The sequence below is a fragment of the Schistosoma haematobium genome, chromosome 2 (assembly GCF_000699445.3).
Source record: "Schistosoma haematobium chromosome 2, whole genome shotgun sequence".
Classification (NCBI taxonomy): domain Eukaryota; kingdom Metazoa; phylum Platyhelminthes; class Trematoda; order Strigeidida; family Schistosomatidae; genus Schistosoma; species Schistosoma haematobium.
In genome coordinates, this window is record NC_067197.1 from 40,891,278 (window position 1) to 41,015,832 (window position 124,555).

The following is a 124,555-nucleotide window of genomic DNA, read 5'->3' on the forward strand; positions in this document are numbered from 1 at the left end:
ATTTTTATTTTGTAACTCTTGTTGAATAACATATAAGAATCAAAACAATATTGAGATAAAATGCCGAAATAAAGATGATTATCACGTTAATTTTCACGTGTAATTCACATTTGTCATTTACATTATGATTGTAAAATGTGTGTTTTTTTAATTTCTACAAAAGAGTTAAAATATAAATGATGCACTTTATTTTAATTTTTGTAAAAGTTTGACTTCTTTCATTGTCCATAAGTAGGACTGTAGTTGATCATTCTCATTTGAGATATATGTACCTTGAATGGATAGTTTTCTATTGCTTTTTAGTGACAAGGTTTTTGGTCAGTTTGTACTGTGGTTGGTAATTGAATCCATGACATATGGTTAGTGTTATTTGAGACTTTTTAACTGAAGATACTTGTTACATTTGCAGTGTTGATGTTGACACTGAAATTGCAACCGGTCACTTATTGCTTGAAACGTTGAAACATTATTCATTCAGCTACTAATGTCTAGTCAATCATTAACTTGTTTTTTTTAAATAATGAATTGATATGACCAAATATTTAAAACCTGGGAACACTTGAAAACTGTTTCTCTGTGGTGTAAGGCTCCTCAGGAGTGTGCATCCTCAACCCTATTACCTATGGGTTTCAACCGTGTCGGGTGTGAAGAAGTCACTCCCTGAAGACAATAAAAGATGGTTGTACAATATCATGGGTTCCTTGAAATTATATCTGTACACCTTTGGATCCTAGCTTGGTTTTCGATAAGTTAAACTTTCGTTCGTGAAATCAAAGATTCTAGATTCGATGGCTGATGGGAAGTTGCAGATAAACATTGCTAAGAAATCCCATGCCAGAACGAAGCAGCTGACCAGTGTTTTGAAGTTCTCAATGGTTATTTAACTTAGATTAGTTCGTAGTCTCACTAAAATTCAACAATCTCTTCAACTCCCGTAATGATTTAAATAATATGCAAGTATTTGTAGGGGCTTAAATTAACTGTTTTTTAACTCTGAACATCAACAACAACAAAAAATGATTTCAATCTGTGAAATTTCTAAAATCTCCACAAACCCCTTCTGATAATAATCATCTGCTCACTAGTGACTGACTTCATGAGATACTCCTGGAGTTCTAGTGGGAAGCCGTTACCAGTGGAGTTCAACCAGGTCTGTTGTGAGATAGTAACTCACTGAAGACAGTGGTATACGGTGGCGCAACTTCGTGGATTGGTTGAAGTTAGACATTAAGACCGTTGGATGTCAACCGGCTCGGTGGTCTAATGGTCAAGTGCTCGCGCGCGAAACCAGTAGGTCCTGGGTTCGAGTCCCGTGGGGTGCGGGATAGTGGATGCGCACTGCTGAGAAGTCCCGTACTAGGACGAGACGGCCGTCCAGTGCTTCCAGGTTTTCCATGGTGGTCTAGCTTCAACTGACTCATGATTTCAATCTGTGAAAAAAATATGAGTCTAGAACAAATCAACAATTGTCTCAACTCAGTTCCTTGGTGAACTAAGTGTTGGCGTTTGAAATGACAAGTACCAAGTTCCAGTCCTAATGTTTGTTTTCAATTAATGATATAATGACATATAGTCCAGTATTGTCCATTAACTGAATACTATAAATCAGTATGTAATGATCATTTAATTTTTGTCATCCTTCAACATTCATTATTAATTGAAACTTACAACTTAAATATTTTTTCATGTTCTATAGTTTTAACAAATATACACTAATAACTTCAGTAATAAAGAGTTATTATCTAAGATAAATAGAGTTAATTCATTAGCACAACAAGATCGACACCGGATTCATAGAAGTCGTTAACTCAATGATTGTAATATTTAAAAGAAACAATGCATATAAGCATATAGTACAGGAAGAAAGAATTAATTGGTAGAAAGAAAGATATGAAGTGATTTTAATCTCACGGTTTAGGGGAAAACAAAGGGTGTATACACCAACATCATTGTGATTGATTCTGAGTCATGTCACACACAGTCTCCAACCACCGGTTACGATAGTCACGCGGACCCCAACCAAGTAGTCTGCATCTACCAACATGACTCAAACCAGAAGTTAGTGACTTCAAGGACTGATGCCACGTTTTGGTTTTGCCGCCCCTAACTTTCTTCTAACCGTCTCTAACACTAGTCAGCATTGCGGGTCGTGATAATCGGTGTCCAGGCATACATAACACGTGGCCCAACCATCTCAGTCGATGAAGATTCACAACCTCATCAACTGATTTACCATCATTCCCTAATACCCTGTGTCTAACCTCACTATTACTTACTCTGTTATCCCAGCAGATACGAGCAATATACCTGAAGTATCTGTGATCAAATACTAGTAGCTTACGAGTACGTTTCGTAGCCGCAAATTAGAACAGAACGAACTGCCGCGCAGTATAATCGTACCAGCATTCAGAGATGGAATCCCTGACAACTGTAGGTTGAGAAGATCAAATTGAAGAGAACAAGAATGTAAGCAGAGAGTAATTGTAATGACAACAAGAATGAAGTAACGATGAATTTTGGAAGAAACAGTTCCAAGAAGATGTGCTCTGTAATTGTGTATTAAATAATAAATTGTTTATCCCCACTTGAGAGTTCGCTCACTATATATATATATGTATATTATTCACGAACTTAGTTAATAAACTAAATGACAGTGGTTTGCCTTTTTATCTTAATTTCTTGCTTATTGGTAGCACTGTACCTTATACATAACACACGGGAACGAGTACAAGATTTAATGTTCATGAAGTGAATTAAATGTCATTATATTATTAAACCAGAATTCCACAGTGTGAATTTTGAACTTCAGTTAGTTTATTTGGCATAGTATGAATTTAAGAATTCTAGTTGGAAGCTATAACAGATGAAGTTAATTGAATCCATAAAAAAATGATGACTTACTAATGATACAGGGAAGAATACCTTATTTGATCTAAATTTCGCTCAAGTTGGTACTCAACAGGAATATGTACCTGGAATTTTGAACTAACTGATCTTACCTACGGCTTCAAATACTCGAAACAAGCTTTTTAGTCTAAGACGTTAATATTCAGCTATTAAGGCAGTGATTTTCTTATTATATGACCGAGATATTTGAAACTAATTGATTACTGAGTAGTGCCCAATGATATACTTGTCTAATCAATCACTACCCGAATAGATCAATGTTAACGTTTTAGACTGAAGCTTGATGATGTGGGTTAGAATCCTATAGTGAACATCAGTTCCCATAAGATTAGAAATAACCTTGCTGACGAATAGCGACTAGTATGAAACCTCAATTCAATGTATCATGCTGACTACCTCATATCACTTTATATTAAAGTGGCGGACGAGATCTCAATCCATTCAAACTTGTGGCCACATTATAGCTTGTTTGACAAAACTCCGTCATCATTGAAAGACTTGGCAAATGTGACATTGATTACTATTCAGTTATATATATATATAAAACATGTATATGCATGATACTGATTTGTTTGAAGCCCTCGATAATTCTTCTGAAAGGTCTTCAGAAGCAAGGATAACTGAGATTATACTTCGACTAATTAAGGTCCTTTGAAAATTATAGAAAACGGGAAATTGTATTTTTATTATCCAGATTGAACAATAGCCTGTCTTGTTACCGCTTCCAGAATTTCAAGGTCACATAGAATTTTGTAAGTACCCTCGTTTCCTGTACACGAACTAAATATTGATGAATGCTTCTCAAATGCCTTCTGTCTTATGTTCTGTTCAGTATTGTGAGATTATCGGACCAATAATTTGTACATAAAACTCCAATTCTTTCGTACACCCTTATTTGCCCAATAAATCTCAGTCAGATAGAATATAAAAGACAGTACTCTGATCAACGATTATGTCTCGACAAAATACAAGGCTTGAGTAGTAAGATTACAGAGACAAAAAAGATATCGATGGGACTTCATTTCTGATTTTCGTAATAAATATAAATTAATTACTATCATTGTGCTTGTTCATGTTAGAAACAGTTTCCACGTTCTAGCGAAATAAATTCAACTATGCCGAGAATGAGACTGATATCTTCAATGACAACAAATGATGGTTGGATAACATCGTAAATTAACTGAAGTTAATAATGTAAATGGTTAGTGGTTCGAAGTTTAGTTGACTACAGTGAAATTTAAAGGTGGTGAGTTCGATTTCTGATACAGTCGTAGGTAATCAGAACTATTGAGTTGCATACTAGGAACAACTTAGTTGCCCAATAGTTCTTCAGCTCAAAATGATTATCTATCTAAAATCACTTTGAGGTATAAATTAAAAGTTGTGAGCGTTGTATATTATAGAAAATGGGGTTTTATTTTACCGTCCCCAACTAGATTTCAATTTGTTATACAATAAATGTATACTTGAAAGAAAATTATTATGCCTAATATAGGCAATTATAAATAATTTTGTAACTAATACTAAATAACGCTGTTGAATACTGATTTCTCTAGAATGAGTAAAGATTATCAAATTGAATTGTAGAAAAACGACCAAAAACTACTATTTTATTTGTATTTTCTATCAAATATTAATAGTGTTATTAGTAGTAATAGTATTACTAACTGTTAAACAATTTATTCCAATAAGATGAACAAAACAGGTTTTTTTTGGGGGGGGGGTTGTGAAGAGGAAGGGAAAGTTAATTAGGGGTAGAAAGTATACAATTGTACATGCATTTTAATAATCATAAAAGAAGTATCATGTTTTTTTTGCCCACTTGAGGGGGGGGAGGGTAAGCAGCAGTTCGAGAAAGTCTATTAATAGTAATACTAATCAATAATGTAACAATAAAAGTCTATTTAATACTAATACTTGTATTCATTATAATAATTTTAACTTTTATAATGTAGATACTACTTAAATAAAATATGCTTGATATTGATACTTATGAAAATTGTAAAAGTGTGCAAAACAAAAAAGAAATTGTGTGCGTTTCCCTTTCATTCTACTCTCTTATAATGAATTATTGTTAAAAATCATCACAAATATATCATGAATACTAATACATATTGTCATAATAGATAGATAGTAAATGGATTACCAATCGTTTGAAGTAAAAGAAAGTGAGATGCATGGGTGTGTGTGGGTGTGTGCGAGTGATGATTTTTGTATGTACAAATATAAAAGGAAGTAAGTGAGAGAGAGAGGGAGAGAGAAAAGAAAACACATGAAATTCCTAATTATTTTCAATCTGTCTTATACTACTAATAATAATAACACATTATAAACTCAAATAATCCATTGATTCATTTACAATAAACAGATTTGTTTTGTTTTGTAAAATTGAAATTTTACTTTGACAAGTGAAATGAAGAGTAATACACAATGTTGTTATTAAAAAAACTTCTATATTCAAGTTTATATTGTATTCAGTTATGCAATTTTGTTGAATCGAGCTAATATTGATGTTGTACTTTTGATTAATGGTGTTGATGAAGGTGTTGTTGATAATAATGATGATGCAATCGATATAGTTGTATTAGTTACTGTTGTCGATAAAGGTGTTGTTAAACGAGGTGATGGTGATGATGATGATGATGATGATGATGACTCCGATGATGACCAGTGCTCTTTGTTGTAATTATCTGTTAGTCTACAGTTGAAATCATCTACCTGTTGATATGATGGATGAGTTGATTTTATTTCAAGTCGTTGACTATGACTTTGATGGTTGGGGTGGTGGGGATGACGATGATGATGACGGTGATGATGGGTTTTCCGATTAAATGTTCCAATGTCTGCTGAAGATGAACATGAAGAAGCAGAAGAAGGAGATGATGAAGATAAACACGAGGATGAAGATAATGATTTTGAATGATGTGAACTATTTACAACAGATTCATATTGTCCATTACTATCGGGAGAATGGAGTAGATCATTTCTAATTGTTGAAGATAATTTTGTGAGTAATTTCGATGAATTATCATCTAATGTTGATAAATTTTCAATTTCTGGTTCAGTTTCTGATGTTGGAGAAAAACAATTTGAATTAATTATTTTAATATTTTGCGTTTCCTCATCGTCTACTTCTAGTTCACCTCCTTCATTTACATCGATTTGTCCTCCTTCTCCTCTACTATCATTATCTTCATCTCCAGTTGTTGGTGAAGAAATTTTATTCCGAGTCGAATTGTGTCCACACTGTTCTTCTTCAAACTGTTCATGTGAAAATTGAAAATTACCACGATTATTATTATTATTATTATTATTACTATTGTTATTATCAATATTACTATTATTATACTCTTCACGAATCGTTGAGACATTCTCCTTAAACGTTTGTTGAAATAAACTAGAATTTAAATTTTGCAGAATACTAGGTAATGGAATTGATGCATTCAATAATGAATGACAAGTTAAGCTTTGCTCATCCACCGATGATGCTAAGGTTGTTGCCGTTGTTGTTGTTGTTATGGTAGCTGCTGCTGCTGATGATGATGATGATGATGGTGTTGGTGGAAATAGAAAGGGGAAAAAATTAAATAAATTCTGTGAAATTAAATTGTTATTGGATATTGAACGACTAAGATTATTGAAATAATAATTGTTGCTATGACTATTATTATTATGATGATGATCATTAGTAATAGTGTTATTTTGTGATTGTATCTGATAAATATCTCGATAATTTGATAAATTTGACAAGATTTGATTACAATGATCTGTAAATAATCTATCAGAATCTTTTATTTCATTAGGAATCAATGAATTAGATGTTTGTAATTTGTGTATATTAGATGAATTTATACCAGATATTGAAATTGGCTCTTTAGAAGGTTTCAAACCAAGTGAACGTGGTATACGTGATAATAATTGTGATCCAGCTGCATTTGTTTTAAACCAACTATTACAAATTCCATTTTGATTATTTTGATCCCAATTAATATCTGGACATAGATAGAATGGCTCAGAAACACCACGAGCTTCTAATGGTCGTAAATTAGCATATATTTCAAATAATTCAACACAATTGAATGGAAGAGGTTGACGTTTAGCACTACCAGTACAACTAAGTGGTTGTGTTTTTGCTAATGGATCATGATTTGCAGCACCACCACGTGTTCCACCATAACCACGACAATAACGTACTTCAGCAGATTCAAATAATGGAGTGAATTTAATTGCTTTAATTCCATTATCATCAGTGATCAGTTGAAATTGACCCCAAACTAAATTTCGGTGTCTTTGTGTACCGCCAATATTGAATTGAGTTCTGTTCATAAGCCATAAACTATTCAGTATTGCCTAAAAAGCAAAAAACAAAAAAATATTTTTTTCAAGGCTGATTTGTGGTTCTTTTTATAAGAAGGATCTCACGTTTTCCCGTTGTTGATAATAAAGAATATAGCCCATCAGTCTGTACTGAGAAATGCGCATTCACGATACTACCCCTAGTTATAAGTTTTGGAAAATTTGGGATAAAACTAGAAGCAAGATTTAGGAAGTACGTTTCGTCTTATTAGTGGCTCATCAGCATCCAGGTGTTGATTATCATACTGATACTGGAACCCAGCAGGACATTATAAACTCCTTACTAATACTTTTCACACTCATTGAACAAGTTAATGATTATCTGGGGACCTAACCGCTCAATGGATAATGTGTAAGACTTCAAAGCTAAAAGTGTTGGGTTTGTATCTCCATATGATTATCAAAATGGGTGAAGCAAGTGTATTCAATTGATGATAGTCAAATAGGGTACAGCTCAATCCTTCAGATCAACTTTAATTAAATAAGTTCAAGTAGAGTATACAGTAATTCAAATAGATGAATTAATGACAAAAGACTGGAACGTCAGAAATCAGCTGATTCCCTGGCTGACCAAATTAACTTGTATAGGTTAATTTCTTCGTGCAAATATATTTGTTAGATTTATATTGTTATCATATATTCTCCAGATATAGAATGTCTATATACCTACATATATATGATTATTGGAATAATTCTAAACCCAAACTTTTGTATGAATGTTATTGGAATATCTAAGCATTATTATTAATAGGCAGCTGATCAGAATAATCTATAATGAATAGCCAATATACAACGTGGTTATATGTTTCTACATTGAAAGTAATGAACTACCAATGTCAGCATAGAATTAAATTTTAAATGAATACCTCTGTATATACTAAATATGTTTTGACTATTGAAGCTATAACTTAATACAACTATTAACTATAACCATCCATAAACTTGCTAATACTTCTTATGAAGTGGGAAAAATCTCTCATTAGATCATCGAATAGCGAGTAACCTACACATACACACGAGTTCATATACAATTGAACTCAAAGCGTTTAGATCTTTAGTTGAACATGTTACCTCTAGATATTCTTCATTTTCTTTCATTGGTTTAAAAAAACCATAACAATATCGCAGAAACTATATTTTAATATTAGGTTAAGTTAATTAAACTCATTAGCCAAGTGGATAAGGCGTTGGGAGTTTGAAGTGAAAGATATAGAGTTCCACTTTCGTCGTAAGCATTAACACTAAGATGCAGGCACATCCAGCTAACAAGTCCACTGCTAACCGCCATCTAACTCTGCTTAAACTGCTTATAACTTATTAGCAATATCAAGGCAATCCATACAGGATGAATATAATCCAAAAGTGACTGGTCAATTACAGTCTATAAAATCAACGTGAAGATTCAAACAACCAAAACAAATACTTTAGTTAGTACAACACCTTGAATCTCGAGTTTCCCTTCAATTCTTATTGTTGTCCGAATTAGTTATTTCCAAATTGGAAATATATATATATATATATATATATATATATATATATATATATATATATATATATATATATTCCTTGTTGACCAGCCTCAATTAACGTGGCACATACTGTAAAGTCCTCAAATCATTTGAATTCAATAATCTAACATGTACCAATCAAATTTGATACAGTTAACTAGTAAAGTGTTTATATTCTTATTCATCACTTATAAATACCATCTCTACCTCTTGAAAGAGAACAGAAACAAAAATATACCACCTAAGAGATAAAACACACAGATATATACAACTTTATTTTAGGTCATTGACTTCTTTAACTAATTGGTTATGAAACAAATCAGTTCTGTATTAATTTCATACGGAAAAAAAGGAAACAAAATAAAAGTTTCATATTACATTATACGGATGAATATCAAATTTTCCAGTTTAATTATCAGACAGATTGTAGTAACAACCGTAAACTGTATTACCATATAAATATATTGAATAGATATGTATAGACATGTCATGCTGTGTTAATTCAGTTTTCAGATCTAACGTAAATGACATTGGTTACTTTCTTTGGATTATGTTAACTAGCTAAGAAAAAATGATTTTTTTTAAATAGTTGAGGTTATGAGTCAATTGAAGCTAGATCACCATAGAAAACCTAGAAGCACTGGATGGCCATTTCCTTCTATTGTGGGACTCCTCAGCAGTGCGCATCCACGACCCCGCCTCGTGGGATTCGAACCCAAGGCAGCAATGTTTTTTATTACTAAGATAGATTCATATAGATTGTTCAGTTCTATAAGAATTTTTTCAGTATAAATGAAGTCTCTCAATATTGCTACTTAACTGAACATTGGAAATGTGAGTAAACTGTTCCTAACTCAATAATCTGACAGTAATTTATTCTTAATGGGATGATAACTCACTGGTTAGGTAGTTCAAATTTCAGCCTCTAAATGGCGGGTTTGAACCTTACTCTATATAATTTGGTTTAAATAACCAAGTATTGTAACTAGTCCTCATACTTATAGAGCGTGACTTTAAATCTAGTACACCAATCTCAAATTAGCGAAGGAATTAATAACCCGTAACAAATAATTTGTAAAGTCTGAAATTCTTAGGTTTGATCTCTGATAGGACCAAGTACTATACACTTCTGAGTAATTCCATGCAAGAAGCAAGACAATACTAGTTCAATACTTCCATCAATTTAGAATCACTCCTTATTATGAAACTACCTTTATACAATTTTTTCTTAGGCAGTCTTGGTTATAAGTGAATCTCAGTTGGGATATCAATGGAAAACAGTAAGTACTGGATAGTTATTTCCTCTTAGCGTAGGACCCTTCAGCAATGAATATCTTTTTGTTCATTTATAAATTTAATTGTCTCTAATAATAATCATGAATAATGAATAATGGTTTGTTTATGAGGACATTTATCCCTAATCCTTGATTATTGATTTGTTAACTAACAAATCACTCAGTAATACAATATGTTAATGAAATTCAACATCTACAAGTTATAATTTTCTAGTAATATTTATAATTTCTGAGCAGGTTAGCCTATGTGATTCTGTCATCTAGAGTTTATTTAGTTAAGATTTAAGGAACGGAATCCTTATAAATTACAATTTCGGTTACGTAATCTATTGTGGTTATTTTCTGAAATCATTTCAGCACCATTAACATATGCTTAGTGAAATGTACATTTTGCCGGTATATATGTAGTTTAAACCAATGTCATGTGTAATTAGTCGACTGGTTGAACTCATTTCACATTAGATACATGAATAATATCTTTCGTTTCAACACATATCATATATTTTTCTTAGCGAACACAACTATTTTACTTCTTAGATAGGAGGAATTCATCAATTAATCATTGAATATTAGTTTTATTCTAGTTGATACTAGTTAGTAAGATGTATCTGTAATCTTAACAGGAGCTTTCCATCGGATAAAAACTTATCATAGACAGAAATGGTCAATCAACTACTCTTATCTCAAATTGTGTTCTTAAAAAACAACAACAACAACTGAATACTTACATTGTTTAAATAAGCGTATTCAGTGTTGATTTACTTTTTAATTACTCGCTAATGTTCTTTCAAATCATACTAAACTGAAATGTATAGGAATTATTTTTTTTTGGAAGATGTAAAAACCTTTACATTTCTGGGTAGCATCATTGATGAATACGATGGATCTCATTCAGATGTGAAGGTGTGGATCGGCAAGGCAAGAGCAGAATATCTACAACCGAAGAACATCTGGAACTCAAAACAACTGTCAACCAACACTAAGGTCAAAATTTTCAATGTAAATGTCAAAACAGTTCTACTGTATGGGTCGGAAACTTGGAGAATTACGAAAGCCATCATCCAGAAGATACAAGTGTTTATTAACAGTTGTCTACGCAAAAGTACTTTGGATCCGTTGACCAGACACCATCAACAACAACCTACTATGGGAGAGAACAAAGCAGATCCCAGCGGAGGAAGAAATCAGGAAGAAAGGCTGGAAGTGGACAGGACATACATTGAAGAAAGCACCCAACTGCGTCACAAGGCAAGCCCTCACATGGAATCCTCAAGGTCAACGGAGAAGCGGAAGACCAAAGAACACATTACGCTGAGAAATGGAGATAGACATGAGAGATATGAACAAAAATTGGACAGAACTGGAGAGGAAGGCCCAGGACAGAGTGAGTTGGAGAATGCTGGTCTGTGGCCTATGCTCCATTGGGAGTAACAGGCGTAGGTAAGTAAGAAATATATAAGAAAGAAACTGAAGGAGTTCTTTATTTGTAATATGAACATTGTATGAATTTTAATAACTATTTAATGCTGAATTCCGTACTTACCTGAGGATTATCTGTACCAAGTATACGAGCTTGAAGTAGTTCAGCTGAAGATAATCCATTTGGATTAGAATTATGCTTTCTTGTATAATTAATTGGTCTGTTCTCTGATGTTGAATCATTACTAACTCCCGATACACGTTTATTACTGTTATTATGATTATTGGCACCATTTGATGAATAGGCATATGCACCATTAGTTGATACACCAGATCGACTGAGTGCACGTAATTCATTTAAACGTTGATTCAACACAGATCGTGTTCCAGCGAATGCATTACCTTTAAGCACTGAATGTGAATAGCCATGATGCTAAATAATTTTTTTAAAGGAAAGACATAAATGATTATTAGAAAACTGTTAGGACATGTATTTATTGTATTCTCTATGATATTGAATGGGAAATAAAAACCAAATATGAATTAGACCTTTTAGAGATAACTCCTCAAGTCAATCAGCCACCTAAAAAAATCCTAATTTCAAATAATTAAGATATTCAGGTAGTGAAACAGTCATCATCAATAGCATTAAATGGTAGATGTTCAAAAAATATCGAAAACTGATTTAAGTTGAGATTGTATCATTGAACACAGACCCAACGATTCTAACGGTTGTGTTTTTCACAAGATTTGAAAGTCATGAACATTATCGCGAGTGAAATTGTGGGTGCATACCGCCTAGGAATTCGAAATGAGTTCAGCCTATGGAGAATATAACCTACAAATTAAACTAGTCTTTACAAAACTCTTTCAACTAAACTATAATAATCACCCTACTATTAATGTACTTGAAGATGTGCTTAAGGTTCAAGTGAGAACTCATTACTTGAAGAGTTTAGATGTCAGGATTGAAGCTATATCATCCTTTTTTCTTATCTGCCTCAAATCATTTACATCTATGAATGATTTATAAAATAGGAGAATTGATTCACTACTTGTTTGCATTTATTTACAAATTAAGTCGCAGATTTTTTCCAACTGTTGACACAGACAATATATAGCTTGTATTAGGTAACATGTTTACTTAGAAATGTAAATATTCACGACAACTAATCATATATGTCACTGGTTGATCTTGGTTAAACAACCATTGAAATCAGGATGCACTAGACAGGTATTTAATTGTAGTATGGGACTTGTCAGTAGTATGAACCCACAACTCCATTAGGTATCAAACCAATGACTTTCAAACTCCTAATGAGCACTTAACCACTAAGATGGTATCCAACAGTTTACATGTCTAACTTTAATCAATCCACGGTATTACTCAACCATCTTCCACTGCTTTTGGTACATATAGATATTTACTACTTAATATATCTAGAATGAAAGAAAACTTACATAACCTCAAATACTGATTGAATTACGTTGATTTATTATATCACTAACAGTACAGTTTTTTTCTTTTACTGTGATGTAATCTGATCAGATTACAATGTATCAAGAATATTTACACTATCCAAGTATTTATTAAAACTGATACAGAAATGACAAAATTAGTACACTTTTTATGTATATATATATGATATATTTTCTTCTAAATCGGTGTGTAATAAGAGTGCTGTGTATGTATGTATGTGTGTACAGATGGATAGATGGTCTAAGTAAAGTATGTTTGTAAATGAATTAATATAAATAAAAGGATAGTTACACGGGGTACTATATATGAGATGATAAGAACAACTTGTATAATCAATGAAACCTCTTTATTGATTCTGATGGAGATTACATTTCAGAATGTATCCATTTATTCTTTATAGTGTATAAGAGATATTTCATACACAAATTCATATATATACACTAAGAACATTGTCAATATATGGATAGACATCCTAAAGTATAATCACATATATATGCACTCACATTGAGATACCCTTCTTTTTTAATGATAAACTTTAGTCATGATATCTTTAATGTCAATAATAATATACTTTCACATATTTGAATTCACTTTTTTTACCCCTCAACAAACACAAAAAGAAAACGAATCAATTAATTGCAATCTGATTATTGTTATAGAGTAGATTAATTATCTTTAAGTTATATACCTTAATATTACCGTGAATTTCTTTGTAACTTATTGGTCATATGAACACACATAGACAAAGAGAGAGAGAGATATATATATATTTAAAGACAGGGTTAAAGAAATTTGTGGAGATTGTTAAACATAACAGTTCTCATCATGGATTGACTTTTATTATACCATCCGTGTGAACAAAGCAACATTGAACAACTGTGGGATTACTGACTATTGAGTATCCATGATCATACCATAAATCGAACACAGGAACTTCTGGTCTCTCTGACATTCAATGGTTTAGATATTTAGCTTTAACGGTATTCAGTCATTCCCTAACTAAAGTTAGTTCATGATATAAACTATGAAATATTTAAAAATATTTCTATTATTTATCTATTACTGTCAAAGCGAAGTTGTATCGGAAAGAAAAAAGACAATGACAATTAACTGTACTTACATACTTTGGTGTAAAGTGTTCTTAATATTCGAACGAGAGAGTTTGTAGAGATATTTAGATCTTAAGAACAATTTAATTTGTGGAATGACTTTAGCAGCATTCCGGAGATCAATGAATAATAACTTCATTCTTGTACAAAATACCTTAGCAGTGAACTCCTATGATCTCATCAGGGATTGAACCCTATATTTTCAGATCTTCTGGTCAACATATCACCTTAAGAGTGACCTTCATGAATTCGACATCCTATAGGGGATAATGGGTAAGTACTATTGTGAAGGCTCATATGAAGACAGAATAATTGTTTGAGTGCTTCTTAGTGTTTAAGGGCTACTAAGGCTAACGTCAATTGGTAATATAATTTGTCTTCAAATTAAATGATCTCCAAAAAACTGTTCACCCTAAAAAAATTTCCATCAAAGAATTCTGTTGTTGACGTGCAAATTCAAAGTAACGCTTTAACCCAGATATTGCAGGCAGAATTAAGAAAATTATCATCTTAAGAGACCATTGAATTGGTCGAAAATAAACAGACTTTTGATATATATTGGGTACCATGTGATTCAGCCATAATTATAGGAGAGCGGTTGTATTACCTAGTTCGAGTATTGGTTCATTCACTCAGATTTCCTATTTAGTGAGACATTGATCATAAGATAACAATCAAGAATAATACTTAGTGGATCTTGGTTCAGAATTCAGTTCTCCTACACTCGCTCACTCACTCGATAGCCAGAATAGAACACAACACAGCAAGTACATAACTTCTAATTATCCAGTTCAAAATCATGACTTGACTCATACACAAATATCCAGTAAAATCTTGACCCCACACCAACAATAATTAAGAAATCACAGGATAAACACAACTACATCACAAGTGGAAGAGAACCAAGTTATAAGTCTGTAATAAATTAACAGTAACTTAAGTAAGATACAACATATAGCAAGAGTTTATGCACTATGAAAACAACATTCAAGTAAATGAGTATAACAATACAATAATTTATATTGCAATAATATATAAACAATAGTGTTGGGTAGAAGTGTTGCTAAAATTCAGTTTTCTCTAATATTTACCCCGTTAATAACAAATGTTATTCAAAGGAAACAGTATACTTCTAAAATAACTATAATTTAGTAAAAGTAGGAATTTTTAAATTTTAATCTATCGGGTAAGCATTTTATGTAATAAATAAACATATATATTTGTAATATTCCAGTGAGTAGAAAAAATGAGATCTTCTGACGTTTCGTGACCTAATGTGAGCCGCTTCTTCAGAGAATCAAAATTAATTTTAATTTGGTTATTTATTCTCTGAAGAAGTAGTTTACATTGAGTCACGAAACGTCAGAGAATCCCATTTTTTCTACTAACTGGGATATTACAGATATATTAATTTTATTTATAACGATCTACTCAATGCTCCATTTGTTCGAACCTATCAAGTCAAACCTTAATAATGACACCTAAATTTCATGTAATGTACACATATACACATAATGTTAACTAACTATCTCCAGTACTTGATAATCGTTTCTTATGAATCTAAATAACCAATCTATGATTTAAAGAAAAACAAAACGTCATCTTTTTGATGAAGTTTTGTTCTCTAAGCTAGATGATTTGATCATACATGAAGCTTTCATCATTCTCCTGAACAACATCAGCAGCATCAACTTCAAGTAGACGTTTTTATCTTTCAATAATAAAACTTGAATCATTAAATAAGTAGAATTATTTAATTTGACCTAAATTTTGGCTAACATTATATTTTAATATAAAAAAATCTAATGAATTAATCAATCTGTATACATATTATACATATATATGTGGTGTGCGTGTCTCTCTTTCTATATATATATGTGTGTGTCTATGTCTGTCTGTACAACATATGTCTCATTTTGTATGTCTATTCATCAATCTATCCATTTGCCTGTTTGTCTATCTATACATATTTATATATATTCATTTGGATTTATATAATAAATAATGAATTTTTATGTTATGAATAGCGTTATTATTATTATTATTAAATCAGGGTAGTTGCCTATATTCTCCTATTTCTCTAAAGGAAATTAATGTTATTCTAACAATAATAATAATAATATTATTATTATTATTATTGTAAAATGTAACCATATCAGGTGAGATACATCTGATATGGTTTTGATTAAAGAAATAAATAAATAAATAAACAATTGTTAAATAACACAAAAAAATTATTGATTTTGGAAAAGGAACACATAATTAATTAAAATTACAATTACAAAAAATAAAATATTGTAATTTGGTAATTTGGTAAATGGATAGATACTGTTATGAGTATTAGAATTAGATTCAGTATTGATTTATAAGTTGATTTTACTGTAGAATTGTAAAATAAATAGGAATCAGTTAAACAATCTTGTGGTTAAATGATTTAAAAGGATAAATGTAGAAGTGCTACCCCTTAAATATCCTAGTACGCCTGAGAGTGGGGAGAGCCAACTCTCTCTCTCGAAATGTTCTCACAGGGTCATGTGTATATAGCCATTGACAGGGAAGTCCTACCCACTGCCTTCTCGCGGCATTACTGTTGTTTACCAAATTGAGAGGACGAAAAGCGAATGTCCGGCGCTTTAACCGGGTTGGTGGATATAGATGATCTACCTAGGTGAGTTGGAAAACCCTCATTTCAAACCAATGATGCACATGGGCTCCAGTATCCCGAAGGAACAAATGGCGTATGAGCACATTGTTGGTCACCGGCCACCATGGGACTGCATCTCCTGGCGTTGTTCCACTGCATTGTGGATTAGACCTTTCGGTCAAAGGCTCGGGTTGTGGCCCCCTAAGAAAACCACCTGCTCCGGTTTTAGCACCTGAGTAGTATCCCAATCCTTACGATTTATGTGGTGGATATCTATTTGGTGCCTTCTTGTATCTATGTTTATGTATTTAAAGAAATAAACAGAAGAAAGTTGGTCTTGCTGAGGATCGATACCAAACTAGAAAAATATTCAAAGACCAGAGAGTACTAGATATTAATTCCTAGTCTGTGAGACTACTCAGTAATACATATCTATAACATTTCCAGAGATTAAATCTTGGGAAACTTCAGACCTTATAGTAACCAAATTCAACCATGAAGGTACTCAGATAATTAGTCACCAAGTTAGGTACTTAAGAAAACTAGTAAACATAGTGTTTCTGTAGTTGATTGTATGATATCAAATTTCCTGAACTAATAATGAGATCCTGTTACCTGTAAATAACTGTTTAGCTACATCACAACCTGATTGAAATACAACATTATAGCTATTAAAAATCGGATGAGTAATTCAATGTTATCCTATTGTATTGCAAACAAATAGATCCTAGTTTAGAATCTCGTGCAATATAACAGGTGACTTTTTTTATCGAATAATTTTAGTTCGAAATGAAAACGATAACTTCTGTTCATAGGACATCAAAAGTACACTAATCCATTCAATAAATACATGAACTGGAGTAGATAAAACAAAATTCATGGTATCGCTTTTCAAAATATTTCTATTTTTTTTGTAATACATTTGTCTTATCCATGTTTCCATTGTTTAGAATATCTCTAGAAGTTCTTAGAAGTCCAATACTTCATTTGTCTATTAATTTAGAAAATTATATGATTAAATACTTTTCCCAAACTTAATTCATTAGTTCTAGTGAGAAGTAGTGACAAGCGGAGTTCAACCAGGTCTGTTGTGAGATAGTAACTCACTGAAAACGATGGTGGATGTGTAGCTCAATTTCGTGGAGTAGTTGAAGTTAGGCATTAATACCGTTGGATGCCAACCGGCTAGGTGGTCTAATGGAAACCAGTAGGTCCTGGGTTGGAATCTCGCGGGGGGTGAGGTCGTGGATGTGGAGTCCCACGATAGGATGAAACGGCCATCCAGTGCTTCCAGGTTTTCCATGGTGGTCTAACTTCAACTGCCTCATGATCTTAACCATTGGAATTACTATAATATCCACAAAACCCATCTGATATTAAACTACCTATATGTTAGATTATTAATTAGGCAATACAATTAATTACATGCTTATGATAATTTTTATGAGCAAATAAAGATGATGGACGTCCGGACCTTAGAATGTCAAATTTGTGACTATGATAATTGATTCAACTAAGGAAAGCTATACTCTTCAATGAGCATATTATCATAATGAATTCTACCGAAGGATTCTCCTCAAATTTTATCATGAATTCAATGCATTAAACTTCATATTATTATTAGACAGATTATGGGAAGTTGAATAACGTGTTACCATGTAAATTAATGAAAATCACTAATTACAAATAATTTATTTCACTTACTTTTAAATGTCTTTCTAGTGAATGTACAAATGCTTTCAACGATTCCGGTTCATATTCGTGTCCATCTTTCTTTTTCGCGGTAAGTACAAAGTCCTGTAATGTAATATGAATAAACTTAAGAAGTAATTGAATATAATAATTGTATTAATTGTCAAGTAGAATTTATGTTTGAAAAAAACCTATGAGGATTATAGTATTCTACCTTACGTATCTGTAAACGATCAAATAACTTGATATATCGAGTAAAAGATTCACATAAGTATAAAATCAGTATAGACATTATTAATTGATATGAAGTAATCAACAGGAAGCTCCAAATTTAATTTGCATGTTAGTGGAGATTCACTAACAAAACATTGTTACCCTAACAGCTTGGTAGGGACGTCTCAGGTTGTGGAGTTGTCTAATGCAAGCTTAAATCCCTCAAGGAGTGTCATTTCCCTCAAGTAAAACTTGCTGACGAGTCTCAACCATCATTAAACCTTGGTCAATCAAGATTTTCTATTGACTAGCTTCAACTATTTAATATTAGAATGTGATCCACACGACGTTGAGTCACATAATAATGTTTACTTTATAAATTGATCGGCAGAATTTAGTTAACACCAAATAGTAGACAAATAAGACAGTGGCCAGTACTCAGTGATCAGTCACTGTGAATATGGCTGTTAGAAGTAAATATTGTTGTTGTATCCAAAGATTAAATGAATGGTAACTTTCGGGAAGTATTTATAGACTGTCATTATATATATTCTTATTGCATAAACATAAAGTAAATAGATTATGGATATATGTTTACATTTCTTTTACCATAAGCTTTTATTCGATCTATTAGCTAGTATTATACGATTTGCTATTCTTAATTTATTCCCAATCTATTAGTTACAGTCTTCCATTCAATCACTTTGGCTTGATCTTGTATAACTTTTATTTTTCATTTTGTGGTGTAATGCGGTCTGAACTATGTTGTTAATACTGTGGAAGCGGCTACTGTGTTCTGGACTCAAAGGGCAAAAATAGGAGAGGAGCTATTAAATCGAGGACCAATAAGGATTCAGAGTTGGCTCAAGGTTGCTAGTGCTGGTTGACGCGACACTGGCTTAGCACAGGAACAAGGTTATAGGATTCGATATTCTGACTGGCGATTTTGTCACATGATAACTAACAGATGCACTAGTCATGACAGTTTTTGTTTGAAAAGAATTTTCATCTATTGAAATGATTATGTATGTATAACAGATTATTTAACCACTAACTTTCTCAGCACTCAAAGTTGTCTAGTGTTAAATGTAAACTGGATGTAATCAAATCAATACATAACAGTTGTTCACGAAGTCATTAATTGTTGAAGTGAATCATGTATGAGAATGTGTAAACTACGTGGTTAGGGGCTGAAGGAGTTCAGTAGTACAGGTTGAGAAGCCATTAACTTAATTTCTTCTCTTGGATGATTTTGAACTATAATCTTTCTGTTTAGTCTTTTACAATCGCAGATAAACAGATTACTTTAACTTTTTCAATGTTTATCCTGTTAATTTCTGATTGTTATGTTGTTGAAGTATGATAACTTGAGCCAATGAACTTTGTATTAAAACAATTTTAATGCGATCATTCAAGTTTAAAATAATTTACAGGTAAGACTATAATGTATAGACGACCTTTATACGACGCCAATAGTGACCTTAACAATGTCCCTCTACTTACTAGAGCTAAATGAGGGTAATAAAGCAGTTTGAAGAATAAGGAATATGTTTTACAATCTATGGTTAGGGTTAGGAATTAGATTTATGGTTTTCATCACGAACTGATACCAACTAAAATACCAAAAGGCTATTTAGACAAATGGGTAAATGAATTTCGCATCAAAATCCAAGATCTCTTTTCTTAACTCTGATTAGTTCGTCCCTAGTTTACATTATCCAACTTTGATCCTATATGTATATTATGTTATAAAATGATAATTTAATCAATATTATTAATGAATTATTGTAAGACACTTATTCCAACCGACTTTCACTTTACTTAAAGCTAATTTCCCAATGAAATAGTTATATTCAATCATTCATCCTTTTGAATAGCTTTTTTACAATGAATATTAAATCATGATGAGAATCTGATGAAATCATCCTTAAATTACCTAATTCAATATTATAATCCATATATCTTATCAAATATATAAATATTAAATAATTAAAAAAAAAATACAGGTAAATAAATACTACTAATAATAGCTTTTTACCTATATGACCTCAGACAATAATAACTTAACAGTCTTGTTTATCTGTTGTTGTTGTTGTTGTTGTTGTTCAATGTATAATAATGTTCAATACTAATTAATGATAAAATAAACAAAAATATTAGAATATTCATTTATTCCAATCATACTTTTTTCTCTCTCAACTTGAATCAAATCTAATTACTTATTAACTGATCGAAATACGAACTTATAATTATAGTAACAGTAACAATAATAGTAATGGCAATAATAGTAATAGTAATAATAGTTATAGTAATAATGATAGTAATAATAATAGTGATGGTAATAGTAATGATATTAGCAATAGTAATAATAATGGTAGTAGTAGTAATAATAATAATAATAGTGATGGTATGAAAAATCAAATGGATATATGTATATGAATAGCTGAACACTTCTTCATGTATATACATAGACAATACAGATGTGTTGTATCCATGTGTGCATGTAAATGACTGAAGATGATTGAATTTGAAAAAAAAAATTACAGTGACCGCTAAAAAAATATTATTATTGTTATCATTATTATTATTATTATTATTATTATTATTAATATCAATATCCTGTATCCAACGGAATAGCATATGATTTCATGTTTACACTTTTCTATCTCAGGTACACTTTGTGAATAAAAGAATAGAGAATATATAACTTAAGTTTTCACCTAATTAAATTAATTCTAAATAGTTTATTAAGTTTAAGGATGTAAAAAAAAATAGTAGTTTGTAGTTTATTTTGTGGTTTATTCAAGTAATCATTGAGAAATTAACTATCATCATTTATTAATAACTGTACAATTAAACACGAACAGTATGTATATAGCGAGAGTCGAGGGTTGACAGATGGTTAAATCTTGAACATCTGAACCGATAGAAATTGATTAGTACTAAGAACTATGTAAACATGATGTTGATTACTACTCTGAATAATCAATCTAAATTTTCGGTATGGAGTTGTGAAGATTGTGAATATCAACATTGGAATGTATGTATATCCAGCTGATGAGTCCGAAGTGGGACGAAACGTTTGCTCTGAATTCCACTGCTAGTCACTATTCATCTTGGTTTATAAAGCTCATGACTTAAGGTAATATTGAGGTAGTTCGCACAGCATGCACATGTGCCAACAAAAGACTGATCAATTACAGTCCTAATTAACAGTGGGAAGATACAAGCAAACAATACCAAGTGAATTGTTGAATTTCATTTAAATTATGAAACGATATAAGTTAGACCATTATTAAAAACCTGGAAGCTTTGGTCTTAGGTTTGATTCCTAGGTCCAGGATCGTGGATGGGCACTGCTGAAGAATCTCGTACTAAAACAAAATGGTCATATAGTGCTTCCAGGTTCTCAGTGGTGGTCCATCTTAGGCGAGTTCATAAGTTCTTCGAAAACTAATGTTACTATCTCATTCTTATAAAATATTGATTTCGGCACGAGGACATCAATGTTAACATTTCAGGACGTGATACTGAGTGATCTGTGCTCAAATCCATCAGGAAACACCAACTCACTCAAGATTGCATGTACTAGTTGCTGAAATGGCCCAACTAGGATGAAATCTAAGATGAATATTTTCTGCCAACTACCTTTAACCACCTAACTTTAAAACCTGTGGATTGGACATTCATTAAAAATAATGAAGTTTTACGAGTAATAACTTGATACCTAACTTTCTATTCATGTTCTGAATTATTTCTTTCGGCTTTTTAGGCTCTAATTTTTAGTGTCGACTTTTATTTAATCATATGTTTATGCATTAATTGATCATTGAGTAGTAGCTGATGATATGTTTATCTAGTTCCCAGTCGTGATCGAATTCTAACTGCTAAATTGAAATGTGATGGTTAATTAACCTGACACAACTTCATGTGTATTGTGTCTTAATGCTAGGTGGTTTGATAAATCAGGTAGCAAACCCTGTATGAATCGAAATTTCGTCTGTACCTATGAAGGGACTGATGCTTTCTGAGGGTTTTGAGCCCAAGTTATGCAACTTCTCAATCCGAGATGTTATCACTGAGCTGTTCAGGCTGTGAATGACCATGTGTAAGACAAAAATGTCCATATTGATTAATTGTTGAGTGCTAATTTTGTTTGTCTATGATATTGTCTATGACAGTTGGGGATGCGGAGTTGTGCCTGCACACACGGAATAATATCATTACTCAACAGTGTACAAAAATTAAACCAAATCATGGAACTAAACAAACTTAAGTTTCTTCATGAACTGAATGTTTTTCCATTAAAACATTTCAATCTACCTCCCATAACTTAACAGTTATTGAAATAGATTACATCAGAGTATTGGTTACCCTTTATTAATTGTCGATGTAAAGAATTTCCGACTACTAATGTAGATTCTCAAGTAATATATATATACGGTTTGTCATTTTCAGCATGTACTTTTGTTAACTGAAACACCCTAGTATAACTAGGGTACTGTATCTTTCTAGCAAGTAAACGAGCAGGTTTTAATTAGATTCCTTAAAATTCTAATGATAATCTATGACCTGTGTTGTTAGCGACGTCAAATGCATTATATAGTATTATAGTGGATGCTATTTTTAAGTAGTGTGTGGAGGAGTGTGGCGTCGAAACTGCAACAATTGTCAGACGGAGTGAAGAGTTTCAGCAAATCAAAAGCACGGTGCTGACATAATACGCGGAGACCGAATGAGAAGACAATTCAGATTGTAAAACACATTGAAGTATGCAAATGGACGATTGAAGGCTATGTATATGCATTATATAAATACTATGTAACTGTATACATTCTTCCTACCTATTGTCCTGTTTTGTAGCATCTTACCAGTAAAACTGAGTAAATATCACGTTGTGTTCTATGTCCAATGTAGATGTCTCATATATTTTCATTCAATAACTAAACAATATCTTGTTTGGAAGTGTATGTTTTGTATATCAGTGATGAAATTAAGAAACTAGGATAAGTTTCACTTAATTTGCCTTACGCTAAATTTTCTGACAAATTGGAAAAGTAATTTGCAACTTCAGTCAATGCTACATAAATATCCAGGAAGCACTAAGATTCTCATAGGTACATATCCACACAGGATCGAACCCAGATCTTTTCAGGTTTTACAGATAGTCCTTTTAAATAATTAAACCACTGAGTCGGCACTTTGTAGTTTATATTTTCAACTTTAATCTCTGATCTCCATAACCACACCATATTAATAGAAAAATTTTTTATTAATTAAACCTACTTGTATATAACTGTCTAATTCATGACAAGGTATTTGATGAATTTCTCGTGTATCATGTTTAATTTGTATTAAATATCTATGTATTACTTTCATATCAGAACGTGTTTTTCTCAACGTATTATGTACAGCACCATTAATATGTATTGTACTACTAGTAGAAGTAGTAGTAGTAGTATTAGTAGTTGAATATACTTGTTGTTGTTGTTGTTCCGGGGTAGAACATGGTAAATTTTGATCATATAATTCATTCGACACACTACTACATGTACTATTATTAACATTACAATTCATTGTATTATTTGCATGATGTTGAATTGGACTATGATCAATATGATCATTTGAATGATGAATAAGATTTTCCGATTCCAATGGAGTTAACTTGTCAATAGTTTCTTGCTCATTGTTTAATTTATTATGATTATTATTGTTATTATTATTATTATATTCAAATGAACATGTTTGTGGAGTATGATAGAAAGTTGAACAAACTGGTATAGTATTAACATTCCAATGATTATCATTTTTATTGATTGTTGTTATATTATTAGTATTGGTAATAGTTGTAGAAAGATTAATACTTGTATTATTATCATTATTATTTGATATAGTTAATTCAATCTGTGGTGATGATGTAATTATTCGATTGTTGTTATGACTATTGAAATGTTCAATGTTTAATTTTAACTCGTTTCTTGTTGATGAACCATTCATGTCATTGATCTCTGTTATTCGATTGGTAAAATGAGTATTATTATTATTGCTATTATCATTAGTAGTAGTATTAGTGGTAATATTATTATTGTTATTATTATTAAATAATGTTTGATTTTTCTCTAATAAGTGAATTGTATGCTTAGCATACTTTTGCCATAACTCGTTATTGTTTAATTCATTATATGAAGATTTTAATAATGATGATGATGAGGAGGAGGAGGAAATAGGACCAAAACTAGAAACTGAGGAAGGAGGCCATAACATTGGGAAATGTGGAAATAAATTGAGTAGTTTCCAAAAATTGTTATTATTTTCATCTAAAAATAAAAAATAAACATGTAAAAAGTCATGTTATTTCTATCATATGAAACTGTATTCAATGTTATGGTATTCAATTTTATCAGTATGGGGTTGTGGAGATTTTGATTGAGATCATGAATCGATTGATATTAGAACACCGGTGAAAACCTGGAAGCATTGGACGGCCGTTTCGCCATAAGGTTCTACTCAGCAGTGCGCATCCACGATCCCGTCCTTGGGATTCGAACCCAGGGTCTTTGGTCTCGCGCACGAACGCTTAACCTACCTGACCACTGAGTCGGCATCCAACTGTGTTAATATCTAACCTCCATTTTAATTTGGAAAATGTTCAAAAATATCAAGGAAACACTAAGATGACTGGTTTATCTTGGTATTGGGTTAATGATTTGTGTGTATACTCATCACATTAATCTAAGATTGAATTTAAAACTATAAAGTTTCATGAAATAATGTATTGTCATTATGTAATACCTTTAACAAGTGTAGGCTTGTATACACGGCTCTGAGTTGAACTTAAGGTATATGAGGGCTGGTAAAAGCTTCATAAGTTGAAGTAAGTAAGAAGGTTTCAAGCCTGCTACCTACCATCTAAAAGCTAAGTACTTTAATCACTATTCCATAGTACATTGAGTCAGGATCTACTGGGTCAGCATTTACAATTCATAATAATTCACGATTATTATTTAGTATTATTATCGATGATGCCTATGATACTCCAGGTATGGTACCTTTTACACTGATTGTGTTCAATCATATTGTGAATGAGATAGTCCTCATCACAATTACAATAAAATTTATAGCTAGACATAGAATCACTCTTTAAAATGTCCAATGAAACCCACTAACTAAACGAAAAAAAATGATTGAAAATACTGATTATAACACATATGATGAGTGTTACGAATAATTCAGCCTAATAAACCCATCTATAAACTATTTTCTTAAAAATTAGGAGGATATTAAGCAATAAACTAATCTAATGTCTACTTCATATAACTTAATGAGTAATAGCACTAATATACTTCAACTAGTGAATACACATATATTGGGTAATCATCATGTATTTTAGAATAATAAATCAGAACAGAAACTCCATGTTTTGAAAAAACTCGATACTTTTATATATATATATATATATATATATATCAGATATGATAATTGTAGATAAATTTATTATTTTGCACCGATAATTGAGGGAGAGAGAGAGAGAGAACATACTAAAACCAGTAACGTTTATTTCACAAAAAGTGTGTACTTTCTCCTCTCTCTCTCTCTCTCTCTATATATATATATATATATATATATATATATATATATATATAATTACGAATGTTTAGTATATCGCTAATACGAATCTGGATTTGCACGAAATTGCTAGGGTAACCGACTGACACATAATAATTCACGAATTATCCCTCAACGTGGTGGAAGCCAAGTAGAAACCAGTAAATCAGAGAAATCTTTTTATTCAAGAAGAATGAATTATAATCGGATAACTATGTGATCATAGCAACCAACAATAATCTTGGGACCAATAATACAATCATCAAACTTAAAGTGTAAACAACTAATCAAATAGCAACAAAGACTATTGAGGAATCATCATCAGTATCATCGTCGCTGTCTCAACGTGCACATGGAAGCTATCATTTTTGGATAAAAAATTGTACATAACCTAGAATCTTACTGATATATGTGTCGATAGGGTAAAATGAGTCATTATTAAAAAATGACTAATTTATACCTAACTCATTGGTTTCATATGAAGTTAAGATTTAGATGTTTTGATTGCGAAGTTTGTATGGGCTATTAGATGTCATTTTACTAGTCTGATGACCTATTGCTGGACCTTGAAACCTGAGGGTCATTGATTTAATCCTTGGTTATGGGCCACAAAGAGACAGGGTTAAGGAACCCCACTAATTTGAACGACATAATTATCAAACACAGTTTTGGTTTATTCAATAGTACTATGATACATGCCAATATTGTAACTAACAATCTTCACCAGTACTTAAATCATTAATTTGATCTAGTTATTTACAAACAATGAGGTTTCTAAATTGATATAGATCTATGTTCGATTTATTGTTTGACAATAAACTGGTGTAATGAAAGGGAAAATAAGTCAGTCTCTAATTACAGAGTTTAATAATATGTCATTTACAGTTGTTGTAATCACTACTAATATTATTATTAATACTAAGTGAATGAGTTAAATCATGTATGTCATTCGTTCATCATGATTTGTATGATAATTTATTTTTTTGATTGAGATCATGAACCGATTGATGTTAAACCACCATTGACACCAGTGCAATGAGAGTTGATCGCGCAAATTTGTGGATTGGTTGAGGTTAAACATTAACACTGTTGGATACCGACTCAGTGGTCAGGTAGGTTAAGTGTTTGCGTGCACGACCAACGCTCTAGGTTCGAACCCCGTGAGCGGGACCGTAAATGCCTACTGCTGAAGAGTCCCACATTAGGACGAAATGGTCGTCCAATGCTCCCAGATTTTCAATGGTGATCTAATATCAATCGGTTCATGATCTCAATCAAAAACTTGATAATTTACTTTTTAGTTAAACGATTTCATGTTTAATATTACTGAATTATTTTATTAATTATGTAATTTCTAAAATATAAGGATTATATACTGAACATTGCAATATAATTTTCATATATTTAATGTTTATACTACTTAAATTTACTACTTAATGGTTGAAAGCTGAACATTTGTATTGCATTAGTTCATGAAGTGATTGATTATTGATCTGAACAATATTTGCAAATGTAGATCACTTAGTTTTAATTCGTGCGATAACTATGTTTGATAGTTGAAGACTTTGTGTATCATGGCATAAAATCAGTCACAATTGAGTAGATCCATTTATTCTTTATGTTACTTTAATTCTTACGTTCTAGGGCTCCTGAAGATGTTGTTTTCCACGCTTTTTTTAAACTATATTACTAATGTTTAGCTATCCCCTTTATTATTGGTAATACTGGTGTCGACAGATATAAATAGTATGTATCACCAATGGAATATGGAATGCCTGAAGGTAGAAGGTTAAGAAAATCAAAGAGAAGAAAACAAGAACGTATAGAGAGTGATTAATATGGAAATGAAGGAATAATCAAGTCTGAAACAATTGATTAACATTTTGCAAATGAACTATTTACTTCACAATTCTCAAATATTATCAAGATATTATATAATGTTGTCTCTCGCTGACATTCTCATTCAGTGCACTATGATTATTTGAACTCTCCTAATATTTTACTACATTCATTTCATATCTTCATATATATATATAAGCAAAATGTAACACATAAGCTCGAACCCAACTTCTTGAAGTTTATACTTTCCGTATTTTGCTTATTCAGATAACATTTTAGATCAAAATAGAAAAACTACTTAAAACTTTAATCATATAGTTTGGTCATTTTAACTAAACTAATAATCTCATATTATCTTTCTTTAGTATTATTATTATTAGAATTAGAATTGAAATGAATGTAACAAGCTGTAACAGTGGTTATTGTTATTAAATTATTGGCAACAATACTCTATAACAATTGATTGATAGAGTAAGTTGAATAACAGTGGGGTTTTTTGTTTCTCTTTGCTTTCTATTAAAAACAAAAATGGAATAATATGTATATGTTCCTTTAGAAGAAAAAATATTTTTTTTAAATGTGTAATATATTAATTTTTCATGAAACACTCCATCAGTATCCGGAAACTGGTATCACTCTAACCCACATTAACAAGAGCATATATATATATATATATATATATATATATATATATATCCCTTGGATTTATTAACCTTATATTTTATAAAAGATAGATAGATAAATAGGTGAGGTGGATGGATATGGATGGTGATGATTGAATTATAAGCTGAAAGTCCAATCTTCTTTATTTACTAATAATCACTAAATTAAGATTTTTTTTACAACCAAAAAATATTGTCTGTTTAATTCATTACTATTACTATTAGTAGTAGTAGTAGTAACGGTAGTGTTATTATTATTATTATTATTAACTGACATAAAGTATTAGTTTTAAGGAGAAAACCCTTATAAACCTTATCGTTTCACTCATTCTCATTAGGGATATATATTTACATATATACAAATATTAACTAGAGGACAGGTTATCAATATTAACAATATCACTAATAGTAATAATAATAATAATAATAATAATAATAATGAGTAACCCTGTAATACCATAAATGATAAAAAGCATATATAATCACATATACACGTATGTGTGTGTATGTTTCTTTGTTTGAGTAAGTGAAATCACAGAGGAAGGATACGAGAAGAAAAGTATAAATAATACGAATAACTTTGGGGGCATATACTACTATTACAATACTAAGACATTGATAATGATAAGAGTAAGTGTGGTAATAATTAATTTGTTTTACTGAAATAGTATATATATGTGTATATATTTTTAATACATTCCCTATCGCCTACGTTTTTATTCATAGTAATAATAATAATAATAATAATAATAATAATATTCTTCCTACACATTACATATGTATCGTACTATGGCCTTTCATTAGGTACCTTTCTTTTTCGTCTTGATTGTTTAGTTAGTGCTTATACATAAAATTTCACAACTATACACATTGATAAACATAGATAGAAAAATATTCTTTTGGGCACTTATATACTACTAATACCCTTGTTAGTAATAGCAGTAGTGCTAGTAGTTGAAATAGCAAAGATAGTACGTATTTAAGTAAATTCAAGATATCATTTTAAAAGAAGTGAACAAACAAACAACTTCACGTTCTTATCTTCAATAAGTCTTAGAAAGAAAGAAAAAAAAACAATACACTCTCCTCTGCCCCCTACATTTGAATGTCATTCTACACTACTATTATTACTATCAACCACTTAATTATAAATGACTTTTAGGAGTGAAATAAGCAATTCTTTTCTCTTGATTTTAGCTTTAAGGAGTTATTCATTATATTGTAGTTTCTCTATTGAACATTAAAGACCAACTTGTTTTATCGTTTATTCACCCATTCATTTCTTAACTCTGTAACTTCCTGTTTTGACAAGCTGCCAATCTGACCATATATATATATATTGAAACAAGGAAAAATTCATTTAAAAAGCCAAAAAAACAATAACTATTCAGTTATTCAAGAATATATACATATATTTACCTGAAAGGAAATTTGCCAATATAGCCTTCAGGGTAAATAGATAAGATACTGGTGAGTAAATATATGCATATAAACAATAGTTAAAGAAAGAGAGAGACTTTTTATACACGTCTACAAATGTCTACTGTGATATTGACGATAATAGTTTACATTAGGGGAAATAAGAAACAAGAGTGTATGAGAGAGAATGGAAATAACATGAAGGAATTGATTTCTATGTGCCTTCAATTAGATTTTCTTATTAACCATTTCTATAATCTATTTATCAATCAAAGTGACTTTAAATAGTAATATTTATATATACGCAATACTATTGATGCAATTCATTGATTTCTTACTACAGAAAACAAAATATCTTGCTTTTTATGTAAAGATCCTTAATCGTTTTAAAGATCATGTATGCGGAGTACAATCAAATCTATGTAATGCTAATGGATCAATTTTGGATCGAGATAATTTATATGAACATTTAACAATAGTTTTCTAACGCTCGCGCACGAAACCGAAAGGTCCTAGGGTCGAATCCCGCGTGCATGATCATGGCTACACGCTACTGAGGAGTCTCATACTGGGACGAAATGGCCATCCAGTACTTCTAGGTCTTCAGTGGTGGTCTAGCTTTAATCGACTCATGAATTCAATTATTAAATTATTGGATTACTGGATTAATCAGTGATCTGTAAAAACGTTACCTTATAAAGTTTAGAACTAAAAGGTACATTCAGATCTCATGTCAAAGTATTCGAAACACTATTCAGACATATTTTACAACGTCAGACAATTTTTGTTCGATTGTAACAATCGCCAGCTGACTCATTTCTTCTATTATTGGTTAGCTTAGTATTTTCACGTACTATTAAAAATGAAAGACAACAATTTTGTAGTTTAATTGAAGAATTTTTATAGAGGTTAGTTTAATTTCTAGATTGTATTCGTCACAGATTGATCACACTTCGGACACCATTGTGATATAGAGACTGAGTAGAAATATTTCCGCGTTTCCACAGCATACTGTAATTCATGCTATTTATTCTGACAGATTAAAATAGTATGTAGCAGCAATCGGAAGTAGATTGAAGAGATTGAATTGAATAGAACAAGAAGGGAGACCGAAAAATTGTGCTAACAACAGAATTGAAGGAATCATGAAGCAGTTAAAGACAACTGAAGGAAGATGCGCAAGTGATGTATTCAATGTATGATTTTTATATTTTATTGAGCTACTCTGTTATTCCGCGTTCTCGTTCACTGCAATAATACTAGTATTAAAAGATAATGGGACTGATGACACAGACTATATTACCACTAGACTGGATATCCGATTGATACACCATACACAGATTGGGGTCATAATATATCAGATACATAGTTCATAACCAAAAATAGGGAACCAGTGTATCTATTAGACAACACTAATCAACACAATTACAAGCAGTGAGTCCAAAGTAAAAATTACTAATAGAAAGGAAATCACACATTGAATAGTCAGTAAGCTGCGTGTCTCCCAGTTCACGCTCAGTAGCCACTCACAACATTTACTTTCACTAGCCGCATATCATATCGAAAAACAGAGAGTTTTGGATATCTGCTTCGTTTTAGTATGTAACTCACTGGTACATATAATTGAGATCAATCAGTATTGAATATAACATACACATTCTGTGATCATTCTACGGTACAGTTCATGTTAGTTACTAAGACTAGAGGGAAATTAAATCTCAGAAGAAATACTTAATCATTGATAACGATATTATAGGTCATTAAAAAAAGATTGTACATTATAAGAAACTGCCGTAAACTTCTTACGTAATAAACTATTTTAAAATGATTCATCGAACACTAAAAATGCATATTCATTAGGGTACTGTAAAATTTAAACATAATTAAACTACCTAAGCAAAGATGGATAGTGGCTGGCAGTGGAATCCAGGACGCGCGTTTCGTCCTGTTTGAAACTCGTCAGCTGGATGTACCTGCATCTCAGAGTTAATGTTCACTCTGGGACTCGAACTCAGTACCGTTCGCTTCAAACGCCATCTCGTTATCCACTTAGCCACTGAGTCCTGATAGCCACTTGCTTGTGCAATGGGGTGAAGTTTAATTCACTTGGTATTGTTTAACTTCAATCTTCCCATTGATGTTTTAGGATTGAAATTGATCAGTCTCTTATTGGCATATGTGCATACTGTGCGTATGCCTCGATATTGCCTTAATTTACAAGCATTATGAGCAAAGATGGATAGTGGCTAGCAGTGCACATATGCCAATAAGAGACTGATCAATTTCAGTCCTAAAACATCAATGGGAAGATTCAAGTAAAACAATACCAAGTGAATAATTAAACTACACTTTTCTTGACCACTTAGAAATACTAGACACATTAAACATGGATAATAAAATAACACGTTTTCTGTTCCCCTTTCCCTCCTCATTTCGTACACATTAACATACATATGTAACCAAATGTGACCATAAATATGTCATCTTGAATAAATCTATACACATTTAAATGGACTTAAATACAAATGTTCATATCAATTTAATATTTTGATTAATTTCAACTCAGTAGTCCAAAAATTACAAGACCATTGTACATTGACTATTGGCCGATTGGTCTTCAAAATTGAACAAGTCCTCAATGATCAACATGATTAAAGAATGGTTTTTTTTGTTTATTCAGAAACTCGAAGTGTATATGAAGTCATTAGATAAAGCACGTTTCACTCTCACCGTTTACATTCGAATATGTTTTCAGTTGTATGTAATTAGTCATAGCATAAGTAATGAAAGAGAGATATTGAAAGGAAGAAAGAATGTAAGCCCATATATAGCAATTAACTTTGATAATAATAATTTTTAAAAAGAGACAGTAGTCACTTTACTATCAAAATATTCTTTATTTTATTCAATAAACAGTTCATATCCTCCTTTCTTTCACAAACAGCTAAGATATCATTCACATATATCTAGAAAGGGAAGATGATTGGTCTTCTCTTCTTCATATGAGAGACTGATGTGGTTTTGGAGAGTGTTAAATTTATTCAATAAACAGTTCATATCCTCACATATCACATCGGTCTTTCATGAGAAGAACGATCAGCTTCCCTTCCTAGATATATGTAGATGACATCTTAGTTTTCTGTGAAAGAAAGGATGATATTAACTGTTTATTCTTCATTTTGTCATTTACTTAAACCACATGAAACCTTAATGGATTTAACCATTTTGTTATTTGTTTTATAAGATGAATTAATGTCGTTGCTCCCTCTAAGAATTGAATCTATGATGTTCATAAGTTTCAGTTATATAATTACTCTAAAATGACTGTTTTATTTCTATATTTCAAGTTTAACACATAATTTAATCCTTCCGTGTGAATTTTCTTTTACCTTTAGAAAATAATTGACATAAATGAATCACAAGTATTTCTGTCCGGTTTATGTTATTTTCAAGCACAAATATTTGAAACTGTAATAGTTATTATATTTTCAATAATGGTCACATTCAAATTTAATAAATAACGATTAATAGAATGCTAATTTCTGATTCTCAGCATTGGGTTGTGGAGATTATCGAGTTATTGATCGAGATCTTGAACCGATTGATGTTAAACCACCATTGAAAACCTGGAAACATTGGATGGCCGTTTCATCCTATTGTGCGACTCCTCAGCAGTGAGCATCGACGGTCCTACTTGAGAGATTCAAAAACAGGGCGCGAACACTTAACCTACTTGACAACTGAGTCGGTGTCCAACGGTTTTAATGTATAACCTCAACCAATCCACGAAATTGTGCGACCATCTTGCATTGTACTGAAGTAGATACCTGTATCTGGTCACGGCTTCTCACTAGAATTCCGAGAATTCCTTCATGAAATTAGTCACTAATGAGTGCATGGTAATTATCAGTATAGGGTTGTGGAGATTACTAAGTAATTGATCTAGATATTGAACTGATTGATGTTAGACCATCATCTAAAACCTCGAAGCACTAAATGGTCGTTTCATCCTATTGTCAGACTCCTCAGGTTTTCAATGGTGATCTAACATCAATCGGTTCAAGATCTCGATCAATTTATGATTCGTCTAAATTTACTTATGCAAGGTCAGTTTATTAAAGGACATTATCATCAACTGATTGTAACATATATTTAAATAAATTTGTGAAAAATTTTTCACACCATGCCTTATATTCACTAATTCATTTAAAATAGCTTACCGCAATTCTAGAAGAAGATATATATATATAAGATTTAACTTTGTTCTTAATACTATATAGCCAACATTGATCTAGGCTATCAATAAAGAACCTGAGTGTGTGAGAAGACAAAAACAACAACAAAAAAAACGGGCAACTTTCTTAACCAAACCAATTAAACCATTATGTGTCGTTTTCCTTATCTCGTATAGTTACCTCAGCAACTAATGTTAATCAAAAAAAAAATAATAATAATAATTTTCACATAATAACGGTTAAAATAAGAAGCGATCCACAAATGATTGACTATGTCATGATGTATAGCAACTTAAATCAATGTATATATATATGCCCGATTCTATTTTACTTATGACTGATTCACAGTATGGTAACTTTAAGAAAATGATAGAATATGTTTTCATATTCATGTACAGTACAAGCTGTAATGAAATTTCTTTTAAACTTCTTATTCGATTACAATCATTATAAGATAAGTAAATATTCAATCATACAATATGTAAGTCTACAGGCCAATTTGTTTAATTATAGTTAAATTATAACTATAAAGGCGATGTTTCCTCTTTTTTTCTTTCTTTCTTTCTGTGAAATAATATATTTTATTCAATAAATAGATACTTATCTATATTCAACTACATAGTAACTAATTAATTGTATAATGCAAAGATGTACATATAGCACATATGGTACATACACAGATTGATACATTGTTTAGTAATTATCTGGTAACAGATAAATAGACAATAACACATTTATAAGTACAAACACATGGTAGTATTCAAAAAAAGGTATATATATATATTCATCATTATAAAGTTATTATTATTTTTTATTAAATAAATGCACATTTTGACCTGTTTGGTTAGTGTACAAGTTTTCATTGTTACATCATGTAAAAGATTGTAACATTTTCTGTTTTTGTGATATCTAAGGCGCGATGATGATGATGATGATGATTGTGTTACTGATAAAGAAATACACTATTCGAAAGAGTTCAACAGGATTGAGGAGATTGTTATGTTTCATAATTTATATCACTCACTGACCTTGAATTGTTGAAAACTAGGAAGTATTGGACAGTTATTTTATTCTAGTGATGAGATCCATTCTATTAAGCATTCGCTACCCTTTCGGTGTTGAATCAACAACACTCATGATAAAATATGAAGAACTTGATATTCAATTATGGAATAGCCAATAGGAACTCGTGATCTAAACTGTAGAACTATTTAAAAGAGCTAAACACCATTTAGTAGAAAATTTAAAATACTCCTTTTCTGTTTTTGTTATGATGATTATGTTAACGACTTTATTAAATGATGTATAGCTCATTAACTTTGACCACTGGGAAATCAGTTTCAGATATCAATAAGCAAATCGTTTTGCACTACATTATAAGAATATCACTGAAATGTTTTAAAATAAACATCCGCCACAAATAAACGAAAACACTTCATCCGAATCTTAATACCGTCTAAAAGATACAATCAGAAAAGAAGGCAAATCCAACATTACATAACTGGGAGAAATATTACATTGAATATCGTGGACACTTTCATCATCTACACACACACACAAACAAACATAAGTTAACAATGAAATGGAATGAGATATCTTCACTAATAATAAATGATAGTTGAGGATCATGAATGCGAATTTATTTGAGAAAATATCGAAATTCTGGATCGACAGAATTCTGAAATTACCAGAACATTGCCAGAAACATAACATTTACATCATTTGACAGTCAATAGACGAATCGAGGTATATTCAGATTATCAACAACGTGCAAAAATAGTCAATCCATCAACAATGTGATTAGAGGTTAGTCGAATAAAACAGTTAACAACAACGCAAAAACAAAAACAAACGAAGACAACCAATCACAAACAAGATTATCAGAACGAACTTGTAGAACACATTTCTATATAAAGTAACCATTGATAATATTATCCAGAACAATAATGAAAACTTTGTTATTGAACAGTCTAACTCGAAGGATATAATGAAGCCAAATTTTCTATAAACTATCCCATTAAATTGTTACATAACATTAAAACTTGGATTTTATAGATATGGTTAAGTATTTTTCATCTTGATATATTGAAATACTTTAGCCATTTCTCAATTGTAATTTGCCCCCAAAAGCCCTGGTACGGCCGAGAATGGGTAGAGTCAACTCTCCCTCTCGAAATGTTCTCACATGGCCACGTGCATACAAACACTGCCAGGAAAGTCCTACTCCCTGCCTTCTCCCAGCATTACTGTTGTTTACGAAATTGAGGGGATGAAAAGCGAATGTCTGGTGTTTTAACCAGGTTGATGCATACGGAGGATCTACCTACATGAGTTGGAAAATCCCGATTCCAAACCAATGGTGCAAATGGGCTCCAGTATCCTAAGGGAATAAATGGCGTATGAACCTGTTGTTGGTCACCGGCTATCATGGGACTGCATCTCCTAACGTTGCTCCACTGTCTTGTGGATTAGACCTTTAGGTCGAAGGCACCTGCTTCGGTTTGGGAACCTGGGCAGTATTCCAGCCGTCACATAAATCATACGATTTATGTAGCGCATATCTATTTGATGCCTCCTTGTACCAATATATTTATATGTTTAAATATAATAAATAATCGATAAAAATCGTCTTTAAATTAATGTAATATATATTATAATATCATGTTTTCATTCAATCAACATTATAATAAATGATAGTTGAATTTAATTTGTCATGATAAATAATAATTATCCAACAATAACTATCAATTATATAGTTATATGAATATTATTATTTTGACAGTTAGTTCTAATGACATTTATCATGGTGAGGTTGATCTTGTGATAAATACACTGATGATAAGGCCTATATCTATATCTTTGACGAATCTATGAATCTTACTTGACCTTGATATTCAATCAATAGGATATCGAAATTTATCTATCAATTAAAGGGTAATAAAAATAATTTTACTATTTAATAATAATAACTAATAACTAATAATTAATTCAATAAATAATTAAATCAAAATGATAACTAACAAAGTATGCAGTCATGTTATTAATAATAATAATTACATTTTTGTATGTGTGTAAGAGTTCTTAAAAGTGTAACCATACATAAGTACTCTACGGATATTAATATGTATGTATGTAGGTATGTATGTAGATAAATCACAATTAACCAGGTATTGAAGCAAGAAATATGTGCGTGTGTATGCGTGTATTTTTATCACTCTGTCTTATTCTCAACTTCTTTCTATGTTCTTTTTTTTCTCTTTTTTTTTCATTATTTATCATGTATACCTATCTATCTATATATCAATTGCTTGTTATTTCTCAGTGTTGTAAAATTATATGGTATTGTTTATCAATTTAACAATTTAAATGCCAGTCAAATAATAATAATAATAATAATAATAATAATAATGGTAATAGTAATAAACTTTATTTCATTCTTTGTTTTTTAAAGAAAGATATATTAAAATTGAGTGTTTATAACCAGTGGGTAAATGAGCGACAGAGATAGTTGAAATAAAGAGAGAGAGAGAGAGAGAGTGAGAGATAAAGAGAGAAAATAAAAATTGAAGAAAAAAATGTTTTTGTTGCTGTTGTTCTTGTTGTTGTTGTTGAATACTTGCAAAACAAAAATATGAGCTAGTCATTTGAAACCAATGGAAAATGAATGTATGTATGAATGAAAGTATAATCTATGTCATATTTGTTCTTGTTTAAACGTATTAACACTTTCAATATTCAATTTTCAGTGATATCTATCTATCTATCTATCTATCTATATATATATTGCTTATCACTCAAGATAGTAATCAGTCAATGTTGGCCTGTCAACCTAACTACTCAGAATAAGTTTGTTATCATATATATATATATTTCTTATTATCCAATTTGTAATATCTTGTTTATAGAAAGGTTATTAATAATCAAGAAAAATAGCATTAATAGTAACTTTAAGATATACATTCTCAGTCTGTATGCTTGATCATGTAAACACTATATTTTCATACTGTTTTTCTTGTTCACTCTAGTATTGTTATTGTCATGTATTTATTACACCTTTAACAATCAATAATTTCTTGTTTACTGTTACGGATAATTTAATTATGAACTGATAAATGATTATTGTTTTATAGGGAAAAACATGCAAATCTTTAATTTCTTGGCATTTATTTACAATTGATTGATAGGATATAGTCTGTTGACCTTAGTTACACGCATGTTACTGAATTATTAAAGAATTAATTAGAATCATAGTTACAAGTAATAATAATAATAATAATAATAATAACCTGACCGAGTAATAAAAGTGCACGTCTATGTATGTACTTTTCAATGATATCCTGGATTCATCACGGACTAATTCATATTAGGGATATAATTGTAAACCATCAACAACTAGATAGATGTTTGATTGGGTTAGTATTTACTAGTATAATGATAACTTAAATTGATTGATGGAATAGTACGATCATTATCAAATACTACTATCGTATTCATCGTAAACCTGAAGTTCAATAATTCAATGTTTGGTAAGATCAATGGTGTGCATTGTTGACGAATCCTATAATAGAAGAAATCAACTGTCCGTTGTTCATTAGTCTTCTTTGGTAAACTCAATAGAAATAAATCTATGATACATATAACCTACAAGCCACACCAATTTTCAAGAAATCTCTTTAACTAATAATTTTATACTGAAGTAAGTTAGTCATCTGAATAAACAGATTTGTGATATTTTCTTTAGTGTATAGTGTTGTGGATATCATTGAGTTTTGTAGGTTTACATCATACATTAATTTTCTGGTTGCTGAGTTACTACAAAATGATTTACATTTCCAAATTCAATCTATTTACGACATTGTGTGATCAACATTCATTACCATTAGTGATACATGATTCACAACCGACATGGTTGAAGTCTACTGATCCTGGCTTCTTATTACCTCTCTTGGAAATATCTATTTAAGTTAATCACCAATAAATAGATGATTTTTTAGCACAGGCAGTTATAACTATTGTTGAATCTAGCTGTTTTACGTTACAGCAGGACCTTAGTTAAACAACCATTAAAAACTTGAAATCAATCAATAGCTTTTTTTATCCTAGTACCGGACTTCTCATTAGTATGCGCTAAATACTGCTAACCTAAAAGGAACCCAGTAACTTTAGATCTTACGGTGAATATACTATCTTTACACCATTACGCTTAGATCTCCTGACTTACAGTTTGCAATTCAACAAATTCACTAATATAGTACGATAATCATTCTATTAGTGGGTTAGAAACACATAAGAAATTGGTCATCTATTCTGAACATGTTAATAATGTGGTAAGTTAGTTATCTAATACGTTCTGTATGTGACATTTTGAGGCCCAACCACGTATACACACACAAGGAACACAAACCTACAGAATCTAATATAAATTACCAAATAAATGAAACAACTTGTTGGAGATTTTCGTTACAAGTTAATTTCAATCGGAGTATCAGTCAGAACTGGGGAACATTGAAAAACTGTTTTATACTAGTATAGAACCACCTGATAGAGAGAATCCATGACCCTTGTAGAAATCGAACTAAGAGTCTTCAGTTCTAGCAGTGAACATTTAATTAATAAACCTTTAGATTGGCATTCCTAACCTCGATTCTATTCACGATATACATATGATCATCATCAGATATCATTTGATTAATTACCGACATGTCTAAACTCATTTTAGTCAAAACTAGAATTTCACATTTTTTAAAGGTACTTGAATTGACGTTAATCTGAAACTCAACAACCCTTACAAATCTAACCAATCTACACACAAAACCCCATACACATAATGGAATTTGTATAATCATTTCCAAAATAATAATAATAATTAATTTCAGATGGAATTGTCCCTTCCTTTTTGAGAAAGAGAATATCAAACAATAATTGTTTTAAGAAAGATAAATTCGAGTGATAAATCATCGGTCTAACAAAAAGAAATCTTTGTTCAAAAAAATTTGGCAGCATGTTGTTGTTGCTATCGGAAACGGTGAAGGTGTCTTATTCAACCCCATTATTTTTTATTATCTATTGTTCCTACAGGTGATTTCGTTTCTGTGATTGATGCATTATATGTGTATGTATGTATGTACGTGTGTCGGTGTGACAGAATTGAAGACCCCTATGTATGTATGTACATATACACGTAAATACCAGCGGATATAAATCAACTCAACGACACATGGACACAAAATGTCACGTGTTCATACAAACACATTTATCTTACCTTTTGAATGGTGCCCAATAACATCAATAATAACACTAATTATAAATTATTATTCGAGGATTTAAATTCATTCAGTATGTCAATCGAATTTTCCTCGTTTTTTTTTATTTAAAAAAAAGAATATCAAAATCCATCTTAGAAGTTATTCACTTTTGTCTAATTTAATTATTGAATTAACTTGAGTGGATCATTTGAGAGAGAGGGAGGAAAGGGAGAGACAGAGACAGAGAAATAGGGAAAATAAGGCTTTTTTTCTTATTTTCAGTTCTTTTTTTATGTCACATTTCAAGTTGCATGTTCTTTTATAATAACAAAAAAAATTAAATAGCTTCAAATTAATTACCACTTATCTCTTTATAGGGGTGTACGTACATGTGTGTGTGTGTGTGAAGACGTTGACTCCCAATGGTCATGTTAGAATAAATGGCGCCTTAAAATAATCTTTCTTTTTCTGTATTGTGAGCTTATACGTGTGTGTATGTGTGTGCATGTTTACGACAAACCTTCATATTTCTTTAATTACCCTAAATAAATTACTTATAATGGGGAAATATAACAGAATGAATCTTTAAAACCTAAAAATACTATAAATAAATGAATACTGACAATGTTACTTTTGGTGATGTACATTCTGTTTCATAGATTTACTTATCACTATGAGTATTATTGTTACTGCGCAACATAAACATATATATATATATATATATATATATATATATATATATATATAATTTTTGTTTTCATATGCTAAATAACTGAAAAATGACATAGTCTAATTAGAATAAAGTACCACATCTTTTACTAATTCATTAGTTGCCTTACAGATATACTAGATATACACTATCAATGTGTTCTAATGGGTGTTCTTTGTAGTTCTATCTAAATTTCTTTTTTCTTCTTTTCTTCTTTAACTTTCCAAAATAATGGCGTCAAAAAACAAACAATAATAAATAATGTAAAATATTTCATTATAATCATTGCTATCATTGTTCATTAGTAGTATTGGCAATCTATGTGTACAAAAAGAAATACAATCACTAATTCATGTATTCCCGTTTCGTTACTATTATTATAATCATTGTTATCATTAATGGTGAAATTGTTTAATAGAGAATGTAAAAAGAAAATATTTAAACATAGTTACTTAGGTAAAATTCTATTTATTTATTTATGAGTATTAGTAAACAGTTATTTATCGTTTACATCATTATTCAAATGACAATATTTATAATTGGGACTTCATTTGTTACCAATACACACCTAGCGCTCAGTCACTCACTCACTCGCACACACATACACACACATAAAGATAGATATGTATAAGTACAAGCAAATATATACTTAAATAAGGAGGATGAATTTTATCTATAAGGGAAGTTTATCAACAACAACAACAACAAAAACAACAAATTTTCAACTATACTACTAAATAGATTGTAAAAATTCCTTTTGTAAAAGTAATTATCCATTGACCACCCTGTTTTGATAATTGAATAGTTTTTGTGTATATACACGCGTATGCATTTGTCCAAATGAACAGGACAGTAAATGAGTGAAAGCACAAAACAACCACATAGTTAGTCAGTTGAAAAGAAATAAAGTGGAGATAATAAAATCTACATTCTTAACACTTGCTTATAATACTTCTGGACAATTTTTATTTATTTATCATATTGAGAAATATAAAAACATTATCATCTGTGATATGATGTTGTTCGTCTACAATTATATTTATTATCAGAAGGGGTTTTATGGAGATTTTATTAATTTTATGGCTGAATTCATGAGTCAATTGAAGTTAGACCATCATAGAAAACCTGGCAGCACTGGACGAGCGTTTAGTCCTAGTGTGGGACTGCTCAGCAGTGCACATCCATAGTTTGTGGATAAACAGTTTGTTTGATCTTAACGATGAGGAAATAGGTAAACACTGACTGGAGAACAAGTAGAACATAGGGAGTACATCGATAATTTTTACGTAATTAAGCGGTTAGTGAGAATTAGTGAGTTTCATAGTTTTCCATCACAGACTAAATTGGGATAGATAAACATCAAAAACCAGCTAGCACTAAGAACATATTTTACCTTTGTATTAAAAATAAATCATCCTGTGCTTAGTTGTGCGCACCCGCAACCTCATCAGGGCTTGAATCTAGTGTGTTCAGGTCTTTTGGTGAATCCATGATAATTAAGACCAATAGGTCCACTCCAGGTGAATTAATCTCAAATTTACTCAACTTTGAGATATGGAGCGACTATCGTCCAGTACCACCAGTCCAAACTGTTTCACTCTTAGCATATTTCAGCATTGCAAAGCACAACATCACACTAGGACTTTAAGAGTGTCATGAAGTAAATCACTATTCAGCTGAATACTAGTATAGTTGTAAGGTATCGGTGGAGACTAGATCAATTTGTAGGTCTTTTTCGTCTCAGATCGATTTCAACTGATGAATACAATTTACAAATTATACTAATCTCTACAAAAACCCCTTCAACTAATTCACTGAAACTTCCAAGTTTTTCTAAGATACACTGAGAATTTAATTTTAGGTTTTTTCTTTCCTAAGTTACAATTATCATCATCATCATCATCATCATCATCACTAAAAGCATTATCAACGCAATACGATCATTATCATCAAATAAAAATATATCCTCTTTTTAAAAAATCTCTGCAACAAATTACAAACACAAATTGTATTACAATCATTAATTATAATTGAATAATTCAAAACATTAATAAGGTGTTCTACTCTATAAACAATAAGCACTGTGTTATTTTCTCCTAATCTAAGAATTCGAAATTTTTTAATAGCTGAGATCATGAGTCGATTGAAGCTAGATCATCATGGAAAACATAAAAGCACTGGACGGCCATTTCATCCTATTGTGGAACACCTCGGAAGTGTGCATTCACGATCCCACCTTGTGAGATTCCAGCCCAGGACCTATCAGTCTAGCATGCGAGCATTTAACCACTATATCACTAAGCCGACATTCAGCGGTGTTAATGTATAACTTCAACTAATCTATAAAATTGAGCGACACATCCACCATTGTCTTCAATGATTTACTGACTCACAACAGACCCACCTGAACTGTACTGGTCACTGATTCTCACTAGAACTCCAGTGAATATCTCTTGAATCCAGTCACTAGTGAGCATATGTTGGTTAATATCAGTGGGGACAACCAAATGTATTTCAATACAACATTACCGAACATTTTGGTAGAATCTGAGAACCATACAGTAAATATTTCATTTGCAAAATATCCATCAACTGTCTCAGACTTTAATGTCCCTTCGAGTTAATACCAATCACCCTCTGTTCTTGTTCTCTTCGTCTCGATTTTCTCAACCTTGCGCTTCTAGGCATTTCACTTTCGTTTGGTGATACATACTACTTAAATCTGTCAACATCAGTAGCACACAACATAATATTAGTGTCGGTAGTATTATTAGTGTTAGTATTACTGTGTTTAATTTAACAATGAAACATGCCTAATAGTTAACCAAATGGTGTACATAACTATCGCACATATCATATATATAGAAATATACACTTCAGTATGTATATATCCATCTTTGGGGACAGTTGGGAGAGAATGAGGCAAGTCAAATCCTATACACAAACACAATTACAGACTGATATATACTGATACATACATAAAATAAAAGGTTTATACTGATTTATAAATGCTATATAACACACTAACTTTAAATGTAACCATTTATGGTATTTGCACTACTGATCATGAAAGACATAATACAATAATAATAATAATAATAATAATAATAATAATAATAATTTGTGCTTTCTATTTATCCAATGACAATGTCACATTTTGATATTTATTTTAAATCTACTAAAAGGTTTCAATAATAATTAAATAAATAAATAAACAATTCATTATTGAATATTGAACAATTCCGTCTATTCAACAGTTTCAATGTTTGTTTATTGTCTTTCTTTAGATATTCATAATAAAGATTATCACTATTATTGTTATTATTATCCTGTAATGATTATAAATAAATCTTTTTTCTTAGTGAATAATTCATAATGAATTATCTAATGGGTGGTCGTTAATAATAGTTCATTCTATAATGAATGAAGATGTATTAAACTAATCTAAGAATTATTCCATGTTTATTGAACAGATTTGAAAGAAACAAATAAAGTAGGAAATATATTCAATTAGAAACAGTTGTAGTGTTTAAATATTTACTTGATCATTAAAAGCAATTATCAATAGGATGTTAGATGAATTCAGATTTTATGATGATTGATTGCTATGCGGAAGAAAAAACTAAAATAAAAACAAGCACTGGATAGCTGTTTCATCAGTCAGTGGTCGAGAATGCTGTTAGAGGTATGAGGGTGGTTATCATTGCCCGGTTGCCCACACCGTGGAAGGGTTCTACTGGAGGTACTTGAAAAGGAAATTAGATTAAAGGTGGTCTTAGTGACTTGAGAGAGTGACCGCCATGCCCAAAGCCAACTGCTTGAGGTCGGCCAAACACGATATTTTTGTGGGTAATTTTTTGTGTTAGATTCGTACTTGTTGAGACCTTACCACCGGAAAGGGTTATCCGTGGCATAAGGCGAGGTGTGCATTTTTAGGGTCGACCTTTTCTAACCCCACCCCTCCTTGTGGGAAGGCAGCATCGCTGTTATGATGGTTGTCCGAAGGAAACACCTTACTGCCATCACACCTCTGTACAGTCAGCAGTGCGATTTCGCCCTCGGACCTTGGGTTTGCTGCTTTTAGTTGGAACTTTATAGATCCAAATAATCTGTAGGGAAAATTCTTTCTAAACTGTAAATGTAAGCTGATTTTGAAATTAATTCTTGAAACCTTATCAAGAAATTATGACCAGCGATGTGAAACATTCATTATTATATTATGATCTTCTCAGTATATTACGATGTCCAAAATCTGTACCACTGGTTAAACCCTCGCTGTTAGACTTGAACATCCTGCGTTCTGTCCTTGAAAAAGTCATAGATGTGCAAATCTCAGTAACTGTCGATAATATGAGGTCTCTCTAAAACCTAATTCGTCATACAAAAGCTCCCTTGAAAGAATGTTATTTAGTCATATGAATGAGTACATTTATTACGGGATTTTTTTCGAACTTAGGATTGAGTACACATATATATAATTCGATTTAGTCATATAAACTTCCTTCCTCCTGTTCTATCTTTTCTGTCGAATATCAGAGCTCGTGTTTTGAAAGAGTATGTATTAGTATTGTAGTGAACAGAACACCAGTGGGGACAATCGAATATATTTAACACGAAATTACAGGACTTGTTAGTAAAATCTAACAATCATAAAGTAAATGCTTAATTTGCAAAATGTCCATCGATTGTCTCAAAATGACTCAGACTTCATTGTTCCTGTATTTTCATACAAATTGCTTTTTTTTCCATTCTTTACTGTTCGATCCTCTTGTTTCTCTGCTACCAGACCTTCTGTTCACCACTAACATAATATACTACTTATATCAATATAAGTAGCACACACCAGAGTATCAACTCTCAGACAATACACATCATAATAAAGATCAAAGAATTTATCGAATATTTGTATAAATTCATTTGTCGTGTAAATACCTTCGTTTAGTATTACATATCATTCACTCACATAATCCATTTTTTTTATTGGTTGAAGGGAATTAAAAAAATTCTACATGGTAATTTTAGTAGTCACTTAAGTTTGGCACAATGATTACACTTAATAATAGTTACGACTGATCAGCCAAATGTTTATCACATACCGCTCAAGAAATATAGACATCACTTCATAGAATTTTGTCCAATGGTTTATGAATTTCCATTAAATTTCCTATACTGGATTATATTGAACGTTATATATTGAGAATAAGTACGATAACTTTAAGCCAATAAATTAAAATTCAGTGAAATAACTATCTTCACATATCATAGATGAATAATTACTTTACTCTTAAAATGGACAATTCAATAAGTTCCTTAATCGAATGTTAATAAATCCATTGCAATCATGATGAATATCGGTGGGCATATTATCATTATCATTTATGTTCATATTTGACGGAGATAGCAGGTGATGTAAACTGTTTTGTAAAAAATTTCCAATACTACTATTATTGTGTTTTCTCTCTCTCTCTCTCCCTCAGTATCATCCATCCTCTCTACTAATAGCTATTAGCAACATTACTTCAATAATCAATAGTGGAAAATGGATCATATAAAATCATTATAACTTATCAAAAGAATACGTGTATATGTTAATATAATAATAATAATACATTAAAGTGATTCAGTCATTACATTGAATTTACAACCATTAATAATTCCATATTATCATCCGGATAAACACTACCATGACTTGTCTATCAGTTATTGTTTAATTAAATTAAATCAATAAATTACTTTGTTTATTGTGATATACATGATATATATATGGTGTTTTATAATGTCTCATTCATCCATCGGCTCTTTTACACGCACGCACACACACACTCATTCACTCTCTCTCTCTCTCTCATTATATCTTTCTAATTGTCATTTTATCAATGAATTGATATAACCAACAACAACAACAACAAAAGAAAAATAAATTGTACACCTACTGTGTGAATGAATGTATAACTGAAACCAGAATGGGTATCAAAATTGATGAGATCATTTATAATTTCTTGATATTTATGATATTAAGATGTATGTGTACGTGTGTGTACATGTGTGCGTGTGTGTAGACACATGAAATTGACGCCAAAAATATTAGAAAAGTAACCACATTCATGTATAAACATTTGTGTTATATATAAGGACATCAAAATAATCATTATTATTATCATTATAATACTAACCTGCTGGGAGGTAATCATAAAATTTATTTATTAACATGATAAATTGTCATGCACACACACACAAACACACAGAAAGAAAGAAATGATAAATGTATATTGTGTCGAATTAAGTTTTCATATTTCGCTTTTTTTTATTTTTATTTAATTTTTTTCTTTTCGTTTTTTTCTTTTTTTAAAAAAAATTTGGAATAATTATGATATAAAAAAATAGTGAATAAATGAAAAATAAAATGAATAGAGGCTAATTATATTTATCTTTTGACGTCACATTCTTTTTTTTGTTATATGTGAGGTACATATGTAATGAATATGTAATATAACATAGAATAAATTATTGTCAGAGGGGGTTTTGTGGAGATTTTTAGAAATTTCACTAGTTGAAATCATGAGTTAATTGAAGCTAGACAACCATGGAAAACCTGGAAGCACTGGATGGCCATTTCGTCCTATTGTGGGACACCTGAATAGTGCACATCCACGATCCTGTCACGTGAGATTCGAACCCAGGACCTATCAGTCTTGCGCGCAAGCGCTTAACCATTAGACAACTGAGCCGGCAACCAATTGTGTTAATGTTAAACTTCAACTAATCACGGGAGGCGGGATCGTGGATGCGCACTGCTGAGGAGTTTCATACTAGGACGAAACGGCCGTCCAGTGCTTCCAAGTTTTCCAAGGTGGTCTAACTTCAATTGACTCATGATCTCAAATATCCACAAAACTCCTGATAGGTATGAATTTTGTTTGCAAGAGTTTGTATCTTCTTGTTGTCGATATTACAAAGTAAATTTACTCACTCTCTTTTGACATATAGGCATCCTAGAGAACTAGCTACAGTGTTCGAGTTTTAATATCAAAAGAAACACTGAAATATGGCAGGTATATCCGGATGACGGGTCTCATTTGGGACGAAACGTGTATCCATGAATTCACTAATAGTCAAAACCAGATTTTATTAACATTGGTAAAGAATCGATAATAATCATAATCAGTGAGGAAAACAATCAATAACCTACCTTGTTTTTGACTAGTCAATCCAATTACTTCAATATTATGGTTTTCATTCTCTTCACATTTTGTGCGTTTCGCTTCGGACAAATATGGTTTACATGCATGTAGGGATTCATTCAATCTTCTCTTCTGTTCGGTTATATTCATTTGACTTCGAATGTTTCTCATAGTCATATCAGTACTACTACTAATACTACTACAAATGCTACTGTTGATGCTACTACTAGTACTAAGATTACAAGGGGTAGATGTAGTAATCGTAGAAGTACTGTTTAATATTTCAGTAGGTGAACTAATAGTATTCATCATTTCAGTTGATGAAGTCGATAAACTGAAGAGATTCGAATCAAACTCATTCATTGATGTTGTATTATGTAATTGTTCATATTTTTTTGATCCAGGCAAACATCCATATGCAGCTACTGTAGCGGCTGCCAATGCTGCGAAATTTGTTTGAACCATAGATGTATTAGTTAATAAATTGAATTCATTTGTATTTTTATGAGTTTGATTATAATTTCTTAACCACTCACTACAATCATTCAATACCTCATTAATTACAGGCATCAGGGATATATTTTCGGTACTATTATTATTTCCAGTAGCCAATGAACGATTGATCATTGCTGTGTTAATCGATTTCGGTTGAATCACTGACAATAACACTTGCGGTGATAATAATGAATTTGAACTGTTACTATTATTATTATTATTATTACTAGTACTATTATTATTATTATTGAATAAATTGCCTTCAGTGAAATTGAACAAATTCGGATCTGATAATAATGAATTATGATTTTGTGTAAAATGTAAATGAAATTGTTGAAAATTATTAAACTGTATATTACATTGTGGACATATCCAACAATTTTTGTTAACATGTTCGTGAAGATCATATCCAGTGCCCGATGATGGTTGTATGACTGCTGTCAATGGAAGTGGTTGTGATTGTGGTGGCGGTGGTTTTATATGTAATGGAACTGAAAAACAGAAAAACGAAGGTATTCTTATAAACACTATTACGTAATCAATCGAACCGTATAAATCAGATAAGTGTCATCATTAGATGGTGATCGCTCGACATCGCGAATTGACTAAAACTAGAAATTTAAATGATCTTGTGTCAGTTCGACGGGTCGAATGTTAAGTATTCTACTGGGAGTCTAAAGATCCTAAGTTTTATCTTCAGTAGTATCAAGGATGTGTACTGTACAGAAGTTTCATATCTTAGGACGAAATATTTGTCTAGTGTCTCTTGATTGTCAATGATTATTAAATCAAAATTACTCCATGTTGTTGAACTACAAACTACTATTAATTACTATATTCAGAAATATTGTCTATCACACTCCACCTCCAAGCTAGTGCTTTGACATAGTATTAATTGACAGTAAATATCAACCCAATTGTCTTTCACTCACCTATATTTTATTACTCTTTCTATATACTCCCTGTTTTTCAAAAGCCTTCTACTGCTCCAGTTATAATGAACTTTCATAAACGAAGCTTGTAATAAATATATTTATCGTTATAGTAAAATGCTTGTATTAAGAACTATTTTCACTAATAAAGTTATTAATTGTGGGTTTTTTTTTCTTCATTAGATATTCCAAATATCATGTTGTTTTGTGAAAAGGTATATTTCTTTTTCTTGGAGCCATTATACATATAATACATCATAGATAAACATGTAAGCACACGTCTATACACTTTTGTGTACATAACAAGCGTGGGATCCGTTTAAAATTACGTTATATATATATATATATATATATATATATATATATATATATATATATATATATATATATATATATATATAGAGAGAGAGAGAGAGAGAGAGAGAGACCTTTTAGTTACAAAATGTTTGTATTTCGTGAATTGAAAATCACACAGTAACTGTCTAAATAATTAAATATTTCAGTTAACAATTTATGGAAACATATAGACATACATAGAAGGGATCATTTTAGCCCATTATACGTATATAATCTGTTTTTAAGTATAATATATACATAGAAGGATATGGAAGTATAGGGAATGAACCATTGAGCTTTGTTCAAAACGGAATAAACATGCATATAATAATAATAATAACTACTATTATTATGATTAGTATTAGTAGTAACATTAATAGTAGTATTGTTGTATTGAGGATAAACAAATACTGTGAAACTAGTTTCGGACAATAGTCAATGAAACTGATTTATCATTTTTGATTCATTTTTCCCTTCCTCTTTGTCTACCTTGTTCTCTGGTGCGTTATCTTGTTCGCTCTCTTATTTACTTCCCGATTTCTATTCACAGAAGCACGTACATACTAGCTTACAATGGTTATATTCAGCAGCGTTATATTACATGTTAGTTAACCGAGTTGTCTTATAATGGACCACAATATGAGTGGGATTTATTTTCTATTCCATTTTTCATATTTGCATTGTTAGCATGCTGAATAGCTATATTTTATGGCCCCTTCCTATATTATTACATAAAAGGTTATACAACAATAAGCACACACAAGTGCATATATGTATACACAATCATACGGTATACACATAAGGAAGAAAATGACTGGATCAACGATGAAAGAATTAACAATGAAGAGTTTTATGAACAAAAAATGAAATTATCAGAATGAGGATTTGTGGAGATTGTAGTAATTTTAACAGTTGAATTTATGAGTGCATCTAAGCTAGACCACCAATGAAAACCTGGAAACACTAAATTGCCGTTTAATGAAGGGTTGAGCGAAACTATGTATCGATTAAAGTTAGACATTAACACCGTTAGATGCAGGTTCAATGGTCTGGGGATTAAGCGTTCGTGCACGAAACCGAAGGTCTTGGGTTCGAGTTCTGTGTGCAAGACAGTGTGTGCACATTGTTGAGGAGTCCCATACAAGGACAATAACAAGGTGTGTTTTTTTCTACATAATCTACTGTGGCTGAACAGTCAAAGATATTATTTAGTTCTAAGCGTCCAAACTCTGATTTATGATTAAATTGTGTATACATATTAATTTGTAAGTTATTTTTAAAAAGTCTGAATTAGCTCAGTGATTAGTGTTTTTATGTTATATCCAGCTGGTGAACATTGAATAGGACGAAACAGGTATCGGGGATGAAAAAAATTAATGAACTTGTTTGAGGAGCCAGTATACCAACAGAGACTAATCAAATGTACTCATGAATTTAGACAGATTATTGTACCTTAACGAGTAATAGTTAAATTTGTCCCGAGTTTGGTCCCTCGTAGGGTCATAGGTAAACATTGCTAAGGAGTTCCATTCTAGAAAGGAACAGATATTTGGTGCTCTCTAGTTTTCACATATGTAACCTATAGATTAAACGAATCATGCGCACTGCTGAAGAGTCCCATACTAGGACGAAACAGCCGTCCAGTGCTTCCAGGTTTTCCATGGTGGCCTAGCTTCGATTGACCCATGATTTCAATCTGTGAAGTTTCTAAAATCTCCACAAACTCCTGATAAAACACACATGTTTTTACCTTTTAAAGAGAAATTTTCCAAATTCTCAGCTTCACATTGATTTAATTTACAATCTTTGTACAAGACATTCGGTATATTAAAAGGTAAATCATTCTCACTACTATAAACATTATTCCATGATGGATCAATATTTAATTTATTTACAAACTTTTGTGTATTTAGACTATTTTTAGTAGTAACAGTAGTATCATTTGTATTGACAGTAGTATGTGATGTTGTTATAGACTCAATAATAGAATTATCATTATTATTAACTTTATTATTTCTTATATCAATTGGGTTATATTCAGTGAATTTCTCAGTCATATATGCTATTACATAATTCATAACAATTGGCAATGGTAACATATGTGTAATTGTTAAATGTTTGACAAGATTTTCAATTACACTATTACCACTACCAATCCCATCATCATTTCCACTGCTATTTATTATAGGCTGACGACAAATAAAACATTGTATTAATGAATGATTATGTGAAAACATCCATTGACTTGTTGAATTAATCCCTGTAATGCAATTCACTGGTGTTTGTTGTAATGATGATAATGATGATGATGATGATGATGATGATGATGATGATGATGGTAATGATGATTTTAAGTGCAAGCCTGATAGAATTGTATCATTACCAAAAGGATTATGATTATAATTATTAATCTGATTGAAATCTAATAAATTTGTATCATAATGTTTTGGATCTACAAATGGTGTGAAATCAATAATTTGTGATACTTTCTGATCATCTTGTTGATAATGAGAATGTGAATGTTGAGATGATGGTGATTGCTGATGTTGTTGTTGTTTACTTTCATATATTTGTTCTATATTATTATAAAAACATTTGATTGGATTAAATGATTGATTTTGTACAATATTCATTAGATTAGAATAATTTAATACTTTATTATCATTATGTGATAATGTTATTGTTGGAGAAAAATGATTAATTGTTGATGAAGTCATTGAAGTATTCTGTAAATCATTATTCAATATGGATAATTTACTAGAAGGATTTTGAATAGATACATTTGATGTAGTTTGATTGTCTATATTGTCTTTTATAAATGGTTCAATGGTTTCAATGATTATATTCTAGAAGATAGAAGAAAAAAATAAATTATTAGTGTTTACACAACCAACATTAGAAAATGATGAATTTTCCAGTTTAGATTAGAGTTATTTGGGAAGAAAGCACACATCGAAAACCAATCAGTAGTTAACACCTGTTTTGTTCAAGTGTAGAACTCTTCATTAGTACACATTCATACCTTAACCTGAGATCGAAGCCATGACCAGTGGAGCTAATCCATGTCGGGTAGAGACGGGTATCTACCTCAGTACAATGGAAGTTGGTCGCGCAATTTCATGGATTGGTTGATGTTAGACACTATCACCGTTGGATGCCGGCTCAGTGGTCAAGTAGGTTAAGCGTTCGCGCGCGAGACCGAAGGCCCTGGGTAGGAATCTCGCGAGCGGGCTTGTGGATGTGCACTGCTGAGGAGTCCCACAATAGGACGAAACGGCCGTCCAGTGCTTCCAGGTTTCCAAAGCTGGTCTAACATCAATCGGTTCATGATCTCAATCAAAAAAAGAATTCAGAATCGTTGGATGATTTGATAAGTTGTTAAATTTCAGACTATTGAGTTGGCATCCATTAGTGTATATAACAAGTTGATAAGTAGATCTAACCTATCGGGTTATGTGATAAACTAATATGAATGACTCTTCAATAGATATTTTCACAAATTCTCTCTATTCTTTATCTAAACTAACCATATGCTCACTAATGAGTAGATCCCAGATGAATTTTCAACTCGACCAGCGGAGTTCAACTGTGTTGAAAATGAAACAGTATCGCGTATGAACTAGGATTGGAAATATAAATTAGTGAATAGTAATGTCAATCACAACTTTTCAATTTTATTGCATGATGCTGAAGTGATACAGTCATTTGAACTGTAGTACATTTCTGTCACAATCTAAGTCGATTGTTTCCCATTGATTGACTGAATGCTAACTCAATAGTCTAAAAAGACAGCACGGTAGTAGTGGTACCAGGAAGTCCTCAGTTCGATACGAAATACATTTGCAAACTAAAACGAGACAGTTGTACAAAACTGTTTTAAATGCAAATTTAAACTTCTATAAAACCCAAACATGCCTACGATTTACAGTTTTTCGTTTTGATAAATTATTCACTTTAAACTAACTCAAAAAAGAATTATTCCTTATTGACTGGTGCCGTTAAGATACACACACATACATAACTTATTCCCTATGTAAATAAGTTCATCTCTATAAAACAATATTCTAACAACATGCTATTACCACGTCACAATGCTACTGGAAACTTGATTTTAGTCAACGAACTCATAATACAATCTTTATTTATACTGTTAACACTGTTGTTGTATACGAATCACCAAACCGCCACTTTCAAATGCGGATTGGCTTATCCATATATATATATATATATATATATATATATATATATATATATATATATATATATATATATACCTAGTAGCTTTTTATCTAACATCTGAATAATAAGACGGGTTAAATTCACTTGATATTGTTTGCTTGAATCTTCCCATTGATGTTTAAGACTGGAGTTGATCAGTAGCTAAATGGATAATGCGATGGTGTTTGAAACGGACAGTACTGAGTTCGAGTTCTAGAGTGAACATCAACTCTAAGATACAGGTACATCCAGTTGACAAGTCTTAAATAGGACGATGTGGCACCTGTTAAACTTGATTCCACTACTCGTCACTATCCATCTTTGCATATAATAGGATGGATTATTTTCATGTTTATTTTCGGATGAAATTCTCCTGTATTATTACTATTATTATCATCATTATTATCTGTACACTTAAACATATTGATAAACAAAAAATATTTATTTATTTATAATTTTGTAGTTCATTTTCGACCTTTTTTGACTAGAACAAAAAAAAAATAAACAAAACACTTAATCAATCAATTTATTATTTTGGCGAATACGTATCCATGTATATTCGTTTGATCACTATGCCTAGTTACACTTGTTATAACATTATTAAACAAATATTTATCTATTTTGTTTCTCCCCCCCCCAAAAAAAAATAAATAAATAAGTTATTTATTTATCTGTGTTTACACATTAATATTTATCAATTCAATTAGGATAAATCCAATGATGATTTGTGTATATTTGTCTTTTTCAGATTTCATCTGTGCGTATGTAAAGTTGATTAGAGTGTAACAAACTAACGAAATAAAATAAATAAATAAAGGTAGTCGGAAAGAGATTCACAGAGATTTTTTTCTCTTTTCGGTTTCTTCTTTTCTCGATGTTTTTTGTATGTTTCTTTTGTTCTTCGTTGTTGTGCTAGTGATAAATCACTTATTATTGGAATTATTGTTGTATTTCATGTGCGGATGTGTGTGTGTAGGTGTTTGGGTGCCTACCTGTTTCCTTTCTGATTTTTTTCTCACACTTAGACACCATTTTTTTTCCTTATAAATCTCAAGCACCTGTTAAGTGAAATGTGAATATTTGTAGCTTTTTCCTTGCGTTTTTCTCTATTCGTTTTCCGTGTTGTTGTCTTAACTAGTTTTCAGCCAAAAATATCAACAATAATCAGGAATAATTATACAAAAAATAAAGCAGTAAAACCCATCAAAACACAAGCATACTCATATCATTTGACAGATACTAATTATAACCATAATCAGTAGTATAATGGACTACTTTTTGTGCTTATATGTATATAGGCAGTGTATACCTATGAGATATCATAGTTTTTTTTACCAACCGTTATCCAAAAAGTCAAGTCATTTACTATTTTGGAATATACACACAAATAATCAAATGGTTTGTGCATTGTTCCTTTTATTCTTTCAGTTTGTCTGGAGTTCACATCTTGTTGTTACAATTTATCAAAACCGGATCGCCGGTTTTTATACCAAATGTGTGTGTGTGCGTTTTTGTATGGGAGAGTGAAAATGAAAATGTTATTTATATATTTATTTATTTATTACTCCTTTCTTTTTATCTGAAAAGGTGAGAATATGTTCCGTCCCAGCCTCGTCAAACACCTCTCTCTCTCTCTCTCACTCACACACACACACCACAAAAGAAGCAAAAATTAGAAACAAATAAAAACGAATAATATCGCTATTACATTATAACTATTATTGAATAAATAGTCAAATAGATTTTTTCTTATTATAAACTTGGTATTTTCTAGTTTTTCAGTGAAACTCTATAAGTTACCAAACTTCAACCCATTATATGTCTATCTGTGAATCTGTGAGTGTGAATATATCATGATAGAATCTCTTTAAAAAAGCGAACACAAAGCTTTTCATGAATAAGTCTATCGCCATTTTTCAAAAAAAAATGATGTCAAACTTATATAGTTGTCTTGAGAAACTCATATGAATCCTATGGGTGTTATGAGTACATGAGGACATGAAATTATTCAAGAGCTGAAGGCGAAGAGATAGGTATTTATTTTCACCATTAAAGAAAATGAAAATAATCGTTAGCCCCATAGGAGCAAAATGAAAAGTTATAAATACATCCACACACGATTGATCCGTTAGTCACTCGTTATGTAACTAGTAAGGAATAAAATTTTGAAGGACATGACTATATATATATACGCAGTATTTTGACAATAAGGGATTGCCAGTAGCCAGCAAGACTGTTCAAGCATGATATTCAACACTACCCAGTAATCAATCAGTTGTAAATATCTCCATGCTAAAGGAGCTCAATTGATCCCTAAATCTAACAATGGTAGTACATTAGGGTGTGAAACTGAGCAACTTGGATTCTAGTTGACCAAGATGTATCAACCTCCAAGGATTTTGATAATGATGAAAGTTAGCTCAAGCAGATCTTTTTTCACCCTCAATCATTATAGATATATATTTGCGTCAACTTCAAAGCAAAATGTATTTTCACTGACCTATTCTTAATTTGATTGTTTCCATAAAAAAAATTCTTTCGCATGATTCGTTTGATGATATTTCGCCTATTTATTTTGTTAATTCACACTAATTTAATTGCCAATTTGATCGAAAGTTATATTTCATTATTATACCGTATATATATATACTACTAATAACAGTAATAACGTCTATTTTTTTAATTATAATCGTAAACATGATTATAGAAGGAAATGTAATGGACATAACACTTACACACACACACACACAAACGCAACATATTTATATATATGTTGCATTAAATTACAATATTTATGAAAACAAAACCGAGAAATCATCAGTCAACTGTAAATGGGTGAATTCGTTAAAACATTCAAACTAATAGTTGGATCCAATTACTAGTAGTGATAATAATAATTATTATTACTATTATTATTATTATTATTATTATTATTATTATTATTATTATTATTATAATCTAATTTGATGTATTCAAACAAATAACAATGTAGTTGTGAACATATTAGTCTGTTGAACCCATATACTATAGAATAATATAGAAAATGAATGGATAAATAAATATATAAATCGTGGAAGTATTATGAATATTGTGTCTAAATTGAATAGAAGATAGTTTGAGTGATCCATGTGAATATGAGTGTATGTGTGTGCATACATGTATTGGCAACACTGTCGAAAAACAAACAAAAAAAATCCGTTAATTAACGATTGATACCTCAAATGTGATAAATATATGTATATAATCATAAATAAGAAACATTTTCGTACAATAGTATTCCTTATTATTATTATTATTATTATTATTATATCATGCGGTATAGTTCACAAACAAAATAAAAGAATGCAAAGAGGAGTGTAACAGCAACAAATTAGTTAATTTGTTTATGATTAAAAGAGGTGAAACTAACTGCTTAACCATTACATTTGTATATTATTATTATTAATAGTAGCGTGAGTGGTAGTAGTGATATCTTTGTGGATTAGTGTTTTGAACACATATTACATAAAGATGAATGTACAGAAAAGAATGAATTTATTACATTCATTATCAAGTTCCTAAACATTTTGTGCATATGTATGTACATGCATATTTGTTACATGATGAACTTCTAAGGTTCCTCATTAAAATTTTATTAATGATTGAAGTGAGATATTTCCTCTCTGTGTAACGGAATCGACTGATGATTAGGCCGCAATGTGAGCTAATTAAACTCGGTTGTATATTAAAACCAATTGATATGAAGGTAATATGTTTACAGAAAGAATCGAAAGTTCCTTGGTCCCGTTCTAGATAGAATTATAAATGTCTGTGTAGAGTCAGTAAAATAATACAGAATCCCATCCAAACTAACCCGTCATTCTAAAGTTAGTTCAACCTTGGAAAAATAGTCAGTAGATATTTAACTCCTCATCTCAACTTGCCAGGATCAATGATAGTTAACATTGAATAATTAATCGGTGGCACATAAAAGGTATTTGTGGTAGCTCAATAGCCTACTGTTCTTGTTACCGTTTCAATAACTTCCCGTTTAAATTTAAATCTGTTGTGTAATATTTTATCTATTCCCCAGTTGTATTGAAGAAACAGGATAGCCGGGTCATCAGCTTATAATTGGGCAGGCTAGGAAGTCATCAGGTAGTGTAGCTTTAACATAAGACTACTCAAGTTAAATAATCACATCGTCCCATCAAACTCTAATGAACTGAAACCATTAGTTGAAAGGTATTCGTGAGCTCATTATATTGAATATAGCCTAAATATATTTATGGTTCTGAGAAGTTTTACATTACAGTGAAACATCTGTCTATTAGTTTTTAAACTTCCATTAATTTCCAGTTGATCATCATATTGTGCAAAACCACAAAATTTAAAGTCATTAAGAACAAAATAGATTAGAATATCTTATATGATCTCTTAACTGTAATTACTACTAATAATATGACTTTAATTAAATATCAAACTTCTTTTATTCAGATTCGATATAGTGATAATCTATTGAATTGAGTTTTGTAACCACTTATCAAGATTATTAAGTCAAAATGTGAAAAAAACCAAAATAAAAGGAGAAAAGTAATCTTGGACAAGACTGACAGACGGGCGATTACATAACAAAGTTTAAGATCAGCTGATAAGGATGATAATATGGTGTTCTATCATAGAATAACAGTTAATCTAGTTGAGATTCAGTAGATTTTTACTGCTATAACTAATATTATATCATGTGGATATTTATGTTTTTAATGGAACTGTTTAGTCCTATCATGTGATTCAGCTATAAGCACTTGTGGCTGTGTCACGAGTGAAGTCTAGCCATATCATAAATGGAATAGTAATCATTAGTGATAATCAGTGATCATTATACCTTAGCATGGACTGATAGAAGATTTAATTCCAATATCAACTGTTGAATCGATGGTTTTTATGGTTAAAGGTTCTATGCGAGAGATTAAGGTGCTGAGTTTAATCTCTGGCTATCGATTGTAAGTATGTGATACCGCGGAGTCCTACACCAAAAAAGCAAACAGTCGTTCAGTTTTCTCTGGCGTACAATGGTACGCTAAGTGAATTATTTAGTTACTGGAATTAAAGTTTCCAGAACAAGTAACATGATGTCTTCCAATAGCATAACATGTTTGAATCCTAAATATTCGGAGGGAATCAGGGCATGTTTGCAGTCGATGGTACAATACACTGTTGGAAATTATTCTAATCTAATATGAATGATTGTCTACAATAAAATGAAAAATTATACCTTCCTGACAAGTACTAGATAGTTCGAAACTTAAGTCAATCAGGGTATCCAACGGACTATTTCCTTATCACATTGCACCAAACACCTAGTACAATAATGCCGAATTCATTATACTAATGATCATATTACATTTGCATCCATATAATTCGATAAATACAAAGAAAATGACTAAACAAACATAATATCAGTCAATCAGTCTAGGTTATTACGCATTCGGCTTTCAGAAATACTGTTTGTATATCTCAGCACTATTGATATTACTAATCACCTATTTGACAAAAGAAAATGTTATGCGGTTCAAACCTGTGACGTATTAGTGGTTTAAATCCAATACATCATCGCTTAAATGCTATTTGTTTTTCATTAAAGTGCTCCAGATAATAAGAAATTCATCACATTTAAAATGATTACATAATACTAGTAATAATTGTTTTTGTACTTCAAGGTAGAGAAATATAAACTTCACATCTGGTTTTCTTTCCAATAAAGTAATCCCAATGATTTTGTGAACAATAATATCAACAATAAAAAACCAAAAAAAACGTCAGTACCTAAAGTGAGGAAGATTAATGGTGAGAGGTATGGTAACCAGCTCAGTAATAAGGAAAGTAAGTATTATGGGTTGTATCATCCCACCTTCAAGAATGTTTTATTTCCCCACCACCACTTCTTATATGTAAGATGACGATTTATACATTTGTTGCATGGTGAATTAAAATCTCATATATAAACATTATATCATCTAAGATATAGTTCACATATTTATACAGTCAGATAATAAGGTCATTTATACATTTATATGGTTTCTTCTACATATATTGAACAAATAAAAAAGTACCTATTTATTTCTTTAAAAAACAACCTCGAAAAACATTGCAATGTACACTTTTGTATACATACACGAAAACATGTTTGTAGACATGAAAGTATTTAAACACAGTGGTATGCGTCCCGGAGTGAACATTAACTCTGAGATGCAGGTAAATCTAGCTGACGAGTCCCAAATAGGACGAAACGCGCGCCCTGGATTCCATCGCTAGCCACTATCCATCTTTGCTTAATCAGCGGTATACAGTTATTATTATTATTATTTGAAGTCATAGTAGTGTGGTGTGTGCTACTTGTATTGACATAAGTAATATATGATATTAGTCAAGAACAGAAAGTCTGGCAGCAGAGAGACAAGAGGATCGAACAGCAAAGAATGGAAACAAAATGCAATTTGTATGAAAATGCAAGAACAATGAAGTCTGAGTCATTTTGAGACAATCGATGGACATTTTGCAAATTAAGCATCTACTTTATGATTGTTAGATTTTACCAACAAGTCCTGTAAGTTCGTGTTAAGTACATTGGATTGTCCCCACTGGTGTTCTTGTTCACTACAGTAATATTTAATACGAACATATAATATCTAATAAACGTCACTTCAATACAATAATTATTAACACTTTCACTCGGTTAGTATTGTTCCAACGATAAGGGATAATTCAAGCTCTACAATTTTTTCCGTTAAGATGTCAATTACTTGGAAAAATAATTTAGTTTCTAGGTTAATTGAATCGTGTTTAAAACCGAAATCAAGGATACACACCTCATCCCATTCAAGACTCACCAGGTGGATATTCGTTCTTCCATTCGATTGTTAATGAAATGATTTCACTCCACATTACTCAGGTTCATGGTCACAGATGTAACCAAATAGGAAAATCAAGTTGTCACTAAGCTTTATTTAAAACTGAGACATTTATAATTCTAAAGTCTACATCATGGGCTGACTTTAGGCACACAACCATTGAAGATCAGTAAGCATTGACACAATTTTTCATCTCAGTTTAAGATTTCTCAGAAGTATCCCGCTATGACCCTGTTGAGAATCGAAATCCGAACTTTCAGATCCAAGAGGGTCGTAGATGTACATAACTTAGTCACATGGTAGAAGGAACAGTTATCCAGAAAATATTGACTTCCATTGACTATTTATTTAAGGTTAGTCCTTGATGTAAACTTCCATATTTGACAAGTTCCACAAATTCCCCCCAACTAACATTTAGACTTATTGATGACACTGATCAGTAATCAAAATGTCATGTTTGTTAAGATCAGTTTTATATGGCTAAATAATCGAATTCATATCGACTAAATTATAATATAACCATTAATCTATGTAGTTTGATCGAAAGACTTCTATTAACCCTAACCTTGGAATATGTCTTCAGACATATAGATATAAATACCATCTATTACTCAATGTGATCAATCAGTGTAACAACTGTAAAGTTGACTAGTTATTCCCAAAGTTACATAGATTTGTACAGACTTTTATATTGTTGAATTATCACAATATGTAATTTTAAAAAAAGAGATAATTTATGCATACTATTAACTGATTTCCTCTTTTCTGTCACATTCAACAGACATTTTTGTGTAAGTCCGTGTGTGTGTGTGTGCATATATGACTATGATTATTATTCTTATCTTTCTCTTATAACCGTGTCTTATTCTCTCAACTGATTCGAATAACTGTCATCTTTTCCTCCAGTGTATCTATATGTACGTATGTATGTGTTTATTAGGCAAGATACAAGATAGGGGAAAAAGAAGTTGGAAACACCGAAATAATAATAATAATAATAAAAAAAGAAAAACTTCAATCATTAAACTCTAAGAGAAAGTTGGGATTTAGAATGGGTTTTTTAACTCTTGTTTTTATTAATCAAATATCTGCATTTTTAAATAAATAAACATGAATTTTCGATTTGGGTGATTTGAACATACATATTTACACTGTCATATATACACACACGCACGCACACTCAACCTCCATTACTAACAATACCTGTAAACAAACACAACTCTAACTTTTATTATTATTATTAGTAGTAGTATTAATAGTGGTATGAGCATTAAAAGGATAGTTAGTATGCAAATTATATATTTGTTTGTCAAGAGTTCTCCTAATATGAATATATTTATACGTAAAACAGTTCGAACTGTAATAATATTTCTCAGAAATTAACTGAATTCTTCAAACAGAGAGAGAGAGAGAGAGAGAGTGAGTGAGTGAGTGAGTGAGCAAGCAAGCACGAAAAAAGTACAACAATTTTATTAATGATTCGTACTAATTGGTAGATGAACAGGGAGTGGAGTAAATGATGTTAATGTTGGGGGAAAAGTTAAATGAAATACCATAAAGTGAATAGGTTGTTTCATTTCTTTCTTTCTTTCTTTCTCTTTCTCCCTCTGAAAACAACCATTTTCTCTGTCTAACAAAAATAATTTCGCACTGATTGTCTAAATTACAATATTATAGCATTTCCTTCTACGATAAGTAGATCTCCTCGACAAACAAATACATAAATGACCAGATAGAAAACAAGCTAGTGGGATAAACAGAATACTCAAATACATTAACCGAACATATATATATATATATATATATATATATATATATATATATATATATATATATATATATATAGAAAGGGAACAAAAGCTATTGAGTGAGCTAGAAAACACACTGGAATATCAGGTAGATATATTCTTATTTATACAGATAAACAAACTGAATAAATTCTGATCATTATAAATCTGATATCCGAAAGTTATTTATCATCACAAAAATGAGCATTCACAGAGAAGTCATTACTAAATTTTTTTTGGTATAAACACTACTATTACTACTACTACTATTACTACAAACAATAATAATCTTTAAAAATATTTTATCTGGTATAGTAGTTCTTTATCCCCCCCCTTTTTAGCCTTGACTATGATTATCATCAACATAATCATGACTACTATTCGTAAGTTAGAGAGGAAAGAGAAGATTTGATATACATAACTTTATTTTTTCTTAGAAAAATTACTTGTTTCCTTTAGTTTATCAAAATTTCACTTACAATCCACCCTTGTTTAATGTTTCAATGTAGATTAATTTTATTTCCTTTCATAGAACCATTTTTTTTTCAAATTATTATTACTACCGTTATTAACAATAGTAAATAATTCGATAAACCATTTATGAAATTCAACATCGTCGTGATAAAATTTTTATTCATGAAAATACTCATACACATACATACACTGAGGAGAGATACTTGTTGAATAAAAGCTACCAATTGGTTGTTCGTCAGTTGAATGATTTGAGTAAGATACAGGACCTAATGAGATACTGATTTATTCATAATGATGATGATGATGATGATGTGGAGAAAGAGGGGGAGGGGGAAGATTTGAATAACAATAATTTTCTTATCTTATATTATATGTTCGACATCCGGTATGAGTAGTTGATATTTTCGACATACTAGTAGTACACAATATACGAACTGTACATAATTCACTCTCCCCTCTTCATCATTAAAACAAAAACGAAAATTACTCAAACGCTAAAAAATAAAAAAGAACAGTCATTAACATTTATATGATTACTATCCTCTTTAATAATAATACTAATGATAATAATAGTCATACCTAAAACTAAATGTTATCAATATTGTCATCCTCATTCTAGACACTATGATTAAGTAAGTGTACAATGAAGAGTTAAGAGTAAGAGTACAACAATACAAAACAAGACAGAAAAACATTATTTTAGATTTTCTGTCTACTTATACTTATTATTCGATTAGCATAACCATTATTATTATTATTGCTGTTTTACATCAGGATTTCCGTTATTCAAAACTGTCTCAAGAAATGGAAATTTTTATTACATACCATTATAATATTACCATGAATATAAATGATAATTACACCTATTCATGATATATATACATATAACTATGAGTATTAAGTATCCGGTTTACTGTTATTTATTTATTTTTTTGGTATAAATCGAGAAAACAAACTCAGAAACGATGCCTATCTAACTTAATCCAATGTCAAATAGTTTATTATATACATACATTCGAATTAAAACAACTACAATCTAATAAGTAATACAAACATGCAAAAGTTCAGTCATTTAATAAACCAGTAGGGTTCACAAAATGAACAAACTAATCATAATGAATATGATAAGTGATTTCCTATTTCTATGTAAAGAATACTTCATTTATACTTGTCTTATATTCAATTGTTTTATTGGTCTTCAAATTCTTTATTCCTTTCACACTACTATTCCCTTCAATATTTGTTTGATTTCATTATAAAGTATATATGATTTATTGAGTGAAAACATATGCATATTTTAAAATTCCAGTAGATATACAAAACCAAAATACAAATTAAATGTTGAATATTTATAACATGATGGATAGTGGCTAGCAGTGAAATCCAAGACGTGCGTTTCGTTCTATTTCGAACTGGTCAGCTGGATGTACCTGCATCCCAGAGTTGATGTTCACTCCGGGAGTTGAACCCAGTACCATTTGCTTCAGTCTGCACAGGATGCACACATGGCAACATGAGACTGATCAATTACAGTCCTAAATAACAAGTAAAACAACACCAAGTGAGTTTAAACTTCACCCCATTGCACAAGGAAGTGGCCATCAGGACTCACTGGCTAAGTGGATAACGCGATAGCGTTTGAAGCGAACGACACTAAGTTTGAGTTCCATAGTACACATCAACTCTGAGATGTAGGTACACCCAGCTGACGAGTCCGAAATAGGACGAGACGTGCGTCTTGGATTCCACTACTAACCAAGATTCATATTTGCTTAAGAAGCTTGTGACTTAAGGCTATATCGGGGCAAACCGTACAGGATGCACATATGCCAATAAGAGACTGATCAATTGCAGTCCTAAATAATATTGGGAAGATACAAGTAAAACAACACCAAGTGAATTTATAACATGATTGTTAAATGTATGTGACATAAGTATCTGTAGTGTTAGATATAAATAGGCACCTTTAATAATATATATGAACCAGTGATAAGCCACTTGGATGGGTATATTTAAGGTTTTTATTATAAGCCAATTATTTTACAGTATAGGATTTCATCGGAATCATGAACCAATGTAAGTTAAACCATCTTTGAAAATCTGAAAGCATTGAACGGTCGTTTCATTGTCCATGAGCTCTCGTGCAGGACTTAAACCGAACACCTTCAGTCTCGCGCGCAAACGTTTAACTTTTAGACCACTGATCTGAAATCCAATGACATTAACGTCTAACTTAGGTCACCCCCCGATATTGAGCGACCAAATTATTTTGTCTTCGAAGGATAACTCCCTCACTCTCAACACGGTTGAACTTCACTGGTTAGACATTAACACTGTTGAATGTCGGCTTCGGTTTCTGCGTACAAAGTTGTGCATGCGCAATACTAACGAGTCTCATACTAGAACGAAATGACTTTCAGGTTTTCAATGGTCGGTTCATGATTTCAATTAAATTCATCAATCTCCACAATCCTATACTTACAATTCGTGACTAGATTTTGATGACTATATTATAATATCTGACATGAATGTTTATCATCAAAATATTGGTTAAACATTTGATATTTTGTATATTCTCTACGACCACCACTACCACCTTCATCACCATTTGCTACCTTCATTTAATAGGGATTAGCAATAGTATATTTCAACTATTTATTATATGTCTCCTATTACATGATCATATTTACAAATAATTATGGATATTATTTACGTAAAAATGATCATCTATACACTAAATGCTCAATTATGTGATTGTGTATGCATGTAACAGTGGTTGGATGCATCTATTCATGCATGCTTGCATGTGTATATGCCTCTTAGTTAAGAAAATGGACATAACAGTATACTAGTAATCAGTATATACTTTATATAAAGAAGTAAGATCGTCTTCGTTAAAAAGCACGTTTCAATAACAGCAGGGTAAACAAGTAGTAAATAGATCATCACCATCATCATCATCATCATCATTATCACCGTCACCACTGTCTCTTTAAATATTTGGCTTTCTTGTTCAGTTGTATGCAGAAGAAAATAAACTGAACAATAAAGTGAAAAAATTCAAAAAAGAATTTAAGCCGATTTTTTTGGTGACCCTTCATTTCTCTCTCTGTCATACTCAACATACTATCAATTATTATTATTATTATTATTATTATTATTATTATTATTATCACTGAAGTGGTAGACTTATCTATTAATTTAAAGTGGATATTATTTGACATGTTTATATAATATAAACAAAATCTCTCCCTCTCTCTGTCTCTTTTCTTCCATGTCTTTAACTATTGTTTTGAAATGAGACAAATTTGAAACAGAAACTATTTACTTTTGCTCATGTTTTTACTTGTTCCTTTAATAATTTTTAATCATATCTATGACTTAGAACAAGTTGTTGATGTTTAGAATGAAAAGATAAGGTGTATATAATGTTTCCCACCCCCCTTACATACGATTACTCCACCCCTGTTTCATATTGTACAATTATCTATCAAAAAAAGAATTAATCTATTCTAACCAATATGGATTAGTGATCTCCCTCTCTCTCTCTCTCTCGCTCAGAAGGGAGAGAGGGACAAGAAGAAAAGAAAAAAATCTTAATCTCCTGTTTTTCTTTATTTCTATTTAAAATACATGTCATAGTCTTTTCTGAAAGAAATTAAAATCATACAGTAATATTTATAATATATGTGGAACTATTCCACTTAAAATTTGAAAACATCTTGTCAATTTAATGAATTGGGAGTGGGGATCTATCAATATATTTGTGTATAATATATATATGGAATAAATTATGAACTCTTAAGAGCCATTCAGGAAAATGGTATAGTACACAAACAGAAAGAGAAGGGTGTTGGGAATGTTAAATCTCTTCAGGAAAACTACTTACCACTGATTACTGTATTATTTTTACTTTTTTCAAATATTAATTTTCATTCGTTCACGCGTAAAGCTCCTTATTGGAAACATCTTTAATACTTATCTCAATTAAAGATGCTGTATTCTTATTGGTCGATGGTTATTTCAGTGATTGGAACCTTCATGATATTTTTAAGGTCTCTGTGTTCTGCTTGATTGATTCTTTCTTATAATATTATGTTTGTGGTGAGTATAAACCGATAGGAACACTAACACTGGAGTAGTCCAGGTGAATCTAGCTGAGGAGTTCCAAATTAGACAAAACACATGTTCTAGATTTAAATGCTAGCCATATACTAAAAATTGTGAGTAGTGGTTATACTGTAACTGTACATCTACTGGAAAAAAAACACACCAAAAAAGCATTCAATATTTGTTTTGTCCCCTAGTGTAAAACCGTTCATCGAATGTAAACTTACAAGTCTTTCAGGGAAAGAACTTATCACCTTATGATCTCACAGGTAGTGTATTAGTCTTAGTTACTAAATTAGTAGCCAGTTGTCCATAATTACATACTTTCGTGAAAATTAGTCGGTTAGTTAATAGTAATGTAGAAGCTGGTACATATATGAGTATCAGTTTTAAGTTGTTACAATATTACAGCATAGTGACATGAAATTATCAAGATAAGTTCAAGAATAGTAGGAGTAACAACTGTGTTAACAACACTAGCAAGGACTGGACCTAAGAAATTTGATTAAATAAGAAATAATGAAAACATGGAATTGAAAAAAATGTCTAGAACAATTTTGCAACTTATAATATATAAAAGAAGTCGAATATTGAATACATATGTCATTAAAATCAATTCTGAGTCATATTGTGGTGTGGGTTACTTATATTCACATAATTAGTATATAACAGTGGTCAGGCATAGAATGTATTTCAGCAGAAGATCGAGAAGGAAAGGACGGAAACGGAACGCAATTGGTATGAAAATCCATGAACAATGAAATCTGGGACAATGGACTGATATTTGTAAAGGAACACTTAAGTTTGAGACGATGGATCGGTATTTTGCAAATTAACTATTTACTATATGGTTCTCAGATTTTATTGAGATGCTCTGTAATTTCGTGGCAAATACATCCGATTGTCCCCACTCGTGTTATTGTTCACTATATTTAGGTTCGAACCTGGGTTAACCATCTTTTATCACTATTTATAACTGTCTGAGGTTAACCAATCGTTTTTCAATGTTTAATAAAATTCTATTATCTAGCACTTTCGAGCATTTTTTCCACTAACTTAGTGAATGAATGATGTATATAAAAATAAAATATTCATTGGGAATTTCATTTCAGTCGTCTAAATCTATATATATATATCTTCTATGTACATAATACTGCAGCTCATCAGAAAGCTTCCTGGAGGGGAAAAATGTTGATAAATTAAAAGTTAAATCTTGGAACAAAATCTCTAGTGAAAATTATTCACCTATACAGAGGTCTTAGTTAATAAATGAATAAAAAGATACCTGGAATCTGAAAATGTTTGAAATAATACAGAAATCGAATATTGATAAAGTGCAAACACTACGAAGTCACGGATACAGATTCTGTCGCATAACTAGCATTATTGAAAAATGAATAATGGATTAATACTTTAAATAACTTCGTCTCTTCATAGTTTATAATAAACAACTCATTCGTCAAATAATAATAATAATAATAATAATATTAATTATTATTATTATTATAACCATAATAATTACAATAAAATGATTTATTCAGGTGTAGCAAACACTAGCTGAGAGCGGGGAGAGTCAACTCTCCCTTTCGAAATGTTCTCACATGGCCACGTGCATACAACCACTGCCAGGAAAGTCCTACTCATTGCCTTCTCGTGAAGGGGCTATTGTTTACGAAATTGAGAGGACGAAAAGTGAATGTCCGCCGCTTTAACTGGGTTGATGAACACGGAGAGTCCATCTTGGTGAGTTGGAAAACCCTCAGTCCAAACCAATGTTGCAAATGGGCTCCATAATCCTAAGGAAACAAATGGAGTATGAACCAGTTATTGATCACCGGCTAGGATGAGACCGCATCTCCTGAAGTTATTCCACTACCTTGTGGATCAGACCTTCAAACCGAGGGCTCCAGGTGTGACCCCCTAAGAAAACCACCTGTTTCGGTTTGGGCACGTACTCAGTATCTTAGCCCTCACATAAATCGTATGATTTATGTATTGCATATCTATTTGGTGCCTTCTTATACCAATGTTTGTGTTTAAACAATAAAATAATAAATAAGCAAACACTAATTACCATAAATAATAATAATAACAATTGAATTATAATAATTTTGTCTTTTCTATGTATACAATTTACTTTATGAACTTTCACATTAATCAACTAATGTAACTCTGTTTATTTTCAAAATTTAAATTAGAGAAAATCATTGCGAACAAACAAACAAACAAAAAACACCGCGAAAAATTAAAAAAATTCGTTTAAAACTAGATAGAGTCATTTTATACATTTCAAATACTGTTGCATTTCATTTATGTGTACAATATAAAATCTATTACAGCATAACCTATAAACACAACAAAACTATTGAAACATTGAATTTGATGATAATCGTTTTACTTTTCGCTCTTTTTTTAAAATTATTTATTTATTTTTCAATGGTACCGCATAAATAATCTTTTTTGTTATTGTTGTGGTTGTTGTTGTTTAGACTAAGAAATGAGGACGTAAAAGAAAAAAGAAAGAGTTGGGATAATAATCATCCACAGTTATAATGACAAATAATGATGAACTGGTTAGTGTTAAACTACTGTCGTTTATTTATTTATTTTTAAAAAAAAACAATTATTTTTTTAAATATTGGCGCTTGTATTTTGACGAAGAATAAACAAACAACCAAAAAAAAACAACAAACAAATAAACAAACGAATGAACCAATAGGTAATTATCATAACAACAAAAAGGGAGGTTATAAAATATCTTTAGATTCATTAAAGTCAACTAATATTAATACAAATAATAATAAATTTTAAGATGATTATAATTTAAGATTTGAAATAATAAACAATATTGTTTTAATGTTTACTAAAGTGATTTTTGTATAATTTCAAGAGGAATCAATGTTGAAGTCATTGAATGGAATTAAAGAGATGATTCGGGCAAGTTGAAGCATCCGGTCATCAACTATTGGGTTATTAGATTGAACCTTATTCTACTTACTCCACTGTTAATGGGGAAATGGATGATAGCATTAGTAGTAGTGGTAGTAATAGTATGAGTAGTAGTAGGTGTGGTGGTGGTAGTTGTATGATTAGAGTTTATATACATTGAGTAAAGTAAAACTCAGTACATAAAACTCGTATTTTGTTGTTATCAAACTCTCGAACTTCATTCAGTTCATAATACAAATCAGTAATTATCCATTATGATCGTTAATATCTGTTTTACATAGGACATTGTTGAACTCCACTGATCTGAATGCCCCCAAATCGAATCATTGACTGTGAGCTGTGAATGTGGACTGTTATGGAGTTCCATGCTGGAACTTGACATCTCACTAGTACTCCCCAGTTTTCCACAATATTCTAATTGTGTAATCAATCTTTAATGAATTAAACCAATTAAACCAAATCAATCTTCATTTAAAAAAATTTACTGGTATTGTTTATTTTGAATAACTTCTTTGTTTATTTTTGAGGTAGTGAAACCAGTTCCATTTGTTTTTCATTCAAACAGTCAGGTATTATCACTAACCATTATATGAAATAATAATGAATGAAGTTCTCATTATTCACAAGTACGATAGAATAAAATTCAAACTACTTGGCTTCTAATTCATTTGTATTTGCTGCTTGAATCTTACCTTTGATGTGTTAATACTGTAATTGATCAGTTTCTTTTTACAAGTACATCCAACTGACAAGTCCTAAATAATAGGAATCGCGTGTCCTGTATTAGAATGGTAACATTCATAAGCCTAGATGTGTTTACAATGAAACCTGAATGATTTAGTACTTCTACGGATCTCGAATTCTATTTAATACAGTTTACTTTCATTTTAAATTGACTAATTACTAAATACTGCAATGAAACCATTTTGATGTGGTATTGTGATACACTGGACTTACAATGTATTGGTAGCTGAAACTCGTTACAGACAACTGATTTTTCATGTTACCAAAGTGTTTTAGGTGGAACAAACAAGGATTCGAATCAAATGGGGCATAATATCATTTCTATCCAAAAATTCGTTTTCTTGATTAAGAAGCTCAACTCGTGAATTTATAACCATAGTATTTGAGGCAATTGAGGCAAAAATTTTAAATTGCCATCGCCTTAGCAACACATGGTCACAATAGTGTCAAGGTACAATTATGAGAGTTTCCTACTAGTACTACTGTGTCTATAACAATGGTAATAATAATTATTGTTAGTTTCATTTATTACTATCATAGTAATAATCATGAACTTGTTATGTGGATCAAGATAATGGGTAGGTAGATTATAGACTAGATGACAATATGATAATTCAAAGAAGATATTCAAACGTATCCTTTTTCTTTCGATTACTATTCTATAGGAAAATTTAATCTGTTTAAGCATATAATAAGTGGAATAAAAGCAGTTGAAATTTTTTTGTTTAAACCGACAACAACCACTTGACATAACGATCATGCACATACGTACATACAAATTCAACATAATTACAGGTAAACTATAAAAGGGTTTCTTTAGAAATATTCGAAAGTTAACAGATGAATGATATGAGGAGAGAAGGAGAGAGAGTCAGAGAGAAAAAAAAAGAAAGAAAAAGGGAGAACAAGAATAATTTATTATGAGTAAAACTACGATCGATGATCGAATAGGTTGACAGATTGAAAAATATCTGAATGTTAAAATTGATTAAATGACTATTATTTAACTTATTGGACCACCTGCAGAGTGTAGACAATAGACAGGTTGTACATAACCAGTCACATCTGTATTAAAGATGTGACTTTTATTGTACCCTATAGAATTAAATATAGGTTAACCAAATATCGTTTTCAACATTATCCATTGAATACTGTGTTCTACTAATTAAATGACATCGGTCTTTACTTCTATGAAAAGTTATTCAGATTATATTTGGAATCCAAAAATATGATAACAAATTATATCACCTATTCTTAATGACAATGTTGATGATGTTGGCAACGGTAAAGTGTTTGTGTTATTGTCTACTTTTTTACAAAAAATAGTAGGCAAGTGAATTCATAACTAAACTAGTTTGACTTGTGGTTTGTCTTTACCATATATTGGTCTCAGACGGAATATTATTGAATACCTGAGGGTACTGAATAGCTGCTTCATTCTAGTATGACACGCGCAAACCACAGTCGGGGGTCGAAATCAGGACTTTCAGTTTTTGTGATGAACTCTTAGCCAATAGAACTTCTCTATTGGCCTTTAGTGGTGTCATTTCAACTGTGTAACCTACTCTAGTCATAGACCATAAAAAACAATCGTATCTAGCAGAGAACAAATCATCTGTTAGTTGAGATCTGGAAAACACCGCAAACGTAAACAGGTATCATATTAATAAAACCATTAAACTGCATATCTAGTGACAAATGGGAAAGAGACAAATCAAAATCACAATGCATGAAGCCAGAGACAGACATCAAGAAAACGAACAGTACTTGACAACAATTAGAGACGAGAACTTAACACAGAGCTTGTTAGAGAATCGTGATAGGTGACATATGCCTCATGAGAGGCAATGTAATATAATGTACTCACATACTTTAATATAAAGTTGGCAGCTTTTCAAGAACATATTGATTACAAAATTCAGACAGAATTACAATACAATTATCAGTATATTTCCCTTCTTATCTCTATATTTGATAGAATATATGGCATTGGAAAATTCGATCTTATTATTATTATTATTGTCATACCTATTACATTACTACTTTTTAGAAGAATATTTCGATATTTAATTTTCGTTTTGACGGCAAAATAAGTGAATAAATTCAGTGTCCAATATATTAAACGATTGAATTTCTAATTGATCGGTGATTATTCAGTGATCAATCAGTTGTCCCAAAGGAAGTACTTCACCACTTGAACAGTCAGTGATAATATCTTAAACTATAAAGATGGGTGACATAAGGTCGAATCTCTCAGGAAGCACAATTTATCCCAAAATAGCATGAGATATAGCACCATGGTGCCCTGTCTATTAGTTCCAATTACTTAACGTTTAAATTTTATCTTCATTTCTAAACTTGGATCAACGAAATATTTACACTTTAAGAATAATTAAATAGGATTGTAATTTTTATTGTTACATCCTATTGTTCTGGTTAGTAATAATGGTAATGAAAGGTATTGTTTATTCATTATCTCAGCAAACTGTATTATAATTTTTTTTTAAAAACAATAATATCAGAAAGGGTTTTGTGGAGATTTTAGTAATTTCGATAGTGGAAATTATGAGTCAATTGAAGTCTGACCACCATGGAAAACACGGAGGCACTGGACGGGCATTTCGTCCTATGGTGGGACTCCTCAGCAAAGTGCATCCACCATGCCCCCCCACCGTGAGATTCCAACCCAGAACTTATTAGTCTCGCGCGCGAGTGCTTAACCATTAGACCACTGAGCCAGCATCCAACGATGTTAATGTCTCGCACGCGAGACTGACAGGTCCTGGGTTCGAGTCTCACAGGGGGCGGGATCGTGAATGCGCACTACTGACGAGTCCTGCAATATGAAAAAACGGCCGTCCAGTGCCTCCATGTTTTCCATGGTGGTCTAGCTTCAATTGACTTATGATTTCAACTACTGAAAATAATAATAGTAATAATGATGATATAATGTTTAAACTTGTTACTTTAATACACTATCGATTATTTTCTTCAATATATATATATATATATATTCTCATGTAGGTCTGTGCAAACTCTGGGTATACGTGATATTTCGAAGTGAATTTGTGTGGGAGTGTATACGTGCACACAGATTGCTTATCGGTTTATGTATTTACGATTTTCAATTGTTCATGATATATATGTTGATATTAATGTGTGCTTTCATATACATATCTATATATCTATATATTGTTTACTCATTTTGCGTATTTACTTAATAACTCTCTCTTTTTTTTGTAGAGAAAAAGAAACGTGCTGAAGATAAACGTATATGAATGCATATATCCGTACTACTTTTTTGTATATTTAAAGATTAAAAAAAACAATATAAAGTAACATTTAAAACAAAATATTAATACTATTAATAATGATTCAAACATTAAACATGTGGATTTACCTACGTAGGAATGTATGAATTGTTTATACATGTAACCAAGTTGAATAGATGACATACAAGAATATATTTATTATTCTCATTTGTTAAAACTATGACTGACATTAATATTTCAACTCATGATAAATATTATTAGCCCATCATTAATTAACTAATCGGATCGAAAATTAGAATGTATATTTTAGTATATAAAATTCTATATCGAATAGATAGGGATTCAAATTGAACTTCACAAATATTCATGTATATAGGTTTGTGTTTATATGTGATCATCTGAACGTAAATACATAATATACGTGTAACTATGCAGGTAATGTAAGATTTTATAAGGGGCAGAATTCAGGAGGTACGTTTCGTCTTATTTGAGATCTGTCGGCTGGATTCACCTGTATCTCAGAGTTGATGGTCACTCTGGGACTCGAACCCAGTACTGTTCACTTCGAACGACATCGCGTTATCCACTTAATTATTTATTAATATTTACACATATGCCAGAATTGTTATACTTATCCATTTCATCATCATCATCATCACCATCCAAAGCATCATCATCATCAGGATCATCCAAAGCATCATCATCATCCAAAGCATCATCATCATCATCATCCAAAGCATCATCATCATCATCCAAAGCATCATCATCATCATCCATTGTACAAATATTTAAAGAACAATATAATATGAGTAGAGTATCTCATTTTTTTAAAATGAACAATACCATAAATAACATGCATAGACATGTTATAAGTATAATAAATAAATAGATAAATAAATATATTGAATGCATACTTGTATGATATCCTCATGTAAAAGTATCCATATATATATATATATATATATATATATATATATATATATATATATATATATATATATATATATAATTACTTAATTTATTACTTATCAAGTTAAGACACATTTTGAACTTATTTTACAATACAAAAAAAAATCAATGTACACTTTCTCTCTCGCGCTCACTCACTTAGTTGCTTACTTGCTCAATAGCCCTCTCAGCAACATATCATGATTAATAATCATAAAGATTTAAATATATTATCGATCTGATATTTATTGTGTTTTTTTTATGAAATGATATATGTATACATGTATCATTGATGTTAGTACACAAAAAATTCGAATTCAACAATCCGCCTTACATGATTTTATTTAAACTGAATACGCATTCAATGTGTACAATAATATGGAAATCAAATGAAAATAGTTTTTTTTTAAATAATAGGACCGATAGGTCCTGAGTTCGAATTCCATGAGGCGGGGTTGTGGATGCGCACTGCTGAGGAGTCCCACAATAGGACGAGACGCCTGTCCAGTGCTTCCAGGTTTTCCATGGTGGTCTAGCTTCAATTGACTCATGACCTCAACTGTTGAAATAATCAATATGTTACATATATCATTCTATGTTATTCGTCGATTATTACAAAGTAATATCCATAAGGAAGAGTGGGGGTAAAGTAAGAAGGATTAGACATGGGTATTTTTGTTTTTGGCCTTCATTTAAAAATATTTAAATAATATCATCCAATGTCTATAAAAGATGAAACTTAGAAGCTTCTGTATCCTTTGTTTATTTATGTGTTTATGATAACTTAAAATTTAATATTTTCACCATTCATCACGATTATCATTTCATACGTTTGTTTAATGACAGAATTTTAAAAAAAGTTGTCGAAGATCTGCTAGACACTATTAAGTTCTGATCTGAAGTTTAACTATATAGTTATTAAATAGTTGGTCTAAAACGTGCGAAATTTATTATCTTTAAACTGAACATAATAACTATGAGAGTGTCCTTAATCCAAATGTGGAGATGAAAGAAATATTATTTTAATAATGAATAAGAATTCTGTATAATATTAACAGTTATAACAATCTATTGTGCTCTAAACTTATAAATATTGTCGAAGTATGAATTCAAAGATAAATATCTTCCTGAACACATAACCTGGATTATCGTTTGTTAAGTTAGATTGTTCAATGTTCTGGAATTCTAGGAAGAAATCAAGATGATGAACGATATATGTATTTAGTTAGCTTCATGCAAACAAATGGATCAGTGCAAATTTACACTGAATTGATTATTGATGGAAACTTGTTTCTTTTCACATGTGTTATATACCAATAGTTGTCAAATGAGACTGATCTAATTAGTAGTATCTTTCTTTACCAAAGAATTCACCGACATTACTGCCTTGGTAACGACGTTTGGATTTCGTGAAAACTATTTAAACTTCATAAGTTTTTTTTTTCATTGTGCCTGTAAGTTTTGCGTACTTACAAACACACGCATGGATCACTTTGAATCTTAACGGTTACACTTGATTTTTAATGACATCATCGCAACAGTTAAAAGCAGCAATCAAAAGTTATGTAATTACCAGTGATTTGCATGGTTGTCATGATAACTAAAAATCTTTAGTTTAAATATGTACATTTGTATTCCTGTGTATACGTGTATATCTGTCACTACGTTGTTTTATTCTATCGGTCACATAACTCACGATAATATTTCACCTTGTTTAAAGGGGATTATGTTTAGTAAAGAACAATTCTTTCCTTTTCTAATCCGATCAAAGAATTTTGAGCTCCCTAATACATACATTTGTATCAGGGACACAAATACACATACAGGGGGGGGGAGATCGGGGAAGAAAAGCGATCACAAAATATTACAGTATAATTATGTCCTGATCATATTTCATTGACTTTAAAAATCGAATTCAACTGTGATAACAACTTGTAACTTGTCATTATATCTTTATGTAACAATAGAAAAAACACCTGGAGGTTAATTTGACTCTAAGGGATTGGCACCAAATAGCAGATATAGTAGGGAATAAAATATATCAGATATAATACTCATGGGAATTCATACTACTATTACTTAATACCAATTATTTATAATGAAAAATCTTCCTTTTAATAACTTAACTTAAAATAACAACTATTAAAATTTCATTCATTGGTGGGTTGGTAACATGACACCTAAAGTCAAGTAATGAATGGGATAAATGGTTTTTTCTCATCACTTTCTTATCTTAGATCGAAATTTAGAAAATATAATAGCAGTTCACTTTTTGATTGATTAAACACATCAATTATATAATTAGCATAAAAGATGTATGAAGATTATATTCGATTGAGATTACAGATGAAGTGACGAGTTAGTGGTTAAAGCGTCTGACTATTAGCCATTAAGTCTCAAGTTTAAACTCAGCCCTACCTAGTTCGATTTAGGCAAGCTGGTAGTATCGATAGCCCCCACATTTAGTGTAGCTTTAACCTAAGAATATGAAATTGAACCTGGCAGTGAGTTAATAATAATAATAGATAAACTTCAACTAAAGATCCGTTGAGGTTAAAGAGAAAATAAATAGATGTTTCATCCCTAGTATAACAAACCATATCATACCATCAGGGATTAAACCTAACAATTTCATGATTTTATTGACAATATAAGTAGTTTGAAAATTAACGAGTTGACTGATATCATTTTTACTACTATTAAGTAACCATCATCTATGACTTTTATTGTCATAATTAAGTCTTACTAGTGTATTATCTTCTGATCAGATTACATATTAAAAATAAGAATTGTTTTGGATGAATGGTAGATCTAAAATGAGCGAATAAACGTTATTTTAACATTCGACGAATTTGCTTTGGTATTTATGACATTCAGTATTTGCTTGAAGTTATGTTTGTACGATCCGTGTTAGTGGTAGTAATAACAATGATAATCACACTAATAAGACAACAGAAGTAAGCGTTCCTTTTCTAACGAGTTTTTGTATGAATATTTTAAAAATCGTTAAAAGCCAAGAAGCACTGGATAACGTCTTTATTCTCGTATAAGACCCGTCCACAGTTCGAACCCACAAACCCCTTATGGATTGAATAGAAGATACTTGGGTCTTGGAGTGCGTTACCAACCTTAAGATAACTTCATCGATATCTGTTCGTTTAAATTTCTAAATTCATCATATTGACTAATCAAATTCCAATCCTATTGGTTAGTAAATACCACACCGCCAGTAATGGTTGTCTAACTGAGACTAGCCTATGATATAAAGTTTGAGCATCTCTCACAATTACCATGTAGAAATTCGTTTCACTGTCTTCGAACCACATTGTTTTCTTTTCATTTGAATTTTAATAATACTATTTAACAGTCTATAGTTGAAGTGAATGAATTAAACTTATGTTTTGATGACTGACAATTGTATTCTTTAACTATTAATTGTATTGATTCATGTCATTTAGTGATCCATCTTGACAACTGATTCATCTCTATCAGGAGTCAAACTATATATATTTACTTTTCGACCAGGTGAATGATATTTATCAACGATAACAACATCATTTAAAAATTAGATTTCATGTAAGGAAATGTTACTTGATTCATAATTCATTCACTTTATAACTAGGCAACAAATATTCGTTATTGTCTCAGGTAGTTTTCATCAAAACAGAAATGAGTTCTCTGATCTTTGTAGGAATATTAGTATTATTTAAAGTACATGGCAACTTGAAATGAAATCAATCTTATCAGATACTTCTCAGTAATCATCCAAACTAATAATATATATTATGTATTTTCTTTTTGACAGCATAACATCACTTTAAAATTGTACATAACCAGACATAATTCTACAATAAATTAGAAATGTATAAATAATCATACTCTTAATATGAATAGACTTATTCCCTGCCAACAAATTAGACATTTAACTATACTTCGTTGAAGATTACATCTTTTAAAGTTGTTTTCGATAGTCATTAAATTAACTTTTGTAGTGTTTAAAACATTTTTCATACCGAAATAATAATAATAATAATAATCAAAATTAACATTAAACGAAATTTTGCCCCCTACCAAGGGGAGTAAGACAGTATGGTGGTATCAATGATAAGATAAGTTTTAGAGTATCACATTCACTTCCCACACTAATTATAAACGGTATACTTCATGGAATTGGTAAGTTTCTCTTTTCGGTTTACATTTTAAGTGTTTTTTTTATTGTAATAAACATAGAAAAAAATATAAATATTTAAATAACCCATCATCAGTCATAATATATATATATATATATATATATATATATATATATATATATATATATATATATATATATATATATATATATATATATATGCATATATATATCCAATAAAAAGAATAACGATCTTTCTGAATAAACTCCATTCGGATACCGTCTTTATTATTACTGCCCAACCAATCTTTCCCTTACAATTTCATCACGTAAAAAAAACAAAACACACACAAAAAATTGGTAATAAATTTAAGATCTATGGTGTGAATGTTCACTACACCTATTCTCTTTATCGTACTTCTTGAATAGAAATAAATTGTGAATCAAAAATGAAACCTCTTCAAATTTTTTTTATCGTTATTATTGTGTTTCATTCTTCACATTGGATTCATTCATTCTATGAAAACAAAACAAAAAATTGAATAGTCGACGTTCAACATACATATAGATTCATACACACGTACACACATATACAAAGGGAAACAGAGAGAGATAGACAGACGGACAGACAACACATTCCCATGTTATCTTGTTTGAAAATATAAAACTTTTGTTATTTTAATGTTCAGTACTCGAAACCAACAAAGTAATAATAATAATAATTCAACTTATCTCTCATTCATTGCCGAAACAACATACATCCAATGCACAAAACAAATATCATAACAATACAGTCATACTATCTCAGTTATGATACTGCCCATATCTATGTTGTTTTGTTTTTTTTGCGATATAAGTAGTAGTTAGTGTACGATTAAAACAATTAAAACACTTGATTTTATTAACGGATAATTGAAATATTTAATTATTATTACTGTTTTTCGTGTATAAAAATACGTTTTGAACATTCCATTATAATTTCCAGTATTATAAATACTATCAGCTTATTGAACAGTTCATTATTCAAGGGATAGTTATATTTACTGAGAAAAAAAGAGAGAGATGTTTAGTGTTCTCTAAAAAATATGTTAATGAAATGAATCCAAAATATCTTAAATTTTATGACTGATATAAGTAAATAGATGAAATAAACAAATAGAAACTATCTATCTATCTATCTATCTATCTATCTATCTATCTATCTATCTATCTATCTATCTATCTATCTATCTATCTATCTATCTATCTATCTATCTATCTATCTATCTATCTATCTATCTATCTATCTATCTATCTATCTATCTATCTATCTATCTATCTATCTATCTATCTATCTATCTATCTATCTATCTATCTATCTATCTATCTATCTATCTATCTATCTATCTATCTATCTATCTATCTATCTATCTATCTATCTATCTATCTATCTATCTATCTATCTATCTATCTATCTATCTATCTATCTATCTATCTATCTATCTATCTATCTATCTATCTATCTATCTATCTATCTATCTATCTATCTATCTATCTATCTATCTATCTATCTATCTATCTATCTATCTACAGAAGAAAACTGAGTTGTGTTCTGTATTCAGTCAGCACTGATATCACGAGAGTGTATGTTCGGACGTTAATGCATCAGTAGGCACTGCAAAGCATACATTGTCTAATCATACATTTTTTAAATGTTTATCTACGAGGTTAACTGTAAACGGATGGATTACTAAACTATATTTAATCATGTTTAGCGTAATATTCTATTTGTTAATAATTGATCAAGAATCTATCTAATGGATGTGTACAAAAAAATATCCTGGTAAATTAAACTCATACCAAAATCACTAGACAGATAAACAGATAAATTCGAATCTATACTGTGGCATCACACGATTAATAGTTTATTAGGTGAAAGGTATCAAATGAATGGAATAAAAACAAATAGTTTTTTATACTATACACTGATATATATATATATATATATATATAGTAGTAGTAGTAGTAGTAGTAGTAGTAGTAGTAGTAGTAGTAGTAGTAGTAGTAGTAGTAGTAGTAGTAGTAGTAGTAGTAGTAGTAGTAGTAGTAGTAGTGAAAATGACTAATTAGAAACTGATCATTTTCAGTACAGTGCCTTTGATAACCTAGAACAATCATTTTAAATGAGAAGTTTTGTGCTGTTTTTTCTGAATAATTTTAAACTCCACATACTGTTACCATTATTATCATCAATACTAATACTACTACAAATACTCCTAATACTACTATTGATTCTAATAATAATAATAATACTAATAATAATACACAAAACCGCCATACAATTACCTTGATATGAATAAACAACAATTAGCCTTTTGGAAAAATGGTAAATACATTCATTTATCGATTAATCAATCGAATAAATAAATAAGTAAATAAATAAATTACATTGAATACCTTTAATGTTATTGTTATTGACGGTGATAAAATTATTTTCGATAGATACTTATTTATATACATATATACATCTATTGGAATTGTTACAATAAATCATAGAAAAAACTTGTACCACGTGATATCTATTGATAATTGATTGTATCTAAGTTAAATAAACATAAAGAATGATTGATATAAGTAGTATATTACTTAAAGAAAGATGAAACAATCAAACATAAAGAAAAGTATGCATTAAATCTGTTTGCTTTAATTTAACATGTTCAATTATTAGTATAATACCAGACTATGCAGTGCATAACTTAAATTATTGCCTCCATTAGTCAATCTAAGCTAGACTACCATGGAAAACCTGGAATTACTGGACGACCGTTTCGTCCTAGTATGGAACTCCTCAACAGTGTACATTCACAATCCCATATGCCGGACTAGAACCCAGGACCTTCGGTCTCGGATGGCAATATTTGACCTCTAGACCACTGAGCCGGCCGGCATCCAACAGTGCTAATGTCTAACTTTAGTCGAGTCATGGTCTTGCGTAACCATTTATCTATTGTCTGAGGTAGATATATGCCTCTACGCGACACGGATTGGACTCCACTGGTCACTGCTTCTCACTAGAACTTCAGAAAATTCATCTTGAAGCCAGTCACTAGTGAGCACGTGATTATTCTATGGTCTTCTTTTGTATAGAAATTCGAATAATGAACTATTTGAAAGAACTCATGAATTCAAGTATTAAGATTGATAATTGATCAACCATCAAAGAATCGATCTATTTCATTAAAACCCCTCTAACAAAATAACCATCATATGCTCACAGGTGACATACTTCGAGAAAATTTCCTGAAACTTTACTGAGATTTCATGATGGAAGAAGTTGAAACATGTTAAAAGTGAAACAGTTGTCAACAATGCCCTTAAATTAAAATTTACTTTACACTATGAACTGATGGACTGTTAAAAACGTAGATTATTAAATGTCTACTTGGTGGTTTAAGGTTTAAGAGGATTCTGTTAATCCTAAAGGATTCGAATTAGATCTGTGGTTAGATCATGAACTTAAACTACTATATTAATGCAAAATAACCGTTCAATTCTTCATAATTTTCACTAGTACCCTAACTAAAATCAAATCGTTTAAAATACTACCTATAAATTAAATTAATGATTCCGAAATCTCTCGAACAAAAGAGGCTTACATTTAGTTTGTAATTTCTTATTTTATGCATGTTTTTTAGTCATAATAGGATCGAGTATTACTCAAATGCTCAAAACTGAATCTGAAAGATAAGTCCAAATGATTGGAGTCTCAATAGATGGATGTGTATGAGTGCACATCTGTATATATATATATATATATATATATATGAAACTGTGACATTAGGTAACTCCTAATTTCAATTCCACAAAGAATATTCATCTCCTTCAAGATTTCAAATACGCCATGGTGATAAACGCTAACTAGAACAAAGTCTGAATCCATGTGTTCGTGGAACATCATGAAACCCTTAGAAACAAAAAAAGAAATTTCAAATGACTTATAACTTAGTTATTAAAAATATTCTAGTTACCATGTTCAGTTTTACAGTCATTCTTGACTCGTGACGACAACTGTGTAGTCATACTTATAGCTAAGTTTTAAATATAAATAATGATAAGTATTATCATCATTTTAAGAGTTAAAGTTATTCAGTGATATTTCATATATAACCAACCAACATCTATCGTTACTATAAACTATATACATTTTCTATCTTCTGTTATCAGCTGGTATAACAATTTTAAAATAATGAATTAGGGGTGAATTGAATATATGTAATAAAGGCTAACCAAGTGATTTCTATACTTTCTGGTGAAAAAGCAATAGATTTATCAGCTTATGAAATACTAGCATAACATAAGAAATACCTGATCCTTATGAGTGATTTGTTGATTCGTCATGACTTCATCATAGAACATTCTACATGTTATTTAATTCATCGTCTTAGGATGTTATTAGAATTGGTTCGGAAAACGAGCCAATTCCGATCATTCAGTATTGAAATAGACCTTCATAACTAGAAGAAACCTGTCCACACCATATAACGATATTAATTAAACAATTATTGAAAACGAGGAAACACTAGATAGATATTTCTTCCCTAGTGCAGGACACTTCGGAAGTGTTCATCCAAATCCGAATTAGGAGGCCGAAGCCGAAGTCTTCATGTCATGTGATAAACACCAAACTTTCAAACCGATTGGTTGACATTCAAAAGTTTACGTTTCTAACTTCAGCCATAAGTAAAATATACAGTAGAGCATATATTGCTAATTTACACTCACTATAGTCTATTATTTGAGTACTCTTTATCATGAGTTTAATATTGAAATACAATAATCATTTGATTGACAATTTACACAAGTTTCCTACTTATAAATCATTATTTTAGCATGACATTTGAAATGTTTAATTAGTTATATTATTATACATTAAATTTACGATTAATACTGCTGTGTCGTGTGCTACTGATGTCGACAGATATAAGTAGTATGTATAACCAACTGAAAGTAGAATGTCTGGAGGCAGAAGGTTCAAGAATTCGAGAAGAGAACGAGAACAGAGAGTGATTGATATGGAAATGAAGGAACAATAAAATCTAAGACAATTGAAGGATATCTTGTAAATGAAGTATTTACTGTTTGGTTCTCAGATTTTACCAAGATATTATGTAATGTATTTCTGATACCATGAATGGAGCAGTTTAACCGCCAAAGAAAAAACACTGAAATAAAATCTAAGTTATATATTCTAGAAATTAATTCTTGTATTCTTATCTATCAATACATATATCACTTATTCGATCGAGCAAATTAACGATCATTCTTTTTAACATATATTTGAAAGACTTTCGAAATGTTAGAGAATATTTAAAGTTAGTGTGGACTCTTTGAACTTTCATTGAATAACATTATCAGTGGCTATTTGATGTAGAAGTTAACCTCTTAGTTGTTCTAAGAGTCTCAGAGTGTTTTTAGAAACATAACATTCACATTATTCGGCACTCAATAGCTACATCAAGATAGACCCTATCTGTTAATTCATACAATAAAAATAAATTAACCGCATAGTCATAGATCAATAGAGTACTCTCCTTTACTTGAATACAAGAAAAAATGAAGATAACTAAATCTATAAAATCAACCTGTCATAATACATCGCTTTTAGAACGAACTGATTTGATTCTTGTGGAATAATTTAGAAACTCAGTTCTATACAATATACATACATAATACATACTTATATAAGATTTCTCATAACGGTAATGAAAGCTATCCAGTTATTATTATTTATTCAGAGAAAACAACACTAGAATTTGGAGAACGTTATTTTCTAAACCTGATAATTTTTTATGTTAAGTTGCATCAAAACACCTCAATCAGAAAACAAAGAAAACGAATTCATAACTTTGCAATACTAAGATTATTTATTTCTTCTTATGTAATATGGAACATACATTGATGAGGGTGGTTTATAGTAAATGAACGAAAAAAAGATCGGACCGATTACAAATAATAATTTACGTCTGACTAAATGAACCGATCAGTGTTAGACCACCTTTAAGAACCTGGAAACACTGGACGGCCGTTTCGCCCTGGTATAGAACATTTCATCAGTGCACTTCCACGACTTCGGTGGCGAGGCTTGAACCAATGACCTTCGGCCTCGCGCGTAAATGCTTAACATTTAGGTTTTCAATGGTGGTCTAGCATTGATCGATTCATGAACTCAATCGTCACAACCCTATACTGATAATAACTTGGTATCAATTATATTTATTGTATGAACATTCCGTGGATAAATGTGTTTCTTCTTTAATGTACATTTTGTTCTCTATTTGTCAATCAGTGAGTGGTGTGTGTAAACATACAAACAGGTTCAAAATTTTGCAAAAGCTCGTAGCATTGATATATATATGATTGACAGGGTGTAAAGATAAATAAGTATTCTATTCCATAACAATGATATTATACTGTATAGAGAGGTAATTTTGTCATGAAACTGAATAGTAGTAGTGTGAGGGTAACAGTGGCAGTGTTCCAAGTTATATTTAAGATAAAACACGTGTACAGTATTTGTATGAATTGATAATTAAAATTAGTTTTTTACGGATGATTTGAAGCTGTAGTAAAAACCAGTTTTAATGAAGATCAAATAGGGCTTTTTGTAAGTTATGCTATTTTTATGATGTATTGTGACTGCATATTTTGAAAATAATTAATTAGCTGACTATTGGAAACAAGGGGCTACTAAACAGATGTTTTATTGTAACAGAGGACTCCTCAACAGTGTAAACACATGAACCTACTAGGGGTCGAACCCTAGAACTTCACATCTCAACCTAGCCCCTCAAAATTCAGATCACTCAGTTTTTATTAAAATGATTACATGTCTGACTTAGATTGGTCCACGTTAATGTACAACTATCTTCTAGTTTGTTAATTTCACAATCATTGAAGAAAAAAGGTTATTGACCGGTAGTTATTTAACGTTAAATGTGGAACTTCATACCAGTGTACAACCATAACCATTTCAATGAGATGAAATTACAATAGACGCTCTACAGTTGGACTACTGAAGCGAAATCCAATGAATTAACTATAGTAATATATACACGACCAAATATCCAATCTTATCGGTGAGCAACTATTTCACTATCAACATATCTAAACATTCATACACTTCTCCATCAATAATCATTTCACATTATATAAGTATGATTATTTGTAAAACTCTTACTTAAGAGAATAATATGTGAGGCTTCATTAATGATAAGATTTATTAAAGTTTCTTGATGGGAGTCCCCATTTGCAAAAATAGTTAAATGTAATCAATGAACTTTATGTCATTATAGTATGTATAGATGTTTACAAAGGCTAGTGATTATTATCTAACTAGTTAAACAAATATATTTAGAGTGGGAATTCTATCCATTAGATGAAAATCTATGTTAAGTATTCTTTGTCACTTATTTATTAACTCTACTTACCATTTATAAGTAATATGTGAAGATTATTTATTTACTAGTGTATTGTTATTTGATGTAATTACCGTTGAAGTAAAATTGACCGAAACAGTGTAATAGTCTTAATCGTGGTCATCAAAACAGATAAATCAATGTCTGACCGAAAAATTTAATAAAGCATTAAGACTCTCAGTTCATTTATGTTGAACATCAAGAGTTTGAAGGGAATCGAATAGAAAACTTTATTTATTGCAAGTTTCTTGATAGTTGACATTTGTCATGAAAGTGTATTGTGAGAACTGTTACTGTTCTGTAATGGGATTAGATTTATTTGATTAAATTAAGTTCTAGATAAACTTCACATTGATTGTTATTCAACAATTAATAATCACTATGAGACTTGGTGCGATAGTATGCGCGTGTGCATATCTATGCTGTGAGGTATTTCCCTAATAAAGAACACCATTTAACATCATTCCATCATGCATTAATGTATCTATTGAAATTACAAATATATCACCGGATCATTAAGTTATGACATATTAATCAAACAATGTATGATCCTTACAAATCACCTTATATTTCATAGACTTACTTTATTGGTATTCAAATGATGTACTCTTCTATGTTCATCCATAATTAATTTTGATGTTGAACTGGTAAAGCATATTGAACATGTATATAATTGATAACTGTCCATTTGTTGTGAACATGGTAAATGTCTATCGAAACGTGAACGTAATATTGATTCGAAATTACAATGTTTACATCGTAGTATATGAATTACAGTTTTACTCTGATCATCATTACGATCGTCATCATCATTATCGACGTTATCAGCCTTAATATTATCATCATCAGTTTTTTCATTAATAATGTTTCTAGAATGCTGAAAAGAAATACCAGTATTATTGTTACTATTATTATCAGTAGTATTGATTACAGTTGGTTCAATAGGATTAGTATAATTGGTAGTAGTTGTTTTCATAGTTGTTGTTTCGGTCATATCAATCATTTGAGAATTCGTGATATTATTATCGTCCATGGAATTATCCATGATATTTTAAATAAATGTTATATTGATGAATGTATATATAAATAAATATGTCCGTTGAACAAACCAACTTCTTATTATTATCTTTTCAGATATGTTAAACAGAGAATACAAGTAACCAAATGTATATTAGCATACGTCCACGATATCACAAAAGAATAGAACTATGAATGATAAATGCCAGAAGAAATAAAGGAAATGTAAACCCAATACACAGGGAATTTATTTTAATAATACTGATATCTAATATATATATATGCATATATTTTTGTAGATTTTACAGCATGTATGTGTGTAGATCAGCTGAGATGAGATTCTCTTATTCCAATGAATGATATTAAGTATACTATAAAATACATGTCCGTCCCTTTTTATCTCTCTCACCTTAAAAATAACCAAGTTATCATCAAATATCAAATCATTCTACTGACACATACCTAATAAACATACATACAAATATTATACATTAATATACATACATACATACAATGAATACATGAAGGGATACATATAACCAATATATATATATATATACCTTACATTATCAAATAAGTTAAATGATTTATCTTGAATTGTGTGTTCATGAAAGCATTTACTCTAATTGGTAGATTTGTTTATCGCGTTAACCAATTAACATTTAGATATTTGATATAAACTATGTGGTAGGTATAATGATATGATATTGACCATTCAGAATCTTGATAAGTCCTAGTAGGGGGTGGTTTATTACAATAGATATATATATATGATTTAATAACCTAGTTGTATAATAACTTCTTACCCAAAAATAACATTGATAATGATTAATATTAAGATTTATATAAATTTATCAAGTTAATGAGTTATTTTAAATAATAAATAGTTGAAAGGGGTGAAATACATGTTAGATATTATGAAATCTATCATCATTAATATGTGCTAATCATGAGAACAAAAAAAAAGGCAGGCTACAATGAGTATTACCATGATAACTGTATTTTGAGTGTTTCCTTTATTTTCAGGTTGATATTATGAGAAAAACAAAACTTACTATATAGATCATGAGGACAATTGAATTCGATACGATTTTAAAAGATTCCAATTCATAATGAAACATTATAACTGTATAATCATTGGTAAATGTCATAATAATTCTGGTAAATAATTGCACTAGTGGAATAATGTACTGTTTGCAGATAATTCAGTAGAACATTTTAAAAAGGTGGAACGGTGATTGTCAATAATCAACTATTTTCGAAACAGTCATTATCAGTCAATATATTAGAGACTGAATAAATGATGTAAACACTTCACTTGTACAGGAAATCAGTCAAATGCTTAAATAGTTCAGTTTCACAGTCTATGAAATCGTTGAGTAATATGGGTTCCAATCTCACAAGTAGCATCGATTTCCACAGGGTTGAATATAAAACTTGTAGACAGTATAAAGTTGCATAAAGAGTGATTTCTGTTTCTCTTACTGAATGTCTACTACGTCTAAGAAGGTTACTTAGACTTGATAGAATTCATTTAACATTAAATGAACTAGACAAGCACATCTCTAGTTACCGCTATTCAGTAATTCGCCAATGGTTTTCTTCAATTTCTTCAATACTAAGTACAAACTGAGTTTTCTGTATTGAATAGTTGATGTCACAGTCAGACAATGACTAACAGTGTTACGCCTTGTGTACCAGTGATCACTACTATGAAACCTAGATTAAAAAAATTTCCTGCCGACAACCTCTAATTGCTAGACATCAGAAGATAGTGGACACTATGTCTAACCTCTTAGAGTAGTAGGTTTCAACACACACAAGGGGAAAAGCAAGATCCTCAAATACGACACGGAGAATATCAGTCAAATAACACTTGATGGAGAAGCTCTGGAGGAGTTAGTAACTTCCATGTGACTGGACAGCATCATCGATGAACGAAGAGGATCCAATGTTGGCGTAAAGGCAACGACTAGCAAAGTAAGAACAGCATTCCTACAGTCGAAGAACATATGGAACACAAAAAAAGCTGTCAACCAACGTCAAAATTAGAACACCACGACACTTCCACCGTAAGGAGCTGAAACCTGCAAAACGACTGTAACGATCATAAAAAAATACAGGTATTTATAAGACATTCAATGTCCGTTGACCGGATGCTATCAGGAACAGCCTACTGTGGAAGAAAATAAACCAACTTTCGACTGAAGAGGAAACTAAGAAAATACGATGAAAGTAGATGGGACATATATTGTGGAAATCATCAAACTACATCAAGAGCTAACTTGGAATGCTGAAGGGGAATGAAAAAGATGAACACCAAGGGACATATTACGTCGGGAATTGGAAGCAGATTTCAAAGAGATGAATAGCAACTGGCAAGAAATAGAAAGTATTGTCCAGAATAGAGTTTGATGGAGAATGCTGGTGGACGGCCTATGCTCCTCCACGAGGGGTAATAGGCGTAAGTAAGTAAGTTCAATCTTACATTTTTATATATAGGGATTAAACTGGTTCAGTTATAAACTCAATATTGATAAATAGTACATTTTATTGATAATTCTGGGAACAGAATAGAATATATATAACGTTTATTTACAAGTCAGATGGTAGTGGATATCCGCAACATTTCTAACTGATAAGCTCCCATCATTGATACAATTACGATGCAGTATATTGGACTAAACCCCATGATTTTCAAGAAATTCACGATAATCATTGTACGTTTTCAGCTCTAATCAATTTGTGTTATTAACACAATTTTCAGTGAATTATTCTGTTAATTTAGATACTAGTTAACATTATTACAATATACTCAGTTTTTAATCTATAATAGGTCACAACTTCGAACACTAATTCCCTTCCTCCATATTCCACTCCTCTCAATTCGGATCACTGAGCAGTGTGTTAACAGTGGTCCTCATAACACTATGTATGTGAGGGTGGTTAACACCGTCAATAATATATTTCGATAAACTACCATTGTTGAACATACGTTTTATCGAGTTCTTTGAGTATATGGGAGGGGGAGGTAAATATCATAAAAATCAATTCTTCTTCAATATCATTTATAACACCCTCTTCATCTTGAGTTTTCTAACTGAATTAATTAATTTAAATTAATTTTCTCCATAAATCAATCCTTTGAATACGACAGAAATGAATGTTGAAATCAGTATTAGTACGTCTAGAAAATGATCTGTCCTAAAGACAACCTGGGCATAAAATATGACAGTTGATTGGAATATTAAATTTGAACGTCGAAAGTGGTGGATGAACATATGAATATAAACTTTAATACCTAAAAGGGGAGCGAAGTTTTACGTGGGTTATGCCGAGACATGATCAGATTATTTGACCAAACGCCTTCAGCTAATAATCTCTGATAAGAATAAGAAAGTTAGCTTAGTTACTGAATATCTATAAAGTTATCTTATTTTCTGAAGAGTTACCTACCTGCAAAGTTTCAATATTTTTAAAAATCATTTCTTAATAAATTAACTGTTTCGATTAATCATGTTCGGTAAAGTTAGCCAACTGGATATTGATGATAAGATAACTATCTATTTATGATAATATTAGATCACGATATATTAAAAAATCACCGGGACAGAAAATATGTATTAACATTTTCCAGTCGTATATGAAGTTACTCATGGATATCACTAAAAAAATACTTAATTGACAACTTAATTTGTTGTGAAGACCTTAATTGACAAGTAAAAATAACACATTAGATTGTTGGCTTATTCAGTTTTAGGTAGTACTGGTTTAATGGTGTTAAGCGAGTTCAATTTGAAGTAATCTCACAAGTTCAAAGGTGCCCTCAGTTTCATCTACTTGACATTGAGTTAACAGGTAGAAGTACTATTGTCATTAGTAGTAGCAATATTTTTAACTAGTTGATCAATAAGTTACCTGTTACCGTGAAAAAACTATTTGAACACTGAAACTAAAATTTGTCAATTATGTATTTTCAGAACGTGGGTTTGTGGAGATTGTGGCAATTTCAATAGTTGAATTCATGAGTCCGTTTCAGCTAGGACACCATTGGAAACCTGGAAGCACTGGACGGCCGTCTCGTCCTAGTATGGGAATCCTTAGCAGTGCACATCCACGACCCAGTGGCCCGCGAGATTCAAACCCAGGACCTAACAATCTCGCGCTCGAGCGCTTAACCATTAGACCACTGAGCCGGCATCCAACAGTGTTAATGTCTAACATCAACCAATCCACGAAATTACGCCATGACACATTATTTCAACCATTGAAATATAAATATACCTAATGATCAAAAACCCTTGTAGGTGCAAGTACAATTAAATCGAAGATTTCAAGTTTAATGAATTCTTCTCTAAAATGTTTTAAATAACATTAATATCAAATGGGTTTTGTGGATATTATAGTAATTTCAATGGTTAAGATCATGAGTCAGTTGAAGTGACTGGCTTCAAGAGGTATATCCTGGAGTTCTAGTGAGTAGTAGTAACCAGTGGAGTTCAACCAGGTCTTTTGTGAGATAGTAACTCACTGAAGACAATGGTGGATATGTCGCTCGATTTCGTGGATTAGTTGAAGTTAGGCATTAACACCGTTGGATGCCAGCCGTCTCAGTGGTCTAGTGGTTAAGTGCTCGCGTGCGAAACCAGTAGGTCCTGGGTTGGAATCTCGCAGGAGGCGAGGTCGTGGATGCGCACTGCTGAAGAGTCCCACGATAGGATGAAACGGCAGTCCAATACTTCCAGGTTTTCCATTGTGGTCTAGCTTCAACTGACTCATGATCTTAACCATTGAAATTAAATAACATTCCCTAATTTATATTAGAAAAAATATTGAAAATTATCTTAATCCTAATTGGTCAACATATCTCATTTATCTTATCATAGAAATGATTTATTTCCACCAATCAAAATAAAGTCGATTTGTCTATGTTATCTGAATTAACTAACCATCATAATAATAAATATAGTCATCTTTTTTTTCAATAATGATGGTCTAACCTCAATTGACTCATGATCTCAACCATTGAAATGACTATAATATCCACAAAAAACCCCTTCTGATACTTTATATATTTCTATTTATTCATCAATTCATAATCGATGTTAAATGTTGACATCTGAAATTTTTTTAGTCTTAAATCATGAATTTGAGGAATTTTTATTCATGAAAATAACAAATAAATGAAATTATCCTTGATAATTAAAAAAAAAGAATAGAAGGGGGTGCGCCTGTCATCACTTGAAGAACGTTGAAAATATAGTTACTGACTAATTAGTGAGTAGTAAATAGTGCTATACTTATCTAATCTATAATATTGATCAAATTGTAATATCATCTCTAGTCTAAGTGATTTGACATCCCAAGCACTATATTTAAATATTAAGCGGTAGAAGATAGTTAAACTGGGAAAAACAATGTTTCGCATTTACTGGTGATCGTCATTATTTTGTACGAGTCTAATGTTCCCTGTGTAAGATTCGATCTTGTAATATCGAATGATGTAATCACCTAGATTCATCATGTTTGGGGAGGCTGATATATTTATCGATAAAATTTAAACAACCTTGAGGACTAGACAAATACCATACTGATTATTCGAAAATATTACAGCTATGAAGGCGATCACTTGAAACCTTAATATCAAAGAGTCGAACTGGGACACTGGGCAATACGGATTCGAATCCCACAAGGAATGTCAGTCGCCTTTAAGATTGTATATATGCTATTGCAATAAATAGAAACCAGTAAAAAGCACGTCGATCCTAAGCTCCTCCCTAGTTATCATCAATTTTCCAACTGAAAACGTAATAAAATTATGTATTTTAACAATTGTATAAATAGTGGTATTGCTATAAATGAGGCTGAGTGATTCGGAAATACTTCACACTATAAACTATTATTCTTCAAATAACGAGTGAATATATCAACAACGTTGTATTAATAATTAACCTTTCAACAACTAATATATCTCTATGAATGTTCTTCAAAGTTTATAAGTTAGTATAGTGATGAGAATTGGTGAATCGATCATTTGTTTATTTAAAGAGTTGGTAAGCAACGAATTTTCAAAAGCAAATTTGTATATAATTCATTTTGTCAAGTGTAAACCTCTAGGCTCAAAGAATTGACTTATATCGCACGTATAAGGACTAGTGATGTCAGTACTACTACTACTACTGCTACCACTACTACTACCACTACTACTACTACTACTACTACTACTACTACTACTACTACTACTACTGATGAGATTTTTCCCTAAGAATTCCTCTGATAAGTGAGAAAACTGTTCAGTATGACATGATTAACAAGTTATTAAGTAGTTTTAACCAAATAACCATATGTTATGAACTCGCAGTTGTTAATTTTTCCATAAATAAGATGACCGCATACTAGTTTTTTGTTGACCAAAATTGAATAATCTTATAAGATATTACAAAATCATATGTAGTTTAATCCAACGTTCACTTAAGCAGCTTAGAATCTAACAGAGACAGGCCAAGACAGACCACTTTTCAATACCAAAAACGGGTAAACATATACTTTTACAAATAATCATAAATATTTTCATTATTCAGATTACGAATTGATCTTAGCTAGACCACTATTAGAAGCCTGGAAGCACTGGGTTTCCGTTTTATCCTAGTATGAGATTCCTCAGCAGTGTTCACCCATGACTCCGGACGCAGGAGTGGAATCCGTGAGCTTCGATTGCACGGGTGAACTCTTAACCTCCAGACCATCAAGCCAGCATCCGACAATCTATTTCTTCAATTTTAATTAATCCACGATAATATATAACCCTCGTTTTTTGCTCAAAACGGATGGCATTCTCACACCCTACATGGTTGAACTCCATCGGTCATAGCTTCTAATTGTAACTCAAGAAATCGCATTCTGAAGGTAGTCACTATTGAGGGCGTGACTCTGTACAGATGTTTACATAGATAATGATTTTTTGAATAGAATTAAAAATAAGGAGCTGTTCATTGTACATTGATGAACAATCAGTGAGATTTTAACTTAATTTCTTTTACTTTGAATTCCATCAATAACCTTTAACTCTAAACAATATTATTCATAGTTGAGAAAACCCAAAAATGTCCTGTACAAGAAAAAAGATTAATCACTACTATCAGCTACTAGCGAATGTAGACCACCATGGAAAACCTGGAAGCACTGAAATCTCGCGGGGTGAGGGATTGTGGATGCGCACTACTAAGGAGTCCCATACTAGGACGAAACGGCCGTCCAGTGCTTCCAGGTTTTCCATAGTTGTCTAGCTTCACTTGACTCATGATTTCAATCTGTGAAATTTCTAAAATCTCCACAAACTCCTTCTGATACTACTGCATGATTTATGAATGTCAGTTGAAAAGTAAATATCTGGGTGGATTGCATTGGATTGTAACAATGTATGATCCCGGTAGAAAATCCGACACTATATTTAAGAAAAAAAATAAGCCAGTTGGCTGATCATACTGAATTAACTATTCTCAATTCCTAAATATATTCAAGAATATGATATGTCAATTACATCAAACGAACAATTCCATTTATCTCAGTAATAGAAAATGGAATTTGTTTTTCTAAAATGGTAACTAATCTATTTTATGTATGATGTCGTAAATTTTTTTGTTGCTTTTCTATTTACAATTATTCAAATGATTTAGATTTAACATTACACTTCAACTTGTATAATTAACTTTTACATTTTAGTTGCTGGGTCAAAATGAATGATAATAATGATAGTAATAGTAATGGTAATAGTAGTATGTCTTTTTCTCAATACAAATGAAATATACTCAACTGAATGTAAATTATTATCATTTTGATGATGATGATTATTATTAATATTGAGGTAATTAAAATGCATAGTTCAATATTTAATTAAAATTTAAAATATGCATAATTTTTTTAAAGTCATAGAAGTGTATGATTATTATTAAGTTACATGTTTATATATATATATCAAGCACAATGCATGTGTACATGTATCTATGCTGCGTTATACCTCATGTGTACTTGTTTGTATGCACATTTATATCTAAATTTGTATCCATAGTTTTTGGTGCAGATATATGCAAAACATCTTACTATTCAATACCATCATTCTATTGGTATTATTATTAATAAAGTGAATAGCACGTGTATTTATACATAAGTGTATATGTATTTTTATGTACATAAACTGATTATATAATTTTCATATTCAAATTTTGCACTATTTGTAAGCTTCTTTACTTAGATCAATTTCTCCCTTTCTATTACTATTACTAAAATGATTATTATGATTATTATCAACATAAGTACAGAAGAGTATATTTGAAAGAGATAGAAATACTCACACATTTATAAACATCATGTGTTAACTAATCTTAATGTGTACACACAATGACTTAGTAACAAGTAAATAATAATAATAATGTATATTCTTATTGTCGATACTTGAAGCCTTAATTCTTACCATATATATAGATGTATATACATACATTTCAATATTTCATAATCATATGTACATACAATGAAACATGACTTTTTGTTAAACTATGTTAACTGATATTATTATTGTTATTATTTGAATAGTAAAGAAAAAAGGTTGTATTTTGAAAGAAAGAAAAAAAGAGTTGAATGTTCAATATTGTAAATCTTTTCTTTATATATTTATTTACTTACATTACATTGAATATGTATACATAAGATGGTGATAAGTATGCGTAATATAAAGGCCCAAAGTAATACACTCACACAAATAAGACTATAATGCTCAAGCAAACATATTTAGCATAGATACACACATACATACATACATACAATCATGGAAAGTATAATTATCCATGGACAAAGTATTATCTATCACGTGTATGCATAAATTCTTTTTTCTTCTTCTAAATCATTCAACTGGTATTATTGTGATAGGTTTCTTTTTAAAAAGCAATGATAATATTCATATGACAAAATACGATTTCATTGAGGATCAGGTAATGACTGTATGAGTAGTTGGTTGTTTTTTTTTCTTTCTTAAAAAACAAATAAAACACCAATACATGTTTATAATTGAAGATAAAGAGGAAGAGAGAATAGGGTGGAATGATTGTTCTATTTCTGAATGGAAAAAGAAATTATTTAAAATTGAAACATTTATTCATTAGTACAATGAATGATGATCGTACGGTTTCGTGGATTGGTTGAGGTTAAACATTAACACCGTTAGGTGCCGGTCGGCTCAGTGGTCCAATAAGTTAGGCGTTCTCGGGGGAGACTGAAGGTCCTGGGCTTCAGTACCGCGAAGCAGGATCGTGGATGCGCATTGCTGAGGAGTCCCACAGTGGGACGAAACGGCCATCCAGTGGTTTCAGGTTTTCAATGGTGGTCTAAAATCAATCAGTTCATGATCTCAATCAAGAAATTAAAAACAACCGCAATGAATTTTCAGTTAGTTTCTATAGCCAGTCAGAAAATAGCTTTTATAGATGGATTTGTTTAAGGAAAAGAAAACAATAATATTACAAACAGTAGGGGGGGGTCATAGATCTTTTGGCTTCCGACGAATCTCGGCTTTCACTATGAAGTGTCATAATTCTTCTGAATGGAGAGCCTTCAACTCCCAGGGTGGAGTTTAAATCGTTTAATTTAATTATTCTGGTTAACATTTTTTTAGCAAGGTTGTTTTCTGTGGAATGGGATTGCTGAACCCATGGCCAACCCTCCTCCTTTTACCTTGGCTTGGGACCAGCAGTAACCCTGAAGAGCTACAGGTGAGGTTATTATAAAAGGTCTATTTATTTTTTCGATTCTACAGGTTATTCTACTTGTAATTGAAAAAAACCCAATGAAATGAACTCGTCCTAACAGAAACATTTTGTCTATATTCTCAAACTCTTTAAAGCATTCAAATAGATTTTTCAGTTTCTACATTGTTCCTAGCTAGGATTGAGTATTTAGAGGAAAGATTAAGGATTTAAGACTAAAATTTTCATTACCAACTGCTATCATGCGAAAATGTTCTGTAACCATAAGGATAAATGAATTTTGTACAAAAATCCAAAAGTTGCTATCTGATTATTTTGTTCATAAAATGTAGTGTTACCAGGTTAGGGTTTATTTCAGAATTAATGACGTTATAGTGTCAATTTACCTGTTATATACAATCTAAAGAGATAAAATTGAGTATTTAATACGTCTAACACCATAATTCTCACTTTAGATTTAGAAAAAAATTTCCCTATCATTTTAAACGTTTTGAGCAGTATACAAGGGTATTTCTACTGTTTGTTATACTATAACACGTTTTAAACCTCACACTGTCAACTTCCTGTTCCGATTATCAGATTGTCTTAATCTCACTCTCGTGTTATTTCTGGTTGTTGTCGATTGCTTTTGTTATTAAATGTAAGTAAATTCTTTATGCTTATTGAGTTGTCGGCTCGCTTTTTCTCTTGTCCTTTTCTTTTCCAGATAATCACATTCACTAATCATAACAATCCCCCAGCAAAAAAGGTACCTTCAGGCTAGACGTAAGCCTACCAAAGGCTGAACGTTACAGTAAATGATTGATGAAATTCGCGAAAAATTGCAAAGTCGTGTTCTCGATCCTGACTGGCTCGTTCCTAATATATATTTTTATCAGTTGATTATTTATCAATGAGAATGATTGAAGGTTCTGAATAAAATTAATGGTTGGATGAAGTAAGTCTCATAGGTTTGTTAAAAGTACGAATAGTGGTCACGAGTTAAACTAGTAATATTGTTAGAAATGAGTCAACGGTGAGGTTAAAATGATCTTGTGAATTTTAACTTTTTATCCAGTCAATCAACAGAGAGTCTGGTAGAGATCACAAGTATTTCGTAATGAGAATAGGGAATTCTATTCGAGTTAAATGTTTTTGCAAAGATCATTTAAGGTCTATAAGCAGTTTTTTTAGCTTAAAGATTTTAAGAATATTGTTGTATATACTTATTTATCTGATTGTTAAATGATTCACATTAAATGCATTCTTACAGCTATGAAAAATTAGTTGTATAGAAAATACATTAGTTCTTAGGAAATATTTACCAATAAATTTACTGAAGAGTTAGACAGATAGACTTATCAGACAACGGTATGGGAGTATTTTATTTTATCGGAATTATAATCTATCTTAGCACTGTTATTTCATACTTGGAGGACAGCGCGCAGACCAGGAATCTCCAACAAGTTCTATCTTGGGCTTTTTTTTCTAGATGATGACAACTGCTATCCATTATCTGACTCTCAATCATTGTACGGTGATTCCACATACCTATATTAATTGTTGCTCTGAATGTTAGAAGAGGTATCGGCTTTAAGATTTCTTGATTTGCACCATGAGGTATCGTAAGTTTTCGATATCTAGATCTTTCAACTCTGAGGCAGAGTCAAAATTGTTTTAATGATATATTTTCCAGATAGCTTTATTTTTAACGAGATTCTTTTCTATAGAATGGGGTTGTCAACTTCCGCCTGGCGCCCCTCTGGGGCTACTGTCGGTCCCAAGCCTGGATAAAAGAGGAGGGTTGGGCATGGGATTAGCGACCCCATCCCGTAGAAAACTAACTCGCTAAAAAACGCTAACCAGAAAAAATAATTCAAACCACTTAAACTCTGCTTGGGAGTCAGAAGGTCTTCATTAATAAGGGTTATGACGCCTCATGATGAAAGTCGAGTTCCTTTGGAAACCACGAGGTTGATGCCCTTCCTGACAACCAGAGCAACCATTTATTTAGGTACATCGAATGCTTATACAATGTGGGAGACTGGGAGAGTCTTCCAAATTGCTGCAGAAATGAGGAGATACAACCTGTAGGTGCTTGAGATCAGTGAAACACATTGGACACAAGTTGGACAACAACGACTAGCTTCAGCGAAGCTTCTGTTATACTCTGGCCACGAAGAAGAAAATGCCCCACATACATAAGGAGTTGTATTGATGTTGTCCAAATAAGCACAAAATGCACATATAGGATGGGAATCTCATGGACCAAGAATCATCAAAGCCTCCTTCAAAACAAAGAAAGTGGGCATTACAATGAACGTCATCCAATGCTATGTGCCTACCAACGACTACAATGAAGACGGTTAAAGATAAATTCTACGATAGGCTGCAGTCAATCGTCGAGAAGTGCCAAACAAAGGACCTGACCATTCTAACGGGAGATTCAAATGCCAAGGTTGGAATGGACAACACCGGATATGGAGACATCGTGGGACGACATACACCAGGAGAAAGGAACGAAAGTGGTGAGAAATTTGCAAATCTATATGCCTTCAATAAACTGGTCATAGGCGGCACAATATTCCCAAATAAGCGCATTCACAAAATCACATGGATTTCACCGGATCACACTACATAGAACCGAATCGACCGTATCTTCATCAACAAAAAGTTCAGGAGGACGATAGAAAACGTGAGAACCAAGAGAGGTGCTGATATAGCATCATATCATCACTTGCTGGTCGCCAAGGTGAAGTTGAAACTCAAAAAGCACTGGACAATGGGGCGGACAATATCACAAAAGTTCAATACGGCTTTTCTTCGGGATACTGACAAACTCAATAAATTCAAGATAGCCCTCAGCAACAGATTCCAGGCCTTTCATGATCTAATCAATCGAGAATGAACTACTATGGAGAGCAACTGGAAGACGATCAAAGAGGCAATCACTTCAAAATGTCATGAGGTTCTAGGCCAGAAGAAGCACCACCACAAGGAATGGATCACTGTTGATACACTGGATAAGATTCAAGAAAGAAGGAACAAGAAGGCAGCAATCAATACCAGCCGAACAAGAGCAGAAAAAGCCAAGGCACAAGCTGAATACACGAAAGTAAACAAGCAAGTGAAGAGGAGCATCAGAACCGACAAACGTAAATATGTGGAAGATTTAGCAATGACGGCGGAAAAGGCTGCAAGAGGAGGAAATATGGAACAATTGTATGACACAACAAAGAAACTCGCTGGAAATTATCGTAAACCAGAAAGGCCAGTGAAAAGCGAGCAGAGCGAAGTAATCACCAACATTGAGGAACAGTGAAACAGGTGGGTAGAACACTTCAAAGAACTCGTGAGTCGACCTGCTCCACCGAAACCACCCAACACCGAAGCAGCACCCACGGACCTCCCAATCTATATTGGCCCACCAACAATTGAATAGATCAGCAAGGCCATCAGACAAATCAAGAACGGCAAAGCAACAGGACCAGATAAAATTCCAGCAGAGACACTGAAAGCAGACGTAGCGGTAACTGCAAGGATACTCCATATTCTCTTCAATAAGATTTGGGATGAGGAACAAGTACCAACAGACTGGAAAGAAGGACTTCTGGTCAGAATACCAAAGAAAGACGATCTCGGTAAGTGTGATAACTACAGGGGCACCGCTCTTCTCCCAACACCAGAAAAAGCCTTCAACAAGGTATTGTTAAACAGAATGAAGGAATCCGTAGACGCCCAAATTCGAAACCAACAGGGAGGATTCCGTAAGGATAGATCGTGTACAGACGAAATCGCAACTCTACGGATCGTTGTGGAACAATCGATTGAATGGAATTCATCACCCTACATCAACTTCAGTGACTACGAAAAAGCATTTGACAACGTGGACAGAACAACACTATGGAAGTATCTTCGACCCTACGGCGTACCTGAGTAGATAGTCAATATCATACTGAATTCCTATGATGGATTAAGCTGCATAATCGTGCATGGCAGACAGTTGAAAAAACTCGTTCGAGGTGAAGACCGGTGTCAGGCAAGGTTGCTTACTCTCACCATTTCTCCTTCTCCTGCTGATCGACTGGATCAGGAAGACGTACACATCTGAGGGGACGCACGAGATACAGTGGACATTCGGGATGCAGCTGGACGGTCTAGACTTCGCAGATGATCTGACCCTCCTGTCGCACACGCAACAACAAATGCAGGAGACGACCAGTGTAGCAGCAGCCTCAGCAGCAGTAGGTTTCAATACACACAAACGGAAAAGCAAGATTCTCCGATACAACACAGCATGCAACAATCCAATCACACTCGACGGAGAAGATTCGGAAGATGTATTTTGGGCAGCATCATTGATGAACACGGTGGATATGATGCAGATGTGAAGGCGCGGATCGGCAAAGCAAGAGCAGCATATTTACAACTGAAGAAAATCGGAAACTCAAAAAAATTGGTAACCAACACCTAGGTCAAAATTTTCAATGCAAATGTCAAAATAGTTCTACTGTATGGGGCGGAAACCTGGAGAATTACGAAAGCCATCATCCAGAAGATACAAGTGTTTGTTAACAGTTGTCTATGCAAAATACTTCAGATCTGTTGGCCGGACACTACCAGCAACAACCTACTGTGGTAGAGAAAAAACCAGATTCCAGCGGAGAAAGAAATCAGGAAGAAGGGCTGGGAGTGAATATAATACACATCGAGGAAATCACTCGACTGCGTCACAAGGCAGACCCTCACATGGAATCCTCAAGGCCAAAGGAAAAGCGGAAGACCAAAGAACACATTACGTCGAGAAATGGAGGCAGACATGAGAAGAATGAACGAAAATTGAGTAGAACTGGAAAGGAAGGCCCAGGACAGAGTGAGTTGGAGAATTCTGGTCGGAGGCCTATGCTCCATTGGGAGTAACAGGAGTAAGTAAGTAAGGGATTGTCAACTCTATGCTTAACTCTTCTCGATTATCAGACGTTGGAACTTCGATTAACACTACAAAGACTATAGGAGTTATTCTTACTTCATTAATTTATCTATATTACTCAATGAGCTAGTAATGAGGGAATTTTCGTAAACAATTTATTATGAATAATGTAAATAGTGACAAGATAACGAACATAATGATTTACACGTTGCGCAATATTTATATGTGAATGAGGTGACGGTGAGACAATAATTTATGGACGACATTTGAGCGACGCCAAGGTGACCTTGAGAGCGTTCACCCTCTAGGACCAAATGAGGGTTATAAATTAGTGTGAGGAATTCGAATTATGATTTACAGTTGATGGTTAAGGTTAAGAATTAGATTTAGGGTTTTCATCACGAACTTACATCATTCATAATGACAAAACGCTATTTAGCCAAATGGATAAATGAATTTCGCGCCAAAATCCAAGACCTACTATCTTATACCTGACTGGTTCATTCATAAGTTATAGTCTCGCCGAAGTGAGTATTAGATAAATTTATGATTATAATAACCACATATTTTCTAAGAAAATTCTTGATTATAATTATGTATATGTTGAATGGATAAAAATCACTTATTTTCAAAATGTTACTCACAAACTCAAAATTGGTTCATTTTGTTTCTGATAAATTGAATTTTTCTGGATTATGGTTTAATTCGAATTATTATCACATTGGGGGTTTGTGGAGATCGTAGCTGAATTCATGAATCTATCTAAGCTAGACTACCATTGTATTCAATTGTTAAGATTACTATAATCTCCACAAACTTCCATTCTGGTAATAATCATTATGTACTCACTAGTGACTGGCTTCAAGATGGATTTCCTAGAGTTCTAGTGAGAAGCCGTGACTAGTGGAGTTCAATCCGTGTCGGGTAGATACAGATATCTACCTCAAACAATGAATGAATGGTTACTCAAGATCATGGATTGATTGAAGTTAGACATTAACAATGGTTCAGTAGTCTAGAGATCCTGGATTCGATTCCCACATGTGGGATTGTGGATACGCACTGTTGAGGAGTCCCGTACTAGGATGAAACGGCCGTCCAGTACTTTCAGGTTTTTAATGGTGGTTTAGCTTAGACCGATTCATGAATCCAACTATTAAAATCATTCAACTTAATCAATATTGATTTAATGATTTACGTGGAGAATTTTCGTCAAAGTAAATAGTATGGACGGACAGTGTTTAGATCGTAGGTATACACAGTATTAAGTAACTGCTTAGTATAATCTAGTTTTCAGTAGTTCAACAACTGAAGGTATTTTGTGAATAAAGAATTTGAATGACGCTTGAGATAGTATAAAGTGGTTATTACATGTTTTCTAAAAATCTACAGATAACTTTTTTAAAAACTCATTCTCGCACTGGTTTTCTTAATCTTCTTACTGACGTTTAGAACTAAAATCAATACTAGGCTCGAATCCCTAAGGGAATACCAACTCTGGAATGTAAGCACATTCAAATGATGAGTTCCAAATAAAACGAAACGCCTTTCCTGGATTCCCCTGCTAACCACCATCCATATATGCTTATAACCACTTTCTTTAAAGTTCACGTTTAATCTGTGTATCAATCATTAAAAAATCTATCTTTGAATGATGAATTTATTTTGACTTATATTAATTGTAGTGTGTTTCGATTTTCAGATTTTCTTAATCTAAGGCTTATTATTTTCAAGTATTATCTATGGCCTCCAAATGCCCTGGTACGGCCAAGAGTGGGGAGGGTCCTCTCCCCCTCTCGAAATGTTCTCACATGGCCACGTGTATACAGCCTCTACCAGGGAAGTCCTACTCATTGCCTTCTCATGGCATTACTGTTGCTTACCAAATTGAGAGGACGAAAAGCGAATGTCCAGCGCTTTAACTATTGTTGGTGGACATGGAGAGTCCACCCAAGGGAATAGGAAAACCCCGATTCCAAACCAATGGTGCACATGGGCTCCAGCATCCTGAAGGAACAAATGGAGTATGAAACAATTACTGGTCACCGGCTACCATGGAACTGCATCTCCTCATGTTGCTCCACTGCCTTGTGGATTAGACCTTTAGGTCAAAGGCTCCGAGAGGGCCCTCTTAGAAAACCACCTGTTTCGGTTTGGGCACACGGTCAGTATCACAGCCCTCACACAAATCAAATGAGATTTGTATGGCACATATGTATCTGGTGCCCCCTTGTACCAATATCTATGTGTTCAAATAAATAATAAATAAACTTTTAATAAATGTAACCACATAGTGTGCGTTTGCTGGGTCATCGGCTTTCTTTTTGTCTTTTTCTTCTCTTCTCCAACTCTTCCCACTCATACTATTCTGCATGCTCCCCTTATTACACAAAATAATTTCTGGCTAAACCCGGACTCTCAAACTAATATAAACAAAAGAACTGATCAGTTTTGTTTACATAACCTCAGAAAACTGGTATTTGAAGCAGAAAGTACACTAAAATTCACACGATGGGAAGACGTAGATGACAAAAACTGATGAAAGGGGAAGATTTTATTCACCATTCAAAAATAAACACAATAACTAATCAACCAGATATATTGATTTATATACGAATTTCACCGTTAAATTAGTCTATGAATATTATGTTTAGGCAAAAATGCTGTAAATACAATAAGATTTTATACCACAATAATGTAGACGAATGTCATATTAAACGAATATCATATTAGATCAATGTAAAATTATGTTATACAGAACAAATATCAGAAAGTTAACGGCGGCCTGCTTGAATTTCTGGGCTACCTGTTCTTGCCATCTAAATATTTCAACAAGTTATATGCATTCGTCTGTAATAACACATCATTATGTCTATTAAGCGCATAATGTATTCAGCCGCGTTTATAATAAGCTTACGACCTTTCGCTGTACAAATTACAAAAAAATGCAATCAGAGATATCGTGCTAGTTGGCAACATGCATTGAAAACAATGAATATTATTCAGATGTCGATTCCTGAACTGCTAACATCTAACTGGCGATCACTCAATACTTATCTTCAATGTCGATCAAGAAATAGGAAATGGAAACTTGTTGAAATACCTTTTACTGAGAATCCTATATTGGACTACAGACATAATACTGAGTAAAGCCACTAATGATAATGGTAATAATAATAATAATAATAATAATAATAATAATAATAGAGTCACTGTCACTACAAATTAACAGTAGTTATGCAAAACTTACGAAATTACTATACAGTCTATAGAAAACATAACCAATGCCCACTGCTAATCTCATATTGAGAATATGTCTAATGTTAAGTCAAATAAACATTTATTGTACATCGATTGATTACTGAGTGGTAATTAAAATCATGACAAGTCATTTAGATGAATGATCACATTGAAATTCGATTGATTGGATTCCATCAGTACTAATGAAGTAAATAAATGTCATATTAAGCACTAATCATTAATCAACCAGTTATAAGTATCTCCGTTCTATAGGTGATCAGTAGTAGCCTGAATAGCTCAGTGATGTCTTCGCAGGTTGTGTAGATGGAAGGATAAGTCAGCATAAATCCCCTTGAGATCTCAAACACGTGTTGACGAATTCTAATTGACGCGAAGCCTTGATCAAGCAGTGTTCCCTGATGCTTATTTTCAAATCCATTACTCTCAATAATAATAATAATAATCTGTAAACTAACCACATTGATGAAAGAAGCCAATATTGATAAGAACATATATAGTCTAGTAGTTAAAGGCAAAAAAAATGAAACCACTGAATCTTCGTCTAAGTAATCTTGAAGATACTGGATCTTATACCTAGGGATGAAACGTGGCGAATGCACTGTGAAAGAGTCCTGTGGACTCAAGCGACACATTTTAAGATAGTCTCATCATAAATAGTTGTAATAAAAAAAATATTATGAATAATTGTTTTGTTTACCTTTCACTAGTTTTGAAATTGTAAATCTCAATAGTAGAGTGAATTTCCTCAAATCTATAAATTTGTCTTCTAGTTCCATTAAGGGATTTACCTGGTCATATGCAGGAAGATCACTAGTGCTTCGGAATAATAATAGTAAATTTATTCAATACAATGTGTTCCCTCAGTCGTTTAAGCACTGATCATATTTTGTATTGGTCGAGTTTCAATATGATCATCAATCTGGCTCCAGATGGACTGTACTATATTTGGATATTATGTGGTTCCTATATGATACTCCCCAATATTATATATGCATAGTCTAGAAAAAATTAGTAATCTTGTATACAATCAAAGTTGCATCATCCATTGTTACAGTCAAAGATATCAACTTTAACTAATACTGGACATGGTCCCTAACCTAAAGGGAATCATCAACTTTTTTCACATTTCAAATAAATTATGTCAAAAACTACTAACTAAATGTAAAATCAATCTCTACGGTCTGTTACTTATTGCCTCCAAACATCTAACATCAGTATACACTATTACAGTGACAATATAATTATTATGATATGTAGTATTATATACATAAGGCCTTCCAGATGGGATTACACATTTTATTTTATTCAAACAGATCAAACTAGTTTATAGGGTTATGACAATGATCATATCATACATAGCATAAATGCATGATGGTACTTATAACTGTTATTATGTAATCAGCAGTTCGATGAAATTAAACAATATATCTCATTCAAATGACTTTTGATTTATTTCCCGTCAAGAATTTTGATGAATAATGAAGAATTGTTTTAATAAATATAATACCCCCTACAGAGTATATGTTTGAGTGTATATATCCAAAGTTCACATATCTCCTTAACACACACATATATTGTATAATCGATAAATTGTTGGTTTGATTTCAGTAAGACATTGAATGTAAATCAGTTACCAACTCTACTTGTATAATTATAAAGTCGTTTAAATTATGATGTGTGATCAATTAAACCTTACACCACCATACCCATTTTAGCCTTCTTTAGCAGTTATCGCTTAGTTCTACTACTACTACCACGTTTTCTCCATAGAAGTATTATTCACTTATATTACACATTCACTCATCTTCATACGGACATACAAACGCACATTAATACACTAGTCTACAGCAAAAAAATTATATATATATACAATGCAATTCGTATCTATGCTTAAATTGTAATTAATATTCACATTCAGTAATTCACAAATAATATTTTTGAGATTCCCTACTGATCCAGTTGACATTGACATTATCTAGTTGAATGACTGACTAAATAATGTAAAGATTGAATTAGGGGCTTACCGAATAGAACATTGATTTAAGTGTAAATCAACGATTAGACAAAGTGGTATGCTAAGAGACAAATGATTTGAATAAAATAGAAATTCATTGAAAATCATAAGGGAACCATGTTCAAAATTGGGTTAATATTTAACAATATAATTTGGTGATGTTGATGATATTTGGGTGTAGGACGACATTCACACACTGTCATTGTTCAATTTTTTATGATATTCACTAACACTAAGATCGATATTCAACGAAGACAATCTACAAATGAAGCCAATATTTAAAAGTATCCTTTGATCAAAAGGTATTTTATTCATTCTGTTTCATAGTCCACCGACTAGAAATACAATAATGTGTATTTCTGTATGCTAGGTTTGAAGCTATCACGAGTTCACTTAATCTGTGAACGAGAAGAAGACTCGGTGACCAAAGACCAGTAAGCTAGCTATTGATGCGTCCCAGCCTCGCTAACTAGAGGGAGAAGTCCAAGCTTGGAATGAGAAGTATATTCTGCAAAACAGCCAGAAACGAGCGATAACAACAAACACAATTCAAAACATGTACATACAGTGCAAACCCGTCCTTGGGGAGAGTTACCAAACAGCATACTAAAAGACTCAACGGACCAATAGCATTTAAGATATTTCCCAGTGGGAAATACGACATGAAGGTGATAAGAGCGCCTTTGATGCGAAAACGAAGAAATTCAAATTTTCTACATAAAATTACAAAATTAGGTCCTTTCCGAAGTGAGTTCTGGGGATTTAACGTCCCCAACACTGTATGAAACTCTTTAACATTTTATGGATAAGAGTTCCCTTTAGTTATATGAATATAAATATTGAAACAACATAAGACGGAAAGAAATGGTTCGGATTTTTATGTTCAATATATACATATAAGTAATGTCACAGACTATGAGTGACGTGGGTTCGAAATCCTCATAGACAATTACTATCCAGAAGAAAGGAGATACAATTTATTGTCCAATGATATCTAACATGGAAACTAAGTCCAGGATTTCTTGTTGACTAACTTCAATAACTAAACACAATGTTGAATTATTTCATCTACTGGTTACATGAAAACTTGACTAATAAAGTGAGATTAACACTAAAAGACTTTGATAAGTATAAGTCTCGATTATCAGAGTACATTTTTTCATAATTGTACATTCTATAAATGATACTTCATAACTAAATTAAATTCATTGATCATAGTTACAACTTTTAATTAGATGATATAAACCAACAGAGAGTAAAATAGAAATTAAACTACCATTGTTTGTTCATTTTCTATCACGTGTAAGGCACATGCATTGTATAAGCAGTTCATACATACATACACACACACACACATTAAACTATAACAATTATCTATAAAGCTAAATGATATATAAAACTATAATAAAAATGTTCAATGTGTTCAATGTTACTTTGAATGCAAAATCAAGTAACTAGAGCCTTTTTTAATTATTGGAGGTAAGATTTGAAAGTATGTTGTTAATGTAGTCTATACTAGGATGGAACAATTGTGACTTAAAGCTATATTGAGGCAATCTGTACAGGATGCACATATGCGATCATGAGACTGGTCAATTGTAGTCCTAAATAACAAATAAAACAACACCGAGTGAATATAATTGTTCAGTTCATTTTAACTTTAAGTGATTGCCTAATTAAGGTAAATCCATTATGCAAATTATAGAATTTTACAATCTTCACAAACTCTTTATGTTGATAGTAGCTTTGCACTCACTAATGATTAGTTCTAGGAGGTAAGTGTCGGATTTCTAGTGAGAAGCTGTGACTAGTACAGTTTAATTCTATCGGAAGTGACGTAGTCATCCATCAACGACACTGAATGATGGTTGGGCTTAAGGTAAAAACACTAACCATTAGAAACCGACTCAGTGTTTTGAAAGTTAGATGCTACCCATGAGTCCTGATAGTCCTGGATCTGATCTCTAGGAGAGTTTCAGATGAGCACTTCTGGAGAATTTCACACTAAAATGAAACAGCTGTCTAACATTTCCTGGTTTTTACAGATTGTTTATTTAAAGTTCATCTGTGAGTCATAGTTACAAAATTTAATAATCTCTACAATATCGTTTACTACAAAGGGATATTTTGATAAGTTAATAGAAATATGTTCCTGATATGACTATTTCTGTTTTAAGCTATGTATAAAACTGTTGAAGATATTCGTTAATAGAAAGTCTCAATGATTGTGAAATAATTGATAATATAGCGGAACCATAAAGTCGATAATATCAGCAATGATATATATTAACACAATGGAATTAAACGATCATATAAATGTTAACTAAACAATATTGTTGTGAATGACAACACAGGCTGGGACAAGTCAATACATTTTAATACATTACAGAATATCTTGGTAAAATCTGAGAACCATACAGTAAATACTTCATTTGTTCCTTCGTTTCCATACCAAACATTCTCTGTCCTCGTTCTCTTCTCGAATTCTTGAACCTTCTGCCTTCAGACATTCTACTTTCGGTTTTTTATACATACTACTTATATCTGTCGACATCAGTAGCACATCCCACAGTGTAACTTTGAGCATAATTATTCATTTTAATATAATTTATTATTGTACATAGACTTTCTAGGAATAGTTTAGGTTAGATTAATCTTCTTGAACTAAATATTTGAATACGATCATAAGCTTTACATTAGAATAATCACAAAATCACGGGTTGTATACAGAGGTTAATAATTCCAATTTGAATGAAAACACTTGAGAAGTTTGACAGCAGTATAAAATGAAATAATATTTTTCCAGTTTAGAAGGTTTTTAAAAATTTTCGAGTGTCCATAGTTTAGATTATGGACTGATCTTAGTTAGATAACTATTGAGGATAGGAAATCACTGGATGACTATTTTATCCCATTTTGGACTTTCCAATATTATGGATCTATGACCACATAAGCGATCAAATTCAGTATGTTTGGTCTTCTGGTTCAAGCTTAAATTCTAGACCATTGAGGCAGCACTCGTTGGTTTACAATTCTAACTTCAATCAATTAACGATATTGCGCAAACATTGTCCATTGTCTATGATAGATAGACAAAATAGGTATAAAATGGTTTAGATCAAATGGCTGAGATCAAATGAAGCACACCAAAAAATAGTAACAAACACTTTGACAGTTTAGTTCGTCTTTGTTGAAGACTAATCAACAATGCCTACCCACCGAGTAGTAATTAATATTGTATTTGTCTAGTTATTTGTAGTGGTTGAATTCCATTGACTAAGTTATTACTTGGTTACTAAACTAATAAATAACTGTTGGGTTGTACATATTTTTGATGTTATGTAGTTGGGTACAACCAACCAGATGCAATGGATGCATCAGTTAACACTTACCAGCAAGGTGTTCTGATAACAGTTGAGAGAAATTCTACTCTCCGTGGTATTCAAATCCACATCACATGCTCCCACAGATCAGATTTATTACTAATGATTCAGTGTAAGAATGCAGAGTTGTCTACACTTATTGATTAACAATAAGAGCTATACAACTTGACATGAGTTACCACTAAGTTAATGATTATGACAGTTGGAAATTGAATAGCTCAATGATTTAATAGAGAGTCAAGTCACACAGGTTGTATTTATCTCACCATTCAGATGTGGGGCAGCTAATTCCATTGTTGTCTACTTGATTAATTACAAGTATCTTTTCACCAGACAATATTATTGCATGTCAATGAAATTGATCTGTAAGTATTGTTTAGTTAAATGCACGGTTGTATTAGTACAATCACCTTCAGAGTCGTCAGATGTTTGGAGTAAGTTCCAAAAAAAACCTCAATCTAATTTTCGTGTTAGGTGGCACTACTTAGCAAGATGTACTTGCAATATTCAAAAGACTGGTTTTCTCTATATGATTTAAACCTGTTACTCGGGCATCGACCAACCTCTTACAAGGCTGACATATATGCAGTTGATTTGTTACCACCCAATAATCAGCTAATTGTAAATATCTTTAGACCATTTAGTAAATTTATCATTCAAATAACGATGATTATTATTTCTTTATATTTACTTTATTCAACCTTAGAAACAATATCTACAGCTTTATTGTAACCTGGTTACATTGTCAACAAGAGTTTATTTTAGTTTTCATTATGCGTATGGGAATCACAGCACAAGTTTTTTTTCTAAAAAATTATTTTCATTATCATTTGTAGAACCATGTGTTCTGTTTATTTTTATTCATATGGACATCAAACCTTCACTCGCTCTGACCCCAAAGCCCACAACACTATTATTATTATTATTAAAATCGATACTTCTGAACCATTCATTGTCTAGTAATATATACATATACACGTAAAGATACATCTATTATAATAAAAAAAAAAGCGAAGTGAGCACATCCATTTCATATTGTTTAACTAAAGTTTGTTCTTATTACAAGGTTACGTAAACGATAGAATATTTATGATACCAATAATGATTTAAAACTACCCATATTATTAAATACATATCTATCTATCTATATATCTATCGTGCTTGAGAAGTAACTTCATAATCCATTTTAGATAGATAAATAAATAGATGGATAGATAGATTATACTAAAGTATTGAATTTGTTTTACTATGGTCATTGAACACATTCTTTTATTGCACACTTATATATATATATATACTAATGTGTGTGTGTGTGTTTATTTAAGTGTACCTGATGAAGATGTTGATTATAAAAATGGATTAGTTTTATTTAACGAATTTTTCTCTTGTTGATGACCACATGTGTATTTATTTAACGAATAAAGAAAGAGAAATAGAGAAAGAGAAAGAGAGAGAGCAAGAGAGAGAGAGAGAATCGTTAATAAGTAAACATTGACAAGTATCAGGATAATCATTATATAACTGTAATTCTTTTATAAGTCACTTGAATTATTACTTGATATTTAATTAAATAAACTTACTACTATCTACTATCTTGTTTTCTATAATCAGTCATGTGTATAAAAGATGATGAGTTCTATCAATCATATTCACCTGTCTATCTATCTATCTATCTATCTATTAGACTGTCTGTTTATCTATCTTCTACATGATAAAAAAACAATCACTTCTCATCTACCTATATTTATATTTACCTGTATATATAGATATGAGTAAATACATTTTTCATGTAGACAATGGAATATATTTAATTAGTCTTGACAATTTAAGCCGATCAAGATGTATATTCATGTGTTGAAGAACATTGTTGAAATGAAGAGATAATTTCTATAGATTGATAGTTAGAAATTTTGATAAGACATAAGAAAAGGGGAAGACAATCGAGGGACATTGAGAGAGAGATAGAGAGGCGATAGATTGAATAAGTTTAATTTATGTAACATATTACGGGAGCTTTTATACTTTGTTTATATGTAAGTAATTGAATGAAATTTGTAAAAGTTTGTATTTTTATATCGGCTAATGTTAAAGAATCTTTTGTTATATGTAAATTCTAAACGAACTACCCGGATGTTATCATTTGGTTATGAGTTCTTATCATAACTGAACAAGGGCTAGTAATAGAATCAAAGATAAGCATTTCGTTCCATTTCGGACTCATCAACTCCAGTATTGATGTTCATTCTAGGACTCCAATCCAGTGACTTTCATATCAAACACTAATGCGTTATCCACTAAGAAAAAAGAATCAATTTGTTTAAAATAATAAAATATCATGAAAAAAATATATTGTTTTTAGTTAGTTGTGTTTGTATATTGTGCGATTTAGCTCAAAATAATGATTGATTGATTGCTTTGGTGAGGAGTTATCTGGATTGTTGAAATCAAGTGGTACTCAACAGATTTTCTATCGTATGGTATAAACCATGGATCAAAATTAGTTAGACAGCCAACGAAAACTATGAAACACTAAGAAAGGGTTTCGGACCAGTATAACACTCCTCAATGTTGCACGTCCATAACTTCACCAGTAATCGAGTATAGGACCTTTATATCTCACAACTACCCCAGAGTGAATATGAAAAGGTTGGTATTTTTAAATTCAGTCAATTTGTGACATTGCGTAATCATCTTCCTGTCCCGGTGGTGGGTCATTGCCTCACACTCAGTATGATTATACTCTACTGACTACAGGTTCTCATAAGAACTCCAAGAATTATTTCGCAAGATTTGCCACTAGTGAACATATAATTATTATTACTGTAGTAATGTTATTGAAACTTGTTTGATAACTGGATAAAATCGGTGGACATATAATATCGAAGTTGCATTTACTATTGGACAAGTTGCAAGATCGTCGTTGCAGAAATAATAAGATATTCCAAAATAAATATTATACATCAGCTTCTGTTACATCATACATTATTATTTACTAATTCTAGGCTGATCAATTCGGCTTTCGATCACACTGTTTGTCATAGGTCTAGTGATATTCACCACCTGTCTAAATTCAAGTTAAGGAAAAGTTTGAACATGTGAAAATAATCTAGAAACAAGTGCATTAACCAATAAGCTGTAGTATTACATCACAGATTTCAAATATAACTCCAATTACCTAGTAGTATATACGTCGCAGCTTTTCAAATATACCTGAGTAATAAACTTTAATAAATATGAGAAGCTGGTCAATTAATTCATACTGATTCGCTCTATTGTTTTGGAATTATTTTCCATTAAATATTGACTATTTTATTTCAATTATTACTAAAAAGAACTTTCATTTATGACAGTTTAGTAACCGATCTGTGGAGATGTAAGAAGAAAAGTGATTTAGCTTTTGGAAAGGAAGAAGGAGAAGAAAGAGAGGAAGATATAATCTCGATAACAATGATACTATTACTACTTGCACTGCTTGGTGCAGTAAAGTCAGTAACAAATTAATGAAATACTATGTTTTCGTTATAAGAAGAGGTTTGTGTAGAGATAGCTCATTTTGAAGATTCTTCTTATTAAGAATTGGTTTTAACTAGACAACCGTGAAGTGAGGGGACATGAAACGGTTATTTTGCGTATTTTGTATAGGGTCTACTTGGTTGTGAACAACAACAAGTCTCTGCCAATAGTTGAAGCCAAGATGTTGGAGCTTAGCACATTACCTATTTACATCAGTGTTGATTCTCAGCACTGATGATACTTGTTTCAGTTCTCGACATATTTGATCATGGCTAATAACTAAAGATTTCTGATATTCACCTTTAATAAATCACATCTTCACTAGTAAATAGTTTAAAGTTGAGTACTGGTTAGAAGTGGGATCTAGGATACCCATTTCATCCTACATGAGACATCAGGTGGATGCACTTGGTGCTTACCAGTGTTGATGATTACACTTAGATTCGAACCCAGTATATATTGTTTCAAACTCTAGTAACTTATTCATTAAACCAAAGAGTTTAGATAGCTGGTTGCTTTTGGAATGGGTATAAATTTTATTTGTAAGGGTTTAGACTTTCCAGTCGTCGATATTAAGAACTGTAAGTGATTAGTCTGACGCACTCTTTCCGGATGTACATATCCTACTAACTACTGATCAGTTTTCATCTTTAATATCGACAACAACAGAATACAAGTCCTTACAAAGATGTGAATAATGTTCGATTATGGGATTTATGGAGTTTATTTACAAAGCTGGAGTTAGTTTAGACTAATTTGAATAACTCTCTACAGGTTGCTGAATCGAATACTTTATAACTAACATAACGGAATGATCATAGTTAAAAGACTAATGAAAGTCAGGAGGCACAGGATAGCTGCCTTGTACTCATACTGGACTCTCTAGGAGTGTATATCCACAATCTTCTCACCATGGATCGAACCCAGGACCTTCAGTCCAGAGTGCTTGATTTCTATATCATTGAGTTAGTATTCAACGGTTTACATGTTTAACTTAACTGGTAATTGCCTCACACTCTAACTATTGAACTTTACTGGTCACAGTTTCTCACAAGAACTCCAAAAATTCTCTCTCGAATGGTTAGACTAGAGGTTTTGGGTTTGATTCCTGATGGTAGGATAGTGGACAAACATAGTTATGGTCTCCTATATCAGAACAAAACAGTTATCCATTACTTCCTAGTCTTTAGTGGGTTTCTTTTAAGTAAGATTATTCGATGATGTTAATCATGAAATTGAAAAAATCTTCATAAACCCTTAAAGAAAGCAGTTCATATTTAATCGAACAACTCTAAGTACACCAAGCGATAATTTTCGTTAGTTGTAATAAATTATAATAATATGTTTTTCATGTATTTAACGTACAAATTGGAAGCGAAAAAATGATCCAACCGACAAATTTTGTCTGTTGTTATTGACTTCATGTTTTCATTTGTCTCCCTTCCCATGTTTCTATGGTTACTACAAATACATTTACTGTTTAAGTTTCTTTGTTGAACTTAACAGTATTTAAGTGAATATGATATAATTGCATACAACTTATATTCATTTACGTTGCATCATGTTGTATGTAACAGTCAAAGATTTCTAACCACAAATGTTGTCAATTAATTGGATATTTTGTTTATATCTGACTCAGTAGCTGAGTGGATAACGCAATGGCGTTTGAAGCGAATGGTACTGGGTTCGAGTCCCAGAGTGAACATCAACTCAGGTACATCCAACTGACGAGTCCCAAATAGGACGAAACGCGCGTCGAACTGGATTCCACTGCTAGCTACTATCCATCATTGCTTACAAAAAGAACTAATGGTTGTACATAATATTTTGTGGATTATCTTTTACACTGATTGATCTTCGTTGTAGGTATCAATTGAAACTAGAAAGAACTGACAATGATATTTCGTTCTAGTATAAGATATATTATCAGTATTCACCTAACACTTTAGTGATCGAATAGAAAATGTTCAAGTCTCTCGACAAATGTATAACCATTAAGATTGCTTAATTAATACCTAATGCCATCAATCTACCTTCAGTGAATTGGTGATATGATCCAATGATAATCTAATGTCAATATTAACAACTGTATCATTGTTCAGATAGTTAAAAAAAAAACAATCTTTAGGATATCCATAACAAGTACAATGTACAAATTAAACGAATCTATACAAACAGAGAAATAATGATTCTTCATATTTTATTTAAACAACAATATCATACACACACATCCATCTATCCATCCATCCATACATACGTACCCATATACAAAATAATATACAATTAATCATATCTTTTGGGTGTGTTATATGAAGATAAATCCACTTGTTAATAGATTGTATCAAATCAACCAATTCACTTTTAATAATCTACATAAATGGTAAATACACAAACCATACAATATACACATATAAATTGTCAATTACATTTTGTATTTGTCTAATATAGTTTAATAAAGAAAATAAAACAACAAGTAAATAGATAAAAAGAAGGAGAAGAAGAAGAAAGAAAGAAAAAAGAGAAAAAAAGGAAACTCATACTCATTTGTACAGGAAAAGAACTTTTTATCTAAACATAAATATAACAAAAATTAATAATCATACAAATGAACAAGTTCCACCCAAGAAAGGAAGAAAAAAGAGAAGAAGAAAAAAAGAAAAGAAAAGAAAAAAGAAAAGAAGAGAAAAAAGATTAGACAATTTGAATGTTTTGATCGTTTCACTTTCATCAACTGTCGATTGTCAATGAATGAAATGGTACAGTTAAATAAATGAACAATAATCATTAAAAAAAAGGAGAATAATAATAAACAAATTACCATTTTGTTTAAATACATGAAATATATAAAAATGTAATTTGTAATTCTATGTTATATACACTAAATAAAGGGAGGTATCTTTATCTTGTATGTGTGTGTGTGCGACTGTCTGTTTCAGAGCCTGTATATTCAATTGAATTAGTGAGATGTAAACATTTACAAATTAAATGGCGAATTAATATAATAATAATAATAATAATAATAATAAGTATATGCCAAGGTATGGTGAAATTAGACAAGAGGAAGGGATGGACAATGAGCAATCAAGGTGTGACAATGAATAGCTCCTTGCTTTATACGTACATATATATGCAATAAAAATGAAAAAAAAACGAGTTGATCAGCAACGGTTAGCAAGTTCATAATAATAATAATAATAATAATAATAATAATAATAATAATAATAATAATAGTAATAGTAACAATAGTAATGGCAGTTAGTATACAGGAGAATACTAAGCTGTTATTTATGTTCATCCTACTAAAAGAAAAACACTAAACTTTGTATTTTGTGTAAACAAAATAGTTTCTTGTGTTTCTGATAAGAAAACATGTTTTACAACGTTATAAACTAACATCTATCTATCTATCTATCTATCTATCTACCTCCTTCCCTCTCTCCCTTTCTATCTGTATATCTATCTGTATTAAACTCTTTACTTTAGACTTAAACTAATACATGTTTCTTCAAGTTTTCATTTATTTCATTTTATTAAGGTTATAGTTTTACTTTTAAACAAATAATCTTTTCATAGTAAGAATTAGATTTTTGTATAGAATGTCCAAATATTCAATGGATTTGTTCATTTATTGTTAAATCCTGTCAAATCAACACCACTATTAGCAATAATAATAATAATAAACAGACATTTGATTAAAACGGATGAATTATTTTCATGTTTGAGGTGTGTATACAAACTCAAAACATCGTATGGATGTTTATTACTTTACAGGATTTTGAACAGAAATAACGATCATTATCATTATCATTATTATTACTATATCAGTAATCATAATTGTCAAGTCTGTTTTGCATTCTCTATGTTTGTTCACTTCATTTCGACATTTTTGCACTGAGTAACAATGCCAGAATAGTTGAGATGCGCTTCTCTCCATCTAAATGCAAGTTGCTACCTCAGAACTGGCCTACGTCAACACCTGAACTAGGGATAGGGAGTGAAGTAGTCGAAAGCGTCGACAACTTCACTTATCTTGGAAGTTTGATCAGCTCTAGTGGGTTGGTGTCTGATGAAATCTCAGCACGGATTCGAAAAGCTTGTTTGGCTTTTGCCAAATTACATCACCTGTGGCGAAGGCGAGATATCCGTCTATCAATAAAAGGACGAGTATACTGCACGGCAGTCCGTTCTGTTCTACTTTATGGCCATTAAGAGTAGAAGATACTCGTAAGCTACTAGTATTTGACCACAGATGCCTTAGAAATATTGCTGGCGTCTGCTGGGATCACCGGGTAAGTAATAGTGAGGTTAGACGCAGGGTATTAGGGAATGATGGTAAATCAGTTGATGAGGTTGTGAATCTTCATCGACTGAGATGGTTGGGCCACGTGTTATGTATGCCTGAACACCGATTATCACGACCCACAATGCTGACTAGTGTTAGAGACGGTTAGAAGAAAGTTAGGGGCGGCAAAACCAAAAAGTGGCATCAGTGCTTGAAGTCACTAACTTGCAGTCTGAGCCATGTTGGTAGATGCAGACTACTTGGTTGGGGTCCGCGTGACTTTCATAACCAATGGTTGGAGACTCTTGGAGACATGACTCAGAATCGACCACAATGGCGTAGGTGTATACACTTTCTGTCTTCCCTTAAACTATGAGATTAAAATTATTTCATATCTTTCTTTCTACGAACTAATTATTTCTTTCTGTACTATATCATGACACAAAATCTTTCCTTTATTTATTACACCATTGGATTAACTGCTTTTATGAATCCGGTGTTCGTCTTGCTGTGCTAATGAGGTATGGCAACTTGGACCGATGAATGTATGTACCTGGTGCATCGGAACAGTTGGAGCCGATTCTGAGCAATGTTACCTAATGTCTCAAAATATTAATTATCGTAACTCAGTAAACCCCAAACACGTAGTGTTTAATCAATCTAAGCGTCTAATTAAACGATTGAGATACGAGTGAAACCGAAGTTCATAAAACAGCGATTTATCCAAAACGGTTCTTTATTGAGAAATAGACATAGATCAGTTACAAACCTCAACTTGTAAGATATATATGCCGTTTAACGCATCCGTATGTCTGAAAGAACAAGGGCTGCCTGTAATCATAACATAAGGAATAATTTTGACACACGATAGTACAAATAATAACTGATGTCTGTGTCTAATCTTCATATCAGTTTGTGAACAAGCAAAAAGGGAACCAAAAACAAACAAATATTGAAACTGTTGGGCTTAAACAAGAGCCCAACGACTACAAAAAATTCAGAGTAACTGTCAAAGGGATTGAGTGAAAGTGATTATAATGATAAATATAGTAAATGTTATAAGCATATGTAAATATCATCGAATGATACACGGTAAACTTGCGTTACAACATATGTGTAGAAATTGTTAGGAATACGACTGTTTACTGAATATTAAAAAGTAGTACAAAACAATACGCAGAAATGAGTTGATAAGAAGAGAATAAGTATAGAGAACGCAAACTTAACAAGTCGTCTGTACATTACCGTGTATCACCCAGTTGAAGGTTAGGAAATATCGTACTACGATTTGCAAGGTTTCTATTCAATATGTGTGGTGACGCAGATGTTACGTTATGAGGTGAATGCAAATAAAATGTCAAAATGTTTTTAATGAACATTCTGATATGCATCACTTAATAATTATTGAGTAATATAATCACTGTTGTCTCTTTAACTCCTCTAGTGTTGATCGAATTCTGTCGATTGAATTTCAGTATGGGCAGTAATTCGAATAACTCGTTATAGTGTTCACTATATTGATCTATTAGTTTGTTAATGGTAGTCAACTACCAACAAGTGTCAACTAATACGAAACTGAAGACTATTGGTTCCAGTCTGTTGTCTCTAACATCCTGATATGAAAATACTCTGCACCCAATGTCAAATCTCCCAGTCTGGTGGCAAATGATAAATTGGTTAACAGAATTTGATCATTACAAAGGACTAGACAAACGTGGTTTTGAGTCAGTAATCAGCCAACTTTAATATCTCAGTTCTACAGGAGGCCAGTCGTGACACGAATAACTTGGTGGTAATGTTTCAAGTTGTGAAGCTGGGTGAAAAGGTTTCGAATTCCATAGACAAACATCATTTCCCTTCAAATTGAAATTACACGTTGCTGATAAACACCAGCTAGCACGAAACCTAAATCAGGTAGGATTCCTTTTTAACTACATATAACTGCCAAAAAAGGAGACTAACATCCTACTATATAATCATCAATGTCAGTAATTTCACTTTGTCAACAAGATAAGTGCAATTACGTACAATGCTTCAATATTCAAGAGACATTTTCCTTGTTGTAATGGATAATACTAACTATCAATTTTTATTCATTAGTTGTGAACTAAATTTGAAGTTGTTTAAGTACTTTCTACTTACACCTGTTTCTCCTCGTAGGTTGCCCACCAGTACTCTCCATCCAACCCTGTTCTGGGTAATCCTTTCCAGCTATTTCCAGTTGTTATTCATCCTTTTAATATCTGCTTCTATTTCCCGACGTAATGTGTTCTTTGGCCTGCCTCTTTTCCGCTTCCCTTCAGGATTTCAAGTTAGGGCTTGCCTCGTGACGCAGCTTGATGATTTCTTCAATGTATGTCCTATCCATTTCCATCGTCTTTTCCTAATTTCCTCTTCAGTTGGAAGCTGGTTTGTTCTCTCCCACAGAAGGCTGTTGCTGATGGTATCCGGCCAATGGATGTTGAGTATCTTGTGTAGACAACTATTTATAAATACTTGTGCCTTCTTGATGGTGGTTGTTGTAGTTCTCCAAGTTTCAGCTCCATACAGTAGAACTGCCTTGACGTTCGTATCGAAGATTCTGACTTTGATATTGGTTGAAAGTTTTGAGTTCCATATGTTCTTCAATTGTAGGAATGTGGCCCTTGCTTTGCCAATCCTCGACTTTACGTCTGCATCTGAACCTCCTTGTTCATCGATGATGCTTCCCAGGTATGTGAAGGATTCTACATCTTCCAGAGTTTCACCGTCAAGTGTGATTGGGTTGGTTTTCTCCGTGATGCATTTGAGGATCTTGCTTTTTCCTTTGCGGATTAGTTTTCTACGTGATGGGGTCGCTAGCCCCATACCCAATCCTCCTCCTTTACCCGGGCTTGGGACCGACAGTAACTCGCGAAGAGCTACAGGCGGAGTTAAGTGGTTTAAGTACCATTATGAAAAAAAAACATTTTCACAAATGCAAGTTGATTTCAAAATATGAGGAATTTCTATAGCAAGTTGTTTAGATGGCTAAACTGATCCCTTGTTTTGTGATGAATGAAATTTATTTAAGGTGATTCGTTTGAATTGTTCATTCTGATTATTGTTTAGTTAGTTCTATTTATGATTAAGTACCATAATATAAACATAAAAATAAAGTAATGTAATGGGTTAAACCATTAACTCCTAGTTTCAATTTCAAGATTGTTTTAATCAGATTGTTATTGATTGCTTTCCCTAATAAATGTAAATACATTGTGTGGGTTTACTAGGTTATCGTTCCACTTTTTTTTTTGTTCTTCTCTTCTCAATCTCTCCTCATTCACACTACTTTATATACTCCCTTTAACACATAAAGTACCTTTTGTCTAGACAAAAAAACATTTCAAATACTTTAAGATCTTTAAAATACTGTCAAAACTCATTCTTTTAATGTTAATTATATATAATTATTATATTCTTGAATAAATATAGGTGAGATTAAATTCACTTAATATTGTTTACTTGAATCTTCTCATTGATGTTCAGGGCTGCAATTGATCAGTCTCTAATTGGTATATGTGAATATCAACTCTGAGATGAAGATACATCTAGCTGACGAGTCCCAAATAAAACGAAACGCGCGTCCTAGATTCCACTGTTAGCTACTATCCATCTTTGCTTATATAGGTAAGATTGTTTATGTGCCGGAAGTGAATGTTATTAATTTTATCAAGTGAATTAAATATCAGAAGAGTGAATTTCATTGTAAAAGTTTTCTAACCTTTACTCTTATGTAGTCAATTGAATTTGATGATGATCTTTTTTGAGAATATGATAAAAAAAATAACAACATTTGCAATAAAAGGAACTGTGAATTCGAACACATACTACTATATGAATTGAATGATCGAATTCACCTTTTTCTAATCCTTTAGTGTTTCTTAGATTCTATCAGTCAAGTTTCAGTTTAACTATTAGTCTAAGTGACTTAACACTGAATGAATTATGTTGAACTGTTAAGTGGTTAAAGTTCGTCTTCAGGAAACCATGTTTGATCTCGAGCTAATTGGCATTCGTCGTGACACGTAAGTAGTGATCAGTATAAACAACTCAGTGGTGTAGAAGGTCATTTGAAGCCTGAGTAGCTTAATGATAATTTTCTAGAGAGTGGGTCCGGGTTACATGGATACAAATCCCGCACAGAGTATCAGTTCCCTTAAACTCCGACTACGCTTCATCAACAAGTGCCAACTAGAATTGAATCTTGGTTCGGGGTTTCCTGTCGATTACTTCCAACCACTTAATGTGGTACTACACATATTATCGTGAATTATCTTAATATTAAAATAACGGATAAAGTTTAATTTTTAACCAATCAGTAGTTTTATGCAAAAATTTTCACTTGTCAATGGAGTGCTCCTTTATATTATTTGAACTTGTTAGTGAAATATCTCCAACCCTCCACCAAGTTATTACTTATTTTTATCTGGTAATAAATTGTAGCATCTAGAAAGCAGCGCGTATTTTTAAGCATTAAGTGATTAGAGGTAATTGACTAGATGCTCTACTTGACCCAAGTTTCATGCTAGTTGGGACTCGTTAGTAATGTTTACTTGAAATCTTGAGATAACCATTATTTCCTGTAGAATTTCAACCCATATAATTCAGTTTCATAGTGTAAAATGTTACCGTTAAACTACTCACATCCTCTTTAAATTTCAACCCGGAATTAAAACTATTTTATTTCAAATCAATGCTGCGGCTAGTATGAAATCAGATAATGAATGATAACTTCACAGGAGTTCTTAATTCTAAGTGGTTCCCATTGATCTTTAATTTTATAAAAGATCATAATGATAACAAACATAAGAAATCAATAAAGAATTGTATAAATGGATATTTATAATTGTTGTTGGATATTAGATATGAATGTTTCAGATATTGGCCAAGACAAATATCACTAATAATACTGAATCATGTTCGCCTAATATCACGAATTGAATGAAACTGGACAATATAAACTAACGGATCTCTTACTTTGTGGTATAAATAAAGTGTATTTGACGTAAGATCCTAGGTATATGTTGGTGAAAAGACCCATTGATGGGACGAAACAGTTATCCATGGGTTCCAGGTTACCAGTTTTAACCTAATCAAAGTTAGCCCGAGATTTTAAACATTATGGAATATATTTTATTGATTTA

The 124,555-nt window shown here is 31.6% G+C and overlaps 1 protein-coding gene across 1 annotated transcript; it reads right to left on the reverse strand.

The window, feature by feature from the left end:
* Positions 1-3,850: 3,850 nt before the first annotated feature.
* Positions 3,851-88,289, reverse strand: MS3_00006966 (uncharacterized protein; the record flags this gene model as incomplete). The annotated part of the gene is made up of 10 exons (XM_012939995.1): positions 3,851-3,880; positions 5,845-7,257; positions 11,610-11,918; positions 18,423-18,515; positions 23,910-24,940; positions 48,527-49,147; positions 52,083-52,541; positions 52,665-53,127; positions 64,064-64,144; positions 87,840-88,289. 10 exons carry the CDS (start codon positions 88,287-88,289, stop codon positions 3,851-3,853), a joined length of 4,950 nt encoding a protein of 1,649 aa, XP_012795449.1.
* Positions 88,290-124,555: the final 36,266 nt, after the last annotated feature.